This window comes from Squalius cephalus (assembly GCF_949319135.1).
Source record: "Squalius cephalus genome assembly, chromosome: 3".
NCBI classification, from domain to species: domain Eukaryota; kingdom Metazoa; phylum Chordata; class Actinopteri; order Cypriniformes; family Leuciscidae; genus Squalius; species Squalius cephalus.
The window spans coordinates 55,641,402-55,779,484 of NC_137124.1; the positions used below are offsets into that span (position 1 = coordinate 55,641,402).

Here is a 138,083-nt window from a genome sequence, read left to right on the forward strand (position 1 = left end):
AACATGTTTTAGCATTAGACATTTACATATACCTTAAAGACTGAGGTTAGCCCATTGAAGAGTCCAGTCTTTGACAGTGCTGTTATATATAATTGGTATGTTTGAAACACTGTATTTTTTGTCCTCCAGAGGCCTTTGTAGATGTGTTTGATCTGCTATTTTCTCCCTCCACTTCAGTGGGATCCTGCAGAGCCGCGCAGTCAGAGCAGCTCACCAGAGAGAGGAGGGTTAGTGCTTTCACTCACATCCCGGATTATGGCTTCCGGCCGCCCATGAGCCGCTCACTGCATCCCCGCTGAGGTCACTCTGGCCCAGGTCAGGAACAGAAAAACACCTCCTGACACTACAGTCTCTCTCTCGCTCTCTGGGTCTGTGCCATCTACGCCTGCTGTGGAAAAGCAGTGTACGGAAATATCCACTGGGCCTCAAGGTCAACTCCGGTGTTCCCAGACAAAGTCCCTGAATGCCGCGCTATAGCTGAGCCAGTCTGAACTAACAGCATGTTCCCGTGTGGAGCATGAAATGAGAGTAAAGTGTTCCGATTTTTGACAACCTATTTTAAGAAAGAATTCACTCAAAAGTAACATTTCTGTCATCTTTTATAGACTCACCATCAGGTCACTCTGAACCCATTCTTCTGTGCGACACAATAGGAGATATTAGGCAGAATGTTCATGCTGCTTTTTTCCATGCAATGAAAACGAAAGAGAATTTATAAATGCCGTTGAGTTCCGACGCTGCATATATTTATAGTCCATAAATATACCCGTGCACCATAATCCAAGTCTTTGTGTGAGGAAAAGACCCAAACTTCACGGGTTATCCGCTGAAATCCCTTCCAATGTAACTGTCCAATCTCAGATTCTAATTTTGGTCTGTTTCAGGGTCATTATAGTTAACTAAAAACATTTTTTTAAATGTTACTTGAAATAAAATAAATGTTAAATAAATAAAAAAATATCTTTAAAAATATTTTAAATTTAGTTTATCTTGACTTACTAACATAACAAAAGCTGAAATGAATTGAATGAATTAAAACTGTGGGCTTGTTTTTTATTATTTTTTTTTATTTATTTTTTTAAAGAGAGACTAAAACATTAAAATGATACTTTTAAAATTTTTTTTTTTTTTTTTTTTGTCATTCCTAAAGTTCTGCATACACATTTGCTTTCACTGTACAGAAAATACATATTTTATACCAAAAAAATAATAATAAAATCGAAAGTTTGAAATGACATAAAGGTGAGAAAATAATTTACATTTTCAGGTGAACGGATGATCTGGATGTGAAGGACAGCTGTAAAACACACACACATCATTCACAAATATTCATAAAAGTTCCCAGAGCTTGTATAATTCTATACTGTTGACCTTTTTTCTCTCCAGTCTCCAGGCATGTAATGCTGCACGACTCACACACCACTTATCCAAAGCAAAAGAGATCATCTGCCCAACATTATTGGGCTAAATGCTTTTCGACTGGATATCTATTTTCAGGAATTGCGTAAGCAAAGAGTGTTCTGTTTTAAATGCTTCTGTAACGTATGCCCCCGTATCGCATAATTGAATTGACTAGCACATGTTGGTGGAAGGACATGAAACCAATCCGCAGCGTACGCAATCTGGTGTACTGAGCCCAGGCAAGATTGCATAAGACATGATGGAGGCGTGGAAAGTAGGTAAAGAAAGAAAGCATGAATTAGATGAGTAGATAAACAAAGAAGCGGAAGAGGGGAAAAGGAAATAGTAAGAAAAGCTGAACCAAAACAATGTTTCAGTTTTGACCTTTTGACATGTCTATATTCATATGTTGACATCAATAGTGAGATGTTCGTGAACAACATTAACCTTTTCTTTGTGTGGATGACATAAAGAGATAACCTTCTGCTTTGGAACGTCTGCTTCTTCTCCGTCTTATCTGCTGAGTTCAGAAAGGGCTGTAGATAAAGATTCAGCTGGCCTACACTTTTATTTGCTTCACTTTTCCGAAGGGATCCTGGAACACACACTCTAATATTTGCTTGTAATATGGGTATGCTTTACACTTTGATGTTAGGCTTGTACAAACAAAGATTCTTATATGCAAAAATGTAACAGGTAATCTTGTGTATCTTGTGTGTTTGTGTATATATATATGTATTTTAAAAAGCTAATGCAGATATTCATGGCATAAAAAAGCTGAGCAGCAGCAAAAAACAAACAAGTAAAGACCAAAAATACAGTTTAAATGAAGCAAGCAACCACAACAGGTTAATCTTTGAAGTAGACTTGCTAAACAGCCGTACACATTAATATCAGTCAGATTGTGTGGTTTGTGGTGGTCAAAATCGCCCTCTGGTGGTCAGAACTGTAACAGTTAATAAAAAAGTCGATTTTATTTTCATTATCACTGTGTAACCCAGACCAGGGGGTTTCAAACTGGGGTCCGGGGACCACAGGGAGTACAATAGAAAATATCTAAATAATAAACAAACAAAAGCATTTGACATTCAAATAAATAACATTTGTCAAATAAACAGATTTTGACTGAATAAAAGCGTAGCCTACATATTACAGTAGTACTGCAGAAAATAGAGAAAAACACAATGTAAAATCAACTGTATTGACTCATCCACTGTATTAACTGGGTCTTGTATACTTGAAAATATATAATTGTCTTTTGAATTTTCGGATGAGGGTCCCTCGACCATATTTGGGGATCCGTGGCAATGGCATCTTAAAGATTGAAAACCCCTGACCCAGATTACTGTAATCACTGTTCTTCTGATCCACGGTTAACTAGCTAACCATATATAAGATTGACAGGACAATTAGCATTTGATTATTATTATAAATAAGTATTATTTAAGCCATGTAGATTTACAAATACAGAATGGAGGCTACCTGAACAATGGCAGCAAGAAAAAATGGCAGTCCAAGTTTTAAGGCAATGTGATATGTGTGTACTGAAAATCTTCGGCTGCTATTCTTTGCTGAAACAAGCAATAAACTATAATAAACTATGAGCAATTAACTATAAACTCTCCTCCTATAGGTCTAAACAGAAAGTATTTAGAGTAAATGTGTTTGAGGACACAGTGCAATCATATACATAACGGACACAGAGTGTTGCAGGTATAACATCACTTTGTAGGCCAAAACGTGGAAGCGAGTTAGCATATTAGCACTTCCGGTTCCATCGTCCCAAAGTTAATGGGTTTTTCGAATGGTTTTGGTTAAATGTCTGAAACAAGGTCTGTGGTGAACACAAGCTCAAGACACATTCACATTTTATTCTATGATATAAAATTTATCAATATTACCACACTGTTACGTGTCTTGAAAAATGCGGTTGCTAACAAGTGGCTAAATGTGACGCTGTCGAGGAGATTGAACAGGTAAACTCAGTCCACTTTTACAGCATCATTATGCTTATAATCGCGCTTATACGCTATTCTAACTCAAACTTTCAGGGAAAATGATTTTAGATAAAAACTGAAATAGTTGTCGGAAGCTTAGTGATGGTGACGCTTAAGTCATGTGACCGTGGTGTAGTTCGTTTATAGTCTACCTTACCTTTTTACTTCTGACGACTGCGTTTAGGCTTCAAAATTCATAAAAGTGTTGTTCATCTGTGAAAAAATGATCAAAACGTGTAAGAATCATAAACTTTTGTTGATCACAGAGCTTGTTTTTTTGCGATATGGAAAAATCCTATTGGGTTTTACAGTGAGATGCTAACTGCTGATTGGCATAAAAAGTGGCATCATACAATACAATGGCATACAAACATGCACACACAAATCGCACACAAACAAGACCAAGAAGAGAAGAAACACTGGGGATTAAACACACAAGGGCAGAACAGGTGTGAGTGATTGATTAGTTGCTAAGGTAACAAATGAGGGTAACTATAGAAACTAACAAAGCAGGCAAAGGAAACAGGAACTAAACACAGGAAGTCAAACAACAGGAACAATAGGAATAAGAATAGGAGTCCAAAACACAAGATAGGAATCATGAGAATATAAGAGGATGGGATGTTCAGGGGCTGGACTAAAGCAGTGATGTCTGAGATACCAAGTTCCAATTACCATCTATATCACACCAAATTTGTGGACAGGTAGAAGTGGAGTCTCTATCAGTTTATCACACGCCACTGCATGGATGCCAGTGTCACAGTCACCTCAACCGCACTTCATTTCCCAGCATCCCTCATGTTTCCCACCTGAACACCATCAGCCATCACCTAATTACATCAGCACCTGCACCTCTTCATCAGCCATCCCTATAAAGAGACGCTTCTCCTGCACTCCCTTGTCCGGTCTTGACCAATCACCTGAGTTTCCCAAATCCGAAACCTACTTACCTAGCCTGACGTCGTCATACTCAGTTTCTAGTCAGAATGTGAGTCTGATACTGGTCCATTGAGCTTTGATTATGGGGCGTGTTTCAACCGAACCAGGAAAGAAAATGCCTCTGCATTCAATTGGATAGACCTACAACCAATCAGAGCAACGGAGAAAGTTTTCATTCATGATTCCGATCGACAAATGCCTTGATCGCGGTTCTCTTTTCCTCTTTTAAAATTAATGCGCTGTCGATATCTTCTATATCAGACGCGATGGCGGAATCAACACATGATGTTTCATAAACAAAGTTCGGCAGGAGCACGTTCACATAATCAATCCAATCAACTTGTCATCAAACACAATGTCTACACTATCAGCATGAGAGGAAGCATATTATTCACTCTGTCAACTCACCTAAGATTCCTTGACAGTTTTCAGCATCCCTCCACTCACTCTCGGTTTGTCCTCCCACAGCCAGGAATACGGGGGGAGTACCTACTTTGGGTTCGGGCCGAATACCTAGCCCGAGCCCTCTCCTCAGACAGCACGCCAAATATGCATTTATTCTATCTGACTTATTTGTAAGCGTGAACTCGTGAAATCTCAATTTTCCAGCGGCAGTCATTTGAATTCAACCCAAGCGCTCGTTGATGACGTGGATGATTACGTTACCGTTGCTCATCTGTCCATCATCGTATAAAGCCCGCCCCTGACAATTTGATTGGTCCGAACAATTTTTGTTCGGGCATAATAGCTCCTCAACGGATCGAGTCCAGACCGAACTTCCCGACCTAAAAATTGTGTGGGCGGGGCTAAGTTCGGCTGGCATCCAGGCTACTACTTACCTGTAGTGGTGGGCAGATCGAGGCTTCGTGAAGCAATGAAACAGTTGAACCAAATGGGCCATATTGTTTCGAGGCTTCGAATCAATCCGACACCCGTCTCAACGGTGACACCTAGTGGTCACTTGCAGGTGTTGATCTGAAACAACCTTGACGAGCCATTAAAAAAAATTTGTTTTTTTATTATTGTATTTTTCTAATATGTGAAGCTTGTAACCTATAGGCTCCTCACTGTGCATAATGTTATTTTGGTCCTGCAAAATGAATATTAATAAAAGAAATCAAGCCACAATGTCTCACTTTTTTAGAGATTTTTATTCAAAAATATTAATTTCTCTGCTGTGGAAGGACTTAGCCTACTTCTTTTTTTACAGATAATTTATCCAGCCTTTGAAAAAATCCTCTCACAAGGGACACTTGTTGCTGGCATGCAAAGATATTTTTTTAGCTAGGACATACTGCTCTCTCTTTCCAGTTTAATTTAAATTCCAGTTAAATTTAAATGTAAGCCTAAATAGCCTATAACTAATCAAATCGCACTATGTCACTATATCACCAAAAATCCGCTATCTCAAAATCAAACTCTTCTCACAAAAACCCACGAGGTCAATATGCGTAGATTTCACTTTTATACAGATGTGCGATTGTGTGGTCTGTTCCCGACCGTGTCAATCAAACGCTGATTCGGCGGACCACACCTGATGAAACACTTAGTGAAACACTTTGAGGCTTCGTTTGGCCATAATCACGTGACATGGGTGTTTTGAATCACGCTTCGGATCAGTGTTTCGAAACATCTGCGCTTCGGGATCTCGCAAAGCTTCGGAACGACTGTTTCGCGTCAGCCATCCCTACTTACCTGAAGTCCCGTTCTTCCCGTCATCAACGATCTATGTTACCCTGGTTCTTCCCGTCTTCATCTACCTGCAACAAGAGACATCATTACTGTCAGCTAAGTCATCATCAGTTCATTGATCATTATACTTCCCTGCATTGCTCTTCCCTCTGCACAACTTAATGAACTTATATTATTCACTAACCTTGTCTGTGCTTTTCTGATTGTGACAGAAGACCAGACCTTAAAGATGAGAAGCTTGGAAATTGCTTCTATAAATGTTGGCCCTTTGAATAGCAGAAGGATGATGGAAGGTACAACAGTTTTTATTTTCCAAAATGGCAGAAGCCTGCAGGAATATGTCACGGGGTTCGTCACCTTCAGTCACCGAGCCACTTGCAGTGACCTCACCCTTATGGAGGGATTTTGGTGCGGGCTGGATGATGAGATCCGCTTAGTGATGCCGCGAGGAGACCCTGTATGGACGCTTGAAAGTTATATAAAATTTGCCCTCTGGATAGATGGGTCCTCGTTCATCGTTGGCAGAGTGGAGGAAGAAGTCATCGTCCAGTCTCACCTCACACCAGTAAGGAAACCAAGCTCCCCGACAGGGTTCAGCCAGGAGCCTCCTTTCAGGATGGCCACCGCCTCACCCTCGGGCAAAGATGGCCACCGCCTCACTGCCCGAGCCCTCGGCAAAGATGCCGAGCTCCGCCTTGCCGCCTGAGCTTCTTCACGTCATGACTACCGAGCCTGAGCTTCTTCACGCCATGCCTGTGTCTTCGGACGAGATGGCTGAGTCGGCTACGGAGGATGCAGCACTCATCATGGTTGCCACAGCTGTTTTGTGTGTGTGGGCAGCGCATACATCGGCTCCAGCCCGTGGGCCCTCGACCAAGAGGACCGTCGCCCTCCCTGAGCCTGTCCCTGAGCCAAAGCCTATAGCTCCGCCCAAGAAAATTTTGGGGGAGGCTATAGGTCCTCGGCCATAGTGGCCAGACCGGGCTCCGACGGGCTCCCACGCCTGAAGGGTCATCCCCGCCATGGCCGCCTGAAGGGTCATCTCCTCCATGGCCGCCTGAAGGGTCATCTCCGCCATGGCCGCCTGAAGGGTCATCTCCGCCATGGCCGTCTGAAGGGTCGTCTCCGCCATGGCCGCCTGAAGGGTCATCTCCGCCATGGCCGCCTGAAGGGTCGTCTCCGCCATGGCCGCCTGCACGGTCGTCTCCGCCCTGGCCGCCTGCAAAGCCTGCTCCGCTCTGGTCTCCTGAGCTGCTGGCACAGCTCTGGAGTCTACATACCCTGCTCACCCTCCGGATGAAGACTCCAGGACGCCCCCCCTCCCTAGTTACACCATCTACAGCGCGAGGACACGCCTACCGGGAAGGGGGAGTACTGTCACAGTCACCAGCTCTGTCACCTCAACCGCACTTTACTTCCCAGCATCCCTCATGTTTCCCACCTGCACACCATCAGCCATCACCTAATTACATCAGCACCTGCACCTTATCATCAGCCATCCCTATAAAGAGACGCTTCTCCTGCACTCCCTTGTCTGGTCTCGTCTATGACTTGCGCCACAGACCACTCACTTGAGTTTCCCAAATCCAAAACCTACTTACCTGAAGTCCCGTTCTTCCCGTCATCACCGATCTATGTTGCCCTGGTTCTTCCCGTCTTCATCTACCTGCAACAAGAGACATCATTACTGTCAGCTAAGTCATCATCAGTTCATCGATCATTATACTTCTCGTCTGCATACCTTCCCTGCATTGCTCTTCCCTCTGCACAACTTAAACTTATATTATTCAGTAACCTTGTCTGTCCTCTTCTGATTGTGACAGCCAGGGTCGACTACAGGGACTTTAAGCACAAAGCTCTTCCTATGGACACAGTCGGTTCAGCAATCAAGTTGGATGTATATACATCACATATTGATCACATCTACTCATTCCTATTAGATAGAGAAGGAAAAATAATATATAAAAAAACAAAACAAGAACAAAAAGAGAGCAAGCAACACAACAACATCCACACATCTCCCTTTTACAGGTCAGCATTACATTAGCACCAGAAGAAACATTCATTCTGCAACCTGTTAGAGAGTAGACTTTTTATGAAGCCATCCTGTAAAGAAAATGAGGTTGTTAGATACAAAACAACATTTCATGTCATTTTAGCTTATCATGAGGGTTATCTTAGCAGTGAGTATTTTTGGAGTTAGTAGAGCAAGCAGGAAAAAGTGTAGTCTGTGTGAGATGCATCCATCGAGTCAAGCCTGGCTCGATTTCAACAGGTACTGCGGTTGAGGCTGTCAACAGCACTGGATTGTGAAGACATTGGTTTCTACTTTCACTTGTGCTGAAGGTATACCTTCTATACCTTATGCTGCATTATGTGACAGATCTTTTGTGCTCTGAGGGCAGAGTAATGTGTTTGGCACCAAACTGTTTCTGCAGCATTTTATTTCTGCTACAATGGAAGCAATATCGCCATCTACAGGACATTGAAGGTACTATATTGTAATGAAGTTAGATGTTATGGGAAAAAGGAGGCGGGAACCAGTTCAAGGTTCAGAAGATTTTAATAAAATAAATAAACAAATACAAAACGAAAGTAAAAGACAGCAGCCCCTCACGGACGACTGCTGACAGAAATAATAAAACAAAACACAACATAAGTCCAGGCCTGGCCTCTCTCTTCCTTCACTGTCGTCGCTCCTCCTTTTATGCTTCCGCTCCTCCGTGAGAGATACAAGACCGGTGCGTCGCGCAGGTGTCACTCATTATCAATCACGCCACCGGCCTCGCACCGTTTTCTCACGGCCCTCTGCCTTGTCCTGCTCGCCACAGATATCTTGTGTATTTTTTTCTTACTCAACCAAACTTGTCAACAAGGCTACTTTACGTGCAAGTGAGTGCATTAGCAGCTTGAAGAATCGCAGGTGTTTCATAATCATATATGAGAGGAGGACATAAGGCCGAAACCAGCACATCCAGTGCAAGTAGACTTAATATTATTTCATTCATTTGTTATATTGAAGAGACCTTTTTCTAGGACATTGGTTTATTAATTCCCATTGTTGAGCACTTGTGCTTAACTGTTTGTAGATGTTTAAGAGGCTGTTGTGTTGACTTTGATTTATTGCAATATTGAGCTGCTAAGGTTTATTTTGAGTTTAGAAAATGAACATGTGATTGCTCTCTTGGCAAATTAACTGTTTCTTGTTTTTCACTGTCATGTATCTTACCCAGTGCACATCTGAGCCAACGTTCAGTACCAGAAAAATACTGAAGTACCTACTCTTAAAATCAGATACTCAAAAGGTGCGTTTACACGACAACGATATGCTTAAAACTTACTTTGAGTTTTCTGCGTACAGACGACACCATTGTCTAAAGATCCCCATTCACACGGATCTGCGAAAGTGACTAAAAATGCTATATTCTGCTGCCAGGCCATTAGATGGCGATGAACACTATAGACTGAACACGTAATATGCATGTGCATGACGTCATCGTTTTCAGAGATTCTCGTTTTTGTTGTTTACACGGAGACCGTTTTCAAAAACTTGCACTTTGAGTGAAAACTGGCACCCAAAATGCTGTTGTTGAGTAAATGAATGGCCAAAACGCATAAGTTTTTAGTTGAAAACGGTGTCGTGTTAGTCTTAGTCCTAAGACTTTTACTCAAGTCGTATTGGAATTGGTGACTTGTAATGGAGTCATTTTGTCTGTGTCTGTGTACTTAAGCATGTTTTTCAGGTACTCTTTACACCTCTGCATTTTACGATAGCACCGCTATATTGAAGGTGGTATGCAATGTGAAACTTTTGCTCCCAAAACCATCACTGTCCAGTGCTTCCAAAATTCCCCATTTCCCCATTTGAGAAAAATGTCTCTCTGTAAAATTTCTACAACCTTGCCATCAGTGGCAGTCCTGAAATGAGAAGGTTTTAGCCCACTCATATTGATGATTAGAAGGTAACAACATGAAGTCAAGATGAAGATGCGTAATTGGTTCCCTCAGGCAAAGACTATGGCCAGTTAGAATTTTGTCCTTCTCAAATTTTGGTTTCATTTGCAAACAGTGGAGACATCTGGACAATTTGTCTTTCACAATCTGTCGTCATTTCTCAAACTCTTTAGTGGATGATACTATGATATACATCAGTCAGTTTGGTTCTATAGCTCGTTGGTCATTGATTGTGTGGATAAATGCACAATGGGATGAGTTGAGACAGTGTGGAATTACAAGAACCAGATAAGCTTTGAAGATGCATTTTGTTGTACGTCAGTAGTAACGAAACAACAAAATCAACATTATGCTATCCTCGCCTCCAAGGTTAGCATGTAAAACGGAAAGAGTCTATGCAATCTATTTGGACAGAGACCAGGAGCCATCACTGCGACTGGAGGACTGTAGGACTTTAACCAGAGCTTTTCGCACTAGTTCAGTCACATTATGATCAACAGATGTCTGGGATGCAGGAGTGCTGCTTTGGGCTTGAGCACATAGAAGTGTATTTGTTTGAGGGTGAGAAGGTCGGCGATGCTTCTTCCGTTCAGGGCATTTGTTGGCCAAATGCCCCATCCTAACACAACTGTGGCAACTATACATTTTTTCTTTAGATTTCTGACTCTTTTGCATGTTAATAACATCTTGTGCTCGAGATCCCCCCTGCAATAAATGTAGCCACATTGGGAATTGGGGGGAGAGATGATCTGAACAACTGAGAGAATTTTGCATTCAAATTAGCTTGTACAATGGGTAAAATAATTGCCGAATTAAAATCTTGACCTCCACAGGCATTTTTTTTACCCCATTATGGCTCTATTATTTGAGATAATATGTAAAAGAAAATGCCAGACACAAACCAGAGCTCTAATAAATATCCTAATAGGATATATATTTTGGGATAATGTCTGACTGACTACATTATTCCACATATTACATGGCTATACTGAAATATAGATTTAAGCTAAGATTTATAACATTGTCCATCTAAGCATTTATAATAACCCAAAAAAATATGGAGTTAATATGGAGTAACTTACTTTTTAGACATCATAAGTTACATGAATCAATCATTACATCTCGAAGTTAAACAAGGTAGTTGGGATTTTATTTCCTGAATGTATCACTGCTGTATAAATCGAGGTGAAGGATTTAATTACTCATAAAGTGAGTCACTTGTCGCCACCTACTGGTCTAACGATGTAACATGCAGGAAGACTCAATAAAAACCCCACCGCTGAAGCATAGACATTTACAGCATTAGTTGAGGGATTTTTTTTCTTGAGAAAAATTGACATGTACTGTACCTGATATATCTCCACAAATGAATCAATATCGAACCGCAAACTTGTGAGTCCGAATCGAATCGTGACATTCGTGCATGAATACCCAACAGACCTCCACGGGCAGCCACAAACTCCGTCAGTGCTTTTGCGAAACGCTCAGTATAAAGCAACAAAAGAGTCATTTGCATGCTGTTTTATTGTCGTTTTTGCACACCAGACCCTACAATGCGCTAAACTGAATTAGTGTATTGCTTGGCATTTCATTCGCATTCGCCGGTGCGTTGGTTGGTTGAAATAGAAATTTACCATCTTTCCAGAATAGTATAGGTGGGCAGATCTGTTCACAGATAGGCTAGTGTAAAGCTCTTTAATGGTCAATCAATTTGCTTGTGCAGTTATCCTTAAACAATCCCAGACATTAGAATTTGGATCATTTGATTTCATTGTAGGGAGAGTTGTTATTATATTATGCATATTTCTCACAGGCATCGCTTTGGAAAATCGTTTGTCCTGTAGCCAAAGAAACAACAAGATCCAATATTCATTTAATCATCGTGTTTGGCTGTCATATATACCTTTTAATACTCGTTAATAATGAATATTTATTAATGGTATGTTTTATTATTTTAAGCTGACATGTAGGCTGCTCATGTATTTTCTTATCTTGTGCTCTGCTGTGTTCCTCCTGTTCCCGGTTGTGTAACAGATTGTCCTGCTCTTGTTAAACCACTCGAGGGCGTAAATTGACCATATTTTCTCTCTCCTGTTTTTGGCTGAAAGCTCTAGATAGGACACGAGGCTTCAGTGAATATTGTTTTTATTTATGAATAGCTTTTTATTAATGAATGTCTCATTCATGTGTTAATCAAATTGTTCAGCCATGGACATCCGGATAAATAAACAGAAGAATGTTTTAATTCAACTGAACTTGCCTCATGCAAGCATCCTTTTTTTTGTGTGCGTGTAGCCTATGTTGATATTACTGAAAACTGAATGTGCACTCTAGTGTTATTTGCAGTCATTACATGTAAAAACAGATTTTAACAACAAACACACAGTCACCAAAAATATGAAGCAGCCTATAGTTATGTTTTGTGTGATGGTAATGCTGAACCACAAGACTGTAACTATGGAGTCAGATAATGCACTGATGAAGAGCACACATTAAGGCTTATTAAAGTGTGTGTGAGACGCAGCATGTAGGCCTTGACCTCACCCCCAAAACCCTTATCTGTGTAACTTTCAGACAGACCACTCTGAACACTTATCAGCACTCACAGGGTCTTGAAAGCTTTTTTCTCACCCACTTGAATCTAGTTATGGAAAGAGTTTTAGAGTTCAATCTGGAGCAGTCAGGAATATGTACATTGTGTTACCATACTAAGAAGAGTTCTGTGAATATGTAAAACAATATGTGAATTTATTCTTGATCATTAAGCAGTAGAAAAAATAAATACTATGGAAGTCAATGGGTGCCGTCAACTGTCTGGTTTCCAAAGTTATTTAAAATATCTTCTTTTGTGTTCAACAGGAGAAAGAAACTCATACAGGTTTGGAGCAACATGAGGGTGAGTAAATGATGACACCATTTTAATTTTTGGGTGAACTAACAATTTAAGGCAAAATTACAGGCAAAACCATTGGTTTTTCATTCACTGAGCTATTTTTCCATTACATGCTACTTTTTATTACATTTTTTTAACGGATACAAAATATATGAAAATTCCCCTCTGAAATCAACTTTATCTCTGAATAAATCAAGAATTTTTAACCTTATCCAATGTTCAGATTTCTGTTCTGAGCATTTATTCAAATTATTGCATATTAATTATAACGCCTCATTTGAATATTTGAACCTAACATTTTAAAAAAACTTATAATACATTAAAATTGTCTTAATATACTGTGATTAATCAACTGATGGTGATATCTAAAAAAAAAAGATAATATATAAAAGAAAATGCCAGACACAAACCAGAGCTCTTATAAATATCCTACTATTTGTTTTAGACATCAGTTACATGAATCAATCATTACATCTCGAAGTAAAACAAGGTAGGTGGGATTTTATTTCCTGAATGTATCACTGCTGTATAAATCGAGGTGAAGGATTTAATTACTCATAAAGTGAGTCACATGTCGCCACCTACTGGTCTAACGATGTAACATGCAGGAAGACTCAATAAAAACCCCACCGCTGAAGCATAGACATTTACAGCATTAGTTGAGGATTTTTTTCCCTTGAGAAAAATTGACATGTACTGTACCTGATATATCTTGTGAGTCCGAATCAAATCGTGAAATGTGTGTGAAAACCCAGCCCTAACCACTAATGAGAATATGTTTAGGATACCATATGCATGTATGTAACAGATGCCTATGTAAAAATGACAAAACCTTTTATCTTTTTTTATTGCAAGAGTATGGCTTAAGATAAATAAGGCAACAACAAATGTCTCAAATGGAAAACATACAGCAAGAAACTCTTCAAACAGTTTTACAACATGTCCAATAAAAGGTGCAACTTTAACTAAAGGCCATTTAGGGAACTAATGGCCTGCTTTCATTGCGACAAGGGCGCCTGGCCTGCGTGTGGGTTTCTGAAATGTAAGCCACCTCTGAAACAAAGAAATGAAGAAAAGACAGAGACTGCATAAGCAAATAATTAGCAGGCCTTGAAGAAAGACAGAAAAGAGAAACATGTCAGACGTGACGTGCAGATGAAAGAAGCAGAGGCAGGCGTTAGTGTCATGCGTTTCCACAGCTGTGAAACACGTGGCTTTCCAGAGCCATTACAGAAGGTGAAAGACACTACAAGAAGTGACCTTGCAGACGATCACCTTTCAGTCAGCAGACGCAGAGGAGAGCTTGAACAAGACTACAAGTGAATGAAACAAAGGAGAAATTTAAATGAGAAGGGAATCATATCACAACGCAGCCTGTAAACAGTTTCTGAAACAAGCGGCTAATGCACAAAAATGGATTGAACTTAAATATCCATGCTTTATTTTCATGCATGATCAATCTGCAATCGCCATCCATACCAATAAACATCACACTCTAACAATCACCTTCCAGTGTCAACAAAAAAAAGTATTTTTTATATTATTAATACTTCTGACTGGGGAAAATTGTGCATTTTACTTGCACTTAGGAACTGTAAATGTGTTACTGTAAAATATATAAGTACAGTATTGCCCTGCACTCACACAGTACATTATAGGTAGCAAATGACATCAAAAGAAACCACAGGAATAGTCCAGTGAATCAGATGAAGGGGTGAAAGTAGTTTCTCTGTGTTTTGCATGATTCATAAGTATGACAAAAACTTTCATTTGAACAATGGTTTGAATATGGCTGGTTTTCCATAGTGTAAATTTGTCCACAAACTAACATCCTGGTAAACAGAGACACTGACACATGTGCGTTTGGAACTGATCAGTGGCTCTTCATGAGAACTATACAACTAAGCCTGAGAACAAAGTATAATGCATTCATATTTGCTCTTTGTTGCATACAGGGATGCACAATACATCAGTGGTCATGTTGATCAGTAAATCTGACTTTTTAATGTTATCTGTATCAGTCTAAGTAAAATAAACAGATATATTTAAATGATAAATTATAGCCAAATGATATGGAGGCGTGTTTCCACCACGGCATAAAATAATTTAAAAGATCATTTATGCTTTTTATCTCACAATTCAGACTTTTTTCTCAGATTTGTGAGATATAAAGTTGCAATTGCGTGTTATGCGAGATGAAAACTCGCAATTCTGAGAAATTCTGACTTTATAACTCGCAACTTTGAGAAAAATAGTCAGAATTGTGAGATTAAAAAGTAGCAATTATCTTTTTTATTTTTTTATTCTGTTGCAGAAACAAGCTTCCATAAAATGATCATAGGAATTAAAAATAAAAGAAACTATCTATCTATATATATAGAATATACATATATATTCTTATTTTTTTATATTAAAAATCTTTATTTATTATATATATATATATATATATATATATATATATGAATGTATAATTTATTTATTCCAATGGATCATAGTAGGTCAATTTGTTAAAAGATTGTGGAAAAACAATAATCACTGTTTTGAAAAAATAAAGTTTTCTGTTGTACCTGTTTTAAATCTGGATTTTTAAGGTGGCCGTTTTTTTTTTTTGTAATCAATCTCACAAAATGTAGTTTGATATGAAATATCAGCCAATATATCTATTGGCTTCAAAATGTCCATATCGATGCATCCCTAGTTACATATACACAACACATATGAGAGCAAAGACAGTCTTTAAAGCTTAAAGTTAAATTTAAAGTTAATCTCTATGGGCAACATCTGTGAAACACTGTTTAACAGAGATAATAATTGTAAACCCAAACAAATGTTAGATTTACAGTAAAGCACTTTCAATGGAACTATATAGAACAATACATTACATGGGGAAAAAAAAGATTCCAGAATTATTATATTGTTTTGAATGTACATCTGCAAGACAACCCATTATGTTAACTATATGTGTACTAAAACCGCCTAAAATTTTCACAAATTTTATAGCTTGTTTGAAGAATTACTATGAGCGATTTGATAAAAACATACTGTATAAGTACAGTATGTACAATATAAGTAATATCTTGTCCCTGAGACTTCCACTGTAATACAGATACTACTATCTGAAGGAAGAGACGCAATTATTTTCTGTGGTAATCAACATTTCACAGATGATGTCAATAGATTAGCTTGTGTTGAACCCGGCATTCCTTTACAGCTATGCGGTATGATTTTCATAAGAAGTGTAAACATACGAGAAGAATGTGACTCCAGCGTTCATGAATGGTTAACCGAGTAAACGAGACGTGTTTGCAGCTTGATCAGTCAGGTTTTGTAAACTTGCAGTCTAGACAAAGAAAGTCCATTAATAATTAAAAGCAGAACGTCTCTTTAATCGTGCGCATGAAGGCAGCTCACTCATTAAAGTGCTTAGTTCACTCCGTGTTTGACACTTTTTTCTCTTTTTACTCAAACCTTTGGTAATTTGCACACACTCCAAACCAAGCAGTTTCATTTCTACCCTCTGAATAAGTAGGACATGAATGTTGATGAGCCAACATCTCAAGTTCAGACCGTTCTGTTCATCAAAACATCTCAAGGTTGTTCTATGTGTTTTTCAGTTCTGAACGAATGTCCACTTAATGACCCTTTTGCCTGATGACGTTTCTCTCACACTAAGACCAGTGGCCCATGTGTTCTTCCAGCCAGTGCTGTAGAGGCTGTAGATTGAGCGGTTCGGTCTCTGCGTACATTTGGACGAGCTGTTCGTGGAGAACGGCGAGCAGAGGCAGACTCACGCTGAGCAGCTCGTACAGAAAAGCGTAATCCCCGGCGTTATCCATCAGGTGAACACCTGCGGCCCACACTTTACCATGCAGCCAGTTAAACACACCACGGGGCACAGAACACACAGACTGGCTCACGTGCAGCGGCCAGCGCAGGCTTCTCTTCAGAGAGGACATGATACCTGGAGACTCGGCCTGAAGATGAGTCTCGCGTTCCTCTGGACTCCAGCTAGAGCTGTCGGGGGATCCGTTATTACATGTCTGAAGGAGAAGTATTAAGAAGGATGGACTGTAAGACAACTATTGAGGAATTACGAAACATAAATGACTGGCAGAATTGTGTTTTTACCGTATGTAGATTTTGTGATCTTCCATTCGTCACTAAGGATTTCCGTTGAGCAAAGTGGAGTTTGCAGTACAACTTTCCTATAGGAGGAAAAGAAAGCGTTAGTGTAAAGGTGTGGTCACATTCACCACTGTTTGGTGAAATTTTGCGGGTAAAATCGAGTCATTTCAATAGGAATCTGCGTGTTCTGGAGTTTCGCGTTAGGGCGAAAAAGTTTCATTCAAATCCTAACTTAAATTTGTTCATCATGTAAAGCGATCGAGTCTCTTCAGAAAATCTGGACTAAACCGCTCAATTCATATGGATTCGTTTTACGATCTCTTTATGAACTTTTTGAAGTGTTAAAGTGGTAGTTGCGTAGCTGTCAATGGAGGGACAGAAATCTCTCAGATTTCATCAAAAAGATCTTCATTTGTGTTCCGAAGATGAACTTAAAGGATTAGTTCACCTTCAAAAACATTTTTGCTGATAATTTACTCACCCCAATGTCATCCAAGATATCCATGTCTTTCTTTCTTCAGTCGAAAAGAAATTAAAGTTTTTGAGGAAAACATTCCAGGATTTTTCTACACAGAATGGACTTGTGGACAATGGCACCAACTATTCCAATGTTCAAAGAAGGTTCAAATGTCCGTCTCAATGCAGCTTCGATCCAATGACACGATCCTAGTCGAGAAATAAGTCTTATCTCTATCTTGTACCATCTCTGAGATGCGCCACGTATTACGTCATCACATTGGAAAGGTCACAAAAAAAAAAAAAGTATTATAAAAATAAATTAAAACAAAGATATCGGACGATTTTGAAGTTGGAGGAGAAAATGAGATGGAGTTTTTCGCCCTTCCCTACCTTTTTGAACCGGAGTACACAGACAAATAACTTAGAAAGATGACGTGGCGCGTGACCTTTCCAACGTGATGACGCAATGTTTCGCACATCTCAGAGATAGTACATGACGAGCATTTGTGGTTAAAAAGTATATATATATATATATATATTTTTTAGAAAATGGCCGATCGTTTTGCTAGATAAGACTCTTATTTCTCGACTGAGATCGTGTCGAGACTTTGAAGCTGCATTGAGACGGACATTTGAACCTTCTTTGAACATTGGTATAGTTGGTTGCCATTGAAGTCCATTCTGTGTAGAATCACATGAGGGTTAGTAATTAATGACATAATTTTCCGTTTTGTATGAACTTTCCCTTTAATAAACTTGGATGCCAACTAGCGTTTCTGATCTGGATCTCGTCGCGATTCTCCTTGTGGCCACCTGGGTCATTATCACAAAGAGCTGACCTATTTTTGCAATGTAAGAGACAAATGCTTGAATTTAAAGGGATACAGTAGTTCACCCAAAAAATAAATGATTTTCACATCATCTGACGTCTGTTTGTTACATAAAGCTATCAAATGGTTTTAGAAGACTTGGAATATAGTGCAGCTTCATGATTTTTTTGTTAGAGATAGAGATCACAACTCTCCCATGATTATGAATAGACTAAACTAAACAAAATAACATGTCTTACTAGAGGTTCTGACAAAATGTTAATTGTTGCAGTCTATTTAAAATATTTTTTTTATATTTTGAATTCCTTATTTTTGAATTATTTGAATTCCTTTTTATTATTATTATTTTTAACAATCGGTTTGAATGAATGATTCAATGACTTATGAAGACTTCACTTGTTTCATTGCTGGATGAATCAGCATTTTTGAACAAATCTCTTGAACGAATGATTCAAGGACAAATACATTTTTAACAGTCACTTGTCGCCACCTACTGGTGTAACAATGTAATTGATAATCTTTAATTGAAGAGTCAAGTAACTTTCACTTGATCGGTGATTTACTCGATTTTGATCGCTACAGTAGACATCAGTGTTTATATCCGAACTATAAACTTTTATCTCAGTATAGGTTCGAGCGACATGAGAGTGAGTAAATGATGATTTCATGTTCATTTTAGGGTGAACTCCTCCTTTAAAGAGAAACAGTGAGTATGCAGTACAGGCTCTTCTCCGTACCTTCCACCGAATCGAAGGAATGTCCTCCCTGGCGCAGTGGAGCTCTGCATGTGTCGCAGCGGAAACATTCCCTGTGGAAGTGGAATCCCTCAGCGCTGAGCCTCTCCACTACAAACACACGCTTCTTACACGCGTGGCACACATCACCCAGACTCTGAGGAAATTCTCTTTTTAAGGAAGGCTAGGGGATAAAAAAAAAGAACAAATCTGGTCAAGATAGTGTGAAGTAAAGTATGCTGAAAATAACCCTGAGAATAAACATCCACACAGTGGAAGGGGTCATACTTAAAGTATAACCTAAAAAATAAAAAAAAAATACTGTGCAAAACACATAATGTGATGAAAGCATTGACAAGTGCAGATTCATTCACAAAACGTTGCCTTCTTTTATGACCAATCACGATATCGTATCACAGTATCGTTTTTTTTTTTTTTTTGGCAGCATACATTGTAGGTCGAAGGATGAACAACTGCAATCGGCAAAATTTAAATAACATTTATTTCTGAAATTATTATATACTGTAGATGCCACATAATGATTTAAACATGCAAAATGTATGTGACATTTGATATGGGGTTTCTAGAAAATACTACTTTAGTCTTTCTACTTCAAAATTGCATTGGTAACACTAGTTTAGGGTCCAATTCTCACTATTAACAAGTTGCTTATTAGCATGCATATTACTATGATTTTGGCTGTTTATTAGTACTTAGAAATTATTATATACTGTTGATGCCACATAATGATTTAAACATGCAAAATGTATGTGACATTTGATATGGGGTTTCTTCACCATTACCATTTTCATAAAGTAGTAGGCAGCATTCAGTATATACTATAGTATATACTATTGCATAGTATGCAAATCTGTATGAAATTTTTGGTTGCACTTTATTGTACATTTTGTGCACTTACAGCATCTTACCTAAGAAAGTACTGATAATATAAGGTAACTATATGGGTTAAGGTTAAGTTTAGGAGTAGATTCAGGGTTATTACCCAGTTATTGTAATAATATGTACATGGGGAACAGGACTGTAAAAATAAAATGCTACCAAATTTTTCATCTAATTGCTCAATTTAGATGAGTAACCATTGTATAAGTTTTGGAGCTTGATAGTACCAGTCCCCAGTCACTTTCATTGCATAGAAAAAAGCAGCTTGGACATGTTGCCTATCATCTCCTGTGTTCCAGGAAAGTAAGAATATCATACAGGTTTGTAACAAATGAGGGTGAGTAAATGATGACAGAATTATTAACGTGAACTGATGCACGAGATGACCACATGATTTCATAAAATCCCTTATTGTTCTGGTTTAAACAATTATCTGAACAGCTGATCTGTGGCTTACCGGAGTGCCTGAGCTGCTTGGCTGAGGCCTATGATCATTCTCATAGAGCGTAACCAGAGCGTCAGCTCGAGCGCCCACTAGAGACACTCTGCCTACTGTGCGCTACCAGCCAATAGGAGAGCAGGGACAGAAAGTGGAGAAAAGAGAATGAAACTGAAGAACAAAGCAATTATAAAGCAAAGCTTGAGAAGACATGTTGGGGAAAATCTGAGAGAAAAGAATTCAGAATAGCTACATTTGACACCTTTATGTCAAAAAGTGAGTTCGATCGATTAGATTCAGTCTAATTGCTCCTGATCTTTGAAACAAAAACTGCATTGCTCAGTTCCATAACCCAGTGAGCTGCCTAAGCATCACATGCATATGTTATAAAACAGGCAATCTACATAAAACACACCTCATTTTAGGCAAATTTTAACGTAGTATTTTTGCTAAATCTTATTGCATTGCTTGTACCATGGCAGTTTCAAAGTGATGTCCTATGACTGGCGTGTTAAATTTAGTTCAAAACAGTTAAAAACATGACTTTTGCAATATTTTATGTTGTTTAATACATGTATCGCGCATTAAACTGTTAAAATCGCGTTTGAAACTAACTCCCCCTTTTACTAAACTCTATCATAATCCTAAATGATAATGTGAGCAAAAACAAATCAGATGAAAATGCATTTGCTGAAGCAACCATGCCATTTTAGCTTCCTTCCGAGAGGCTTTGAGCTCTTTTGTGGTGTCTGGACCCAAGCGGCCCGAATCACATGTGCAATGCTGTACCAGGTGAGCTACCAAGCAAGTTTACTACGTCAGAAAAGCCATACATATGGAGCTGGTTACGTGATGCACATGTCAAAATGTATTAGTTTACAAAGCATGCACTATGGTAAGTGTTTTGAGGTCATAACATTGGTGTTTTATTGGCTTTACTGTTAATTTCTGCTGGAAACTGCAGTGAAATATATGTATAGGTACATTTTTGGAGTTCTGCAGCAATGTAGAGTCACATATTTTTCACTTACGCCTGGGTTGGGTTTATGTAGGTGACCTCGCCATGTTTTGGAACAGAACCAATGTCTTTTAGCTCAAAATGAGGGTTGTCAGTCAATCTTGAGAAACTAAAACTCCACAAACTCCTATGATCCAGTAACTTTGAACCGTTTAGTGGGTGGAGCTAGAGTTTCAGGTCAAGCATCTGGCAATGGAAGAGAGGAATGCGCTCTCTCCCTGTGGTCAGCTGGAATGTGAGGATGTTACAGCCAAGTGTGTGTGTTGTATTGGCACGTTCTCATTACAAAACCAACCATGTGAAGAGAGACAGTCCATCAAAGAGAGCTGGGGCACTAATCAGTGCTCTCCAGTCCTGCCTACAACATGCCAACAATCTCACGCAAGACTCTCGATCCAGCCAGACCAATATCATGCAAGTCCTGGGAGATTGTGGATAAGCCTCATTCCTCTGGTCATGTACCTGTTTGGGAGCATATGGGTCTCCATTTGATTGAAGAATGTCTGTTTGCTTTCTTAAAGTAAATGATGTTGTGCTACTGCTGGTGTCAGACTGAAAATGTAGATTTGAGAGTTTATTGAAGCAAATGTTGTGATCCTCTTTGGTTAAGTTAAAAGAATAGTTGACCCAAAAATGTAAATTATGTCATAATTGACTTTCTTTCTATGTATGGCTTTCTTTTTGCCAAGGATCACAAAAGGAACAAATTTGCAGAATGCCCAAGCTGCTCTTTTCCAAGACAGCATTCTTGTTTAATTTGGGCTTTCAAACTCCAAAAATGATAATACCAAAAAAAATTGTGAATTAAACAAAGATAATTTGAGTATGTTTTACTAGAAAATACTACTTTAGTCTTTCTACTTCAAAATTGCTTTGGTAACATTAGTTTAGGGTCCAATTCTCACTATTAACTAGTTGCTTATTAGCATGCATATTACTATGATTTTGGCTGTTTATTAGGACTTACAAAGCACAAATTAATGCCTTATTCTGCAAGAACTTGTTCTACATATCTAATCCCACCCAATACCTAAACTTAACAACTACCTTATTAACTAAAGCAGTAATTAGGAGTTTATTGAGGCAAAAGTCGTAGTTAATAGTGAGTTAATAGTGAGAATTGGACCCTAAACTAAAGTGTGACCATTACGTTTAATGCAATGGGTTACTTGACGTTTCTTTGTTATTATTTGTGTTACCGGCGATTTCTGGGTGAAAATTGTAAAGTACACCAGATTTACTTCAGTGTAACAGTCATTCTTCAATGAAAATCTCAAATATCATTTGAACATCCACATATTAAACTAGACATGTAGCATTAAAGTATTAAGACGTGAGATATTTCTTCTATGGAAGTTACAAAGGTTTGAATCAACAATAGGGTGAGTAAATAATGATAGCATTTTCATTTTTGGGTGAATGTTTCACTTTCACTTCATTAATGGAACAATTATCTTGACAAACACTCACCATTTGTGAGATATTCTTTGCTTCTCTTTGCATGTTTATGCCATAAAGAATTTCTGGTTTTGATTTACAGCTTTAAAAGGCACACGGGTAGAGTGAAATGAAATAGCATGTTAGCAACGACTCTGAAAGGCATCAGAACCATTGAGGACATACAGGAAGTATGTTGAAGGTGAAATCACTTCTTTACCTTGATGAGAAAGCAGAGGAGAAGGTAAAGGAAAGATGGAGAGGAGCAGAGCATTCTGGGATGGGGTGAAATATTATGGAGTTAGAATGGTGAGGATTGACAGCGGAAGAACTGGTCTGTTAAGAGCAGAGATAGAGAGAGATCAGACAAGAGCTGATGCCTTTGATGGTGTGTTATACAGAACAGCATTAAACTGCATTTTAAAGCTGGGGATTTTTCAAAGCACTTTAATATTATTAAAGGATCAATAAGTAATTTTTGCTCACTTGCCTTGGACTTTATATTGACACTTGGTGAATGCAGTCAGTGATGCCATTGCAAATTAATTTCCTATTCACAGGCACATTTGTTTATTAATTTATTTGGGATCTGACAAGTAAGGAATAACTGACGACAGACTTATTGGACATTAATGCTTACACAAAGTGGTAATGCCACTATACCTCAAGTGTGCATTAGTTTTCAATAATTTAATAGTCTGGAGTCAATTATTAAGACATCTCAAGACATTTTTGACAACATTTGTTCAAGACAAGTGTTTGGCATGGTAACGGATGACTATGTTGGTACGTTTGGTCTTGGTGAAATATATCTGCTACGCTGCTGCTGCAGATTAAATAAGACTTGTTGCTGCTGTACAATATAGCGTATATAGCTTGAAATAAGAGACTGTCTATATAACACTTTCTATATAACATGCAAACATATTGGTTTAGCTATCCAAATGCTATTCATTTGTACAGAACAGGAAGTTTTAGATGGTGCCATAATACCTTATCATGGACTTTAAAATTTCTGTTTTCCTTTGACTGGGGGATCTCTGTTTCTTTCCGATGGCTAAAATGAGACGTTCTGGGACTGCTTAACTGTAACCACAAATTAAAGCCCATTCAATATGTCATAAAGCTGCACTCCAAATATATAATAATGCTATCTAACCTACAATTAATCAGATTGACTAAGCTGGTTACCTCCAGCATGCCAGATGTCAAAACACTTGTAAATCTCTCTCTACTGTAATTATGTTTCCGAACTTAGCTGAGCGATGAGGAAACACTCACCAGATGGGACAGACTCCCTGTTTCTCCCTGTATCTCCTGTTTAAAACGCTGCATGTGTAACGGGTTGGGTCTAGACATCTTAACCAAATGGATGCCGATGGAAGAGGAGAAAAGGAGAGAATTAGACTCAGCAGACTGGGACAGTGCGAAAAAGTTTGCATGCACAATTACCTGCTGAGAGGGACAGGAGGAAGTGACAGGACGAGGACAGGAAGTAGCAGTGCATTGTGGGAGACACAATTCATGAAGAGAGAGAGAGAGAGAGAGAGAGAGAGAGAGAGAGAGAGAGAGAGAGAGAGAGAGAGAGAGAGCGAGCAATTTGGATTAGTAGCAGAATAGATGGGTTGAGGAAGATCACATAATTTCATCTGAACTTTCTAGATTTTGGTTTCCTTTCGTAGAGGTGTTTGGTTTTTCTTTACAACCAGAAAATCAGACCTGCATTATAGTCTGGTTATTTTTATTATTATTGTTGTATTATTATTATAATTGTTATCTCTGCATATTAGGGGTGTGACGAGATCTTGTGCCACGAGATCCCGCGAAACTAAAATGAGACGAGATTTCTCGAATGAAAAGCTGTCTCGCGATATCGTCATGACGGAGCGTGAGGGTGAAATTAGCATAGAATATGCCACCGCTACATTACGGTGCCCACCGCGTCACCGCCTCCACTGTCATTTCGCTGTTTTTATAAAAATAAAAGCCATTGTAAACTACTGTAAACATCTGCTCATCTCATCCAGCACAAGTTGTCATCACAGACAGTGCAGCAGGAATCCCAGTTCACTGTTCAAGTGACGATGGCAGTAGTATATACACGGAGTACGCGTGATCACGAATTTGAAAGTAAAAGTAAAACACGAGCTCTCTTATGCGTGCAAATTAGACTGCATACAATTCAATAGTATGTCTCCCAATATCATGTAGTTGTGGCTCTGGTTTCTGTTTGCACTTTGAATATACTGTAACATCTGAAGAACGACAGACAAGGGAGGCTCCGTTTCTGAACTTTTAATCAGAACGCAAACTACTGTCCACAAAACCACCAGCCTAACTCACTCGCTCGTTTCTCTCAACCCGGCCTTTTTCCGAACTCACCGCCTTAACCCTATAATTGCCGGTGCAAAATAAAACAGCAATTTCACAACAATAATAAAGAGTCTGTGCGCTATAGTTCTTTGATTATGGTTGCACTTGAACTTATTGTTTGCACTAAATAAGACTAAGAAAAAAAAACTGTTATTTATTTTTGTTATTTATACTGTTTTTATTTCTATGTTCAATTTGTGGATAAAAGTTCCATTAGGAGTTCACACACAGCCTCAATCAGAAGTTCTGGAAGCTCATAATTCATGTACAGTAAGGTCTGAAGAGACTCATGTGAAATCATACAGGAGAGAAGCCAGTCAGTTGAGTTTGTGGCAAAACATTTTACAGTGCTTGTATATTACTGTCTTTCAATGCATTTAATAATTCATACTCGAGTAGAACTGAAATGACATTCATTACAAGATGATTTGTTAAAACATTTCAAAATGCACCTGCAGACTATTTTTCCAGGCATGAATTTTGTCTTGTTCTCGTGAACCCAATCTCATGTCTCGTCTCGTGAGATAAGCGTCTCATCACACCCCTACTGCATATATGTATATTTTTGTAGATAGCAATAATGTCTATTGTATTCTGTCTCGTCTATAGTCCGAGAAGATATTTTGCAATAAACTTAAATTATATTGCTTCTATAAATAGAATAAAGAACTGTACATAAATAGTTTTATATTTCTTTATGATTGTGATTCATAATGCTTCATGGGATTGTAGTACTTTCAGTCACTAAAGCCATTAATCACACAATCTTGTACCATTGTCTTTTTTCTGCAATTTTCAAACACTTTTTTGCTTCAAAACAAAGTTTGTAATGATATGATTCACTCCGTAGCTGGTCGGCTTGGTTCATGGGTTATAAAGCTTTAACAAGGACAATTTTAAAAACCCATGTGGGAAAAAATGAATGGAAAAAAAAATCTTTCGGAAACTTCCAGAACAAACGCCGCTGAAAAAGTGTCTCAGGAACAAATGTTGCTCAGCACCTGTGAGCTTTTCGCTGATTCTCTCTTCTCTTCACAAAGCTGCATGTCTAGCTGCCCAGTCGGAGATCTATCCGTCTTATTAGGAATGGAAGAAAAGAGCAGGAGAAGGGCATGAGATGATAATGATTCATTAAAGACAAATGGGAAAGCAGTATTAGGAGTGTTAAACTGTATTAGAGATGGACAGAAGTGCATGTATAAGTAATGGCAAGCACTGTCAGAGGACAGGAGAATAGATTAGGAAAGGACATGGGAGGACGTATACTGTGGAGAGCAGCAATGTATTCTGGGATTGGGTGTGGTGGGGTTAATGTGGAGATGGACTGGAAGGTCAGACAGCAGAGGAGTCAGTCTGTCCAGAACAGAGATAACTTGAACATTCAATATGAACTGAGAAAAATAGATTACAGGGTATTGCACAGAGGTTGCTCTTTAATAGCTCAGGACAGGAGGCCTAATGGAGTTCTTAGTTATGTTTAACCGAAAGTAAAGAATTTTATCTCGGATATATCTCCTGAAATTCCAAAAACACAAAAAGACATAGTACAGAGCTATAATTAATATGGATAGCAGCTTAGATAATTATGTCTTGGAGAATTTATTCGGAGTTCGGAATATTTAATAAGACATATTGACATGTTTGAGTTCATATTGAGATCTTTGAATTTTAATAACAGACTTTGCTATCTTAATCTGAGCAAAGTTTGAGTGGTTGAGATCTCCTCTAAACTCTAGAGTTGTTACCAATTGCTCACCCTCATGTCGTTCCAAACCAAAAGACTTTTGTTCATCTTCATAACACAAATATTTTTAATAAAAAGGGTGAGATTCATGTCCCTCCAATGAAATCCATTCGACCAAAACTTTGTTGCTGTAGAAAGAAATATTTCAGGGTCCATTAAAATATATATTCATTTGTGTTTCCAAAATGAATGAAAGTATTATGTCTTTGGAACAACATGAAGGTGAGTAAATGATAACAGAATTTTCATTTTTGCGTGAACTATCATTTTAATTTTCCATTTGCTCTCAATTTAATCTCGTTTGCTTATGAAAAACAACTGATTTATAAAAGACACCTCATTTGTGTTTTCCATTTTCCATTTTTGTGCTTTCCTATGGGTACATGTATTATGGGTAAATATATTACTTTGTGCGCAATCAGGAAACCTGCAATATATATTTGATGTTGATTATATAACTTACTCTCTTACTCTGTGGAAAATATTAAAATTATTCATTCAGATTTAGTTGTTGTTAGAAGGCATGTGACAACTGTTGGACATAATTTACACATTCTTTTTTTAATGTTTTAAAAGTTAAATACACTCCTGGGCAAAAAATGGACCAAGGCAAAATATTTAGTGGTCTTTTAAAGGTCTCAACCAATTTAATCACAAAACGCTGATCAGAAAATTAGCAAGAATTGCACAAATACTGTAGATAAAGTAACTTGGCACGGAATAGCCTTCCCCAACCCACAGACAGCTTTTTACAGGAAAAAGAGTCAGTGTTGTTCCACTCAATGTCAATGGGTTCAAACAGTTTGTGAGTAGTTGAAAAATGTCTCCTAGTTAGTTTGAGTTTAATGTGAGACTAAATATTCACTATAGGGTTCAAATCGAGGCCAAAATATGAGCCTGATGGACTTTGGTTCTCAAACCACTTCTTGGTTGTCTTTGCAATTGAGGCAGGAGCATTGTCTTGTTGAATAATAATATCTTATCATTCCTCCAACTTTTCATTTGTGGGAAGCAAGCCATTCTGCAATATACTCCGAAGCATTAAATTACTTTTCACAGTGAAGTAGCTCACCAATACCAGCAGCTTAAAAGGCTCTCCACACTATGACACTCTCCCTTCATGCTTCACTGTGGTAGAAATGCATTAATTATTATATTTATGCCAGCAGCCATGTCACCCCTCTAGCCCAAGACTGGTTGCCCACTGAAGCTAAGCAGGGTTGAGCCCGGTCAGTACCTGGATGGGAGACCTCCTGAGAAAACAAGGTTGCTGCTGGAAGAGGTGTTAGTGAGGCCAGCAGGGGGCGCTCACCCTGTGGTCAGTGTGGGTCCTAACCATAGACTTTAAAAAAATATGGACGTAGTGTCCGTGACGTCACCCGTAGGTTTCTGAAGACCGTTTTTGAAGCCTAAAGTGGGCGTGGCCGACCGTCGCCATCTTGGCAGCGCGTCACTCCCGAATTTATATATTTTTACAGTCAGACAATGAGCTGAGGTAACGTGACGGCTAACAAACAGCAGACAAACGGCTAATGATGACTAAAGACCACAGCAGCGGGAATCCACCTGTCACTCAAAAGTGGACACCCTTAATAATGCAGAAATTTAAGGCTTAATATAATTTAAACGGATGAGTTATAAAAAAATTCACCCCCCTCACAGTTGTCATGAAGGGCAAAATTAGCTGTATAGACCAAAGCCACTTTTTGCTCCAGGCTGTAAACATGTTTTTTTCTGCTGTAAAGTTGGGCATTTTAACATGAGGGAGATGCAGATTTGACTCACTTTTGCAGCCAGCCTCAAGCGGCCAGTTGATGAATTGCCGTTTAATTCACTTCCGAACACCCCATTTGAGTGTTGGGGACACTATACTGTCAAAGAGCACCTTCCTTCGGATGAGACGTTAAACTGAGGTCCTGACTCTCTGTTGTCATTAAAAATCCCATGGCACTTCTCATAAAGAGTAGGGGTGTAACCTGGTGTCCTGGCCACATTCCCTCCAATGGCCCTTGCCAATTATGGCCTCCTAATAATCCCCATCCATTGAACTGGCTCTATCACTCTCTCTCCACCTATAGTTGGTGTGTTGTGAGTGCACTGGCGCCATTGTACTGTGGCTGGTGTCGCATCATCCAAGTGGATGCTGAACACTGGTGGTGGTTGAGGAGAGACCCCGACATGATTGTAAAGCGCTTTGGGTGTACAGTAGACGTGGTACATATGAAAAGCGCTATATAAATGCCTCATTCATTCATTCATATATTTCTCAGCAGATTTTTGAAGACACCGTTCTGGAGCATCACCATTCATTTCCATGCAATAAACCATGCATTGTGATTCATCACTCCACACACAACTTCTCATATTCTTGTTTGATGTTTGCTAATTTTCTGACCAATAATTTGTGGTTAAGTAAGACAGTTAAAAGCTTAGTGTTTAGCCATTTTGGGCATGGCCCAGGAGTGTATACTCATATGGTTTTTAGAAATTACAAGGGGGAGCATCTGGCCTACACTTTAATGGCAGATAACAAAACCCAGAACAAGCGTGATACACGTGAAGCCAGAGAGATGCACACATTCACACGCACACTGAGAGACGTGCTAGCATTATTTCTTGCAGATGCTGCTGATTATTTTCATATTTGATAGGTGGAATTAAAGGTATTACGTAAGTGTTGTTTTCTAATAAAATGGATTAAAATGATGTGTTTTATTTAAATATAATATTAATATAAAATATTGTTTATTTATATTAAAAAATATCTGTCAGTGGGGTCACTTTATTACCTTAAAGTGCCGCTATTATGCATTTTCAAATATTACCTTTCATGCAGTGTATAATACAGCTGTCTGTGAAGTCTGCAAAGTTGTAAAGTCAAAAGTGCACGATGAATAAAGTTACTGTCTCCCGAAAGAAAGGAAATATAATAAATGCACAGAGAATGTCTGAATCATCTGTGGACACCTGGACTGATTGTTTCTCCTGATGTGAGCAGTAAAAAAGCAAAAAATCTTCTCTTCCAGTCCGAGAGATCAATTTACATGCTTACAGGAGCCCTGAGCAGCCCAGACCCCTTTATAGAACCAAGAGAGTCATGCGAAAGTCAGCAACCCCTTCTTGGTTCTTCTCACATGCTTATAAAATCTCATAAAAGAATAGAGAGAAAACATTTATTCCAACAATTTCTTCAAATCCCACCTAATATGTTTTTACTGGCATAGATGCTTTGAGAATTATGATGTCCACTGGCATTCATTGACTTTATTAACTCTTTTCGTTTGAATGTACCGAGCACTAGAGTGTGTCCTCAGTTGACCCACATCTGTTCTGCTAGAGAGATTATTAAACAATTATGGCGGAGCGGGGGTGCAGGGAATTAATTACTCAGAATGCGATGATATCTGCACAGACTGCAGGTGCATGAAATGATGCTCAGTCACTCAGTGATCAGAGGCCAGAACCGCAGGGCATGCAACGCAGCTGAGTGAGGAAAGCCGACACACGCAGGAACATAGTCACCTGATGCGGAGAGGAGACCTCGCCAGAGAACAGAGCGCTCAAATGCACAGCCTTCTCCTTTATGCTTTTTTTATGAAACTCCCTGGCCTTTTGAGTCTGGGCTTTCCTCTGAGCGAGGCCGGGAGAAAGGAAACAGCAAAAAAGGGGGAAAGAGATTAAAGACTGAGTCTGCGGTGCACAGGAAAATCAGTTGTTAGATTGCTGTCTTACTTATAATTAGGGCTGTCAATAGAATTGCGATTAATATATTTTTTTAATGCCGTTAATCTGATTAATTTCAGTTTGTTGAAATTTCATTCAAACAAACATATTCTGAAACATTTGTATTATATGTGACATTTATATTTCTGTCATGACAACTCTTGGAGTGATTGGCATGGTAATGGATGTGATGTTGGTATGTTCGGTCTTGGTGCAATAGATCTGCTACGCTGCTGCTGTAGAACGGGAACGGGAGTACGGGACTTGCTACTGCCATTAATACACACACGACACACTGCTGTGAGCAAGTAAGACATGCTGCTGCTGTACAATATAGCGTACATGATGAATTACCCGTAGCAGATCTAAACAGGTGGAGCTGGGGAAGGTGGAGGGTTTCTGAAAGCGTGCTGCAACTGCAACAGCAAATGCTAACCAGGTATTTGAAGGTTGAGCAGCGAGCTCATTGGCTACTGATACAGCAGGAACCAATCAGCTGTGCCCTATAGAGAACGATGTGATTGCAAGCAGATTGAGTTAAGGACCCATTAAGCCCATGCCATCTAGAGTTTCATGACAGAATTTTGTATTTCATACTTGTGGACTTTTTATTTTTGTTAAAGGTCCCTCCAGGAATTCATTTATAAATACATTTTCTATTAAGTAGGCCTCATAGCACATTTAAGAAAGAGTCTTTAGAAAGAGGACAGAACAATTTTTAATGCCAAAATAGGTAAATGCATTAACTGGGACGTTCTATGAAATGGGCGCATTTTCTACTTCGAAAAGATGATATAAATCAATTTCTGTGAGATTTTTAAACATTCTATATAGACATTCTAAAGTGCTAATACATTGCATTGTGCCATTTTAGCCAAAATGTATAAAATTACCTTAATATAGGTTGGAAAATTACTATTCCTTTAGAAAAGAGCAGAGTTAATGGTAACAGGGTTGACTGTTTTACACTTTTTCATTTATAGCCTTGTGATCATATTCATGACATTGCAAGGTGCTAATTAAAATAGAATTTAATTTCTATAAATATCCCGTTTTCAATAATCAATTCTTGACTGTAAAAAAATCATGGTAATAGGGTGGATATTTTAAGATCTGACAAACACAATTTTGTGTTTAAAAGGAGATATTTACTACTGTATAAGACAATAATGTCATTATGAACAGTGTGTTATTTTAATAAGAGATGGTAAGGAGGGTTGACACGAAATCTGTGGAAACGACTTCAAGTATTTTAAATAATATATTGTTATTTAAAATAGACAGGGGAATAAAGACAAAATACTAGCTTTTATGTCCATGTTAATGAGGGACAAACGTGGCACCCATTTTGGAGAATGACCCAACTGCATTTCATAAATGTACTCATTAAATATAATATCTGAGCATGTTTCATTTATATAAAAAAGTTGGCACTTTTAACTTTAGGAGCCCTGCTTATAATACAAATATTAGAGCAGACAGAAGATGTTGGTGGGTCACCTGGCTAATCTCATCTTCCACCCTCTGGAGGCGCTGGAGCATTGCTGTCATGGCCAGCACTGCTGAGTGACCCGAGCCTGAGCCGGCTGTGTTCTCTGCCTCTGAGTGTGTGTGAGTGTGTGTGTGAGTCGGGTGAAGTGGTTTCCTCTGTGGATTCAGAGGACTGGAATGAAGCGAGGGGAAGAGAGGAGCCGAGGGTGGAAACTGTGAACACACAGCACATGTGGGCAGCGCTCGATATAGACTGTTGTACTGATAATACACAACTTATTGGGGAAACTTTGAAGTTTTAAAGAGGACCTATTCTGCTTTTTTACATGTTCAACTTTCTATAGTGTGTAATGTTTCTGTTTGAGCATGAAAAATATGTACTTACAAAAATATGTAACTTAAAAAAGTTACAAAGCGCAAAATCAGTCCAAAGGGAGTTATTCTCTATATTAGTGTCACTGTTTCTGAACTCCCTGAAACGCCTCCATTGTAGTCTTGACTTTTCCTCCGGGAACGAACACATCACAATATTCCTCATTTTAAATAATTCCCTCCCATGGCATACGCCAAAATTAAAGGGGCGTGGCCTATGAGTGTTGTTGCCATGTTATGGTAAGGGGCGTGACATTTCCCAAACATGCTTGAAGCGGTTGACCAATCACAACTGGTCCAGCTGACCAATCAGAGCACATTGCTCTTTCCAGAAGGAGGGGCTTCATAGAGACAGGAACTAAACAGAGCGTTACTGACAGACTGGGAAGGGAAGAGGAGCTGCAACAATGGAGAATATGGGAAAAAATATGTTTTTAAAACATTCAAGCATGAAAGCCTATTTCAGTAGACCCCAAAAAACCCAAAGACTTTGTAAAAGGGCATAATAGGTCCTCTTTAAAAGGTATAAAAAGACAAATATCACCAAAAACACAGCTTATCTAACAGCTAATGCCAGGTACTGAATGGTACTTTTTTGGGGGGGTGTAGATTAACTTTGGAGGTTCTACCTGTTTTTTAGGGGGTGGGGGTGGAGGAACTTTCTTCCTGATAATGTTAAAGAGGGGGCTATCAGTCATATCAAGCGATGGAGGTCTTGGAGGCCTCTCACCATTACAGTCAGACTGAGATCATTATACCAGGAGCAGTTTCAGAGAAAGGAAGCCAGGGTCAGAAGCACAGGAAGAAGAAAAGAGAAAGAAGACATTAACTAGACACAGAAATACTCAGATCAGCCCCAGTAAAGTGATTCTCCAGAGCCAAAGTTTGAGATCATTGTTTAAAAGAATAGTTAACCCCAACATCTTTTATGTCGTTTTAAAAAACTAGGGCTGCACAATATTGGAATTTTTTTTCCTGCAATTAATATGAAAAAAAAAAAAACCGGATGACTTGAATAACTATTAACTTGCGCTAAATATCATGACGCAACATTTCAATTTTTGTGAAAAAGTGCAAAGATTTTAGAGCAAAATTTCATTCTGTTACAAAAATAAATTGTATGGCTTCAAACAGCTTGGAACATATGGAAATCATTATGCTTATAATATCTTAATATCTTCCCGCCTTATAGTCGCATTTAGCAGATTAGAGCTGGATGATAATACAGTTTACATTTGGCAGCAATATAGGCAATCATGCATCAGAGATTTGCTCTATTGTATATACCGCTTTATGTGAGTATAATGTAATGTAATGCAATGCAAAGCGGTCTTTACCTGTCTGCGAATAGAACAGCTTGCTGTGCTGTCCTCAAATTTTGCTAGAAGTTGATTGGCCATAAACTTGACCTTGTTTTCCTTCAGTATACGTCCCTCGCTGGATACAGAAGAACTCTGATTGAAGGATTTGGCTGTCTGGAAGAGAAATTGACCAATCAGAAATCAGTTACAGTTTCCCATGCCCGTAATTCAGTTTAACATTACCATAAACTATCATGCTGTAATACTGACCTCTTCTAAGTAACTGATTTTCCTTCTTCTCTTGTATATTGCATCATCGTCTTCAGACTTTTTTTCATTCTGAGAAGCACAGGAACAGTATATTATACTTTCAAAGATGTTAGAATTGTGATTATTCACATTTCATATCACATTTATGCCTGACTAATTATACTTTCTCTAAAAAAATATATGCAAGTTTTGAAACAATAAGTTACATTTATATTTCATACTTGTGGACTTCAAAATATTATTTTTTTTTTAAATGAGAATTTTTTAATCTGCTTTAGCAATTTTAAACTTGATGGCATGAACAAAATAAAGTCCAACACAAACTGAAAAAGTGCTTGTAATAGATCAAACCCATTGTACACTACCTTTGGTATGCGTTTACGAGGCTGATGTAAACTCAGGGACCTGTAAACAGGTCTGGAAGAATCTGATGGACATTTTTCCTTATTTGCATCACCATCTCGCTTTGAATCTACAATAAACCACATGACAGAAATTTGCATGACATTTGACAATAAACAACTACAACAAGCATTGTAAACAAACACACATCTCTCTGTAAAATAAAAGCCTCATATTGCAGCTTGATAGAGCCATGCTCATGCTTCTGCTGTATCGCAGGTATGACATTTAACTTTATATAATGTGGCATATTTCTGGCCTCCTCCAGTGCGGTGATGTGTAGGGCGGAAACCTGGTCTCAGACAGACATGCATTCCTGGCATGACTGTGTGACTGAAGGAATTGTGTAACACAAATGTACTAGTGCGAAAGGCCAGATAAAATGCTCCTCTTTAGAGACGTTTCATGAAAGCACTGTATGTTTCCTTAATGGACACACCTTATGCAAACTCAAACTAGGTGGAAGACATGCTCAAAGTGGGTAAAAGGTTTTGGACCATGGTAAAGGTTGTGTCGATGTGACAATGACTTGACAATGTTTGAAGTGGAATACAAGCCTACATAGTATAGTATAGTATACACTGCATATACTAGTATGCAAGACTGTTGTCATATACGCTACATATTTAATTCAGCAAGTGCCATCCAATTAACTCCCACTATTAACTAGTTGCTTATTAGCATGCATATTGATATTGGCTGTTTATTAGTACTTATAAAGCACATATTAATGCCTTATTCTGTATGACCATATTCTACATCCCTAATCCTACCCAATACCTAAACGTAACAACTACCTTATTAACTATTAATAAGCAATAATTAGGAGTTTATTGAGGCAAAGTCAAAGTTAATAGTTAGTTAATAGTGAGAATTGGACCCTTAACTAAAGTGTGACCTATGCTTTTTCTTGTGAGCTTTTTTGTTTTTCTGTGCATTTTTTTTTTGTATAGTAAGATGTAGCTGTAGTTTGCCATTTTTCCAACTAATTTTTATCAGAGAATTACCTTAAACAAGCAATAATAAATAATGAGAAATCAGCATATTAGAATGATTTCTGAAGGATCATGGGAAGAGAAGACGGGTGCACAATCCTAAGATTGCGGTAAGACTGCTATCTAAGCTAAAAGTAGCCTAAAAGCAAAGCTTTTTTTAAGTAGCACAAGCTAAAAGTAGCCTTGTAAAATAACAAGTGTAAGTTGCTTTATAAAAGTGTATTTTTTGGTCTTGTAATTTACAGGAAGCAGTACGCCGTCTTCACAACTCGGAGACAAATTGTAGGCGCTACGAACTGGAGCAAGGGTAAGATTTAAAGAATATGCTTTCATTCTCCTGTATAAGGAAATAGATCCGTTAATAGATACCGATCTTAACTGTACATTTTGTTTTTCGCAGACTAACCTCGCCTCATAACGAGGCCATGACCTCATATTTGCTCGGAGCCATGTCTGCAAGTCCAGATTTACATGATGCTGATAATGACGACATTGTGTGTAAGTAACTTTTACTATTTTCTCCTTTATTGCTTAATTTTACTGTGACTTATGTTGTTTTTATTCATATCACTCTCATTTAATTGTTTTCCAGCTGCCTTTAAGATATATTACGAGACAGTTCGCAGGAGCCTCAGATAGACCTGCTACCATAGGCCTGATGTCTGATGAGGAAGACGGCATCGTTGGCAGGGTGTCTGGATGGATTGTGTTTTGTTTTTTTATTTTGTTCTTTTATTTTGAAGTGTATTCTCTGTTTCCTCTGTTCACTTCCTGTGGTTTGCTCCTGTTTGCCTTTCTTTCTATAGTTACCCTTGTTTGCATGACAATTGATTACCCACACCTGTGCCTTGTCAAGCCTCTTGTTCTCCAGTGTACAGTATATAGTATATACTGTACCCCTGTAGTCTGGCATTGTCATGTTTTTGGTAAAGCTGTTGCGTTTCCGTTCACCGATGGATTATTATGTTCTTGTTTCTAGTTTAGATTATTGTCTTCCCTGTTTGGATGATCATTGTTTGTATGTTTATTCAATAAAAAGACTTGTGATTCTGCATCAATGGTAGTATGCAAGTATGCTATTCCAAACAAAGTCAGTGATCCTTAACGAACTGTTAGTGAAAGATTTCTACCTGAAGGAGGTAGAGGCGTTCCCCGGAAAAGCTCATAGAATTTGGAGAGGTATGTGGTCATGCTGGTCTTGTCCGGCTCCTGTCCTGACGCCAGCTCTTTCCCCGTGATGAACGGCTTGATGCCAAACTCCTTCTCGGACACATCAAATGCCAGCTGAAGGTTTTTGGCACAGTCTTGCTCATTCAGAGAGTCGTAATCGCTACAGGAAACAATACGATAAAAACAGAGAGCATGGGACCTGAATTAAACAAGCTGACCTCTTGACATTTGTGCAATGAAAGCACAATCGCAAGTTATGAAAGTTCTCTGGTTTCCTTCAGCTACTTTTGACAATCTCAGATGACAGACTTGAAAAATGGCTCCTGATAAAGTGTGTGAAATGTTGCAAATGGTTCAAACTCTTTCTCAGCCAAGAACGCTCAAGTTTAAGTCACTGTTTTGATGAATAAGTAAGAAGCTGTAAGACGGGAAAGTGGTTCTAAAGAGGTCACAGTGCATTTCACATGTCCGGCTTATGTTTAGGATTACACAGTAACTAACTGTGCGAAGGAAAACACTAATAAACACAGAAGAGTTGACTGGATCTGTTGCCAACGCAGAACAGGATTTGTGGACATGTCAGGAAGCAGACCAAATATTTATGAAATGTGCTTACGACGTAATTCCATTGTTTATGTTTTACTCATCAAATGAACATTATCAAAGTGTTATGTACAGTAATCTACTGTTTTACTAGGAACTGCCATCTTCATTCATTATAATGGGCAATATTAACATGTATTATGAGTTTAATTTTTAGTTATGTATTTTTTCTGGGTATGGTAATACCATTGTTTCCCGTGCTCTTTTTGGGGGGGGATATAGTACCAAAATGTAATACCATTGTTGTTAAGAAATGGTACTGTATCATGGTAATATTATGATTTGTTTTTTTTGCACATGGTACCATTGTAATACCAATACCATGTTTTTTTTCGATATTGTACCATGGTAATACTATGGGTTTTCTTAGACTTGGTCCCATCTTCTTTTTTTAAAGACGTATCGTTTTTATTTGTACATGGCACCGTGGTAAGACTGTGTTTTATATGTGTATTTTTGGTAACACTTTATTTTACAGTGCCCTTGTTTAGCATGTTATATGTAGTTACTATAGTAATAACTATAAATTATGCATAATTCACCCTAAAACAAACCCTAACCCTATAGTAAGCACGTTAATTAATATTACTCAGTACTTAAATGTATAATTACACTGTAACAAGGACACCTTAAAATAAAGTGTAACTTTTTTTTTCTTCTGGATATAGTACTGATATAATACCACAGTTCTAAAGAAATGAAATGATGCTTTTTTCACATGTACCATAGTAATACCATGTTTTTTCACGGTAATACAAATACCATGTGTTTATTTGGACATGCACTGTGGTAATACCACATTTTTTCACCTACTTCTGGACATGCTATCAAGGTAATACCATGTTTTTAAGACCTTAATTAGTATGTGTTTTTTTGGTCAAGGAACAATGCAAAATCATTGATTATGTACCATGGTAATGCCACAGTTTTTTTTAAATAGCTTGGAGTGCCATGTAAATACCATGGTATATGAATAATGGTAATAATATATGGTAAAAACATTATACCATAGTACTGCCACAATACTATGGTAAGGTACATTCAGATGACTTTAGGTGATTTGGTAACACTTTATTTTACAGAGTCCGTGTTAAACGTTACATGTAGTTACTGCATTAATAACAATACATTATGCATAATTGCATGCAACTAACCCTAAACCAAACCCTAATCCTATAGTAAGTACATGTAGTTATTTAATATTACCCAGTACTTAAATGTATAATTACACTGTAACAAGGACACCTTAAAATAAAGTGTAACCGGAGATTCTACCGATCAGGATCTCAGATACAGATTTTTAATTGTAAACAATGTAAAAATGTAAAGAATCTCACATGAGCTGCGGTCTGAAGTGATGAATGAGAGCACAGAGAGCCAGGCCACTGCTCCAACAGGAAGTGAGGTCAGTCACACTCACACCCCTGTAGCCCTGCGTCTGCTTCTGACACCACGTCAGTAACCGACCCGGCCTGATCTCAGACTCTGTTAAACACACAAACACAAGCACAGGGAAATGTTATTTTGTAACTGATCAACCCGAACACATATACAAGTCGAGGTGACGTCTTCTCTCTGTCAGGTATCAGAACTTGACTCATTAATCTCTGAGCAGAATAATCATCCTCTTACGCAACACATTTATTATTTATTAGTGTTTCACAGTAGTGTGTCATCCTGACAGCTAACAAGCTGTTTTTAAGGAGCACTAAAGCCATGTGCCAACAAGCACAGTTGAACAGCAAGAGCTGGAAGGATTTATTGTGATTGATTTGAGGAAACAACAGCATGAACAGAGACTAAAGAAATGTGCTATTGCTGCTTTGGCCTCTTGCTCCATTTCCTCTTAAGAGGCAAATTTAGCCAAGGAAAGAGGAAGCTGAGCAGAAAACTCAGTACCACTTAAATATTTGGAATAATTCAGATTTTTTTCAATGTTTTTGAAAGAAGTCTCTTTTGCTCACCAATTAAGGCTGCATTTATTTGATCAAAAATAAAATAAAAACAGTAATTTTGTGAAATATTATTACGATTTAAAATAACAGTTTTATGTTTTAATATATTTTAAACTGTAATTTATTCCTGTGATGGCTAATCTGTATTTTCAGCATCATTACGCCAGTCTTCAGTGTCACATGATCCTTCAGAAATCATTATAATATGCTGATTTGCTGCTCAAGAACCATTTCTGGTTATTATCAATGTTGAAAACAGTTTTTGCTGTTTAAAGGAATAGTTCACCCAAAAATGAAAATTATCCTATAATTTACACACCCTCAAGCCATCCTAGGTGTATTTGACTTTCTTCTTCCAGCCAAACACAATCTGAGTTATATATATATATAAAAAAAAATCCTGGCTCTTCCAAGCTTCATAATGGGAGTGAGTAGAGCCTGAGATTTTGAAAACCAAAAAAGTGCATCCATCCATCATAAAAGTGATCCATACGGAAATAAAGTGGATTAATAAATGCCTTATGAAGTGAAGTGATGGGTTTTTGTAAGAAAAATATCCATATTAAAACTTTATAAACTATAATCACTGGCTTCCGGTAGAGTTGAAGGGTGAACTCTAACCCCGACGAATTATGTATGAAGTAGTAATAATGCATTAAATTGATAAAAGTGATGAATGAATGAAAGGAACAGCATGAACATTCTTCAAAATGTCTAGTTTCACAGAACTAATTCATACAAGTTTGAAACAACATGAGGGTGAGTAAATAATGAATTTCCATTTTTGTGGGTGAACTACTCCTTCGGCAGCATGATTTGTCTAGGGTAGTACTCTTCTCACTTTGGCTCTGCTGGTAATAACAAATCCCAGTCTGGATCGAATTCCCTCAGCAGAAATAAATTCTGCTTCCCCCTGAACCTGCCACATGTTGGGAGGAGTGCAGAACATTGAGAACGTTCCTAAAACAGGAGCTGGCTGTTACTGTATCTGCTGGATGCAGGAATGCTGTAAACACGTCGCCTTTTCTCAGTGTCTGTGATTATCACATGCAAGTCTCAGCCCTCTTATACAGTCCTAGCCTGGCGGCAACTCTTGAGGAACTGGACGCTCCACTCAAAAGTAAAAGAGCAGAGGATAATTATAGATACGTGTTAGACTGATTAGACGGTTCTTCTGACCTCGCCTGGCCAAGTTGACAGGACGGCGTATCGTGGCGGCCCGTTCCAGAGAGCACGACTTCATCTCTCCACAGATATAGTTGTTGCGGACCTACAAAGGAGAAAAATAAACAGTAATGAGAGATCATTTCAATGAGAGTAAATGATTAGATGAGCCATGTTAAACAAAAAAATGGCACATGGTAAAATCTTCAAGGAGGTTATTGCTTTCATAAAACAGTGACAGCATAAAAACTGGAAAAGAAACCTGTGTACAACAAATGGTTTAATTTATTAATAATAATAGTTGAAATGTTTGTAATATGTATACCATTCAGTAGTCTGTAGGCATTTGTGGTTGCAAAGCAACTTTGTATTTTACTGTACTATGAGCTTGGCAACTATATTATTTATCTGTTGTGTTTATATACGCTACTGATTAAAAGTTTGGAAGAATAATAATAAAATGTTTTTGAAAGATGTCTGCATAATTGAATCAAAAACATTCATAAATACTAATACAATGTAAAACAATTGTTTTCTATTTTGATATATTTACATAAATAATTTATTCCTGTGATCAAACCTGTATTTTCAGCATCATTAATCCAGTTTCAGTGTCACATGATCATTCAGAAATCATTCTAATATGATGATTTGCTGCTCAGTTATGATCAATTATTATTGGTGCTCAATTATTAATATTCACTCTTCTTATTATAAATGCTGCTTAATATATTTGTGGAAACCTTGAAATAGGTTTTTCAGGATTACTCAATGAACAGAAAATTCAAAAGAACAGCAATTTTTTGAAATAGAAATATTTTGTAACACAAATGTATTTAATGTCACTTTTGATTAAATTAATGCATCCTTGCTGAATAAAAGTATTTATTATCTTCTTCCTTTTTTACCCTGGTTTCCAAGAAAATATTATTTATATTTAATCATTATGCAGCAAAAACAGTTTTCAACATTGATAATAATCATAAATGTTTCTTGAGCAGCAAATCAGCACATCATAAAGATTTCTGAAGCATCATGTGACACTGAAGACTGGAGTAATGATGCTGAAACTTCAGCTTTACATCACAGGAATAAATTATTTTTTTAAATATATTAAAAGAGAAAAGCGTTCTTTTAAATTGTAATAATATTTCACAATACTACCGTTTTACTGTATTTTTAATCAATTCTTTTAACAGGTATAGTGCATTAGTTTATTTATGGTGATTGTCAAAGGTGTTTTATGAAAGCAATAAGTCACTTGAGCTTGTGAATTGCAGTGATTTCTTTTAGTGATAGTTTATTGTGCACAAATGGAAATGCCATCTCACCTGGTGTGGCCTCACACAGTTTGAATTAAGGTTTGGATAGCGAGTTCCTGGATCTATGGTGTACAAATCAAAGTTTTTGCCAATGTTTTCAGGTTTTGTCTGAGGTAGCAATCGGTACAGACTCTCCCTAGAAAAACAACAACGAAGCAACTACATAAACAAGCTATCAATGGTATTATAAGTTTCAGTGTTCATCTAGAGCTGTACGTGATTGTCTGTGCATTTATTGTTTGCGCATGTGAATTTTGACCTTCACTGACCTCTCTGCCAGCACCTCGAGTGGATTTCTACCCTGCGCCCAACTTTTTACCATCCAAGCTGTGTCAAAGGCTGCCAGGAACCCGCGGGCACAGCCTGTCCCCATAGGCCAGAAGGGCTACAGTAACACAGACAACCACAAACACATCAGAATCTAACGTAATAATCATACATATCAAGCAAAAGAATGATGATGATTATTTAGTCATAACTGCACAGTAGTGTAATCTCCTCACCTCTAGAAGGCTGTCTCCCACTAGTGCCACCAGCACACTATGACCAAACCTCTCCCTGACCAAAGCGGCGTTTTCTGAGGCGTACATGCTTGTGAAGTCGAACATGGCCACATCAGGCTGCCCGCAGTGGTTGATGGCGTAGTCCAGCGTGGGCAGCTGGTAGTGCGTGGCGTAGTCGGCTGCCTCTCGAGCATACGCCAGCAAAGCCTCTTGATTCACATTCTCGCTGTTCAGCAGCGCCTCAGTGTCGATATAATCCTGGCGAATGCAAAAAATGAGGTTACTACATCAAACACAATGTGTAAGCGAGCTGTGATAGCTCATTCTTTTACTGCTATAAAGTCAACATGAAACCACATTCATGGTGCATTTTACTTCTGACATGTGCAATAGTGAAATACAGTATTCTGAGAAAAAAAATATACATAATGAAATATGAAAAATTAAATCATGAAAAGTGATTATTTCATACAACAATATAAAACAATAGAGCCAGCCCTGAAAGAGTTTACAGTTTATACTCCTGAAGCACACATGTAACATGATAGTATTTTTTTCCATCTATCTATTTTTCAAAATAAATTAAAATATATGTATGATTTACACCTCAATATAAGGATTACATTCGTGTGGCATAATCTTCATGTCTTAAGTATTGAAGCAATTTTGTTATAATTTCATTAAAAAAAATGAGTCATGTAGTGTGACCAACATGCAGAAATATGTAGGAAATGAAAGCCCCCCCCCCCCAAAAAAAAGATATATATATTTACACAAACATTAACAAACATTGAACCCTAAGTATATAGTGCAGGGAGGGCTGTAGAAATGTGCAGATGATGCTGCCTCTTTTACACTTGGGTCTAGTCAGGTTTTAAAAAAGCAAAGCCAAAATGCCTAATTTTATCGGGTCTGTCTCGAATGGGGTTTTTCTATTTTAAAAATGAATTCATGCTGGGTTGGGGTAAGAAGGGATTGGGGGAAATTCGGGTCGAGTACAGATCTCAGGACCAGAGACACACTCAGTTCTAGCACTGTTGACTCACTGTATTAATAAATCAGATCAGCACGGACTGTGCCAACACTAATGTACGTCTATGATGAGGCATAAGTACTGAGACTGACACAGAGCATTTGTGACTGTGTGTTTCTTTCCCAGATAAATATGTACTTAAAGCTGTTTATAAGCCTTTGGATTCATTAGTTATGTTTCCATTCAAAGTTGCTAATTTAACTTATGCGCAAAATTGGAATATCGAATAAAACATTTGCAAATAAAAAACTGTTTCCATCCCAGGTGTTCAAGAGAACAAAATCATCACTTTGAGGGAAACTGGCGCAAAATATATGTAATTAAAATGGAAGTTGCTGCAATTGGGGAGTAAACTGTGGCTCTTTTTTTTCATACATCACAAACTACCTGCACCTCAGAGCGAGCAACCGATGAGACACAATAAGCGCTGTCATATTATCTTACGTTCAGAGGCACAATTCTGTGTGGTCATTATACCCAACAATTTTGATGACAGATATTGGCTCAGGCCTTTCAGAAAGACCAAACCAGCATTTGAGATGTTGTGCAATGCGATTGGTCCACTGGTTTATCCAATCACATCCTCTGTTGAGGCAAAGTTTTTTGTTGCACATTGAGGGTTTTATTCAGTAAATGTATTTCCAGCTTCTTATTGGATAAAAATGATCCGCCTCAATTGAGCGCATCTGTTTTTTATGCACATTTATGCGCATCTTCGTGTTTCCATCCAGCGTTTTTTATGCGACATCCCAAATATTGGCATAAAAATAGGTGGATTGAAACATAGCTATTGATGTGTTTTTGGAGAGTTCACTCAACACTTGCCAAAACTCACATGAACGATGACACCCTTGTCCAGCAGGCTCTGCTTCTTAGCTGTCATGACAAAGTAGTGTGTGTTGTCTTTGTAGTAAACGATGTTCTCTAGATCAATCCCTGCGAAAGAGACAAAATCATGGTCTGACATGAGGAGATTTCACCTGTAACATTTTCTTGCCTGTAATATGACAATCTTTTGAGGTCAGTGTGAGTTTAAGACAGGATTTTAAAGGAATTCAGTTTCAAAGGGGTGCGAGTCACGACAGGTACACAGAGCATATGTATGTTTTTGGAGGGAGGAAGCCCATAATCCCCTGGAGGATAAACATTTACGTGACAAATCAGAGCAAGAGGATGATAACCGATATATGGCCGCTCCTCACAGCAGATAACACTGACACGCTAACCGAAAACATTGCGGGAAATACCAGGATGAGGTGAAAGTTCATAGCTGAGATGGTTGGGAGATATTACTTTATTATCCATGGAGCTGGGTGCCAAGTTCAGAGTAATATGGTGTATTTTTAGTGGCTAATGTGTTGTATTTTGCTCACCGGTTTCCTGTTTGAGATCTAGAAAGAATTTCTGGTTGAAGATGAAGGCAACTCCACTTATCTCCTCAACCTTTGCCTCAGCGGTGGTGTTTCTGTTGATGAAGTTTGCCGTTATGGCGATGGCCAGTTTGCCACGAAATTCCTTCCTCCTGAACCCTGAGAAAGAGAGGAAGGGAAAAAAGTGATGTTCTGGTCCTTACATAATGTCCCTCCTACAATGTATCAAAATTTCTAAAGCAATAATGTTCCAGTTTGACAAATGGAAATGAAAATGTGCCACTCTGCCAGTATCACAATCCCATTATTTTAGGCTCAAAGACGCTCAATATAACCAACTACAATGAGACAGGTTTCCAGGGACAAACGGTTTGCCTGTCCACTTCAAATACTGCCCAGATATTTTAGGGTTTAAAGCACAAGGAGGTTTAAAATACAATTTATATTCTATAATATTATTGATTTTACTGCACTGACACTAACTGAACTGAATCGAATCAACACTGAAAACTGACTTGAGCTGAATAATAACACTATTGTCTTCTGTAGACCTGCTTTATTGCTGAAATCCAATTTGTTTTATAATTGATTTAACATTATCCCTGTTCTTTTCCTGTTTACTAATGTAAAGCTGCTTTGAAAGTTCTACTATATATAAATAAATCTGATTTGGCTTGACCAGGGTTATTATCATTTAGTTAAAAAAAAACATTACTTTCATTAACTTAAATAAACATTAACTGAAATAAAATACAAAAAAACTTAAACTTAAACTGATTTATTTCAGCTAGTTCGACATCTCTTATTTTTTAGTTTAAGTTGAAGTACTAAAATAACTAAAGCTAAATAAACTAAAACTAAAAACTATTAGTTAAAAAAAAAATCAACAATGAAATTACTCAAAATTTTAACTAAAATTAAAACTTTAAATTAAACATTAAAAATATGAAACTGAAATCTAATTCAACATATTAACCAAAAATATAACAGTATATCACTGACACTAAAATAACACTGGATTTGACTTGAAGATATTTGATGTTTAATGAACAGATAGGAACAGCAGAATTTTAGACCAATGAGATTTCACAGTGGCCGTAGCCCCACCCACACATTAGCAGCGTTTTAGGTTTTTGAAAACACCTTCTAAAGTGAGGACAGCATTTTCTCTAATGCACATGGACAGGTGGAATGGAGATTTGGTGACATGGTCATGAACAATTCTCATTTTTGGGTGAACTATCTTTTTAGTCATTAATCATTTACAGAGTCTGTAAAGTAAATCTCTCCATCTGCAAATGCCTATTATATTCATCTGTGGCTTTTAAAGCTCTTTGGCATTTTTGTATAAATGGTGATTTCTTAAGACACTTGGCGTGCAGAAACAAAATGGAAGGCAAAAACCCACGAGATCCACAAACTGTTTCGTTACTCGTCACTCGGAAGAGATAGCTTTCAATAAAAGTGCCTTGTTAGGAAGTGTTATGCCTGCTAAACTGTGCGATTTCGTCAATCCTATAAGATCATTACAAATCACACTGTACGACATGGATCGTATAAACTTGGGTACGACATGAATGTAGACTGTACGATGATGATGGTGACACCTATTGAATCGTAGGCTACGACGCAGGAATAAAACGTCATCAGCATGCGCTAGTGCTAAACAAATAGAGCAAGATGAATCGCACTTTGGCGATCATGGTTTTTATGTGTGCTGAAAAAGAGGAGGAAGCGTAAGAGGAGAATATGGATGTGGTCTTGGCTAGGGAAAAGAGGCCATCTTAACATGCCAATTTTGAAATTTGTCAAAGTTTTGGCGCCATGTCAAGTTGATCAATACACCATTTCATGTTGCATTTTTATTGGCTAGTAGGTCGTAGCAGCAAACACACTGTGAGATGATCACGCTAAATTTCTGACACTGAAAATTATTGCAGGCCATCTTTGGTCGCAAGAACATGACGAAGGCCGTATTTGAACCTCTCACTGTACGACGTAGGACCACCGTTTATAAATGTGACCACAGAAATCGCCACGATTGGTCATCATACAATGTGTACACGGCATTAGAGGCTCAGTTATGAAAGTGGAAGGAACTTAAAGAGGCTTTTAATTAGGACTAAACCCTAATGGCAAATAAGTCCATCCTTTCCTGGCAAACTTTACAAAAATGTCACAAGCTGTTCACTTTCATAGCTGTTGAGTGGGTTGACTTGGCTGTAGTTTCTCATCCAGCAAAATGATGTACAGTATGAGAGTCTAAAGAGCTCCTCTACGAACCGAAACACATTTGATTAAGAGCCAGAACTGTTCCATTACTGCCATGTTGTTAACTTGCTAAGACATCAACTCTCCTCTTCATCATCTGCGTTACTCTCTCCAAATGTAGCTGTTTTCGTCTGACCGCTGCTCTGCCTCAGATTGGGATAAATTTAACATTCCCTAGATGTCCTGAACTTGCTCACATAATGTCCAAAACAAGCTTGGGTTCTTTTTCCCTAAGGTTACTCATAATTGGGCAATGAGCTAACATCTCATAGTTTGGAGGGCCCCACAAATGCCCTTTTTTGGAAAAAGCATCTGATTAGGGATAAGCGCAAAGATGACGAACCTGGAAAACAGAGTCCAACGGACACACATCATCAACTGAAAAGCGTTCAAAAACCCTGAGAGCTCCTCAAGAGCACATGCTGATTCGCTGAACTCATTTGTAACCGGTGGGCGGCTGGTGACATCATGCAGTATCGCTTTTCACAGCACAACTCGATTTTATGGTTTAATAACCTTCTTGGATGAAACAATCCATTCTCGGGACTTCAGCCAAGAGCACAAGCCAAATTTTAAGAGCGGCTGAGATAGGAAAAGCGTGACAATGAGAGGTTTTGGGTTAAATCTGAAGAAGTTTTATTAATGCTGTGTAAGGATAAGGCTAGCACCAGTTTTGCTTGTATTTAGCATTAGAGATTTGAGAAAGAGTTAAACTTCGGTACGTAATCCACCCTGCACCGTTTGTGCTGCAGATGTGAAGGATACCTCAAATTGTGTGACTTGTTGAGTGTGCTATTAGACCACATGACATGCTATTTTAATGTACATGCTCTCATATTTTAGGTAGGTACAATTTTAGTTACTGCCAGAACAGTTTGTAATCATAGAGCAAAGATTATTATAGCCTCTTAGTTACTGTGCAAACAGAGAGGGCTGCATGTGTGTTTATTTTAGTGGACATAATATATGTAATTCAGTATTTCAAATCTGAACCGTTTTTGCAACTGAGCAGCAACTCCATCATCCTCAGTCATCTGAGTTCATACCTTCTAAAGAGTTTCGTCTCCCATCGGCTCCCACCACCACATCAAAGTCGAAGTCGGCCACGGGATGATCCGCAGGCCGGATCTCTGCCCTCCAGCCCGGCCCTGCAGAAACATACACTTTCATTCAGCGTGAGAAATGCAAATGACAAATCACAAATGAAGGTGTCCTTAAAGGAGCAGTTCACTTTAAAATTAAAATTAGCCCATGATTTACTCACCCTCAAGCCATCCTAGGTGTATATGACTTTCTTCTTTCAGACGAATACAAAAAAAAATCATATTTAAACCTTTAGAAAGTAAAGTAACTAGCTTCAATTCAAGCAAACATACGGATTCCACTAAGGTATAAGCGCAACATATGCGAGTAATGCGACGTACTGCTGATATTTACGCTACGCCATGACGCACTACGCTACTTCTGACGCCATAAGTTGCGCTTTAGGCGTAAGTAGATGTATGGCCGTTTGATAACGAGCTAGAATTTTATTTTGTAGTGTGTTAAATATGAATATTTTCCTTACACAAACTCATCGCTTCGCTTCAAGGGCTTTATTAAACCCCCAGAGCCATGTGGAGCACTTTTATGATGGATAGACGCACTTTTTTGAGCTTCAATCTGATGGTTGCCATTATAAAGCGTCAGGGAAGTGTCAGGGTGTTCATTAATATAACTCCGATTGTATTCGTCTGAAAGAAGAAAGTCATATACACCTAGGATGGCTTGAGGGTGAGTAAATCATGGGCTAATTTTCATTTTAAAGTGAACTACTCCTTTAACATCTCCTTAATAATTCCTAGAGTGCAATGAGGTCAAATGAAGAGCAATGTGTCACGCTTTTCAGATGTTTCCACTGAGAAAATGAACCTATATAATCTCCACGTGTTTCCTCTTGAGTTTCAGAAGAGATCTCAACAATGTCTCAAACTTTGATCGGGTTTGGAAAGATGTCAGTGTCTGCAAAAGTCTGAATCTTAAACATGAACTCAAACATTTCTCATTATCTGAGCCGCTATCCACATTCATTGTACAGCTCTATACTCTTACCACATACCAACAATTGATTTATTTGTTTCTATTTTTATTTCACCCAAAGAAGAAGCATCTGAGAGTTGATGCAAAACTGCGAACTGGGAAGTCTCCCAAGCTGTGAAAGAGAAACATCTGAGCAATATTTTTTTCCTCAGGGGAGGACAGGAGCTGGGTGGAGCAACAGCACAATAAATACAAATATGAAAATATTTCAAAACACTTCATCCAAGTTCACTTCTGAGGGACCGTTTCTCGATGTAAGTGAACCGTAGGTTGTTTTAAATAAAAATAATCTGCTAAATGGAAACAGATTTTTTTCTAACAGCTACATATTTCAACAAGACTAGGTAATGTTATTCATGTAAGCATTATGCAATTTTGCCTAGAACACTATGCATTCCAAAAACATAAAGTCACAGCAAGCCATTCAGCTATTATTAATAAAAGCCAACCATCAATGTCACATGTTCAGAGTACAACTTAAGGGCAAATAAACCAGGACTGTCTAACGAATACAAGCTCCAACTGAACTATATCCAGGATCATGAGTATCACTTCAAGGCCACAGTACAGGGTCACAGCAAGCACTCATTCTTAATTTAGAAAGCTCTTTTGTTTTTTATCAGCGTGCTGTCATTGCTTCTGAAGGGAGAGAGATGGATTGCTAATGGTCTGGAAGTCTAGAGGTCCAATCTCAAGCTTGTTGTTCTTCCAAAGACGACCGAAGCGCCCACATATGGAAACACTGCTACCTCACAAAGGACCTGGAACTATGAGATCTGTTTCTAATTACCATGATCAACTAATTGTTTCTTCATTTCTCTGATCTCTGTGTTGTTAAATGAGAGTGTGTTATGCAAGCTGTGGAGTCATAAAACGACTACTTGGATGCGGGAGGGGAGAGCGATGTGGATTTGAACACTTTTCCATGGGCATTAAAATTGCATTAACGGCTCTGCAGGTGTTGTTTGGTTGTCATGGAAGCAACTACATTCGTTCATCTTCATGGTAATGACAGGCTGGCCCTAAAACCTTAAATAGCTCTGAAGAAAATTCTGTAATGCAGAGGCAACAAAATCAAAAGAGCCAGAATACATTAACATTTAGCTCATTTGATGTCTGATTAAACTCTGGGATATGAAAGTGATCCAAACAAAGTAATGGTATATTCAGGGTAGAAACAGGCTTTTTTTGTTTATTCAACAAATAAGAAAGACTGAACAGTCAGTGCATTTATAACACCAGTGAAAAGTTTGAATATTCTTGTCTTTTTTAAATCAAATGCTTAAATGCCGGAATTTTAAAGCATTTTCAGACCTGTAGATCGTTTGCTTTGTTCCGAAACAGGGACTTAATTCGTTACAATGTTGCATTTTCTTCTTGGTTCCGTTCGCTTTCACAAGGCAACATTTCAAAGCGTACCAAAACGTGTTAATGCGAGTCACATGAGGAAAAACTGTCCTCTTATTGGTCAGAGTTTCGTCTGCGTCATCCATCAAGACAGACTGACAAGTTCGTTTCACGAGCTTATTGGCTTTATTTACACGTATACAAATGTAGCCATCATTCTCGCTCTAACTAATAAATTATATTATATATTATATTATATTTAAAATGATATCATTTATATTTGTATATATAATTTATAATGCAGTTAGGCTTGCTGCAGTAGTCGGTTACATTACAGTACATCAGATTTCACTTATCACGTGAAGATAGTAAGGAGAGATGACTAACAGGACAATTTCAGGATTTGGTGAGCAACAGATCTTGAGCGTGAACGACAAATATCTAATCTTGTAAAACTTGCACTGCCACTCCTTATACACGGAGTATGCATGATTGCAATTTGTAAACAGAAGTAAAAATCGAGCGTGCATTCAAAAGCGATTTCAATACCCTGCATATTGATAGTGGCTCCCTGATGGCCGCAGGTTAGGTACAATATAAATGACCAAACTATATTAAAGCATTGAAATATATTTTTTCCTTCCTCCATCTCATATTTTTTTCCATCACCATGTCCCTTTAGGGGCTCTGTAGAATTCTTCATTTCCTTTCCGAACATAGTATTCGGCTTCGGGGCATATATATATGTGTGTGTGTGTGTGTGTGTGTGTGTGTGTGTGTGTGACCCTGGATCACAAAACCTGGTCACATGTCGCACGGGTATATTTGTGGCAATAGCCAGCAATACATTGTATGGGTCAAAATTATCGATTTTTCTTTTATGCCAAAAATCATTAGGATATTAAGTAAAGATCATGTTCCATGAAGATATTTTGTAAATTTCCTACTGTAAATATATAAAACATTTATTTTGTGAGTGAATGCAGCATAATCGTGAACATAAATGGACAACTTTAAAGGTGATTTTCCCAATGTTTCAATTTTTTTTGCACCCTCAGATTTCAGATTTTCATATTCTAACAAACCATACATCAATTGAAAGCTTATTTATCCAGCTTTCATATGATGTATAAATCTCAATTTCATAAAATTAAGTGATTGGTTTTGTGGTCCACGGTCACATATATTAGGGCTGTCAAAATTAACATGTTAATTTTGAATTTTTTTCAGTTTAACACGTTAAAAATATCTATATATATGTGTGTATGAACTATATATATATATATATACAGTATATATATTTTTTTTAACTTATTCAATTTTACAAGAGGATCATCATATTTAGGTCCGTGACATAAAGTTTTAAAACATTTGATCCAGACCAAGGGCAGCTACCCTGAAGAAGCTAAAACATTAAATAGCTTTGTTAAAACATTTCTTGATGGCTGCATAATATTCCCATACTCCCATTTATGTTATTTTATAGTTTTGACGACTTTTCTAGAATGTGTGAAGCAACAGTCATAAACAATGAGAAGGGTGTGTCCAAACTTTCGATTGGCTCTGAACGCCTGACTGCTAGTCGTGAGAACGTTTGGTCTGGATCTGGGGGCCCTCAGACTCACCCTCATTCTCCTGGTCCTCGGGAGGCTCCACCAGCTTGACGAACTCCACATTAACGTGAAACTCCACACCGAGAAGCAGAGCAATCTTCAGGAGCATGAGCTGGAGCTGCCGAATGCCTGCCAAACCCAGCCAGAGCAAGAACCATTAGCCTCACAGTCACGCTAACACGGCATCCCTTACAAAAACACAGACCAGTAAAACTAACAGATGTGAGAACAGAAATATCATCATCTTAGAGATCCATCCAAAAATGGACATTCTATCATCGTCTCTGTTCCATACAGTGAAAATGGATTATGACTGGGGCTGTCAAAGTCTTAAAAGGACAAAAAGCAACATAAAAGTATTTCATATGACTTATGTGCTGTATTCCGAATCCCGAAAAGCCATTCGATAGCTTTGCGTGAGGAACAAACTGAAATGTAAGACTTGACAACCACTGGTCATCATCCACTTTCACTGTGTGGAAAGAGAAGCCTGGATGTTCTTCTCTTCTTTTGTATTTCAGAAAAGGAAAAAGAAAGCTATATATTTTGCATTTGAGTGACAGTGAGAATGAGTACAACTATTTTGTTCATTGATTAAATATGTTTAATATGCTGTTAAGTCTATTGAAGTTCAGCTATGAACCACGTTCATGCTTTTTCATTTTTATTATCATTATTTTAAATATTACTATTTAGGTTTAATGTATTTTTATTTACATTTTAGCTTTTTTTTCAGTTAACAAAACTGTATTAAATATTTTTAGTTAAAGGGTTAGTTCACCCAAAAATGAAAATTCTGTTTACTCATCCTCATGTCGTTCCAAACCCGTAAGACTTTCTTTCATCTTGAAACACAAATGAAGATCTTTTTGATGAAATCTGAGAGCATTCTGTCCCTCCATTGACAGCTAAGCAACTACCACTTTAACACTTTAAAAAGGTCATAAAGAGATCGTAAAACTAATTAAAAAAACTGAGAAATTTAGTCCAAATTTTCTGAAGAGACACGATCGCTTCAAATGATTAAACGATGAACGGATTGAATTTAAGCTTTTATTCACATAAACGTTCTTCAACGCACACATAGGTTGTCAATGAACCAATGAGATTCAAGAACCAATGAGGTTAATTCTCATTACGTTTGAGCTAATCAGTGTTTATATGTGAATAAAAGACTAAATTCAATCTGTTCATCATATTAAGTGATCGAGTCTCTTCAGAAAATTTGGCCTGATTCATATAGATTAGTGTTATGATCTCTTTATGAACTTTTTGAAGTGTTAGAGTAGTAGTTGCGTAGCTGTCAATGGAGGGACAGAAATCTCTCAGATTTCATTAAAAAGATCCTCATTTGTGTTAATGAAAATATGAACAAAAGTCTTGGAACGACATCAGAGTGAGAAATCAAGACAGAATTTTCATTTTGGGGAGAACTATCCCTTTAACTACAAAAACCTTGTTGAGTTGTTCTTCAAATCATCTATCTATTAGGATTAACAGTATAGATGTTATTTCTCTGTAAAAAAAAACTTTACACAATAGTCACATATTCTGCATGTGTAGATAAGGGAAGGGCTGTCAAAAAATGAAAAGGAGAACTAAATGACTTCTGCTTTAAACAAGGAAGTTTTGATAGGTTGCTCATAATTTGATTAAATGAGCACAGAGCATGAGAAGTTGGTTCAGGACTCACTGATGTGGTCTATCGCTCCAGCACAGAACTTTCCATAGAATTTCTTGGCTCCTAAACCCCTGAGGTCATGAATGGTGTAGGGCCAAAGATGCAGGACGTTGTTCCTGGAGAACGTATCCCTCTTCTCTATCACCACCACTTTGGCTCCGAGGAGAGCTAACTCGATGGCGGTCCGCACGCCGCACGGGCCGCCTCCAATTATCAAGCACTGAAAGTTACATTTAGAGATTGAGAGAATTAGCAGGGCAAGAATTTAACCAAGGGCACTATTTTCTTTCTTTTTTCTTTTTTTGAACATAAACATCAGTCAGGGAAAAAAAAAAACATTTGTAAAAACATATTTTGTTTTTTACCCCTTACCCCAACTTAATCAACCAAATTTTTTTTAATTAAATAAATGAAAGTAATAATAATAATTATATATATATAATAATTATTATTATTACTTTAATTTAAAAAATATGTTTTTATTATTATTCAAGAAAATGAATAATAATAAAAAATACATTAATTGCACAATGTAGAATAAAATGTATATATATAATTATATATATATATATATATATATAGTATATATATATATATAATATATAAGTACATGAATATATATATATATATATATATATATATATATATATATATATATATATATATAAGTACATGAATAATAATAAAAAAATAAATTAATTGCACAATGTAGAATAAAATTTATAAAGCAGCACAGATAAAAGGAAAAATTACATAAATACATAAAAAAAAAAAATTGTTTAGACTTTACAGAAATAGCAGGTAACAACAACACAGAGATATAGGACATATTTGAGTTTTTTCCTCTTTTATACTACACTCTCAGTCAGGGAGAGAAAGGGACCCCATGTTATTATAAACACATCATGACGCCCTGAGGCTCTAAATATTACACGTTCATATCTAGCAATATTTGACATGAGTTCCATCCATTCAAGGTCACTATTTTCATTTAAAAACAGAGGAAGTACGGGACAAAGGGGTGATGATTTTGTTTTCACTGCCTTTCCGATTCCACACAAGAGGGAAATAAAGATGTCTACGATATTTCTTCCTCTATTAGACCTTTGTGCACTTATTTAATACCGTGAGTATTATTCTTAAACTCAAGGAGCCTATTTTACTCGACAGTGAGCAAACAGCTCTTGCCCACTCTTTCAGGAATTACCCTTAAAAGAGCAAATCTTAGCAAACAAGCTCAAAGAAAATGAAGCCCTAATGCAAATGTTTATCCAAACAACAGTGGCAATAACTGGAGGCGCGTGTGTGATTTCATCAACATTAAATCATATTTACAGTTCTGTCATATCAAGGGCATGATTCATGCATCAGGCTTGTACAGATGCGAGAAGTCAAGACGTCAGGTTCCAGGACGTGTCTGGGAATGCCTGCTGTGGGTATGACTTCATTCCCTCTGGTTTGGTGATGAAAGATCACTTTTTATGTGGAGAGATGATCTTCACACAAATCTGTTCTTGAGTCACAGAAGAAAGCCACGTCTTAGACTTGCACTCATGCAAAGCTTTAGCTCATTTTTAGTCCAGATGGTCCAGTGTGACTTATTTCTTCTTGATCTTTTCATTTCCTACCCCTCCTTTGATTTCCCACGCACACAGTGAAACACGACTTCAGGATGGTTGATTGACCTCTAAATAAGGAAGCAATAGTGAGGGCAGCGAATGCTTCCTGTCACAGTGTGTGTACAGCAAAGACTCTCAGCCTGTGCTGTGATCAATATTGTGATACACTCGGGTTTCAGCCCCTCCTGATCCTGGAGCTTATCATGTTTTTATAGACCTCGATGTCTGTGTGTCCCTGGTGCTGTGTCAGTGGTGGCTATTTACAGATCCCAGCTTGCTAGAAGCACCGAAAATGTCATTAAAAGGCCTTCAGCTTCCATTAATCTTGTCTTCCATTAAGACAATGGAGAGACTCAAGAAGAAGTGACAACATGTAGAAGCAACAGGACATTTCTGAATGGTTAGTTGATGAATTTAGGTAGCTTATGTGTAGTTATCTTCTAGTCATTGATTAGCATATTCTGTCATGATAATCTATAAATTGTGTTCCGGGGACGGGGTTTATGTAAATGTTAGGGTTAGTGATGTCACTAACCCGGGAGGAAGCTTGTGTAGTCTCTACCAGCCGTTTGTTGTAGTCCTTAAAAAGCGATTTCTTTAAAATAAAAGATCTCCCTTTGCTTTGAACTTTGAGCATTGTAACTTTGCAGATGTTGTTTATGCTCAAACAGCAACATTACACACTAACTAAAGTTAGAAAAGTGAAATAATAATCAACCACCCCTTTAAAAATACACAATTTCTACTGATACTTTCAACTCTGTTACTCAATAACACACACACAGCCCTACTGTATATTGATGCTTTCATCTGTTATACTGGATGGACCAGTTACCACCAGCACAGACTGACAGGCCAGGTGCACCGTCTCTGTTTGACTTTACCTTAACTAAAAACCACAGACTGAACAAAGGCAGCCTATTCAGAACAGACACAGAGGCACGCAAGCACTGCGGGGAGAAGATTTACCATCCCCACAGGCACAGACTAATGAAATGCTCCATCAGTCAGAGCAGATATGAACACAACGATCACTCTTTTGTTTCTGCTCATTCCCACCCTGAAGCTGAGCAGAGCAGAAGTCCAGAGGTGAAGTTTCCTGGTGAGTCAGCGTGGCGTGTTTCCCGTCCATCAGTGGGCGCTCAAAATCAGAAACATAATAAAGTTTAAAAACAAAAAGTTTTATTGATTTAGTCAATTAAATCAAACTGACTGCAATAATCGTCATACAAATTTTAGTAAAACTATCTGGGTCCCACTTTATATTAAGTGGTTTTAACTACTACAGGTATGTACTAACATTGAAATGAATAATTTGATACAATGGACGTATTGTGTACATACATGTTTTTACATTGTACTTATATTTTGAAAATACCTGCATGTAATTACAGCTGTAATTAATTTATGTAATTACATTTGTAATTAGACTTTTGACCCTTCCCTTACACCTTAACCCACCCTTAAACCTTCCCATTCAACCAAACCTGTCCCTAACCTTACCCCTATCCACCTCAATGGCAGCAAAAGTGTTTTACAATACAATCTGAGACAAACGTAATACTAAAATGAATTATAACTGAGAACATTAAATCTCCAGAGTGAATCCTTTGATAAAAATCCAGCCAATCACTGTACAAGGCCAGGCCAACGCCAGCTGCAAAATCCCTTCACACCGCTGCCACTTCAGGATGGTTCAGCCTCTTTTAAATCATGGAAAAGTCTGCAGGATAGGAACTGGCGGGATGACCTGCTAGATGAAACTTCCTGGTGAAAGCCCAGAGGAACAGAGACCACCTCACGGCAGGACCAATAACTTGAACCCAGACACACTTCTAGCACACAATGTGATCACAGTTTGCTTGAGCAGTTCGCTCAATTAGACATCACACCACTTAGAGAAAGCTGCTCGCTCGACTGAAGCAGACCACCAGGAGGGAAGCCTGGACTCAAGCCTGTACGAGAATAAAATCATTTAAGGATGGCGAAATGGACTATAACTCTAGTCTAGCGGAACAGAAGTCCTGGTAATGCCACTGTATGATTTGTTTACATTGCCCAGGCAATCATGAGTCATAAAGTCACAGCTGTAAGCAGACTGCACACACGCTCAAACACACACAAAGAGAAGAACTTGACTTTCCCCGATGTGAAAAACAGTGCCTCTTTGCGTGGGCTCACAGAGTCTGGGTCAGGAACTCACACTGCTCAGACTGGGGAACGGCTCCAAGTATTTACCACAGAATCCGGTAGTGAAACCACTACACCACCCCTGAAAACAGCCCAAAAATGTATAAGGAAGTTTTTAAAACGAACTTTTTGTGTCAGCTTTGTGTAACTGCTGCCCAATGTGAGACTCCATTTACTGTATGAGTCATTCTGTGAAACAGAATGCAAATTTAAAGCAAATTTTGGAAAAAAAGGCAAAATAGATTCAAGTGTTAAAAAACTGCACTGTGCCATCTCAAACTAAAATTAATAAATACTAATAATATACATTTTGACACTATATCGGTCAAAACTTTGGGGCTAGTTAAGCTTTTATTCAGTAAGGATGCATTAAAATGATAAAATATAACAGTAAAGACTTTTACATTGATACAACATTTTTATATTTCAAAAGCTGTTCTTTTAAACTTTATTTTCGAAGAATCCTAAAAAAAAAAAAAAAAAATGTTGCATGCTTTCCACAAAAATATTAAGCTATATTAAACTGTTCTTAAAATTATGTGTGTGTGTGTGTGTATATATATATATATATATATATATATAAACAATATTATACTGTACTATATTTTTGATCAAATAATATAGCATAAGATACCATACAGCAATAATAAAAGAAAACTAGCACATCTAGAATTACTCATAATCAGAATCAACTACTCCAAAAAGTTTTGTAATAATCACTGATCCTAATTTACATATATGTTAATAAAAATTAGACTGGAAACAAAACTACCACGGCATGAAAATACAAAATAACTCACTGCCCGGAATATACAGTGTTAAAATGATTTTCGCATGTCTAGCCTGAATGTCTAAACTTTCAGATAAAGGCTCTGATTGAGTCTCTGCAATGGTAATAAAGCCCGTATAAAACAATAAAACAGGCAGCGGCGGGCTGTCCCGCTGGTTGATAAAGAGAGAATGAGCTCATATCCTGGACAGACTGTGAATCTGGCAGACAGTTGGAGGCTGGTGAGCAGTGATATCATGCCACTCTTCCTAAAACACACCTTTTTTTCCAACTCAAGTCAAGTCACAACAGGATGAAGGGGCAGATGGTCCATTATTCATCAGGATGTTAAAACACATTTGCGATGCCAGTTTAATGTGCAGAATTTACTAAGTAAGCCATTTGTATGTTGGCTTTCCAGAAGAGTAAAGACACTTTGTGTCACTTTCAAAACATTACATTGTCTGTTTCAGCAATTCAGCATGTCAACTTGCTCAGCCAATGGTGTGAGTTTGAGGCAGGACAAGCTGTTTGTCTGATCAATGGCAAATGATCAATGAAAGGGGCTCCAGAGGTGTGTAAACAGTAGTACACTCTAAACAAAATGCTGGGTTAAGCATGTTGGGTCATTTTATTGGGCTATTTTAAATATTTCCATGTAGTTTCTCTGTAATAGCTGCTGGGTCATTTTTACTGTCATTTCAAATGATGAAGTCCTAACAAAACTACCCAGTGCTGGGTCAATGTAACCCAATGTCTGTGCCAAACTGGTTAAAACTGGATACATTGTCAATGGTAATTTTGTGTGTTCTGAGAGAAAACTTCCTGAATGAAATTACAATGGATTCCTGTAAATTTTTTACTGTAGTCTCACATTTTAGCTTTTTTGTTTGCATACATCGCAGCTAACTTCTACTTGGAGCGCTTGTCTTCTACAGTTCACCGGATCTACACTCAAAGCGAACAATGCGCCGGCGCTACTATAAAAGTTTCACCTCCTGTCAAATGAATGTGCGACCAGGGCTGAAACACAACGCGACATCGCTGTCATGTGTAACAAAGTTGACGTGCGCTCCACTGACTACAATAGGAGCTGTATTGATCTAGTGCGCTAGCATCATAGCAGTGGTCGCGCTATGCATTTGACGGGTTGAAACTTAAATGTTAGAAAGGTAAAGCTATTTTTATGTAACTTTTCAAACATGAATATATAAGATTGTCATTTAATTAACTGGAAAAGCCTATTGATACTAGTTTTCTTCCCACAGATTCCCATTGGATGCTCCTATCACGTCCTTTTGTGTCTGGGAAAGACTTTAATAAAAAAAATATTGCATTTGAACTGTTCTTGTCCTATAACAGATATTTTATAGTGCATTTTTATCATTTAAAATGAAAAACCTTCAATATCAGGTTGACTGACCAAGAACTATGTCAAAAAGCAACCCAGCATGTGTTCTGTCCAATATTTACCCAGCGCTGGGTTGCCAAATAACCTAGTTATGGTTTGTAACCCAGCATTTTTTAGAATGTGAAGTCATGCGAGTCTCATTTCAATAAAAATGTATCTTGCATGCAAAGTTGTGTTTAAATACCTAAAAATGGTGTACCATTAAATATGGATGGATTTATAGATGGATGTATAGATGGATGTATAGATGGATGGATGGATGGATGGATGGATGGATGGGTGGATGTAAAGTCATTCGAGTCTCATTTCAATAAAATACCTTGCATGCAAAGTTGTATTAAAATACCTAAAAATGATGTACCATTAAGGATGGATGGATGGATGGATGGATGGATGGATGGATGGATGGATGGATGGATGGATGGATGGAAGGAAGGAAGGAAAGATGGATGGAAAAAATGAAGAAAGGATGGATGGATGGATGGATGGAAAAAATGAAGAAAGGATGGATGGATGGATGGATGGATGGATGGATGGATGGATGGATGGATTGATGGATGGATGATGGATGGATGGAAGGAAAGATGGATGGAAAAAATGAAGAAAGGATGGATGGATGGATGGATGGATGGATGGATGGATGGATGGATGGATTGATGGATGGATGGATGATGGATGGATGGAAGGAAAGATGGATGGAAAAAATGAAGAAAGGATGGATGGATGGATGGATGGATGGATGGATGGGGTCAAATGCTTATTTAAATACTCCTATGATCCGTTATGCAGTTACAGTATACCTGGCTTGTCTGAAACAGTGCCATTAGGCAACGCTGCGCTGGCTTCAATTAAAGTGTGCAGAACAGCCTTTAGTCAGGACTACTGTACATAATTACCACCTTTATTACAAAGAGGTAAGTTGCACTCTAAAAAGAGCTGCATAATTACACTGCTTCACATCAAAAACATTAGTGGGCCGTTTATTGCCCGTATGAAGTGAACTTGTTAAATTACGCTCTCTTTGAAATACTTCAAACACTCGCTATCAATAAGCTGGGCCAGACTCATGCAGCCTTTCAAAGTGTGTGTGTGTGTGTGTGTGATGGGGAAGTTATCATAATGAACCGGCCAGTTTGACCTTCTAAAATAATAATATCTGCTGAGTGATGCTGTCTCTGATGTGTAACTCACAAGCACACTGATCCCAAGTCAAACATCGAAGCCCTTAGAGACAGATAGTGGACACTAAAAGGTGCTGTGTGTCATTTTTTGACTGAACTAAAGCATAAAAATACCATTATATGTTTGGAGATATTTAGGAAACATGCTAAGTTCACATACTTGTTTCTCCGAAAAACACTTCTACAGGGTTCGTACAGATGCTGTAAAAAGAAATTCCAGGACTTTCAAGGACTTTTCAAGCACTACTTTTTTGGTTTTCAAGGACTACAATCAGAGATCTCACTTATCAAACAATATCTTTAGTATTTTTTAAGGATTATTAAAACTCAAATGACAGATTTAAGGTATCCAAAATACAACTTACAACGTATTTAATAATATAATTAAATACAACGTTTATAATGGCTATTGTTGTTCAATAAATACAATTTTATATTATAATGTTGGTGTACTTCGTATTATCAGACAGGCTGCAGTGTTAATTTTGCGTGAAAATATTGTTGTTTTTTCGAAAAAAATTATTGTATTTTAAATAGGTAAAGCACTTTTTAAGTACCTCTTCATAAATATGGCTGTTTTCAAGGGTTTTCCAGGACTTAAATGTCAAAAAGTCAAATTCAGGGTTGCCAGTTTGGCGGAAAACACAGCGTATTGCAGCAATGGAAGCCAGAAAACAAACTGGGTCAGAGATCGCAGATCCAACCCGACCTAAAAAGCCTCGTCATCCATCTAAAAATCTCTACGAACAGAGGCATATTAAAACACAGATAAATCAACTCATCAACTTTAATCACCTTCCATTGTCAATTGTGCTCACTCCTGTTGCGTGTCTTGAGTCTGAGGAGGAGGGACAGGAGAAACAACTCTCTCCAATACTTTGAATTTGGACCACAGTACCCATTTCAACCGCTAGCTGTCAATGTTACATACTGCACCTTTAATGAGATACTATTTTTTACGACTTTTATGATACATAAGCTAAGTGGCAGGTACAATTTGTGTGTGAAATGCAGGAAAAATTATTTGCAGCTACGCATAGGGATGTTATGAGTGATGTTAAAGAGTTTCACTCTTCACTCTCAGAAAATAAAGTACATAATTGTACCTTTAGGGGTACAATGTCTTGTCACTGGGGATGTACCCTCAAGGGTACAATATTGTACCTTAACCTTTAAAAGAAACGGTACATATATGTACCTTTTAATGCTTTTTGACACTCAATAAGCTACATATATGTACCTTGAGGTCCAATAAATAAGCCCTATGGGGTACGTTAGAGTAGATTGTACCTTGGGGAACAGAAATGGACTCCTACTGTACCCCTATTTCTGACAGTGTTGTATCATCATTTACTCATCCTCATGTCATTCAAAAGCCACAAGACTTCCGTTCATATTCGGAACACAAACGATGAATATTCTCTCATCATTTTTGTCCATCCATTCGAAGTCCACGCAATCACAATTTTCAAGATTCAAAAACTATATAAAGACATTATAACAGTAATCCATATGAATCCAGGTCTTCTGATGAGACACGATCACCTTATATGACGAACAACAGATTTAATTTAGGCATTGATTAACGCACATAGAGCACATCAAATATGGTAAACTGAAGTGTGTTCCTGACATGGAAGAGCCAATGATGTTTGTTCTCAAGTGTAAAACTTGCATATTTGAGCTTGAATGACATGAGGGTGAGTAAAGGATGACATATTTTTGAGTAAACTAGCGCTTTGACCCTACAATGCTTGTTGATAATGTGTATTGTGTGACCGTGTGTAGTATGAATCTAAACCAGACATATGACATCCGCCATGTTGGAATTGTCATGTGATGTACAATGTCAACCACATCAATGTTCAGCAGCATTTTTCAATAGGTCAAGGTATTAGGACATACTTCTCATTTGACATTCTGCTTTTCACATAGCATAGTAGAGGATTAAACACGTATTTGGCCGCTGGATCAGTCATTATGATTGCATCATCTGGCAGGTCGAAACAATTTGTCATATGAAAAGCCTCATTTAATGCCATTCAATTTGAGATAATCCATAGTATCATTCACATCCTTAGCAAAAAATGGCGCCTAGCGTGTCATTTAATGAGCAATAGCAGTGATGTTAGCCTTACTGCACACACACACACCACTAATAAGCTCATACAACAAAAGAGCTTGATAATAAAAGGTCGCATTTTATTATCATACAATAAAAGGTCGCCACTAAAACCAGAGAGCACTCGTCTAACGAACAACATGTGTCTATGATTATATAATGATGTCATAGCATTCAAAAATCAAAGCCCAAAATCAGGGAATCTATAAATGTTTGGTTTACAAAGGTTTGTCAGCTCAGTTAAACATCATAACATATTCCAGTATTGTTATTGTCTTGGCATTCTGCAAGCTTACCTTAATGCCCTCACAGGCTTTGCCTTTCTCGTACTCTTTGTGGCTGGCTCTCTTGTCCAGTTTACTCCACAGGGCTTTGGCTTTCCAGCACGTCATCACGCTCTTCAGACAGCTGTAGAAGGTGCCGTGCTCCAGAGGGTCCAGCTCCAGGTAACTGCACATTATATTGAAGGCCTGTAGGGTACTTTTACAGTCAGTGGCCTGAACAAAGTTCTCAAACAGACGTCCTGCCTGGTTCTTCTCATCTTCAGCTTCGCCCATCGTCTCCTTTGTGGGAGTGTGGAAGCTGTTGCTTGTGATATCTTGCTACTTGCTCCAGTGAACAGCTACACCCACACTACGACTCCTCACTCATGGCGAAATCTGGGGGAAAAAATAATGAAATGTGTATTAGTTCAAATACTTTCTGAATAAATGAATTGGGCCTGGCTATTCAGAACGCGTCGCCACTGCTAAAGTGGTTGGGTCAATGACATTGCACTGTTGTTTGGGGGTTTTTTTGTCCTTTTTTTAATATTTTCTATAATAAACGTGTTTAATCTCTACATTAAAATGTATTTGATCTTTGGGAGGGCCCAATAAAACACTTCTCAGGGGGTTGTGATTTTATATTGAAGTGTTATGATAAAATGAAGAAAAATATAATATAATATAATATAATATAATATAATATAATATAATATAATATAATATAATATAATATAATATAATATAATATAATATAATAAATATACAAATATATGTTTTTAGAAATAGTTGTAATTGTGATTAGTCACATCTAAAATAAAATTTTAAATACAGTATTTATATATATGTAATTTCTGTCTGTTCCTCGCACAAAGCTCTATGGTTTGGAATTTAGTTTGTATGGTGCTTTGTTGTCTTTTGAGAGCTTGAAAGTAGGGGTGTGTGATTTGTATTGTCTACAATAAAATCGGAATATATATCTATATCTATATATATACACAATATTATATATTTACAAACTTTTATGATAGGATACTGTGTGTGTGTGTGTGTGTGTATACTAATATATATATATATATATATATATATATATATATATATATATATATATATACACACACACATATATATTTTACAAACTTTTATGTTAGATGCGATTAATTGCGATTAATCGATTTGACAAAACTAATATATATTTAAATATAATCCTAATTTTTCTCCTAAATTAAAGTCATATGATGTGACAAAAAATGAAGGGGGGAAAACAAAACACAACTGTGTGCCAAGGTCAGCTTAAAATCAGATATTTTGACCTTTTTATGAAAAGGCAAGACTAATAATAATATTATATAAAATAATAAAATAATAATTATTAAACATGTAATATATAAACTATAAATAAAAGGTTACACAACAAGTTTATGATTTTTTATCATTAAATTTAAACTTTTTTGAAAATGATATACAAGTTTTTCAAAACAATATAAAACCAACATGAATACAAAGGCTACATTTTTATGAAATTGCACACGCATTTTTACCTAGATTTTTAAAAGGTTTTAAAATCTTTCTTTCTTTCTTTTTTAATCTGCTGCAATTTATGTTGCCATACTATTGCCTAGGGCAGGAGGCCAAACAGACTGAGAAACCCAGTCCTTCAAATGTCCGTAATCTGATACATTCAAAAGTACATCAACAACAACAGAAGATGAAATATCTTATTTTTGACAGGCCGAGCCAGTATCGGTTACATCACGACGTTTGACGTCAGATACTGTACATGGTTTCATCCATCTGCAGAATCTTGCTGTTGACTGGAGAGATAACAGCTGATGTAACCAGACTGCCAGTCATGCACTTTTTGCAGAGCGCATAGAAAGAAAAACAAAAACTGTTTGTCTTGCGGCGTTGCCCTGCTGAACCGTGAACAGGACAGAGGTGCGCTTTTGCAGGCAGTTGGGGACACGTCGCTACCCTGGCAAGAAACTCCGGTGGTGTGTATTTTTAGTGAACACCCCTATAAGATTTCAAAGCCCCTCCACTTCCTCAGGATAATAAGCACACTTTAAAGACACCACAAAACATAAGCACACTTTCAAGAATAAACCTAACACCACATAGAAAGTAATTATACACATGCAGTCTTGTAAATATTTCATTAGATACAAAATGTCTAAATGTTCATAATATGTAAAGTGCTGAAACCGGGATCATGTCCTTTCTGTTTGGAAATGAACACGAGAGATGCCTTGAAAGCACATGAAAGCAGACGTAGCAGGTTTGCTTTGGTAATACTAGACTCGTTTTTCTCCAGAACACTTTTTTCTTTGGGATAGGACATCCTCTTGATTTTATGGTGAGATAGAGTCAATGCCCAGAGGTATAAAGGAGATGACAGAGCATATTTATATATTGCTCTTTTCATAGCCCTCTCTTTTTAAAGGAATAGTTACTGTATGACTTTCCTTCTTCTGTGGAACACAAAAGGAGATATTTAGCAGAATGTCCAAGCTACTCAAAAAAAAAAAAAAAGGAATTTTGTCAATAACTAGACAATATTTTGCATAGTTATAGTTGGTGCCTCAGGGAATAGAGACTTACATTTCTGTCTGTTCCTCGCACAAAGCTCTATGGTTTGGAATTTAGTTTTTATGGTGCTGTGTTGTCTTTTGAGAGCTTGAAAGTAGGGGTGTGTGATTTGTATTGTCTACAATAAAATCGGAATTGTTGTTTTAACTTAGGGATGCACAAATGTTATCAGCCGATAAAATCTATTATTTTCACTATCGACCATCAGCCGATTTAAAAACAGCCAATGATCAGGGCCAAATATATCCTGTCAATCAAAAGAAACGTGTAGCTCATGCTGTGTGTGAAGAAAATGTCTCTTGTGTTGAAGTTAGGGATGTTGAAATTAAGGCGGCAATAACTCATTAACAGTAAAAATAGTGAAGTTAAAGCAGGCTCTGTTCACTCTTAGTTCTGTAAAGGTACAAACCAGTCAAGGTACTAGCACAAAAATACATGTTTTGAACAACATGAGGACGAGTAAATGAAAACCAAACTGTTATTCTCAGGTGAACTACTGCTTTAAAAATAGACATGGAGCTGAAATATGGGCAGGAGTGAATGTATCTCTGCAGTTACCTGAATATTTCAGTGTTTCCATAAAGTCCTTCCCTCTCTCTCTCTCTCGCTCCTTGTATATAAATATCATTGATACTGCTATAAACTTGCATTATGGGGAACGGTGACAGTTCTAGGCAGGCCAGATCTCAGTGCCGGTGTGTTTTTAGGACTCTGTTTTGCTAACGGTGGACTAAGAGAGGGGATGTGTCAGCTCTTGTCATGTGGGTGTTAGACGAACTCCCTCTGGAGACAGACGCGCTAATGCTCGCGTTCACTGCATTCCAGCAGCCAGACGCCGAACATAGCTGTGCATCAGACCACACCTCTACACTCTTATTTACATGATACGAGAACAGGCTCTGCAGAGACTCCACACTGGACGGCAGCCGGAAAATCTGAGGCAGCAAACAACTTAAAGGGGTGGTTGATTATGATTTAATTTTTTTAACTTTAGTTAGTGTGTAATGTTGCTGTTTGAGCATAAACAACATCTGCAAAGTTACAATGCTCAAAATTAATATATAAGATATTTGCTTTTACAGAAATCGCTTTTTAAGGACTACAACAAACGGCTGGTAGAGACTACACAACATTCCTCCCGGGTTAGTGACATCACCAACCCTAAAATTTACATAAACCCCGCCCCCGGGACACGATTTATAGATTATCAAGACAGAATATGCTAATCAATGACTAGAAGATAACTACACATAAGCTACATAAATTAATCAACTAACCATTCAGAAACGTCCTGTTGCTTCTACATGTTGTCACTTCTTCTTGAGTCTCTCCATCATTGTCTGAATCCGGTTTGAACATAAAAGGCTAAAAGTTTTTTTAATTTTAAGTGCATGTGTGTGTGAGGTAAAAGGACACAAGCTGTTGAAGCTCCGCCCACTGTGCCGGGAGCAGCAGCTCATTTGCATTTAAAGGGACACACAAAAAAACGGTGTGTTTTTGCTCACCCTCAAAAAGTGACAATTTTAACATGCTATATAAAAATATCTGTGGGGTATTTTGAGCAAAAACTTCACATACACACTCTGGGGACATCAAAGACTTATTTTACATCTTGTGAAAAGGGCATTATACCACCCCTTTAAACTTACTGGTTTGTCTTATGAAACTACTGGATTAAGATTTAATGCTCTCACTGCATTACAAAGTTATCAAATCATGTGATCTACATACCAAAAGACAGCCAAAAAGATTTTAAGTTCTATCACTTCCTTCTGAATATGAATTCTGAAGAATGATAAATCATTCAAACTGTGTTATGTTGCATGCTTAATTGAATAGGTTGCATCCAGTTCATCTTGGAAATAAAATAAAATACTTTTGATTTTTGTGTTAAAGGTCAATGACAATGAGCGTATACGATAATGAAAAATAAAGGTTTTAAAAATCTAATTTGTGCCAAGTTATTCTTTGTACTTGTTGCATTCATGTAGTTTTTATTCTATTTTGAAAAACTTCTAAAAAATTTTTTAAATCTAATGAGTCTAAAAATGTAATGTGGTGTAACCCTCAAGTAAAGCATAACATATTTATTTTTTGGACCATCCTTAATCTTTACTTTATGCCTCCCAAAATCAAAATATATTGTTGTATCTCTGTTGTAATGTATAGGGAAATGTACAGGTTTTCAATGCGAAATGTGCAAACAGTGCACAGTACACATACTGTATACTGTAGAAATAGTAAAAATACTAATGGTAGTATGCTAATCTGACATAGCCTGAGACGTTCAGCTGAATTATTTAATTACAGAAAAGCTTGTGTTAAAACATCATAAACATGCAACCGCTTCACCACAATAGCATCTACTGCATCCAAACCCAAGGCAACTAAATGTGGCCTTTTTAGTATGTCCGCTTGGAAAGCTAAATTAAAATGTGTCAATAACTATAACTGAGCGACTGGCATGTGAGACTTCATGGTCATGGATGGAGGAAAATGGCTATTAGATCCATCAGTTGAGGCATTCCTCTTGGGCAGTGAAAGGTACTGTCCCCTCCGTTTGCTCTTTCAGCTGAATCCTCATTGTGCCGACTTGCATACCATGACTTCACCATCTGACCGAATGGAAAGGGCCACTGCGGGCAGACGGCACGAACCCACAGAACTCCAGTAAAATATGCGCACATGCACGCACACATAGTCTGCACACGGGGAAAAAACATTACTGGGAATAATTGTGGCAGTGCACTTTTTAAAATACTGTTAAGTCTGCCCTTTAATGAGTTGATGGGAATACCAGTGATGTTAAATATATCCCACAATAATAACACCAAAAGCAAGAGCCTCAGACAGGCATCCATTTCCATGCACTAATACATTTCAAGTTGTGTATTATGAACCAACTACAATAAGCATTATATATCAGTAAAAATAAGATTTTAAAATGTTTTTGAAAGAAGTCTCTTAACCTCACTGTGAGGTTTTCATTTTGTACCATACAAGTGCATTAGTTGCGCTTAACTTGAAATATTGAGCAAGTTAAGTCAATTTGATTGCACTTGGCATGGTTTTGGGTGTGGGGCTCAGTTCCCATCATGCATTATCAAAAGGATAACGATAATGATTGAATTACAGCTTTATTATGTTATTGCAATGGTGGTGTCTATCAACAAATAGTCTAATTTGAATTATTTTATTTTTAACTGCTAAATACAATTAATTACTTAGCATTAGGGTTTACCATTGACTGTAAAAAAAGTGTGTCTCCACTTTCTTACACTGCAGAAAATTGAAGCCAAAATAGCCCAGAAACGGTCGATTGTGTCATTTGAGTCTGCACAGTAGTGATCGTGAGGTGGAGCCGAGGTTTCAAGGTCCTGCTCACACTCCCGAACACTCAATCACAAGTACAGGTGTCGACCATGACGTTACACACACACATTATGTATTACACCCAGTCTTATTGGCAAAACGAACATTTAAACAACTACCAAAACAACTACATAAAATTACAATATCTATATTTGGACAATATCCAAATCTTTGGATTTTTTTTTTTTTTTTTTTTTTTTTTTTTTGAAGTCCTAGTGTGATTGGATTTTTTTTAGTTTGGCTTGCATCCCATAGAGTGGTGCAGGTATGACATCACTTTGTAGGCTAAAACGTGGAAGCGAGTCGCATTTTAGCACTTCCGGTTCCATCGTCCCGAGGTTTTGGTTAAAGGGGGGGTGAAATGCTATTTCATGCATACTGAGTTTTTTACACTGGTAAAGAGTTGGATTCCCATGCTAAACATGGACAAAGTTTCAAAAACTAAGTTGTACGTTTGAAGGAGTATTTTTGTTCCAAAAATACTCCTTCCGGTTTGTCACAAGTTTCGGAAAGTTTTTTTCGAGTATGGCTCTGTCTTACGTAAGATAGGGCGGAATTTCCTTATATGGGTCCTAAGGGCACTTCTCCGGTAAGATCGTGGCCGCGCGCGCACTCGTAGACTAGAGCAAGAGAGTGAAAGCAGTTCGCCATCAAAGCGCCCTGCCCGGCTTTTGGGAAGTCAATGTCACCAAAGAAGTGTGTTTTTGGTTGCCAGGGCAAGACAACCCTGCACAGATTCCCAAAGAACCCAGCGTTAAGGAACCCGTGGATGGAGTTTGTTTTCCTGAGCATAAACGGAGTTGTGTAAGACTTTTGTTCCCTGCATTTCGACGATGATTGTTTTATAAACAAAGCCCAGATCTACGGATTTGCAGATCGTCTAATGCTTAAGGATCGAGCAGTCACAATGATAAAGGTTCGCGGTCGTGCGTTGGAACCGGACGGTGAGTAAAACTGTTTGTTGAACAAATGTCTCTGTGTGTTGTCACTAGCTTGGCGCGTTAGCACAGCTAAGCTTCGCCCACACGGCCCGCCCCCAGCCGCTCGTTTTTTTCCGGAAAGACTCGGTACAGCCTATCTTTATGTTAAAAATTTAATAAAACAAAATACTTTTTGGAGATATGAAGGATGCAATATTACTCTATAGGTACTCAAGATTAACAGGAGATTGAGTGAAAATGAGCATTTCACCCCCCCTTTAAGTGGCTGAAATAAGGTCTGTGGTGAACACAAGCCCAAAACTTTTACCTTTTATTCTACGACATAAAATACATCAATATTACCCCACTCGTGATTTTTTTAAGCTGTTACGTGTCTTGAAAATGGCGGTTGCTAACAAGTGGCTAAATGTGACTACAGACGCTGTCGAGGAGATTAAACGTCATCACGCTGAACAGGTAAACTTAGACCACTTTTACAGCATCACATCATTATGCTTATACTCGCGCTTATACGCTATTCTAACTCAAACTTTCAGGGAAAATGTTTTTAGATAAAAACTGAAAGAGTTGTCGGAAGCTTAGTGATGGTGACGTTGAAGTCATGCGACCGTGGTGTAGTTCGTTTATAGCCTACCTTTAGCTTTTTACTTCTGGCGACTGCATTTAGGCTTCAAAATTCATAAACGTTGTGTTCATCTGTTAGATTTATCTTGATGGACAAAACGTGCAAGTATCATAAACTTTTGTTGATCACAGAGCTTGTTTTTAGCGATAATCCAAAAGCTTATGGGAAAATCCTATTGGGTACCAGCATGATGCTAACTCCCGGTTGGCCTACAAAGTGGCGTCATACCTGAACCACTTTATTTTATACATAGAGAGGGTGGGGTTTATTACCAATACTGCAGCCAGCCACCAGGGGGCAATTAAAATGCTTTGGCGTCACTAAATCGCATTGCTATTATTCATCTATGAGACACTAATTTAGTTTTCACGTTTGGAGCCAATTTGATGAATTTAAGTTGTTTCCACACCCCTTTATTATCATGAAAGCCGTATATGTTTTTATAGGGGACAGAGTCCAATAAGACACAGTCCAGCAGCGAAAAGCAAATGGCTGCTAGAAAAACAGATCCCAGGCATGAAGCGTGCAGCCTGCTGTTGTTGGAGAGCTTCCCGCTATCAGACCAAACAAAAGGAAGCTGATGTCAGTGAGGAAACAGAGGGAAAGCTGGGAGCTAAATGTAATTGTTAATTGCCACCCTATACAAAGAAAACCAGGAAGGAACCCCCATCCGATAAGCAGACATTACGCCTGCGAACTGCATGGCAATCTCAGAAAACAATGTTTCCCAGCATCCCTCACGGGCTTAACCTTTCCCCAGTGCAGCAAACACACTCCCAGTGTCTCATACTCGCTCACAGTAAAGACATTGCTTCACGAACGACTGCCAAAACAAAAGGAAGCCGGTTTGGACAGAAGTACAAACAGCGTGTTATCTAAGTGGCCTCGGTGAACGTCTCATGAGAAAGTCATTCATTCACACAGAAGTGAGAGTGCGAGACGGAGCAGCTGCGGGCCGTCTTAGAGGTTGCCTGACCCTTTAAAAAAGGAAATTTATCTTAGGACACTCATGAAAGTTTGGCAAAGCACTCTGGAGAATAACCATTTGCACAGATGATTATACAAATAGCTTTATAAGCCTCATTCTTTCACGGTGTGGTTTCGAGTTAGTGAATATGATGAATGTACCACAACTGTGCTTAAAGGAGAACTCCGGTCAATTTTAACATTGAGCTCATTTTTTTGTAAATTTGGAGTGCTGTCAATACAGAGAACAACGGCAAAAATCGGTGTTGCCTACACCGTGTTATCCTCTTTTTAAAATTTGCACCCTGTTGACTTCAATGGGGCAATATTTAAACCTGCTTTTAGCCTCTTAACATCCTTGATGTGTCATTACAAGTGCACAGGTCATGTGAGTGATTCCTTCAGAGTGAACGCGGGTGAATCTGACTGCAGTAGATGTGAAAGAAATGGATAAAAATGATGTTATTTAAGCCAGCGCAAATACCTGTATTTACATCCTGTTTTCGGTTGAAGTCCAAAGTAGTCGATTGTCGAGTTCACGCGCGTGATCATAGGTAACTAAACCTATGCGCGTGAACTCGACAATCGACTACTTTGTACTTCAACCGAAGCACTCCGAATTGACAAAAAAATGAGCTCAATGTTAAAATTGACCGGAGTTCTCCTTTAATAATATTATTAAAAGTGAAAAAACTAATGGTATTTATTAAAATGCTTGCAATCACATCATTCTCTTTAGGGCACAGCTGATTGGTTCCTGCTGGATCAGTAGCCAATGAGCTCGCTGCTCAACATTCAAATACCTGGCTAGCATTTGCTGTAGCAGTTGCAGCACGCTTTCAGAAACCCTCCACCTTCCCCAGCTCCACCTGTATAGATCTGCTACAGGTAATTCATCGTGTACACTATATTGTACAGCAGCAGCATGTCTTGCTCAAAGCAGTGTGTCGTGTGTGTATTATTGGCAGTAGCAAGTCCTGTACTTGCTCTACAGCAACAGCACCAAATGCATTTTTATCTCAGACTTGATTTTGTTAACACGATCTGTTAACATAGGGTCGGGTTTAGTGTTATTTTCAAATGCGATAGAGCATTAACCTTTTAGCACCACTCACTGGATATTTCATTTCCAAACTGCCATTATACGTACAACATTCAACGTAATAAAATGTTGGCAGATTCACCTTCGTCTGTTTTGGATAAAACTGAACTCGCTTTTAGCGCCACTCACTGGACATTCACTTTGAATGAGTCACAAAACTTGCAAAATGCAACGTAATATTTTGCAGTATTTCCAACAAGGCAGCACTTGATTCTGACACATAATAAATGCTCTGATCAACCGCACGTCCCCAGTCAGGACAAGCATTGACTTACGAAATTACATTAGCATCCTGTGATGGGCTCTGTGATGGCCGATGACGTGGCCACACAACAGGACCGGCTGGCGTCAGTTGCCGCCATTTTGTTCTGTTGGGCTAATCCATGCTGCCAATTAGCTGGGGGGTGCATGATTAATTGTTTGTATGTATGTTTGTTTTTTTATTATAATTCTATGTATATTTTGTTGACTATAATTCTTTGGGTAAATTATTTTTTGTTTATGAACCATTTCTTTATTTCGGAAGTTACTTTATTTATTTTAATTGTGTTAAGTGATGTTTGTGGTGTTCCCTGTGTATGTGTAATGGACTAATGGACGTTTGGTTTTAGTTGGTTTGATTACTGTTAAGTTTGGTTCTGTTCAGTTGACCCTCTTTATGGGCCCAGACCTGACTTTATTTTGTTCAGTTTTCAGGTAATTTAATTTGTAACTTTTTTGTTTGGCATTTAATAAATAATTTTCTTTGTTTGGAAATCCTGCATTCTTTGCCCTTGACTGCTTGGTTCCTCACAGGCTCTGAGGATCAACTTGCATTACAGCAGGGCAGAAATAGTGAGGCAAAAGAATCGGGGCTCAGAATAGACAGCTCTCGTGTTCCAGGAGAAAAGAAAAACACATGGCCATGCAGATCAAGCGCTACCTGTTACAGGACACCTGGAGCCCACTGTGGCTCCTCACTGAGCTCCGGAGACCAGTAGATGTCAGGATACCTCTGATGCCGTCCCAATCATACAGAAGTGAGTGTTTTTGCACATTCTTGTAAATGAGGGATCCAATTTCACTGTCCGATACCTTGGGACAGGGGTTTTAAATATTCAACTTTTTTAAATATGTACTTGAAGCACCTCTGAGATTTTAAGTCCATATTTCAATATTTTAACAACACGTTCGTATATGTATTCACGGTTCTCTTACGTTGGTTAATGGTTAAGCTTAATAATTAGCTTGTCATCAACTAGCGAACCCCCCAACCCCCCCCCCCCCCCCCCCCCCGGGTAAACTACACTCAGGGCCCTATTTTAACGATCTGAAACGCAAGTATCAAACGCGAAACGCAAGTAACTTTGTGGGCGGATCGCAAATCTAAAATGGGTTGGTCTGAAGTAGCTTCATTACTCATAGGTGTGGTTTGGGCGTAACGTGAAATAAACCAATCAGAGCGTCATCTCACATTCCCTTTAAGAGCAGGCGTGCTTGTTCCATGGTGGATTGCTATTATAACGGCGGATTTGCCAGGAGCGGTTCACAGCCGAGGAGACCGACGCTCTCGTCAGGGCCGTAAAACACAGAGAAGTGACATTGTATGGGGATGGAGAAACCCACCCAAATTAGCTTCTGTTAAACGGGCGTATAATAATTTGGGTAATTGTGTAAGCTAGATTTATGCCTATTTTTTCACATCTTCATGGACACCACAATGATTTCTCCCGTGTGGAATATTTTTCCTTGTAATTACATATGCGCTGGGTGCAAGATAGGGCCCTATGTCTCAGTTCTCCTCTGGCCTATTTAAATGAGCACAATACATGATATTTAATAAAATATATTTCAAATTTGAATACTAAAATAGAATTCTGTAGAAAACTTTGAAGTGATTAAGACTAGGAACATGTAAGTAAATAGGCAATCAACATCCAGATAAAATTAGTGTTGATGGTTTTGTGTATCCTTCATGCTGTTGCAGAGAGTCAAAAGCTTTTGTTTTTTACCAAAGTAATTGTCAGTTCCTCTACATGTCATGCTCTCCGAACATACACTCACCTAAAGGATTATTAGGAACACCTGTTCAATTTCTCATTAATGCAATTATCTAATCAACCAATCACATGGCAGTTGCTTCAATGCATTTAGGGGTGTGGTCCTGGTCAAGACAATCTCCTGAACTCCAAACTGAATGTCAGAATGGGAAAGAAAGGTGACTTAAGCAATTTTGAGCGTGGCATGGTTGTTGGTGCCAGACGGGCCGGTCTGAGTATTTCACAATCTGCTCAGTTACTGGGATTTTCATGCACAACCATTTCTAGGGTTTACAAAGAATGGTGTGAAAATGGAAAAACATCCAGTATGCGGCAGTCCTGTGGGCGAAAATGCCTTGTTGATGCTAGAGGTCAGAGGAGGACTGATTCAAGCTGATAGAAGAGCAACTTTGACTGAAATAACCACTCGTTACAACCGAGGCATGCAGCAAAGCATTTGTGAAGCCACAACACGCACAACCTTGAGGAGGATGGGCTACAACAGCAGAAGACCCCACCGGGTACCACTCATCTCCACTACAAATAGGAAAAAGAGGCTACAATTTGCACGAGCTCACCAAAATTGGACAGTTGAAGACTGGAAAAATGTTGCCTGGTCTGATGAGTCTCGATTTCTGTTGAGACATTCAGATGGTAGAGTCAGAATTTGGCGTAAACAGAATGAGAACATGGATCCATCATGCCTTGTCACCACTGTGCAGGCTGGTGGTGGTGGTGTAATGGTGTGGGGGATGTTTTCTTGGCACACTTTAGGCCCCTTAGTGCCAATTGGGCATCGTTTAAATGCCACGGCCTACCTGAGCATTGTTTCTGACCATGTCCATCCCTTTATGACCACCATGTACCCATCCTCTGATGGCTACTTCCAGCAGGATAATGCACCATGTCGCAAAGCTCGAATCATTTCAAATTGGTTTCTTGAACATGACAATGAGTTCACTGTACTAAAATGGCCCCCACAGTCACCAGATCTCAACCCAATAGAGCATCTTTGGGATGTGGTGGAACGGGAGCTTCGTGCCCTGGATGTGCATCCCACAAATCTCCATCAACTGCAAGATGCTATCCTATCAATATGGGCCAACATTTCTAATGAATGCTTTCAGCACCTTGTTGAATCAATGCCACGTAGAATTAAGGCAGTTCTGAAGGCGAAAGGGGGTCAAACACAGTATTAGTATGGTGTTCCTAATAATCCTTTAGGTGAGTGTATGTATCTGCTTATTAATGAGACTTTTTGAATAGAGTCTTGCACATATTCACCCACCTGGAAGACCTTTCCAAAAACGCTGAACAGGAAACATGGACTCATGGAAAAGGTGGAAAAGGAAAGTTCACAGGTCTAATGTAAAACGCGGCTCCAGCCTGACGTCTGTGCTACATGTCATGTTTAAAGATCCAGTTGCCACGGAGACCCTAAATATTTTGTTGAGCGTGATGTATTAAAACAATTTATTGTGCTAGTTGATGATGAGCTCATAAAGCACTGTTTTTATTTTAGTATGATGGCTGCAGTTTAGAAACCGTTTACAAACTCCCTGAGCAGCAAACTTGTGTTTAAATCAAGCTTTGTTGAAAACCACTAATTACAAACTGAGACAGAGCTACCAGCAAATGCACTTTCAATCCAACACTGAGAGGACATGCAACAGAACACCTTCAATGGCTCATGAAACCCCAAAAAAACACAAACATGCCAACAGTTTTAACTTTTTTTCAGTTTTAATGTTGCTAGATGGATGCTAAATGGTTGTTAGGACTTTGTCAGGTGATTTCTTACTGACTCTTTTCTGGTCCCTAGATTTGCCTCAGATCCCTCCTTCAATGTGGGATTCTAATTGATTGCTTAGAAAAGTAATAGCACAACTCCCTCAACAAGCCGTATTATTCGAGCTTTATACCACAGGGCTGTTGAAGGCTTGATTCTGATTGGCTGACGAACATTCTAAAGTGTGCAATTGTTTTTTCAGGAAATGCACAGCTAAAGTAGTTCCAGGCAGGTTTTGACCGCATTACGGTTCCATATCACTTCGCCGCCAAATGATTTCAGGTAGTGTCTCAAGCCTCCCTTACTAGCTCTAAAACGATGTTTTGGAATTAGCGACGGATGAGATGCGTAAGAAATTAGTCTGACACAAGAACATTTTAAGGACAATCAGACAAATGTCTTGAAATAAAACATGAGCAATGTCTTGAGGTGTAGCAAATGCAGAGGTGGCCTATAGTCGGAGAACCGCTTCAAAAACAAGCCAAACATTGTATGCAATTCGACTGAAATTACTTTATCTCTGTTATATTTACAATGTTATCTCATATTCACTCTTAATAGTGTATTTATAAATGCGTTCTATCTATAACTAGTGATATATTTGAAAGCCGATAACCGATATATTGGCCGATAAACCTAAATCCAAATTTTTATATAATTTTTGAGAGCCTGATTACAAAGTTAAGATTACAAGTAGCCTTGTTTGAATCAGTAAGTTGTAAGTTTTAATTTTAATACATTTTACACTCCTATGGCCAACTTTCCTTACCAAAAAAATAAATAAAAAAATTCGAATCATATTTCAAGCAATTCAAAACCATCATGGCGAGCATTGAGCATCTGAATTGTCTCGGCTTAAGGAAATAATCCATTACTTATTGGCTTTAAAATACCCACCAAATCTTCTTATCAGACCAATGACGATAATATTAAATATGAACATGTATCGGCCAATGTCGATAAGGTGGCCGATATATCGTGCATTAAAGGAGAACTCCGGTCAATTTTAACATCCTTGATGTGTCATTACAAGTGCACAGGTCATGTGAGTGATTCCTTCGGAGTGAACACGGGTCAATCTGACTGCAGTAGATGTGAAAGATATGAATAAAAATGATGTTATTTCAGCCAGCGCACATACCTGTATTTACATCCTGTTTTCGGTCAAAGTCCATAGTAGTCGATTGTCGAGTACTAGGTACTCGAGTACTTGTCATAGGTACTAAACCAATGCGCGTGAACTCGACAATTGATTACTATGGACTTTGACTGAAAACAGGATGTAAATACAGGTATGAGCACTGGCTAAATAAATATCATTTTTATTAATATCTTTCACATCTACTGCAGTCAGATTGACCGCGTTCACTCCGAAGGAATCACTCACATGACCTGTGCACTTGTAATGACACATCAAGGATGTTAAGAGGCTAAAAGCAGGTTTAAAACTTGCCCCATTGAAGTCAACAGGGTGCAAATTTTAAAAAGAGGATAACACGGTGTAGGCAACACCGATTTTTGTCGCTGTTCTCTGTATTGACAGCACTCCAAATGTACAAAAAAATTAGCTCAATGTTAAAACTGACCGGAGTTCTCCTTTAAAAATAATATATTAAAAATATAATATGTATATTAACAACAGTGGAAAATGATAGAAAGTGCAAAACAAGGTTTTTTAACACACCAAATAAGGGGACATCATTGGCCAGTGTTTAAACAGAGTATAAAAATAAATTTATAAGTATAACAGATTCCCAATATAAAGATATACGTACAACATGATTGGTTTCATGTCTTGCCAAAAAAGCGTTCTTTCCACACTATTTTTGTGCTTATATCAACATGGCAAAGCCCCTCAGTAAAAATTCCTTATTTAACAGTAACACATGGACTAACTTCTGACAAATGAGGGTGTTGGAGGACATAGTGTCCAGGACACACAACTGGCAGAGTGAGCTTGTCAGTGTCTGATCTAGGAGATATCTTCAGTGGCCAAACGCACTGACCGTTATTGAGGAAATTCCACCCAACCGGATAGAAAGGTGGTTTAAATAAAATGTGATGAATGTTCGTCTGTCTCACTGTCTGTTGAATGCTCTGTGGACTGTAATAGGAATGCACTTCTGTTGAGGGGATTTCAATGCGTTTGTAACAGGGCTGTATGTAATCATATCATTCATACGATATGCTGGTTAATTTTGTGGGCGTGCAAAAACATGAATCTGGTACTTACAGATTGAATTCCTCTGACTGACGGAATAACTTTTTTATGGCATGATTAATTGCATTGTTTTTATATTTTTACTTTTAGATACCAAAAAAAAAAAAAAAAAAAATCTGCTTTTTTATTAAGAAGTGTGAATCATCTTGTGAGGTATGACATATTTACTGCTCATCCACAGAGGAAGCTGACACTGTTTGTTTTGGCAAGTGAATCACAAAACTCACAGGGCTTTACCAGAGTTAAACTGCATGAACACTTTACTTGAAGTCTATTTATAAAGCAACATAAAGATAATCTTATATAATAGACATTGTGATGATGCATTATGTTGATTCATAAATAACTGTAACTAGTGCCACAAGTTAAAATACATTATAATACTATTTATGGTTAAATCTTTAAACAGTATGTCAAATTATAAATGTCAAATCTTAAAACTAAAGGTTCTTCAATTGCTCTTTGTTATTGAGATGACTATGGATCAGAAGAACGTCAATATTTAGCTTGATTGTCCTCTCCAAAAAGCAAACTTCAGGTTAAGAGTAAACAGTTCTGTGTTTAAAGTCCAAAAGGCGAAAATGTAATCCAAAGGGTGAATGTACCGCTTTCCAATATTCACTGTCTGGACTATATTACTGAAAGTCTCATTGAGATCTGGACCAAGAAAACTGTGTGAAAATCAAGTGGTGTGAAATCTACTAAACTTCACACAAGTTCAAGTGCAGGTTACTGAACGAGCCACTGGTTCCTTGAAGAAACATTAAAAGGAGTATTATCTTTCTCACACTGAGAACAACCAATCATTCATCTCTCTACCACCTCCATCTCTCTCTCTCTCTCTCTCTCTCTCTCTCTCTCTCTCTCTCTCTCTCTCTCTCTGAGACAGAGCGAACCACAGTTGCATTTTAAATCAAAATATAAGATGAGACTTAAAAGGATTAGAAGGTCCAAAACAAAAGGTGAAATGAATATGCATATAAAATTACAAAAGCACCCTGCTTTTTAAAATCTCATACTCATAGATGTGATTATATTAAGTGATATAAGGTGCAAAACTAACTGTATTTCATACTTTTATACATACAGTGGCCCCAGAAAGTTTGGACACGTTTGGATCCTTAAGTCACATTTGTCTGGTTGTCTTTGCATTAGAGTTGTAATGGCATCTGCAAACAAATGATGCTTCATCTTTTAATTTTAATTAAATAGCACCAATTTTAGTGGATGGCTTAAGAAACTATTGACATGTTCGACTATCATTTGCCAAAAAGTATGTCGTAATTTATAAACAATATTGTTTAGACAATATTATTTTAGAATTTAAACAAATTTTGTTATAATGCAAAGATATTAAGACATTTTTAAGTGTGGCTTATACCTTTGGTGTCACTGTACTTCATCTCTCTGAGTTGCAGAGATTTCAAAGAATAGCCCATTTGTGTTCCCCAAAGATTAAAACAACCACTTTTTAAGTGTGAAGAACATAAATAACCTTTTTCCACTGTAAATAAAGTTTTGTGCTATAAAAAGGTTCAGGATGTTAAAGGTTCTTCATAGATGCGAATAGGCTATAGCTTTATCTTTAAGTAGCCTAGCTAGAACTGCACCCTTAATAACAATTCGTTTGATTTTTAAATAACAATGAAAAGAATGTCATATAAAAACAGGTCAGACAGACGTTTAAAAAGCAGCTTCCCCTCTAAATGGAGATGCCCTACTAAACTATTTTACTTAAGCCCACTGGAATTGAATAAACTAAAAATATGTAGAATGAAAGAATATCAAAGAATGAGACAGGCTATAGTTTGCTTCGTCAAGTTAACTAATCAATAATGAACCAGACGTATTGACTCCGACTTGTTGTGGCGGCACAGTTTCATAATGTTTATAGACTAAAAACGTTTTACAACAACGATGTAGCCTAATATCTAGGCTAAATCGCTTTCTGCCGGTGAAATTGAACCGAAACAACCTGTCATTAGAACTCAATGGATAGTGATACTATAAGTTATACAGAGGAAGAGCGATTCAACAAGACTGTTCACAACATACAGACTTACAAATACTAAAAATAAGTATTTAAAATAAGTAATAGGCACCTACTTTTCATTATTAGTCCGTGTGGGATTGAAGGCACAGGTACAGTACAGCGGTTCCGTGTGACTGACAGCCAGTCAGAAGTGAGATGCAGTGAAGCGCGCGCGCGTGTTGATCTGTTGAGTGACTCTAGCTGGAGGCGTGTGTGTGTGTGTGATCCGCAATCAGACCTTCTCTTTCACAAGACACAAAATACACTGGCTATCATCCACAGTTAGAGGCTCACTGACGTTTGAGGACATGCGAGGAAGGTTTTATTGGCTGTGTGTATTTTATAGTGGAGGCAGAACCTCAAATGAAGTGTTATCCGTGTTCGTTCAATTTGAAATCACTACAACTCTAAATCACTTGCTGACATAAACCAGCTATAACGAATGAGAGGACAGGTATTTCACTCGTCCGGAATAATGCAATGAGTTCATTCTTTTTCGTCATACATTCATTTAAGGACTCAGAAGTGAACCATGAACGAGAATCACTGATATAATCTATCGTTATCTGTAAACTGAACACTTCAGTGTATAAGTGTATATTGTATAGTGTTTATTAAAATAAATATTTCAAATGATGCAGTGATATTAACTGAAGTTTCATGGACGCTGGTCAGTATTGGGCTACGGGACTAAATCAAACTAGACAATGGCGCCACCACGTGGATCAAACATGCAATTAATGTGTCAATGAAATGCGAATGTAAATGCAATAGCTGATTGTTTGTGGATATTTAGGGATATTGTTATATCCAATTCATATGATAATGGTTATTTTGTGATGGGAATTATTTAAAAAACGTGTTTGAATCGGTTTTCTGTTCTTTTTTTAATTTGAGTTCATAAGAGCGATTCTTGAATGAATTGTTCTTTTGAGTCAGATCTGTGTCCAAGGGCGTAGATTTGGTTTGAACATTGGAAGTTTGGGTCTGCATATTTTTCATGTGATCATGGTATAAATATTGGGGGGGTTGTAATGTATAGATTTAAATATTGGGAGGTTATCCCCCCCCCCCCCCCCAACCCCCCCACAAATTACGCCCCTGTCTGTGTCTGAATGATTCATTCACTAATCTGACTGATTCAGTTATCCAGTTCAGTTCACTAGCCACATTAATTGCCACTAGTGTTTCATCTCCTTTAAACATTAATTAAAATAACAATTATTTTCATAAACACTTTTTGTTATTCTGGTTGAAACTCTCTTCACATCCTGATAGTAATCAATAGAAGTGGTCTAAATATTAAAAATGTAGGCTACATACATCTGTGGAAGTCTCCAAAAAAAAAAAAAAAAAAAGATGTTCGTCCAATCATTGCATTTGGTCCGAATGCAATGATAGGATGTCCTACCTGCATGTCAACATACGTAGCCTACTTCCATATTTCTATGCAGACATCATACATCATCATCAGCGTGTTTCCTAAGGCTATGCAGAGTTGTTTACAGATGTCAGTCACAAGTGCCCCAAACTAACAGCAGCCACCTTTAACAGTTCCTCCTGAACCAAAACAACAAGCTTAGACTGTGTTCATGCCATTGTAATTACAAGATTAATCTTGTATTAATATGCAGCCGCCAGGCGGTAAGTCCAGTCGAGCTCTGTAAGTTGTTTAGGTTCATTGTTATTGTAATGTTTTGAGACATGAGGTAATGTAACGCCATATCTCTGACGCTTTGCAGAATCTGCTCTGGCTGTGCGCGTTCATGTGTTTTGGAGGTGGCCTGGGCTCTGAGTCTGAAGGGAAGGCAATGCTTTCAAAGCTCGCTTGCTATTGCTAGCCTCTCCGAAATTGCCTACCCTACCGTTAACTATTTAGGAATTGAAAAAAGTGAAAAGGCTGAATTATTTTAGACCTTTTGTTTACGTCACCTAATAAAGACAAGATAAAGTAATGTCTTGCATGAATATGTAAATGCAAATAAAAATAGAATAAATAGAATAATAATAAAAAAAAAGTCAAATAATTAAAATATGTAATTGTGCATCACAGTTGATTTGCATATGAGGAATGCGCGCGCAGTCGCACTAAATGCCTGAATATGCAGATATAGCCTATGTGGGTATAGCCAGAGATGCAGAAGGAGGATTGTGTGTTTGTGTGGACGTGCATCGCATCGCACAGCTGGAGCTCCTCTGATCACACACACACACACATACATACTGTACAGCTCCTCTGATCCCACACACACATACTGTATAGCATCAGCCGCGCGGTCAACATGTTTCTGCTCGGATTCAGCCTGTGCCTGGGCATCGTCCATGGAATCGTCCCCGAAATATCCAAAACAGACATGGACATCATTGCAAACATGGAAACAAATGTAGTGCAAGGACAGTCGACACTGAGCGATGTGTTCAGAGATGTGGAGGAACAGATGGAGGACACGCAGCAGAAGCTGGAGGACGCGCTGCATCAGGTCTCTGCTTTAAATACAATACAGCCTATTCATAAGCGTAGATTTGGATAATCATTTGAGCTTCTGTCATAACTAATAATAGCTTGGTTTTGATAATAGCATCACTGGTTATGACACATGCCAAATCAGAACGGAAAGAATTATTCATCACATTTTAATTGATATTTGATAGTGTTGTGTTCTTCTTTACAGACATAATCACATATTTGAAAGTGTCATGAACTGACCAGTATTGCATTATGACCAATCAATTTTCATAATCTACAGATAGACATTTTCAAACTATTTTATGTGAACCACATTGTTCTGTGTTTTTCTTCAAAGATCCCCCAAATGTGCCATTTATCATCAACCTGATATTAAAGAACTGATGAGAGATTAAGTTGAAAAGTGGATATCAGTCATTCATATTGGTTAAATTGATTATCGGTCTATCTTATAGGCCTTTTACCTCTTTACTGGAAAATGTATAGCAGGTCTGTATGTGGTTCATGTGGTAAGATTTGAACTAACTGGTTTTATTCAAGTCAAAAAGCGTATTTATTATTACTGAATAAACAAAGTACCCACTATAAGGAAAAATCATCATTATAAAATCTGACATATAATGAGTTATACGATTTTAAAGCTTGAAAGGGTCTTTAAGTTTTCCTTCTTGCTACGCTCAGCTCTTTGCGAGTGCAATCTATATAAGATTATTTTTTAACATTTTTTTTAACCAGTAATATAAATGGCTAAAAAAGCCATGAAAATCAGTGAAAGTGATTTTTAAGAGCCAGTTCAAGTAGAAGTAATTGCACAGTTTCTCTCTCCCTCAGATGGACAATGAGACCGCAAAATCAAGCCTCCATCCACACAACGTCTCTTCAAACCTCCAAAATTACAGCAGTACTGAAATCATAGCTGGGAATCAATCTAATTATATCGCTGAGAGAATCAATATGGTAGGTGAAGAGCTTTAGTACGATTCAGTAATGCAGTCAGTCACTTTCCAGACCTGATTCAGACTGGTCAAATCATTTGGCATAATGACCACTTAAAAGTAGTTGAGTTGATTTGAGTTATTCTAGACGTGCTATTTCTCTTGTGCCACTCGCCAGTTTCTTCTCACATAGGCTAGATGTACCATCATTCAATGTGTGTATCATGTTTTAAATGCATGATAAACTCTTTTTACTCCCAGACAACAGACAATCCAGCTGAAGACACCAACACCTCAACAACCATGCGGCCAGGAGATAAAGAGAACAGCACTGATCATGATCACGTAAGCCGTCTCTCTGTCTAGTCGTGTCTATTGTGCACATTTTCTCTGAGACGTCAGGAAGAATAGTGTTCAGGAAGAGGAATACTCTTCCTCAGCATTTCATTTCCCGTCTGACTGAAATGAGTCTGGTTTTATTGACCTGGGCTTTTAGATGACAGGGTTCTGGATCCGAGACGACAGTTCAGCTGATAATCGACGGATCTCGTCTGAGGCTTTCCGGATCCATTTGACATTTCAGATCTACTCATTCCAGACGTCCAGGGAGGTCATACAAAGAAGGCGAATGCTGAATAATTGAGAGTGTATTTCCCTACAGGTCTGCTTTTAGGCAGTATAAGCAGTATAAATCCATTGAGCAATGGAAAGAAATACTGGAAATTTTCTGGCAGGACATGATCTGTTTGTTTCATTATCTGACTGGCACACCGCTAACGTGCAGAGACGGAAAGCTGTCTCTCAGAAGGTGATCGCAAATGTGGGACGTGCTCGATGTTAAAAAGTGTTATTAAAGGAACACTCCACCGTTTTTTCATATTAAACTATGTTATTCCCTTAACTAAGACGAGTTGATACATACCTCTCTCGTCTCAGTGCGTGCACTCAATCGCTCTGGCGCGCGGCGCCACTTTGATAGCACTTAGCTTAGCCCAGTTCATTCATTAGGGACCAAACAGAGATGAAGTTAGAAGTGCCCAAACACCTCCACGTTTTCCCTATTTAAATACAGTTACACGACCAAGTATGGTGACACAAAATAAAACGTGGGCTTTTCTAAGCGGGTAAAAAGGATAACTATAATGTATGGCGGAATAGCACGTGGGACTCGGGAGCACTTCGACACTGGCATCATTTCAGGAATGATGATATTACTGCGCCGAGTTTTATTTTGTGTCACCATACTTGGTCATGTAACTACTTGTGTAACTGTATTTAAATAGGGAAAACGTGGAGGTGTTTGGTCGCTTCTAACTTCATCTCTGTTTGGTCCCTAATGAATGAACTGGGCTAAGCTAAGTGCTATCAAAGTGGAGCCGCGCGCTAGAGCGATTGAGTGCGCGCAATGAGACGAGAGAGGTATGTATCAACTCGTCTTAGTTAAGGGAATAACATAGTTTAATATGAAAAAACGGTGGAGTGTTCCTTTTAAGCACAATAAGCAGTTGAAAATAACTCAATGCGGGGCTCACACGACTGACACACAGCGTAAGCGTGCGCACAGAAAGCCATGTCTCAGAATACGGTCGTGAATTCAGTTCTGCTATTGCTAATTTAACATTTAAATATGTAATTTTGGTGATCAAAGATGAGTTTCAAGGGATGAAATGATTGACTACAGGGGGACACATTTCAAGGGCTCCGCCAGTAGAGGGCACTCGTGCAGCGTAAACAATGACGTACAGCCGAGTGAATGAGACGAAGGGAAGTTAGCGAGGGAAGGGCATCAAAATGGACTTAAACGCAGTTATTCTTTACAAAATATTTGCCATTTGCTAGTCAGTTATGGGTGGTTAAGGCGGAGGGACATTTGTTCTAGACAGCATTTGATTGGACAAAAAATTGTGTAGTGCAGGATGAGTCATCGATATTTTTGGTCTGTTTTTCCAGATGAGACTGTACATTTCAAATGCATATATTTGCAAAATAAACATTCATTACAAAGAAATGGCAAGAAACACATTTAATTAATTAGATGTGGGCTAAAAGCAACAATTAAGGTCCTTAAGTATAATTTGTAATCATATAATTGCAGTGGTTGTATTTAATAAGTTTAATATATGTATTTCTTCTAAAGATAATGGAAGGTATGACTTTTTCCTCTGTTAAATATTTATTAATAATGTGGACTATGTGCTTGAAGTTCGAAGTGTTCCTTCTTGATGGTTTTGAATGCTTTTCTTGTGTCTCTCAGGAGTGTGTCATTGATGAAGACTGTGAGAAGGGCCGGTACTGTCTCTACGAGACACACAGCTCAAAGTGTCTGCCCTGCAAACAGCTTGATGCGGTAAGAGGTTTCAAATTTCACAGACCAGGCACACTGCAAGGTTCGCTTAACCTCCAGTATTATCCAGAATAAAAGATTCTCTAGTGCGCTTAGTGCATGCTAGGTGTTCAGCCTAGTCCCTAGTTATTTCCATTTGGTGCATTTGGTTTTCTACACAAAGATTGTACCCTATAATGTGGCTTTCCAACAAACATGATGCAACTGAGCCTGCATTGTGACTGCATTGCAGCACGAGTGCACCTGGAATCTGATATGCTGGAGCGTTTCTCCTTTGGGTTTCACATCAAAGTGCACAGATTGCTAAATATGAGCATCTCCGGCCCCACATAGGACACCGAGTTCACCTCGAGGCACGGGAAGTAGGGTAGCCAACTAAGCAGAATACAGATGTGCATTACTCCTACGGGATACTGTTGAAGCAGATTGTAACTAAACAAAACTGTATGCTTGTTAGAAATCCTTGTAGATCTGTTTTATTGAAATTGAAAATGATCTCATTAATTGGAAAGCACAGTGATTAGCATTAGCGTTTTTCAATAATGGATGAATGAAGGGAATCTGTACGGAATCAGAATCATGGTGATCGATCATTGGTGGCAATGATTGCACAGCCAGGTGCTAGTCTTAAAGTCCCCCTGTGGTCAATAATTGTATCTCTTAAAACTCATCTTTGATCACCAAAAGTACATTTTTTTTTTTTTTTAATTCTTGAATAGCTTGAATGTAACTCGACACCCTTGCCTCATTTAGTATACGTGGTTCTATGAATATGCAAATTAGCCCCGCCTCCACTCACTCAGCTCAGAGATCCACTGGTTGACGATCACACGTTGATCTGATTGGTTACAAGGTAGTTTGTGACGTCAGAAACACCAGCGATTTCAAAACGTGTTTTTGAGACTGTCTTTGGTTCACTGCAGTTTTAAGGAGAAAATACTCAGGAATGGTGTCGACTTATGAATTTACACATGGTTTGTCTTAAAGCATATTAAAAACACCACATAGACACATAAACAACATTAAAAGCTGGATTTTCACCACAGGGGGAGCTTTAAATGCACTGTTTAGATATTAGGAACTGTTCATATTAGTGTTAGTAGTGATACTGTATGTGGAGATGCATTGCTGCAGGACGACCTGTGCGTTGATGTGCTGAAAGAAAGAATCGTGTTTGATTTGATTAAAACATTTGCTGAAATGTAAGAGTAACATGAACCAAAGAAGTGACTCAAAGGGTGAATAGTTGTCTCAAGGCACTCTATATACGTTATCCCCCTCAGACGTGCACCAAAGATGAGGAATGCTGTGCGGGACAGCTGTGTGTGTGGGGTCAGTGTGCGAGGAACAGCTCAAAGGGAGATGCGGGAACCATCTGTCAGTACCAAAGAGACTGCAAGGAGGAGTTCTGCTGTGCCTTCCATAAAGGTAGGAGCATCTACAGTAGCATCACAGGAGCGGGTCATCTTATCTGTTCAATATTTTGGTTGGCATATGCTGTGACACTGCTTGATAGTGATGTGTTGTTCATGAATGAATCTGAGTTTCTGAACAAATCTTTTAAAGGGGTCATGAAGTGGCTTTTTAAAAAATTTTATATTGTTGTCTGAGGTCAACTTATGACGTTCGCTTGGTTTTTACATTCAAAAACATCAATATGAATAAGTAATAGGCTGTTTTCTACCCTGGTTTTGAGCCTAGCTCCTGAAACACTCGGTTTTTATGGGCGTGCCACATTGAAGACTTGGAAGTAAACGCCCACTGCTATGATTGGATAACAGTTTTGCATATTATGAGTTTCATTTAATGTGTGAATCGGGGGGCGGGGCTAAACAGGCAGTGTTGAAGTAGGCGTTGATCTTCTTCTGCGGAGGCGGGGTTTGAAACCCTTTGAAGTCATAGATCCCCACTTTGAAAAACCTGTCGTTCGCTGTGCCTGGTGTCAATAAAAGCTTTTATTGGATTAACAAGGAAGTTTTCAGTTCTGAAACTTACAGGATATTCTTCTAGTATGATGATGATGTCTTATATGTCAAAAGCTCAAGGAAAATTTTATTTCTCAGTTCATCACCCCTTTAAGTGAATGAATCACTCTCATTCACTTAGGCTGTGTCCCAAATCGCATACTCTCTGCACTTACTTTGAATAAGTACGTACTTTGTGACTGTTAAAAAAGTGTTCTATATAGTATAAATGTGTGTAGTATGAATGTAATGGACGCACTACATTCGCCATGTTGTCATTATCATGTGACCAACCACCGTCAGTTGTGTCGCTTCACCGCCATTCACAAATCCTCTCCCGTGGCATCATGGGATAGTAAAGTGTCCACTGTATGCACACTTCAGAATCTCGTCGGAAGTAGTAGGTCATCCTCCCGGTACTTTTTGCCTACTCTTTTATGAGTACTGTGAATTCAGACATACTACTTTTGTCGGATTACATCTACTAGATTACCTCGGATTACATCTATGGACATACTACTCTTGTCCGATTTACATTCATACTATGTAGAACATACTTCTTTAGCAGTCACAAAGTAAATACTGTTTCTCACCTATTATATAGTAGAGAAGTATGCGATTTTGGATGCAGCCTTACTCATATTTCTCCCTCCCATTTAAAGGTCCATTTTGAAGTGTGACCTTTGGTGGCTTCTCATGCCTGTAAAGCCCGACTTTAGCACAAACCAATAGCATTCAAGAGTGTGTTGTGTTGTGAAGGAGCATTTCATTGGGTTGGATCTGCTAAATGAATACACCTAGCTTTGCTGAATCACTCATCTCTTTCGCATTAGCAAAGTTTCTGATCGACTTTTGCAATAGAATAGATCTACATTTTTGTGAGGAAAACACTTGGTATAGATGATTTGTAGATGCACTCATTTTAATAAAGGATAATAAGGCTTGTTGCAATGACTATCATGACACATAAGACACTAATTTGTCACCACCTACTGTCGTAAATATGTAACACCACTGAACGAATCAGTACGACTCTTTTTGGTGAACGGAATTCACTAAGATGAATCATTTCCAGCATTGATTCATAACTACTAATGTATTCATTTTTCAGCCTTGCTATTCCCAGTGTGCAGCTCTAAGCCAATAGAACGCGAGCGCTGCATCATTTCAGCCAATCACCTGATGGAGCTGCTGTCATGGGATCTGGAGGGGGAGAATCCTCAAGAGCACTGCCCATGTGCCGGTGACCTGCAGTGCCAACATCTGGGGTAAGAAGCCCTAAAAGCCATCTCATTCTGAACAATATTTTATAGATTATTATTCATACACAACCAGTCAAAAGTTTGCGGAAAGTTTTTGAAAGAAGTCTCACCAAGGCTGCATTTATTTGATTAAAAATACAGTTAAAACACTAATATTGTGAAATATTATTACAATTGAAAAGAACTGTTTTCTATTTTAATATATGTGAAAATGTAATTTATTCCTGTGATGCAAAGCTGAATTTTCAGCACCAGTCTTCAGTGTCACATGATCCTTCAGAAATCATTCTAAGATGCTGGTGTGTTGCTAAAGAAACATTTCATATGTTTAATGAAAACAGTGTGATATTTATGTGGAAACCGTGATGCACTAACATTCACAAATTATGAAATTGGTCATAAACGTTTTTGCCGTCTTTATCAGACGAGGCGCCCTGTGCCTGAAGAGCCAGAACTCCAGCGAGGAGGACCTCACTGACACCCTCTACTCTGAGATCGACTACCTCGTCTAGTGAGCCTGACAGATGAAGACAAGCTGCCGAAACAGACATGAACGCTTCATCATCACTCCAAAGCTTTGTAGGAAACGCCTTCCCTTTAATCACCCAAACTTACAGGCTCTGAATCGCTGAAGGCCTGAATCTAAAAGAGCGTTCACACTGACATTGATTTGAACGCCCGGATGTCATTCAGTGCGAATGAGAGTTGGTGATTTAAGGTGACCCGAGTGTTGATGCAAAGTTGGGGGCGTCAAGTGACACTTTAATAATCGAGTGAGTCAAGATGATTCATGCACTTTATGTTCGATTGGAGTTTCAAAGCTATGACCAGTTAGGCAGACCGTAACATTTGGGCATTAACCAGGTCTAGTTCGTCAAATCAGTGTGTCAGTGTGAACAGCCCTCAAGTGTTGAAGCTCAACTGGGTTTTTAGCATGGGAAGGAAGCACACATTATTAATGTAAAGTACTAATGCTTCAGTAATATGTATGGCAGAGAAAATATGAGGACAGCTCTGATGTGATCAATCCATCTTAGTGTCGTGTAGTAGCTAAAGTGACGCACCCATACAACAAACCTCATGTAATCTCCCCAGGCAATAAATACAAAACATGCTCCAGAAAATAAAAAGTTGAAAAACATGTGTTGCTTCTATCTTTCAACATTCAATGTATAATCTGAACCAATGAGGGTTTGAACTAAAATGGTTCTCTTTATTTAATTGGTCCACTTGTATGTTTTAACTAATTTCTTCATAAAGGTGACACCATATTTACCTTTCTGCCAAATTTCGTAGGTGAGATCATCATTTTAATAGGAATCCACACAAATTTCACGTGAGAGCGAAAGATTTCCCCTATGCAGATTTCACTGGTTCACGTTGGTCATGCGAACTCGCCACGTTGACCAGAAAGTAACTTCTTTGTGAGCTTTGCTTCATACATCTCTACATTATTGACTGTAGACCTTTTTTTTGCCTGCAAAATGTGGCTAATGTGACCTCAGCTTATAGTGGAGCGGCTAAGTGCTTATGTTTGGCAGAATCGTTCAGTTTATGATACAAGCGTGAAAATTGGCATGAGCAGTCTCCATGGGTCACTTGACAAGAAAATTGTCCGAGCCACTTGAAATTTCAAGATGGCCACCACCTTAGTGGAGCAGTTAAGTGATATAGTGGTTTATTTGGTGATACAAGCATGAAAATTGCCATGAGCCTAATTGCTCCACTAAGGTGGTGGCCATCTTGAAAAATGGCCACCATCTTGAAATTTCAAGTAGCTGTGGGTGGCTTATTGTCTAGTGACCATCAGAGACTGCTCATGCCAATTTTCATGCTTGTATCACCAAATAAACCACTATATCACTTAACTGCTCCATTAAGGTGTCGGCCATCTTGAAAAATGGCTGCCATCTTGAAATTTCAAGTAGCTGTGGGTGGCTTATTGTCTAGTGACCATCAGAGACTGCTCATGCCAATTTCCATGCTTGTATCACCAAATAAACCACTATATCACTTAACTGCTCCACTAAGGTGTCGGCCATCTTGAAAAATGAAAAATCTTGAAATTTCAAGTGGCTCGGACAATTTTCTTGTCAAGTGACCCATGGAGACTGCTCATGCCAATTTTCACGCTTGTATCATAAACTGAACGATTATATCACTTAGCCGCTCCACTATTAAGGCCCCAAAATACAAACTAAATCAAGCAAAAATTTAATTCGTCTGGTGTTCGTTTTGGAAGTTCGAAACTGCTTCTGCTTGCCAAAATGAACTTTCTAAAAAATGTCAACCTTCGAACTAGCATTGGCTCATGGCGATGATGTAATAGGTGGGTGTAGCTCTGAGGCTCCGCCTTCTTTGACATGGAAAAGTTCTCCGGTTCATTTCTTCTGTTGAGTCCGTCGAGGTGATGAGCCATTTCTGCAGTTTACTTTAAATAATAGACAATCTTTTGAAAGTTATGACGGTATGTAAACTGTATTTTATATAATTACTACTAGTATAATTGCTAACACTTTATAATAAGTACACAGGAATAAAGTACTTAAATCATTTGCAAACTATTATAGTTAGTTCATAGATTGTAGTCTCTACATATGAATAGGCTATATACAAAGTGAACTCTTCATTTGTTGTCACTGCAATTAACAAAATTATCATTGTTTAATTAGCGCATATGTAAAGAGTTAGATCATGTTTTTTTATGCGTTAAATAGTTCTCACTTTAGATTAGGTCACAAAAAATTGGATATTAAGAAATGAAAAGCTACACACTCCATCAATTAGGGTCAGAAGAACTGTTGCCAAACATATAATATGCTAGAAACATAATAAATCACTGCAATAATGATCCAATCATAGACTCTTATGCATTTGCCTACTTAAATCCAAACAGCGACTCTTTTTTTGGGCCGGGTAGGGAATAATGCTGTCAATACTGTATGTTTTTGTGCCTATGCAAATGTTATCAATGTATGTGTGGTAGAAAAACAACATACAAATACACGTTGTTAATATACATCAGAATCATAGGCGCCGATTTATGTACGCCGTCCGTCCTGATTTCTTCAAGGGGAGGGGGTCTATGTATGGGTTTTTTCGGATATTTCGATCTAATGGACAAAATAAGCTCACGCAATTTACATGTGTATGCAACCGGAGGCGACGGAAAAACATAGGGAGAGAAGCAGCTTTAGTTTCAGCTCTGAAGCTGCAAGACCAGCCGAACGCTGTGAGTGTGTGTGTTAGAAATCAGGAATGGTGAGAGAACATTGTGCTTGGTACATTTTTCATCTTCAAACCAAACTTGAGTCTTCAGCCGACAAAGTTTAAATCCCGTCTGGCTAGAGCTCTTCCTATAATGTTCACGCATTAGATCAGTAGACGGAGAGAAGACTGTTTGAACACATTCGATCACATGAGCATTTACACTACGAAAGCAATCCGGTCGAATGCGTTTTCCACGACCTCTGGAAGTGGTTGAAAGTGGACGAGCTCAAACCGCTTTAGACCCCGTTTACACCTGTATTTAGCGTCGTCCACTTGTGATCCGATTGACCAAAATGCATCTTAATATCAGGTGTAGACGGCCTAAAATATGAGATCTTTATATACGTCAACCTGGAAGCAGGCAAACAGAGATTGATTGTTGCTTTTTATTTCAGTATTGGCATGTCTACTGTGAACAGCTTGTGGCAGCATTAGGAGCCCAGAAACCTGCGGCGTTCAGTCGAGCTCAAACACCGGCGTCCGAACTCTCGATTTCCAGCTACGCAAAAACAGCAGCGAGATGCATTTCCACACATGCACACACACACACACACACACACACCTGCCACATCTGAACCCACAGGCTCTGTTCACATTGTGCAGAAATAAAAACAAAAAAATGAAAAAGAAACACAGGACATGTCTAAATGGAAAAAGAAAAGCCGAGTACATAAAAATTAAAACACGTGCCATTAAAAGTCACTCACAAGACCTAACATCACCTTTATCAGTCTGAAGTGACATAATTTACATGAAAAATAAAAATAAAAATGAATCAGGTGAACAAAGCGCACTACTTGATTCATGTCGCCCTACTCTTAAAGGCTTGCAATTCATATGTACCAGTGTCATGAGCCCCAGCAGGAAGTAGTGAGAGGAGGAGCTTCAGCAGTCGGTGGGCGGGCAAACCGCTAACCACACCCACACACAAAAGGAAGCATAAACTGCAAGAATAGAACCTGTTCAGCCAGAAAAGAAGCATTTAATTTCACAACTATGTGTTAAATAAACAAAAGGAGAGATATCCCAATATTCAAGTGAGAGCATCATACCCAAAATTTCAAGTGAAAGTGTCATACAACGACTGGAGTCGATCGAAGAGCTCTCCGAAATGGAAGATGAGCAGTGCGGGCGCTTGGAGGTGACTGGATACATTACGCACTGTGCTCGAGTGACTCGGGACAATGAGAATTTGTCACGCTGGATCGCATCTCAAAATTATAGAGTGAGTGATGGACGAACAGCAAAATGCAGAACGACGGGACGAAAAAAAAATCAATGGAGATGGCGCACCGAGAGTGCAAAATCAAGAGGGCGATAAAATCTCTCCCAAACTGCCCCCTTTCTTCTAACAAACGCACCCATCTCTGTATTATTAAATCGATTTATCTGAATGATATTGAACTTGAAATAGCTTTTGCACTTCCCTTTAAACTTTACAGTACAATAAACTATGGTGCACAATAGTACTCTGAGTACTATGCGTTCTGGAGCTCAAAGAAGAGAGCGTCAGCCGGACAGCACTGGTGACGTTGATTCAACGTGTGGCCCGAATGCCAGGGTGGCTGGCGAGGCAGCGCTACACTGCAGCGGGCAGGTCAGATAGAGAATAGGGAAGGATAGTCCCCCCCCCGCCCCTCTCAGTCCTGTCCGGGGTCTTTGGTGGGCCCTCCGTCCAGGTAGATTTTGAGGGCCTTCTCTTTGCGGGGGGAGTAGCTGACCCGGTGGCCCGTCTTCAGCAGGCGACTGCTCTCCTTCTTCATCAGCTCGTTGCGCTCCTCTTCAGAGAGATCCATGAGCTCCTCAGTGCTGTCCCTGTGGAGGAGGGAGCGGGGAAACGCATGAGTGACAAGTTGACCAGCAAGCAACGGGTCAATCACTGATTAAAGTCATTCATTTAGTTCATTTTAGCTTTAATAAAGACATGTTAAAGGTAGGGTCGGCAGTTTTTTTCTAAAAAATTTTTTTTCCAAATTTGTTTAAACTTTCTTTATATACCAATACATAGTTAAAATGTAAGTACTCTGAAAAAGAAAGTATAAAAATCGAGTGTCTGTAGTCCTCTCAGGGCGCAATAAACACAGCTACTTATTTCCATTTGGAGCGAATGAAATGATTGGCTGGGCTACTGTCACTCTCCCTCGCTACCATGGCTACCACCCCTGCTGCTACAGGAGCTGCCCACATGCGCGCACCCGTTTGACTCGAGGAGGGAAAGAGGCACGGAAGCTAGGAAGAATCACAATAATGGCAGAGAAAGAGCAGTCAAAATTCCCAGTACCTGCATATACAGTCAGCGAAGGCAAAAAAAGGCAATATTAACCAACTGCAGAACCGCAGAACCATACGTCATAGCAGTGTGAGGATGACAGCGCCAGCCTAACAGTCTGATGCCGGAAGTGGGCGGGGTAAAAGCATCTAAGGGGTGGAGATGGGTAGGTTTAGGGGTGGGTTTAGGGATCAGGGGGTGGAGATGGGTAGGTTTAGGGGCGGGTTTAGGGATCAGGGGGTGGAGATGGGTAGGTTTAGGGGTGGGTTTAGGGTTTAGGGGTGGGTTTAGGGTTTAGGGGTCAGGGGGTGGAGATGGGTAGGTTTAGGGGTCAGGGGGTGGAAATGGGTAGGTTTAGGGGTCAGGGGGTGGAGATAGGTAGGTTTAGGGGTGGGTTTAGGGGTCAGGGGGTGGAGATGGGTAGGTTTAGGGGTGGGTTTAGGGGTCAGGGGGTGGGTTTAGGGGTCAGGGGGTGGAGATGGGTAGGTTTAGGGGTGGGTTTAGGGATCAGGGGGTGGAGATGGGTAGGTTTAGGGGTCAGGGGGTGGAGATGGGTAGGTTTAGGTATGGTATATGTAAGGTGGATATGTATGGTATGCGGTTCCGGCATCAGACTGTTAGGCTGGCGCTGTCATCCTCACACTGCTATGACGTATGATTCTGCGGTTCTGCAGTCAAACCCATCTCAAAAAAGGAACTAGAAAGGTAGGCTACTTGTCCTCATCAGAGCCAACAGTGCTTTCATCGTGGAAGCTCTTACATGCAAAACACTGTATGTTATGAATCTTACACGAAATTCACCTTCATCACAGTGTAACTGATGGTAATGGGAAAACGTGTATCAATGCAACCTGTTTTTAGCTTTGCCTTATGTTACTAGCTCGTTACCGAATCAAACTCAATATATTTTAAACTTTACCAGTATCGATATGCTAGCTTGATAGTGAGTACTAACAGCCATGTTAGTTGTTTATATTCATAATGATAAAGTTAGGTATTTTATTACATGTGATTCAACCTGACATGATGTCACTACATGCACTGCACTCCTCTCGGTGCTGGCAAACGCGTCCTCCAGCTGAAGATAGGCTGAGCGGTCGGCATCGCGCGTTCATGTGTTTTGGGGGCGTGGCTTTGGAAGGAGCCCAGAAGGGAGGGGGTGGGAGTGAATTAAATAAGTAGCTGTGTTTATTGCAGTCCTGAGAGGACTAGAGACACTCGATTTTTATACTCTCTTTTTCAGAGTACTTACATTTTAATTATGTATTGGTATATAAAGACAGTTTAAACAAATTTGGGGAAAAGTTTTTTAGACAAATCCTGCCTACCCTGCCTTTAATGTTAAATTAAAAGTAGTTTAGCAATTGTAACATAACATAGCATAACAAGCCTTTAACAATTAAATCCACATTAAAACAATAATTAAATATTAAATATAAATAATTCAAATCAAAACAATAACATAAACAGATGTAGAGTGGTAAGCTATAATAGCCTAACATTAACTAGCCTTTAATAAGACCAATTAAACTAGTCTGACAACTCGGTCGATTCTGAAAATGTGCATTTTTAAACTTCAAACTGTTTAAAAAGATGCACATAGTATGTCTTAAATTGCCCCTATTATGCTATTCTAAAGTTTCCTGATTTCAGTCTCCTACAACAGGCATCCGAGGTCAACACTTTAATTTTCTCACAATATCCATTGCAGCATCACCTCTTTTCTCACAGTGTCTGAAACAGTTTCAGTTTCTCTAAACTCCTCCTTTCTGAGAGCTTCCTCTGCTCTGATTGGTCAGATGGACCCAGTGTGTTGTGATTGGTCGACTGCTTACAGCACGTGTCAGAAACTAAACGGCAATTACCATATCTGAATTTCAGTTCTTCCTCAGCACTAGTAAACACAGTGATACGAACAGTTATGGCGGCGCCGGTTTTTCCGTATCAATTTCAATCTTTTGGAAGTGCATCAAAGTGGATTTGCTTTTTCAGTGCAGAAAATAGCGTTTTTACAACATGTCGACAACATGAACCACACTCTTCCATTCTCAGATACATCTACAGTGTTTGAGGGCGGGTCAAAGTAGACGTTGTTCATAGGCAGCCAATGAAGACCATAGGTTGGCATTATGCAAATCTACTACAAGCCTACGTAGGTTCGTGCAGGAAGTGAGACTGGAATTACTGACGACTTGTTTCAGGCAGTTCAGAATTTTTTAAAAAAAAATTTTTTGGGAGACACCAACTCCATTTATCCATTGCACTTTGATCTTTGAAACTTTGCAGACCATTCACAAAGCTTTATTACACACTGCATGAAAGGTAAGATGAAAAAGCATAATAGAGGCAGTTTAAAATAGAATTTTCTTCAAAACATAAAGAGACTAATTCCATTTCTGAAAGGTAAAGGCTTTACCTGTAGAAGATCACAGCGCCATCATCACAGATGTAGAGTGGCCAGACATTGAGGGTGGAGACTTTAGGATTCCAATCTAAATCCTGATGGATCTCCAGCACTGAAATGTCACAAGGAAAAGTTCCTCGTCCCTGTAGGAGAAACAAGACACTCATTATCTGAGGCACTGCAATAAGGACATCTGAAACTCAACTAAATCTGCTCCCAAAAGACTGTCGTACCTTGGCAAACTCCAGGTTTTCCAAAGGAATTCCACTCATTTCGCTGAGCTGAGGAAACAAACAAAAAATGAGATTAGCACTCAAATGACAATTGGGAATTCTAAGCATTCGTCAGAAACATTGCTGATTCCACACACCTTCTCCTTGAGCTCCTCTACGCTGCTGCTCTCCAGCACCACCTCCCGAAAGGCCTCAAGCTTCATCTGGGCAGGACACCAGCGACGGGTCAGAACCGCCAACTGAGACATGGACTTCATCCGCTCCGGTTCTACAAGCAAGGAAATCAATGATGGACAAAATACAGTAGTCAACATTTGAAGTGGATCAAAAAAAGTTCATCAAAGAACGGGTATTGTTCAAAAATTCATGTATAACTTTGATGAAAGGTTTTGATCCACTTCAAATGTTAACTACGTGCTGGTTTAGGCTTAGAAAATGTATGATAAACATGTCTTCACCATCAAGGACTTCCAGGAACACCTCCCAGTTACTGGAGATGTTGATGTCCTCCTCATAGACGTGATAATCCAGAAACACTGTGCCTGGGTTCTTCCAGGTCTTCTTCCTGAGTCTAAACCTATGACACACAGAGGCACACACATCTTGTTTGTATTCTGAGGCGTTAATCGTCCTCTGCTGTGAGTCAGTGTGTTTGAAGGTCAGTTGCTGCAGTGAGGCATTGAGATGTGACACAGTAGCACGCAGAACGGGGATGTGTGTCCAAAACTGTTGCAGGATGAGTCAGGCCTGAGACAACAACAGTCATCTCAAGCACAAGAAAACTGGGATTTCAGATGATTCACCGTGGAAAAAATGTCAGTATTTATTACAAATGATTTATCTGTGCATATAAATTCAAGTGCCTTCGTAATCAAAATAACTTCCACAACGTCTTAGAACGACATCTCTTCTCTTCTCTGATGGAGTGTTTACTGGAGTAAGGGCGACCAAAAGTCCCACATGCTTTTGAAGTGTTGATCATTGTAGCCAATCACAGACATATGTTGAGCGCATGAACACAATGGCCAATCAGAGGTGTTTAAGTTCAACAGCGCTCAAAATGCTGAGTAATGTCACATTTTTTACATTTCAGTGCCGACTTGGTACCAAAGTCAGTACTTTTGACAACACTAGTCTGGGATGTCTTTATGTAGGCTTGAAAATGTACTTTATCTAAAAAAATAGGGGCCAGCAGAAAAGGTTTGGGAATCACTGGATTAGCCAATCATAAAGGATGTTTACATAGAAGTCTTAAAGGTCCAGGAGAATAAATCATGAATGATTCTGGCGTAAAACATCTTGACTAGAATAAGTAAACCTTTCCAAAATGTTTGACATGAGCTCACCTGTCTATACTGAGGTCCAGTTTGCACTGGTCTTTGAGTTGAGGCAGCAACTCCTCCTTAGACTGCCGAACAGTCATTCCCTTAGCGAACACAGTATCCAAAAGGAACTTACAGGGCTGTCGAAACAAAACAATACCTGTTATATGTGCACAAACATTGTTGGCGATTTCAGAATAATCGTTCCACTGTAGAATATGAAAAGGACATCCATTTCCAATTGCACAAAAAGCTTTGTGGCTCACCTCTGGGTCATTAACTAGCAGCTGGTACACCTTCACCCTGTACTCTCCTTTCTTCAGTGCACGTCCCAATCGAATCGTGATCTGTTCAACAGCAGAGCAGCCGTGCATATAATACATTTATGTATTAAATCTAGTGGTGCCAAACGAAATTGCAAGAACAGCCCAGTATTGTTGTCTTTGCAAGTTCAAGGAACACGCCGACTTTTTGGGACTTTAGCTTATTCACCGTATCCCCCAGAGTTAGATAAGTCCATACATACCCTTCTCATCTCCGTGCGTGCCGTAACTCTGTCTGACACACCCACCACTAGCCTAGCTTAGCACAAAGACTGGAGATAAATGGCTCTAACTAGCATACTGCTCCCAATAAGTGACAAAATAACACCAACATTTTCCTATTTACATGTTGTAATTTGTATCGTCACAGTGTGTACAAATAACAAGGTCACATGACACACAGCCATCTTCTAACCGCATACATACTGGGAATTATATTCTCAGAAGGCGAAGCACTGCTACTTCTGTGCTCGCTACTAGCTAGCTAGTCACATTGCTTTTGTTGACGGAAGTAACAACGGTGCTTTTCAGGTGTTGCGCTAATCATTCTGCCCAAGAAGCAGTGCTTCACCTTCTGAGAATATAGTTCCCAGTATGTATACGGTTAGAAGATGGCTGTGTCTCATGTGACCTTGTTATTTGCACACGCTGTGACGATACAAATCACAACATGTAAATAGGAAAATGTTGGTGTAATTTTGTCACTTATTGGGAGCAGTATGCTAGCTGGAGCCGTTTACCTCCAGTCTTTGTGCTAAGCTAGGCTAGCGGTGGGTGCGTCAGACAGAGTTACGGCACGCACGGAGATGAGAAGGGTATGTATGGACTTATCTAACTCTGGGGGATACGGTGAATAAGCTAAAGTCCCAAAAACTCTGCGTGTTCCTTTAAACTGGGATTGGAGAAAGTGCAGTTACAAACTCACCTTGTTGTCATCAGAAAAAGAGGACAGCGTCTCATTGAGCCGCACGCTCTCAAACTCCTGGTTGTTGGCATAAACCCGGAAGACCTTAAACTGAGTGGAGGGAACGCCAACAAACGGCTCGAGATTCTGTTTGAATGCAGCCAGTGTGATCCTCTTGTCAACATGGACAAGTAAACCTGAAACATACCATATTACCAACGTTAACTTTCAAGAACATAAACTACCGTTTCTATTTATCAAAGAATCCTGAAAAAATGTATCATGGTTTCCACTAAAATATTAAGCAGCACAACATTGATAATAATAATCAGAGAAGTTTCTTGTGCAGCAAATCTGAAGGATCATGTGACACTGAAGACTGGAGTAATGATGCTGAAAATTTAGCTTTGATCACAGGGATAAATTACATTTTAAAATATATTTAAATAGAACATTTTAATAAAATTATTGAAATATTCCAAATTTGCTTAAACCAGCCTAAGATGGTTTACTTGTTTAGCTGGTCTTCCAACCTGACCAACTGAACAGGCTGGGTTAATCTTATTTTTTCAGCAGACAAATTTTCCGCTGAGGTAAACACTGTCAGGCGCTTTTCTTTAGTTTAACTGTTTGACCTCTCTGGTTTTGCTAACATCTAGAGGGAAAAAAAACAGGGTAAAATCATCATTACATTTCAATACAAAGAATGAAGTTGTAGTTTTTAAAAAGGTTACTAGTCTACGACTGCATGATATTGGAGAAAAACTGACATTGAGAAATTAGATTTGTCTGCAATCTATATTATCTATATATTTTCACCAGATTACCTGAATGGTTATATTTGAAAAGTATTAAATCAATCTAGAATGATCAGGGTGATTTTGTTGGGGAGAGCATCTGCATAGGAAATAAAAAATATTTTAAAAAGCTGCAAAATGTATTTTTTTACTCTGAAGACTTTTTTTTCCCCCTCTTAGGCAGGAAGACATTTTTTATTGGGGGGGGGGGTTAGTAATGTAAATTTATAGATTTATAGTATGAAACCTTTGGAAAAAATGATCTGATTAATACTATTAAATAAGAAAAAGGAATTTAATTAAACAATAAAAATGTTATTTATTTTAGTACACTATAAAATTACAATAATATCTTAATTTTTTTTGTTAAAACGTAAGTTTATTTTATTTGGCAGTTTGCGCCGCACTAAAGGCGTACATTGTTATTGTGATATGGTTTAATGTGATAAACATATTGAGAACTCTTCGATTGAATTAAATAAATATGAATACGGCCTGCCATTTAAGTTTGTTTTCATTGCCATACAAGCATCTATGGCTATTTTCATGGAAGACTGATGTATTTAAAAAAAATAAATAAAAAAATAAATAGTGGTGCCTGCAGTTTAAGAGTGAAGCGTGGCACTGTGTTCATTTACAAGCTGCAGCTCATGATTGCTTTTTAAGTGTCTCAGAGTGGTTTTGATTCACAGTGAATGACCCAAACCGCTCTGAGACACTGACAAACACCATATCATGAGCTTAAACAGAAAAAAAACAACCAGAGAAACTTTACTTTTCTGTCCTTCTCCGGCTCCATCCTCCTGAGAGTACGGCTCAGTTTTGAAGTACAAGTACTGGGCGTCAGCTTTGCTCTTGCCGTTCTCGTCGTACTCGCTGTCTGTGCCCGAGTCTTCTTCCGCCGTGTCCCACGTCTCCTTCTTCCCCTCGTGTGCTTTGGAGCGGCGGCTGCTGGTGATGCTGTGCGAGTCGAGGCCGTTAGCTAGCGGAAGCGGGCCGCTGTCTGCGTTACACAGCGTGTCGCTGCTGTGGCTGGAGCTCAGGATGTCACTGTCCACAGAGCTGGTGCTGCGGTCGTTGTTGACGTCCGAGTCCGAGCGCTCCTCAGAGGGGAACTGGTTGTCCGTGTCCGAGGCGACCCGCGTGGAGTTCTCCGTCTGGGAAGGCTGTGAGACGGCGTCCGGTTCCTGTGCCGGAGACTCGATGTGCTCGAAGTCGCTGTGTTCGGAGCTCTTCTGGCTGTCACTGGTGCTGGAGGTTTGCTGATGCTGCTGCTGTTGTTGTTGTTGTAAAGAAAGGTTCTTCAGTTTCTCAGTGCTCTCTTCAAGAATGGCCTCCACTGACTTTCTGCTGCCCTTCGCCCCATCAAAAGAGTCCTCAGAGTCAGCGCTAGCTTTGGGGCAACTAGTTCTGTTGGCTAAAGAGCCTGGCGATTGCTCGGGCAGGGAGACAAACAGTCTGATCGTGTTCCCGTGCCGATCCAGAAGCTTCCACAAAACAGAGTCAGTGAAGGCCACCTGATGATCTGTTGAGTCTGAGCTCTCCACGAAAACCTGAGAATAAACAAGAGCGTTTTATAGAAAAATTCAGAAATGTACCATTTTAATTTTCTGTTATTACTACAGTAAGTTAATGTAACCAATATATGTAACTGCTTATGAAGAGCATTTAAAAATCAGTCATGTTCTACTTTGTTTAGGATGCGGCAAGTTTCAGAACAGAGCCAATAAAAAGTGAGTGTAATGCTAGTTAACCTTGTTACTCCTGAAGAAACCCTCTGCTTTCAGAGTCTTGTTGGGCACGTAAAGGAGCCGGAGGTCATTATAGCAGCGCTCTAAGACGACACGCATCGTCTCCGCACAAAGACCCGTGGCCTGAGAACACAACGAGGAGACAACCGGTTAGATGGAAGCAGAAGTCCATTTCAACTGTCTTTGGCACTTCCCACAAATAGAGAACAAAACAGTGCTTGAAACTCCTCAATTATATCTGGCATATATTTTTTTCTTTTTCTACAAAGTATCAGAGAAAGCAGATGCTTTACCTTCAGAGAATATTCAGATACTGGTGTGAAGAATTCAGATATTAGACAAATATTGCATTTTTGCAAATCTAATATGGGTCAAAATACAGTTTAAAAGCCCTCCTTTGTGTGATTATTTTCAAGCAAATAAAACAAAATTACGATAAATAAATATGAAAATTCAAAATAAACATGAAAATCAAAATAAAATATTATGTAAAAAAACAGACGAAAGTAAAAATAAAAAGGTAAAAGGACTGCAGATTTGTTTTGCCTAAATTAGTCGCTTTGGTAATTCAAAACAAAATTAAAATAAATTCTACAATGACTTGTAATATCAATCTAACAGATTGTGTCAGAATCATCATATTGCTGTATTTGGGGGGGGGGGGGGGGTACTTTTACATTAGTATTATTTAGTGTTAGATAACAGTTTATCTAGCATTTCTAATCGTTCTTTTTCTCAAGAACATTGGACTTGGGCCTTCATTAATTAAAAGACAGTAATGGGCCACAAATTTGTCCCCTATTAATGGAAAGTGCCCTTTATATGTGTTCAGAAATGAGATTGGGTACCTGTGCAATGAGTTGCTTAAACTCTGTAATGGTCTGGTTGAGATAAGCCCTGACACTGACTGGAGCAGCAATAGACTCACTCTTTAGATCCACCACATGGACCTTCACCATCACCTCTGCAATCAACACACAAACATTGTCAGCAGTTTACAGTGAGGAGGTTTCCGGTCAACCGTGATGAGAATTCTAGAAATCAAAGTCATTATGCATGTGTGTCATTCTTTCATTGAGACCTTGATTGCGGATTTGTAGTTAAGAGTATATTGTAAATGTTCAAAAAAGTCAGCTCAGTAAATACCTCCAGGTTTGTATGGCTGGAACGCTTGGTCAGGTCTGCGGATCTCCAGAAGCAGGTCAAACATGTATGAAGACTTGACCCCGCCGAGCAGCAAACCCATGGGCATGTCTTCCTCACCTTCATACGAACGTTCCAGGTATTCATGAAACTCGTCGTATTTGACCAATCGACAGCAGTCCAGTGACACCACTCCCTCCAGGTCCATCAGCTGATCACAATCACACAGAACACAAGCAGTGATAAATTCAGAGAGACGAAGCTTGCTGATCTGTTTTTAAGGTTAATCTATCAGGCTAAAGACCAACTTAGCCTTAGAGGTGAAATTTAGACGACAGTATGTAACACTACTTGCCTTGTAAGCCATTTCGGTTGCTTCTCTGAGAGTTTTGTCCTTGTGAACCTCCAGCTTATTCTCCATCATCATCAACTTCACTGGATGCATGCAGAATAGCTTGATCTAATGGAAGAAGACAGAATAATAAGGTTTGGTTCTAAACAGTAAACACTGACTCTCTGGCAACTCAAGCAGCATCGAAAACACCGAGGAACCTCACTAAAGTGGCCAGAAATCATGGGAAAGTTGATTCTAATTAGGCGTTTCCCATTTTGCATTCTTATGCACCATTTTGTAGTACGTATGTAGCACCTGCAGTTGTGTAACACTGTTTTTGTATCGTTTATGTAAGAGTCCAACATTAGACTTGAAATGTCTATATAGTGCTGCAGGGATGATGCATTTTTATAGGCTCTTCCGGTTCTATCATCCTGAAGTCAATGGGTTTTTTGGAACGGGCTTTTGGTTGAATGCCTAAAACGAGGTATGTGGTGAACACAAGCTCAATATATCATCACGTTTTATTCTACAACAATACAAACATCAGTACTACCTGATTTTTCCTTAAGTACTTTTACATGTCTTAAAAATGGCGGTTGTTAAAAAGTGTCTGAATGGAACTACAGAGTTTTGTTTGTTTTGTATCTTTAGGTTCGGTGTTAAAGGGATGGTTCATCACGGAAGTGACCTCGACGTCCGGGTTAGCGGTAGCATTAGCCATCAGGCAAGTGTTATTTAAATAAACTCCTGATGTAATTACAAACTTTCCAATGCCTCGTTTTATGAGTACAGAACCTATTTGTACTACTGTAGAAGTTTGGTACCATTATTAGTGGGGTAAATTATGAGATACAACCTTTGATCCATTAGCGCCTGCACTAAGCCATTCGGCTGATATCTCTAAATAAGCTCTAATTTTAATAATGTTCGACCAAGGGAAAAAAAGCTTCAGGGGGGTGTTTGGCTCGAGGTCATGGTGCAAAGGACCCTAGGTTGTAATTACTCCGAACCATCCCTTTAAAAATGATATTATGAAAGCTAAGCAAACCAGGGCTAAATGTATAATTTTCTTTCTTGCTCTGGACCAAACGAACCAAACTACAAGTGTGAACACACCTTTAAATAAACTCTTTAGATAATTGTGCCAACTTTTGTTGCGCAGTGCTTGGAAAAGCCTTTGCATAGAGAGTGCACCAATGATGCCTAAAATGCTGTCTAGGTAGGCAGCTCATTAGGGTTTTGGACACAGCCCAAGTCTCCATGGCACGCAGTTACAGAACCGAGCACTGGTTGTGCTGTGCAGAAACTTTACCTTGCATGTGTTGCGCTCTATCTCTCTTTGCCTCTTCTCCTGCTCCTCGGACTCTTTCTCTCGTTGCACCAGTCTCTTTATGTGCTCTGGGAAGTCCTCCACTTCCAGGAATTCTGCAAACACACAGAGAGTACATTAAATTCCAGCATCTCGGAGAAGGAGCAAGATCATTGATAATACTTTTGTTTTTAGGTCGAGGGTGGAAAAAATATCCATGTCCGTTCCCTTACTTGCATTTCTGGAGGGGTCTTTCAGTCTGTACATGAGCATGTATGCATTTGTAGAGCTGTTGGGGCATAAAACCAGAAGATTTGGTAAAAATACTTTATAATGTGCTTTACAAGGGTCTTCTTTGGCATCACAAATGTAGGACTAGGAGGCTTCACACACCTGGCAAAGGCACTGGAGTAATAGCCCCTGCTCCCTGAGGATCCGCCATATGTCTTCCGGATGTCATCCTGTGTGATCTGGAACACACACATATGAATAACACAATTTACAACCCTGTATTATTTTCTTTCTTTCTGTGAAAAACAAAAATAGATGTTATGATGAGAAATCTAGGAACATGGGTCTCATTCACAAACTGTGTGCACGTCTGCGTACGAACATTTTCATGAACAATTCATGATTCATCAATAGCTTATACACACACATATTCACACAGTGAACTTAGAGTTCGACTAATATTGAAATGAACTCAAACATCCAAGTTCTCAGTTAAGAGAATTTCACATTTCAAGTTGACTAAACTTAAAATTGAAAGTTGATGAATTACAGCGATATGAACATCATATGTTTTGCTGAGAGTGGTAAAGGGCTGTTAAGAAAAGGTTGTGCAGAAAGTCCTGATATGGAGATGGTTTGGGCATGTTTTATGCAAATTACCAACCTAGATCACTCGTATAATTATAATACTCCAAATTTAAAAATAGTGCATATAAATACCAATAATCCGCACACTTATAAGTGAATGAGACCCAAAGATTTAATTTTTGGCTGAACTATTCCCTTTTAGATTGATGCTAGCCTGCTGACCTTGCTGACGTGCTGGTCATTGAAGCTGTACCATTGGCTGTCACTGAAGGACTTGATGCAGGCGTAGTAGTGCCCACCTGCAGCACTCCCAGAATGCACCATGACCGAGAAGAGTTCAAAGGTCAAAGAGCTCTATAAAGGAGACAGAAGAGGCATGCTTATCTTTCATCTTCCGAGTTCAGTACAGCACTTGAGCATTTTGGGTTCAGATAGATAGATAGATTGTTTTATTTAATGCCATGTCAGCATCTAAGGCTATTTTCATGGCAAAATTTAAATTACAAAAATAAAAATATCATATAAATACAATAAAACCAAGCAAACAAAAACAACAAGTCATATTATACAAAAAAAAAAAAAAATTTACATATGATAAATTATAAACCTTTTCAAGCATAATCTTACTAAATAAGTCCTTAAGTGAAATAACTTCATAATAGAGCATTCTACTTGTATTAAACCCAGGACAGTCCAATAAAATATGTTTTTTGGGTTCAGAGAGGACGTGAGGTAACCTTTGGTTTGAGCACCCGCTCTGCAGTGCTGGTGTTATCCAGACAGATGCCCTCATCCACGCCATCATCCGTGGAGAAATCGTTGCTCATCTGGTCACTGTGGCAGCTTCCTTCATTCTCCGCCCCACTGTCAGTGCAGCTCTCGGTCTGAGGTGACTTCTGCAGACAAAACATTTCATTAATGCATCAAAATTATGGTTTTAAATTAGTGTTTTTTGTTGGGCAAGGTACTGGGGAAGTTCAGAACTACATACTTCCAAAATCAATTAGTCTAAGGAAGCCCTGAATAATTAGGCTATTAGATGTGCATTACGGGGAATTTACTCAACGGGTGGAGTGCAAAATAATGGAACATTATGCAAAAACATTTTTTAGTTTGATCTTTAGATCTTTTATCTAAAGTTTGAAAAACTATTTGATCTTGACATGCAGTCTTAAAAATACAATGCTCACAGTAAAAGATGCACAAAAAATATTTTGAACTTGAAATAAATATTTTCCTTAACAAGAGGAGAGAGATCATAAAGCTGTGTCTCACCTCGTCCTCGACGTCAATGAAGGGGCTCATGTCCAGCTCCTCAGGGAAGGTCATGCGGTCATTGAGTTTAATGCGGTGCATAGTGGTGTAATCAAAGTCGAAGCGTTTCAGCTGCAGAGTCAGCAGGTATGGGAAATGGAGGAATCTCAGGCCCTGGAGAGAAAAATACTGCATAAGAAACTGAAATGTGACTAGACAGTCATCGTATCTGATCTGATTCACCTTGCGGGCGTCACATTTCTTTTTGCAGCGCTCACAGAAGTATTGGTTGGGCCCGTCGAGAGTCTCAGGCTGGATGAAGGCCTGCAGGGCTTCTTCCTGTTCAGCAGAAAAGTAGTGGACAATAAGGACAAACATGCTCCTCTTTCATTTGGATATTGCATTTGACATTCAGCACCTGTGTTATCATTAACATATGCAGGTGAAACTCTAAAAATTAGAATACCGTGCAAAAGTTCATTGACTTCAGTAATTCAACTTAAAGGGTGAAACTAAAATATTATATAGACTCATTACATGCAAAGTGAGATATATTTCAAGCCTTTATTTGTTATAATTTTGATGATTATGGCTTATAGTTTATGAAAACCACAAATTCAAAATCTCAGAAATTTTGAAAATTTTCAAATAGAGCAAATAAAGGCTTGAAATATATCTCACTTTGCATGTAATGAGTCTATATAATATTTTAGTTTCACCTTTTAAGTTGAATTACTGAAATAAATGAACTTTTGCACGATATTGTAATTTTTAGAGTTTCACCTGTAAATAACTTAAAAAGTACATAAATAAGAGTAAAGAGGACTTCTTAAAATAAATTTAAAGAGGACCTATTATGCCTTTTTTCAAAGTCTTGATTTGGTTTTTGGAGTCTACTATAGTTCCTGTCTCTATGAAGCCCCTCCTTCCGAAAAGCACAATGTGCTCTGATTGGCCCGCTGGATCGGTGTGTTGTGAATGCTCAACCGCCTCAAGCATGTTTGGGAAATGTCACGCCCCTTACCATAACCGCTAGTTTCAACAGTCACACTACTTACTAACTCAAACAGGCCCTGCCCCTTTTTTTTATGTTATTATGCCTTGGACGGGAATTATTTAAATGAGGAATATTGTGACGTGTTTGTTCCCGGAATAAAACTCCAGACTACAATGGAGGCGTTTCAGGGAGTTCACAAACGGTGCGCACTGATATAGAGAATAACTCCCGCTTGGAGGGACCTTGTGACTTTGCAGACCTTTTTCATGCTCAAACAGCAACATTTCACACTAAAGAAAGTTGAGGATGCAAAAAAAGCATAATAGGACCCCTTTAAAATTTCTTTGGAGCACTTTAGCACTTTGACTTATAAATATATTTTCTGATTGGCTGCGACTGTGTTTTGCTGTAGTGTTTACTTCACTATGGACTCCTGATTTCATTTTCATTTTACATTGAATCAAATAGCATATAACTCTCTAGCTTATAGCAATGGTCATATTTCCATATCAAACAATATTAAAATCACCAATTAGCATGTGTAAATACTGACAGGATGTCTTGTTGGCAAATAAAACAAATACAAAAGCACCGCAGCTACAAATAAATGGTCATAATGATGGCCGTACGCACCACGCTGCCAAAAGCCTGGCTGGCCCCGAAGGGCCTGATGACCAGAGGGATGTCCAAGTACGTGTCAATCCTCCAGCTCTCATAGCCACACTCCAAACACCGCACATAGTCCTTCAGTTTGCCCTGGTAAAGCTGGTTGATCAAGTCAGCCTGGGAAAAACAAAAGACAGTCCATTAAAACAAGTTCAATAAGCACACCAATACATTCAGAATGAAAATGTATTGTATGGATTTTTTCTATTATATAGATGAGCATAATACAAAAAAAATGAAACTGAATTACAGAATATCTTTGGCATGTCCCTTTTTGTGTTAACTTAAGCTGCATGAACTCAAAAAGTTTGTGTAAAACCTGACGATCACGTTCTCCAGCCCAATTGGAGAATGAACTAAAGAGAATCTTGTGCTTCAATAGAAACAGGAGCATCTGACTGTCTGTAAAAAGTTCACATGATCAATGTTAATCAGAATGGTTAGATCAGTTGGTTTCTTCATTTGAAATTGAGATAAATAAAAACCTTTATCATTTTAAGCTTCAATTTAGTATCCTTTTGAATCTCAAATTTTCATTGGGGTCTAAAGGCTGAGACACACCAAGTCGACGGTCGGCCCGTCGGTGAGCATCTGTCCACACAGTTTTTGTGGTGTGTTCGGCAACCATTGGCGTCTTTTCGGCCGATTAAGCACGTCAAATCAGCGATTGGCTTTAGAAAAATTATGAAAGCAAGTAAACAACAAAGTCATGAGGGTACACACAGATGGCTCTTCTAATTTTAAACATTATCTGAGCATTCCAACAAGTGAATATTTTCAAAATGACATGACTGTCTGGAGTGATGAACAAAATAAAGACCAACAGGATTCCTATATTCAAAATGTTAAGCAAATGCAGCTTTGTTTTCAGTTTGGATAGTTTAATTTCCCTTTATGAAGGACGAATGGACTACTGCCACCTGCTGGCATGGAGTGGCCATTGACTGCAGTCTTTGTGGCGTGTTCAAACACAGCTTTTTGTTCCGAGACACAGGCAATGCGAGACAACAACACAGTCTCCGCTAGCTTTATGATGTCGGGTCGGTGTGTCACTTTTGGACCCCATTATAAATTCAGAGAAATCCCAAACAAGTGGTTGAGACGTGTTTTTTTCTGAACAATTAGTTTTGCCAACTCACTGGCACAAATACAGATTTCGAAGTCTTACAGACTTCACAAAGTCTTACAGCACAGCTTAAAAGAGAACAATCAGCTGAGTGTAGAAACATGCAAACCTTTGTTTAGTGCATGCCATGACCCAACCCACCTCAAACGTTGAGGACATTCGGACATTCGAACGAACATTGGGTCTTTTGTCCTGACCCTGATGTAGGGATCTCATTGGTTGTGGATTAGCATCAAGAGATGAGGGGGCGGGGCTTGCATCGCATACCTGCTCGGTCTGTTTCCACTTCTGCTCTAGTGCATCAAACATGACTCTGCAAAGCTCCTGGACGTCGTGCTGCTGCCAGGCTGCAAAACACACACGGTAAAGAGTTACGAGTAATCAAGACTCCTCCTGCTATCTGATAACAGCAGTGCTAATGTGGGTAAAGTTTCTCAAAGAGACGTTAAGTGACTCCTCGTACCCTCACTGCTGTCCCAGCCAAAGCTGCGGGTCACGTCTGTGGTCTCGATGGCGCGCTTCTTACTCGTCTGCAGGAGAACGAACAGCCTCTGGAGCTGGTACGGGATACTGGTGACTGGATCCTCCTCGGACTCCTCAAACTCCCAACTGGTGCAGAAACATTCAAAATAGTGTTAGAGGTAATAGTTGTAAAATGCAAAATATGGAGGCAGAATCGAATGTTTATAAAAATACGAATAAAAAGCTACAAGCTATTAATAGTGCCAAAAATGGCATTAGAGACAGTATGTTGAATTCATACTGCCTAAAAAAAAATCATAAAAGCCTAAATTGAATCTTTATATTCAAAGTGATCGAGTCTCTTCAAAACATTTGGAGTAAACCGCTCAATTCATATGGATTAGTTTTACGATCTCTTTATGAAATTTTTGAAGCTTCAAAGTGGTATTTGCGTAGCTGTCAATGGAAGGACAGAAAACTCTCAGATTTCATCTAAAATATCTTAATTTGTGTTTAGAAGATGAACAAAAGTCTTATGGGTTTGGAATGACATGAGTAATTAATGACAGAATTTTCATTTTTGGGTGAACTATCCCTTTAAATCTAGTTCATATGAACTAGTTATCCCACTAAACACAGACTACTTACTTGTAGAGTGCATTCCTGAACTCAGGGGTCATGAACAGGGTCTGCAGGAGGCTGTTCAGGTAGCAGGTCATAGCTTGGTTGACCAAACCAACATAACCTTTAAAGGAGACACAAGACAAATGAATCTGTGTGGCAAAGTTGTGACCATCATGCCCTTCACCACAATGCATGTTAAAGCAGTGCTACCTGTCTCTGACTTGTTGAGTATGGAGGAGTACGAGTAACTGGGGCTGCTGTAGTCACTGCTGCAGCCCACAGTACCGTCCCGCGGTAAAGGTCCAATGAAGCGGTCCTGAGAACTGTCATCAAGACCACTGCTGTCCGCTGTGCCAGATTCATCCTGTTAAGACAGTCACACAAGAATAATGCTAAATATGCAGTGCTCACTATACATGATTAAGATCTCATGCCACAAGGTTAACAAATTAACACTCGTTCTTTTCAAATTTATTTTTCTTATGATATTGCATCCGTATTATGTTGTATTCTTTATTCTTTATTATCTCCGCTTGATGCAATCTTTGCACTTTTGTTAAATATAAAAAGATAAAGATTATAGAAAAAAGATAGAACAGATTGCTCGATAGAATGAACGATGGTTAGAATGAATGATAGTTAGAACAAACGATAGATAAAATGAACGATAGATAAAACAACCGATAGATAAAGCAAACGATGGATAAAACAAACGGATGGATGGACGGATAAAACAAACGATAGGCAAAAAAAAAAAAAACGAAAGATAGACAACAAACAATAGATAAAAACTTTTTTTAAACTAGATAGAATGAAGGAACAGAACGATAGATCAAATTAACGATAGCTAAAACAAACGAACGGTAAAACTAATGAAAAAACGAAAGATAGAATGAACAATCAGTAAATAGAGCGAGTGTGCAAATGAATGAACGAACAATAGATAGATAGACAACAAACAATAAATAAAACAAATGATATACAACAAATAATAGATAAAAATTGTTTAAAAAAAATAGCTAGAATAAAGGAATGAATGATAAATGACCGATAGCTAAAGAATGAAAGAATGATAGATTATATTAACAATAGGAAAATAGACAGAGCGAACGAACGAACGATAGATAGAATGTTTGAATGAACGATAAAACGATAAAATGACCAAATGATAAAGCGATAGTTGAAACGTACAATAGATAAACGTTAGTCAGAGCAGACAACAGACAGTCATTGCGTTGACAGATAGTGGTACGACTGATCAATGGATGACAGATGACGTATTTAAACAGCTCATATCGTGACTCACTGAAGCGATCTGAGGCTGCTCTCCGTCCTTGTCTGTGAGCTGCAGGAAATTCTTCTTCCCAGCCTCAAAACCGGACAACACCAGGGACATCTCACCGGCCTGGTCCAGAGGAGCCTTGGGGAAAAAAAGAGATAAGAGTGGACAAGAGTGAGAGAGGTAGTGGAAAAACAAGAGCAGGACATCGAATGCGGGGCAGATGCTGTCTGGAACAGTCTTAGAAAGACTTAAGACTGCAGAAATACTGCAAAATGCTGTAAAAGAGAAAATAATCAAGCTGACATACTGCAGATAGCCCACATCTCGTCCGAGGATTCGGTTAGTATGGAAGAAAAAGCTGTGCTGCCTGAGGGACATGATGACGTACTAGCAATTTACCCACAGGTCTGGACGTACTAATGTTGGACTGGAGTGGGTGACGGTACAAACAAGAGTGTTTGCACTGTATTTTATTTCCTTTTTATTCTAAACTGTTCTTATTGCTTTTGATTATTTGAATTACTTCTATGTAAAGCACTTTGAATTACTAGTGTATGAAATGTGCTATATAAATAAACTTGTCTTGCCTAATCCAGTGACCTACTCAGAGAGTTACCTGCAACTACAAGCTCTGTGCTGGGTCAGCACTGGGATTAACACACAGTTAGATGGAGAATAGAGCAGAGTACATGTCATAACACAGCTCCATCTAATCAGATCACATTCACTTCAGCAGTGTGGGAAAACATGGCACTGACACTGATAACCGATATATTGGCAGATCAATCTAAATCTCACTTATGTGAAGTGCATGTCTAAGCACTTCAACATAAATCAAATATGCATAGCGGAGTAGCCTAGTTTGAACCAGTGTAAATACAACTGACAATCGCACAAAAGGCTGCGAATGCACAAGCGAACTTGACTGTGCTAGTCATGAAGGCTCTTCCCGTAACAACGTGCTACAACACGGGTGAAGTGATGTGTGGCCTGGGAAATCTTCAGCCTTTATTCAAATAATATTCAAAATTACTTGTGATACCGCAATGAATCCTGTCATATTGTGCAGAGATATTTTTTGGTAAGAAGAATTTCCAAAGAAATTATGAAAAATTACAGATCCAACTAAATATTATTAACTGATTATGTTGCAGGCAATGTATGATTTTTCCTGTGAGCCTTTTTTATGCATGTAGCTTTAGTTTGTTTGCCTTATAATAATTTATAAATACATTAACCAAGTTTAGTGTTTTGTTCTCTCCTGATATTTAAAATAAATCTAAAAATATTTTCCTCATATTGTGATCGAAGTTGTAGCATCATTAAAAACAATTATCCCCTCTGGATAAGTGTATCACTCTGGACATCATTCTAATATGATGATTTTGACACACACATTCTAATATGATGATTTTGACACACACATACACACATTAAGTAAAAAAAAAATTCTCCAACCCTAGTTCAAGTTTTTTCAAGTTTTTGTGTGTGTGTGTGTGTGTGCGCGTGCGTGCGTGCGTGCGCATGTGTGTCAAAATCATCATATTAGAATGATATCCAGAGTGATATCTAATACCCAGATATCCAGAATGATACACTTTTGGCCAGTGTGTGTGTGTGTGTGCGTGTGTGTGCGTGTGTGTCAAAATTATCATATTAGAATGATTTCTGAAGGATAATGTGACACTGAAGACTTGAGTAATGAGACTTAAGCATAAGACACTTCTTTCAAAAACAAAAATATCTTACTGACCCCAAACTTTTGACCAGTAGTGTATATAAATACTAAGCATGTGTAAATATGTACTACACTGCATTATTTACTGTATTAATTATAAAAGCATTACATAATGCTAAAAAAAACAGCCATTTCCTTAATGCAGTATGCAGAACTTTTTTCTTCTATTTTAGGGAGAAACAGTCCATGTTTTGGTAAGACTTTTGTGTGTTTTGTTGGGGAAGACTCTCACCCCGTCCCCAGCGTTGGACCACGCCAGGCAGAAAGTGCCGTTCACATATCCAGCCTTGTGAGCCACATCCTCGTAGAATTTGTTGACGGTGGTGGAGGCGGGCAGGTTGAGCGTCAGCCTCTCATTGACGGTCTTGGCATTGGTGGTGTCCTGCACAATACACAGCACTCTCGGCTCCTCCGCTGCACTTTCAATCTGTGAATGCACACATAGGGTGAGTGTTAAGTTTACTTCAACCAAGCACACACACACACATCAATTTGAGCTCCACTCCAGTGCTGAGAACGTCCATCAGACATGCCGGGGAAATGCACTAGATGAGCAAAAGTGCAAAAGTTTTCTTGCACCAGGCAATATCATCAGAGAACTGACCAATCATAGTTACGTAATGCACGTTTTCATGTGGTAAGCCAGGGAGTGCGTAAGCAAGCAGAAGTATGCTGTATATTTCAACACTGAACTCATAATACAAACCTACTTAGGTTAGAAATTAATACAGCAATCCACCATGAAACATACATGGTTAAACAGGACTAACAGCCTGATCATGCCAGTGAGTAAACTAGCAAACCTCAGTAATTACTCAATAAATATTTAGATTAGACATTCATATTATTAATCTTATTGACACAAGTGGGTTAAATGTTAGTGTAGAAACAGCTCAGAACAGTGAAGTTATGGCTTAAGTGTACTGTGTTTGGGGTCACAGCGTGACGTCAAGGCCATAATGTTGACTCTGACTGGTGCTGGTTGGTTAATTGCAGGTGTTGTTTACAAAGCAGAGCCATGGCCTTTTCATAGCGTCTGCTAAAGAACTGATCATGTTACCAAAAGCGCTGACTGAGGATTCCAAGCACGACGCAAGCAAAACATTTCTTCGTACATTATTGATATGATGAGCACAGACAATAACTTCAGAAGATTATTTTAAAGTTGCTTTAGTTTAAATTAAAGGGCTAGTTTACACCCAAAAATTATCCCATAACGCATTCACCCTCAAGCCATCCTAGGTGTATATGACTTTCTTCTTTCAGCCAAACACAATCTGAGTTATATTAAAAAATATCCTGGCTCTTCCAAGCTTTATAACGGGAGTGAATAGAGCCCGAGTTTTTGAAACGCCAAAAAGTGCATCCATCCATCATAAAAGTGATCCATACTGCTCCAGGAGGTTAATAAAGGCCTTCTGAAGCGAAGTGCTACGTTTTTGTGAGAAAAATATCCATATTTATAACTTTATTAATCATAATCAATGGCTTCCCAAAGCAAACATTGAATATACATGTTTTTATCAAATAAATAGTATAGCCTATAATAACTTGTTACATATTTTGTATTTCTATTTATTCGCTTTCAATATTTTATAGGCTTTTATACCTAGAAAAATGCTGAATTTGTAGAGGCTGCATAAAGGGAAAAGTCCTTTCAGTCAGAAAAGGAAATTAGGAATTCTGGCTGGATATTGTCATAAAAACTGATGACTGATTTTTTCAAACACATGAAATACTGAAGAATATGTTAAGTAAAAATATTATGAATATGTAATATAGTGCATGTATTTATCAAAAAGCTCATCTCTAGGGTACATTTTTCTAACTGATGGACAATGAATGGCTTTTCTGAGGTAAATGTAACATGACATTGTTTACAATCTATTTTACTGACATCTTTCCACGGCTGAGACACTGATTTAGCGATTACATGTGGCAAAACGAATTTCGATAAATTGTACTGTATCTTTCAACATACCTTCTGATGTTCATTCATGTTTATTTCATGCTAGTAAAGAGGAAGAGATGATTGGTTCTCTCGCGCTCCACTCTGCCGCTTTGCCTGAACTGAAGCAGCAACAGCAAACTGTCACGCCACATTAAAAGAGCGCCAAAATGCCATTTATTGTTTCAATTTTGTAATAAAATTGTCAAAATTTGAAAACTAATACTTAGCTTATTCATCTTTATTGGATAGGAAGCTCGCTACAAATAGTTTAGTGAAGTTTTGTTCACACAACTGAAAAAAGCATAGACTAAAAGATAGATTCTTAGGATTTAAGATTTGATTAAAATCGAGAAATCATAATTTTCAACCCAGCCCTAATTGGAATGTTGTTTCATGTTGACTTTAAACACTTAAAAGACAATGACATTTTTCACACTACATACTCAAATTCCCAGCTGCTTGCAAAAAAAAAAAAAACACACCTTGATCATATTATTATTATCTGGGTGAATCTCATGGAGGCTATCAACAAAATCTCCTGGGAATATTTCACTTCAAAATCAAAAGAAAATAATATCTCAATTTTGCATTAAACAAAAAGCACCAGCTTCATTTTTATTGGTATTTCTTTCATTTTGTTATTCACAATACAAGCTCAATTTCCCATCTGCCTGGAACAGTGTATTGCCCTCAGCTTCCCCTCAAACCAGCTGATTTTTTCCCTGACGTCTTCATTTGAGGGTTAGTGTCAAATGAATCACCATGCTGTAAACACACACACACATGCAACACACACACAACTACCTGTGAGAACCTCTTCTGCATCTCCTCAAAAATACTCTGCCTGCAACTCCAAAAAATACCCTGATGACAGAACAACAACAACACAGTGTTCAAGAGAAGCCAAGCCAGCCTCGGGCGCAAGGCCGAGCGTCACGACACGAGCGGCACTGATGTCTGATATCGGTTAAAGGTCAAAACACAGGGGAACAATGGAGATCTAGAGGAGAAAATGTGAAGATGCCACTGTAAAAGACACACAGATGTCAACACAAGCAGGGGCATTATCAGATTAGAGGGTATTTTTATCGGGGATAATATCGTTAGGTGCTGACATGAAACAGGTTGGCCTGTTCATTATGACAAGGTGCTCAGGCCTACAAGATCTTCATCCCAGTGAAGAAAAGGCCTTTCACTGAAGTACAGATAGATGATGCAAATTAAATATTTATGATATATTCAATATTTTCTTGTTGATATACGATTTTTAACCAATACTGATAATATCAAAAAAATATTTTCTGTGCAAATGTGTTCTGAAAAAAACTTGCGTTGTCAAGTTTTGTTTTGAATTTTTTTTAATTCAATCCTATGGAAGTGAGATTGCCAGAGAACTGGAAAAAGCTCCTAGAGCGGCCGAGATAATCAAAACGTTACGCAGTTCTTGCCTTTATGTAAATATCAAGAGAAAAACATGGGCGCCAGCTAGGGTTGTGCCGAAAGACGACAGTATATCGTGTAATGACGATAGTCAGAGATATCGCCGATGGCTGATGCCTTTGAGGTTATCAAGATGTTAATTTGCTCGTTTATCCATGAATGTATTCAATTATTATTATCAGGCTAGTATTATTATTAAATTATTAGGATCTATAATTAATTTGCCTTTCCCAATTTCATGACGACATCACCGACATGCGCGTAGGATTGAGGAATGAAATAAAAATGTTTTTCAAACAGATGTTATTCACAAATTGTCAAGAGTGCATCATATAGAGTTGTTGTTTAAGCCTAGGCAAAAACAGCATTGTTGTTCATCAGCATTTTGTTTTGTTTCCATAGCACATTAACAAACCAATTTAATGTAATTTAATAACAATACACATACAAATTATAATTATTAATAATAATATTACTAAAATTATATAGGCCTAATAGCAGTCTTTAGGTCCGAACACAGCACAATAATCAGTCAAGGAAAATCAAAAGCAGCTTTAAACAGACTTAAAAAAAAAATTTTTTTTTAAATGTTTAACAAGAAATATTGATTATTCCAATTTTTTTCACTGTCATTAACATGGTCCACAAGAGAAATATTAAAGGGGTGGTATAATGCCCTTTTCACAAGATGTAAAATAAATCTCTGATGTCCCCAGAGTGTGTATGTGAAGTTTTAGCTCAAAATACCCCACAGATATTTTTATATAGCATGTTAAAATTGTCACTTTTTGAGGGTGAGCAAAAACACACCGTTTTGTGTCTGTCCCTTTAAATGCAAATGAGCTGCTGTTCCCGGCACAGAGGGCGGAGCTTCAACAGCTTGCACTCACACACACATGCACTGGAAATTTCAAAAACTTTTAGCCTTTTATGTTCATTCATCAAACCGGATTCAGACAATGATGGAGAGACTCGAGAAGAAGTGACAACATGTAGAAGCAACAGGACATTTCTGAATGGTTAGTTGATGAATTTATGTAGCTTATGTGTAGTAATCTTCTAGTCATTGATTAGCATATTCTGTCATGATAATCTATAAATCGTGTTCCCGGGGGCGGAGTTTATGTAAATTTTAGGGTTACTGAAGTCACTAACCCAGGATGAATGTCGTGTAGTCCCTAAAAGCCGTTTGTTGTAGTCCTTAAAAAGCAATTTCTTTAAAAGCAAATATCTCCCTTTGCTTTGAACTTTGAGCATTGTAACTTTGCAGATGTTGTTTATGCTCAAACAGCAGCATTACACACTAACTAAAGTTAGAAAAGTGAAATCATAATCAAACACCCCTTTAAGCCAATGAATTAGGATAGTTGATATACCATTATCATCGAGGTAATTGTTCTCGTAGTGTCTGAGAGAATGAATGTGCCATGCAGAGTCAGATGCCAGAAAGCTTGGTCAGTTTTTACTTTCACTTTCGGTGAATAATTGACTGTAGTTTGAGACGAGAATCCTACACCAGCATAATTCTCGTGCAAAGTTTGCAAATTGCATGCGAGATATCCACGGGCTCGCCTTTTGGGTGAAATATTTCTATGCAACGTGATATTTTTCTTCATCGCAAAACTCCATCTTTGCTCGCAAAATGATAAAAGATTCAAATTTGCCGTGACAAAACGAAGGAAATAATTGAATACATAAATAAACAAGTATATCTATGGAAAATTAATGATCAAATAAACTATTGCAACTCCCCACACGCAACAATATTGTGAATCTGTAATCTCACAGGCTGACGATAGGACATGACACTAGTGCAAGCCAATCGCTGTGAGGTTCAGGTAGTGACATTTGTCTTGAGCGTATAAAAATATGCAGGTTGTGCCGGAGTGTATGCTGGATTGTTTCAACTAGAGATGCACCGATTACAGTTTTCTAGGCCGATTCCGATTTCCGATTTTTCATTGAGTTTGACCTGCCGATACCGATTTTAGCCGATTCCGATTTAATTTTTTTCTAATCACTTTACAGCACACACAAATATTTATTTTCGATCTTTACTTTAACCCTTTCAAGTTTAAAATATTCTAACTGACACCCCCACCCCCAGAGTGAGTTTTTTCAAGGCGAACGTTCCCTTTAATGTTTCCATGGCGACGCGTCACGCGATACACCGCAGCCACAATAATACTGTATGACAGATGTGTCGCTTTTATTTCGCTTTTCCTTTTTTTATTCAAAATATTCGCAAACTTACTTACCATGTCATCAACTAGCCTATCTGATATTCCGATTCTCAAATAACATTACGTGTAAGTGAGTGTGTTTGGTCGTTAAAAACCGGCGCCGCAATGTTGTCCTGTGACTGTCAGTCGGATTTACAGCACGTGAATTCATCAGTTTCTCCCGAAATAAATGCAAGAAAGTGGCCGGTGAACTGAGAAGAATAGAGTAAACTTTATAGTTACTTCCACTATGTTTGTCTGATATGAATAACACATGTCGGAAAATTATATTTGAATAGATTGTTATTGCTGCTTCCACAGACATTAGTGTGTATTTTACAAACTCCTAATGTATTGTTTTAATCGTGTTTATGTGTATTTAAATATCTGAAACCTAAAATAAACATTATGAGGCTGAAAACACTGCTTGTGATATATGACAGCGCTGAACGCGTCCGACTCTGGCTCAGCGCCAGCCAACGCGCGAAAGCACAGTTTGAATCTGGCAGTTATGCGACGTCACTGAACATTCTAAATGTGGCACTGTACTCTCAGGGGCACAGAAATAAAATCCCATATATGAGACCATACAGCTCAAAAGGTTAATCATGCGGCGCCCGAGTGCATTTGACCGGCATACAATCGACATATGTCAGACTGACCGGCCGGTCGCCGGTCATGGCCGATCACGTGAAAATCGGCCAATTCCGGTCACCAGCCGATCAATCGGTGCATCTCTAGTTTCAACTCATATTGTTTACACATCTGATGCAAAATGATGTCAAAATGCCCATCTCAGCGAGTTTCCTAGTAAACACAGTCGCTTATCAGTGTAGTGAACATAACTGAAAAAGAAAACTGATGCATATCATTATATCGGATCTGTGCATTAGCTCTTAAAGTGACAGTAGCCTAATATTCCTGCTGCCGTCTGTCATCAACGTTAATCAAGCAACAAAAGACAAAGAGAAAATCACTTTTGTAGCTTTATCAAAGATTAAATATTTATACAGTGAAATCTATGCAGTGTTTGTACCTAAATACTGTTAGACTTACCTGAAAAACAAAGCACTATTTATTTAATTTGTATCTCTTTTCTTTTGTATTTATCTATGCTTGTAATTTGTTTATTGCATATTTCAAATCGCAACATATATCGTAGAAAACCAAAACATCACAGTTTTTTTCCAATATCATGTAGCCCTAACATGCCTACTGCAAGCCACTGGAATTAAGCGGCCAGGCTGATCAACATTTCCAGGCGTAGGTTCCCAGGTTGGATGCAATCCTACTTTTATTCAGCAAGCGTAAGTGTGCTCATGTTCTAGTCCCGTGGGGGTGTGATAAAAACGATAAGCTTGTGGTGTGATGTGGGTGACATTAATACCTGGACTGAACAAAGATTCACACCTGCCACACAGACGCCAGCTGATGGAAAGAGTGTGTGTGTGTGTGTGTGTGTGTGTGTGTGTGTGTGTGTGTGTGTGGTGGTGGGGCGGGGGGGGGGGGGGGGGTCTGGGGTCTCAGATTCTGCTTCGCATTCCCAGACCCTTGGAACACTATAGCCCCTTTCACACAAAGATTCCGGAAAATACACGGATAAAGTGACCCGGGTTCGTTTGATTTTGGTTCATTCACACTGCCAGTGATTTTCCGGAATCAGAGAGTGCGTTCATACACAACCCGTAAAAATCCCGTAAAGACACGTGACATCGATGTGACTTTAATGTCTCAGCAGCGTCTTAAAGGGGGGGTGAAACACTCAGTTTCAGTCAATCTCATGTTAATCTTGAGTACCTATAGAGTAGTATTGCATCCTTCATATCTCCAAAAAGTCTTTAGTTTTATTATATTTATAAAAGAAAGATAGGCTGTTCCGAGTCTTTCCGGAAAAAAACCAGCGGCTGGAGGTGTGCCTTGTGGGCGGAGCGAAAGAATCACGAATGTTGTTTACTTGCTGTGCTTAGGCGATAGCTAACAAAACACAGACATTTGAAGCAGTTTTACTCACCGCCTGCACGGCCGTGAACCTTTATCGTTGGGACTGCTCCATCCTTAAGCATTAGAAGATCTGCAAATCCGGCGTCGAACTGGGCAGCGCAGCCGATGACTTCCCTAAAGCCGAGCACAGCGCTTTGCTGGGCGTACTGCTTTCGCTCTCTCGCTCTGGTCTACGGGTGCATGCGCGCCCTTCCGGGAGAAGTGCCCTTAGGACCCGTATAAGGAAATTCCGCCCCATCTGACGTCACACATGCCCATACTCGAAAAAAACTTTCCGAAACTTGTGACAAACCGGAAGGAGTATTTTTGGCACAGAAATACTCCAAACGTACAACTTAATTTTTGAAACTTTGTCCATGTTTAGCATGGGAATCCAACTCTTTAACAGTGTAAAAAACTCAGTATGCATGAAATAGCATTTCACCCCCCCTTTAAGTTTGCTTATGAGCTGCGATTTCTCTCTCGAGAATTTTTTTCTCTGATTCGATCATAAACTTGCACATTAAGTACCGTTTCACAGCTGGCGAACGATCCCGGCTTCAGCGTCATCACTACGACGCGGCATTATTACGGCTTTTGTTCACACAGCGCGCGTTCCGGGATGAACACGGCAATGTTACTAGGTCCCCCAACCCGGCATCGATGCCGGCATCAATCCCGGGTCGTGTTTGCGTTCACACAGAAGGCGTTCTGGCAATTTGCCGGCAATTTCCCAGGTTCAAAGCGCTGTGTGAAAGGGGCTTATCAGAGCGCCTGAATCAAAGACCCAAATCAAACGCCTGATTGTTATTCAGGGAACTTCTATGTATTGTTTGTATGGTTTACTTTTAAGACAAAGAGAAAGTCACCCAGCCTGCTTTTAGTCTACATCAGGGTGTCAACCTCGGTTCCTGGAGGGCCACAGCCCTGCAGAGTTCCGCTTCAACCCTAATTAAACAAGTCCTTCAGGCTTATTTGAAACCACAGGTATGTGTGTTGGAGCAGGGTCGGAACTGAACTCTGTAGGGCTGTGTTTGAATATATACCCTCGTTCACTATTCCCTACATTACTCCACTAATATACTATGGAAACGAGTGAGTGAATTCGGACACCGGAAGGGCTGCCGCTTTTGCATAGTTTGTGCTTGTCGTTTAATAATCCTTTGAAATTTAGCAAACTGGCAGCTCTAGTAGTAAGATGAAAATATAAATGTAAGTAAAAAAGAATTTATACCATATTACGCTGTAGCCATAAGGGACCAGTGGTTTGGAAAATGGATGGATGGATGATTCAGCAGCAGGCGCCATCCTGCGAGACGCAGGAATTCATTCGGCACGACCGTCACAGTGCATTATGGGTATTATTCTCTAACCGTTGAGTGTACGTCGGCTGTACTCTCGTTATTGCGGTGCATTGTGGGATTAAATTAGTGCACTTGGTAACGACCACTATGGTTTCGGACACCACTACTACAAATGACTGTCCCTAAAAAAATAGTGCAATATTTAAGGGTAGAGGGGGCGGTTTGGGACACAGCCTTGGACTGTGGCCACCCAGGAACTGAGTTTGACACCCTTGTTCTACATGGTAATGCTGTACAAAACAGTGACAATGAATTAGCAAAACTTGTTGTTTTTCTTTTGCAATGCTTTCTTTTTCTTTGGCAATTCTTTCTTTTTCTTTTTCAATACTTTATTGTTTTGCAAATATATGTGGCATGGATTTGACTCCATAGTTGTGTGCTTCAACACCTTAACATGGTAAAAAAAAAAAAAAATCACTTATGCTCAGTTGCCTTATTAATTATGAATGAAATCACTCAGATTCAAATACATTACTAAACTTACCAACCTTTCCAATAAAACAGACCTATGGGATATGTACTTATAAAAAAAGCTATAGTGAGGTCTTGTATGAAAATGTTCCTCACTCTACTGGGCATGAGTCGCACTAAAGCCTTCTGTCAAACGGCTTAATCACTTTTAGCAGGTGGTCCTTTAAAACCCCCAAACACGCTTCATAATAGGGGCTCCGCATTGGCTGATTTTGACCAAAAAGAAACTACACTTCAAAAGCTATTGTAAAACTATGTTTTCACTTCCTTTTCACTAGAATGCCAAGCATTCCTCCTTTATCTAAAGCTGGTAGATGCTTTTGGGCCAACAGAGGCAGAGTTGCTGGAGATTGTGGGATGGTATGTGCAGAGAGTCTGAAGAAAGAACGTTAATCTGAAATAATGGCTACAGCGCATCATTAGGGGAACACCCGCTGACACTGGACGGTCTTGATGACTGAGAGCCCATCCAGAGCAGATTAAAACCAGTCAATTTGATAATGAAGTCAAGAGAGCTCAGCATCACTGGCCTGCACTTCTGGGCCTCAGCAACTGCAGCCACAAACTATTGTGCGCTTCAGGCTCAAGAATAACATCGGGGAATTGGCATCGGTGCCACCAGCACCTGATATGATAATAATATGTTTTGTCCCTTGGAAAGCACATTTGACAGCAGCTGGAGTTGATCGTGAGCTTGAGTTGGGATGCAAATTTATTTTCCATTAACAAAAACAGTAACATCTGTGAAAATTGTGAAACCATCATGTTACTGACTGAGTTAGGACTCTATTCTTATTCAGATTTACCATTGGTCTTACAGAGTACATTTGTAGATCATGATATCCACGGCATGGCACTTCATTACCGTGGTAAAAAGTAACTAGGCCTATATAGTTTCTATGGTTTTGGTTATGAAAAACAGAAGCCTAAACACATTTAGTATAAATACAAATGCACAATATTCTGCTGTAGTGTAATAACAAAAAATACTGTATTTATATTCCATTATTCATTTAATACGTCTATATTAATAATAGCCTATAACAACATTTGATTTGAATATCCCACAATAACACCATAGTTACAGTTAGTGTAATCCATTGTAAATGTTGGTGATTTGTGGATTGAAAAGCCTTCTAACTGGATCAATTTCTCCTGTTTCCCACATCAGTATTGTTGAGAATGTTGTTTCATCTGGCTTTAAACTATTTAAAACTAATCACCTATATAGAGACCTTGAGGTTTGTATCAGAGAACAAGCTGTTCTGGTTCATAGAGTAGCACTGTTTCAGTTTCTCATACGCAACAGAATCGCATATCTGGCAAATTAGTAGTGGTACTTTAGTAGTGACACTAAAGATTAAAATATAACTATAACTTTTAATGCTGACAAATCAATGATTTTCAGCAGGTGTTGTCATCAGAGCAACCATAACCCAGAGAAAGAGTGTGGGAGTGTCGCATCCCGCTATAAAAGAGACAGATTCATGTGGTAATTGGCGCTGAGCCAGTGAAGGTCATGTTAATCCTGCAGACAAATTTATACGATCAAATAGGATCAAACTGACTCATTCATTTCAGGCTTAAGTCCAATGACTATTTTGCTGTTACATGTTCCTGCTCTAAATTTAGTCTGAATCCCCGATGCACTGGATTTCTAAACAGTGGATTTAATCACCAACAATGACAACCATGTAAACAGCCAAAACAAAGACACTGATAAAGGATCGTATTCTGTCAAAGTGTGTATATTATCAGACAGTGTTGTTGTTTTTTTGTATAAATTATTTAGTGAAGCAACCTGGGGAACTAAAAATACATACCAAAAAGAACTGCTTTTATTATGGGTTGGCCAATATAGCAACCGATAATTGGCAAATTTGGCCAATTATCGGTATTGGCTGATACGTTTTTCTGTTCAGCCAAACCAGGACTTTATTTTTTATTTTTTACAGATTACAGAATCAGAAGGTTGCTATCTAATTATAATTTTATAATTTTTTGACGTTTTTGTAAAAAAAAATCTAGTTTCCAGTTATTTCTAATTGTGTTAAATGTGTTATTTACTATCTTTAAATTAAAAACTGTGATATCATACATGTCAGCGTACGATGTCCTAAATATAGAAACGATTTTTCTTCGTACAGAGAAAACGGTTTGTCACCGTTTTCACAAATTCACGTTTTTGTAGTTTACACGGAGACGATAACAGTACCATTTTTTAAAACCGTACACTTTGAAACCCGTTTTGAAAAGTTTGCGTTTTAAGTGTAAATTAACGACCAAAACGCATATAAAGTTACATTTTTGGTTGAAAATGGTGTTACGTAAACGGCCCCCAAGATATCGGCCATCAAATCACTCAACGACTAGCTTTTACTATCTTGATTTTTGGACATATTCTGATATTCTTTGAAGTAACATGGAGTATAAGTATAATATATAAGAACCATGGTACTGCCATGAATTATGTTCATATATAACTTTTTGAGCCTTCCATAAATACAATTTGATTGATTGAATGAATATTCTGGACAGGTTGAATGATTTTCCCTTCAATAATATAACTTAATTAACTGCATGGATGTTTAAACCAAAAAGAGAAGACTTGTTGATCAATAAGCATAAAGAACGAAAAATAAACATCCCATAGTTCATAGCAAATGCTAATAAATTCTGTATTTTGCTCTTTAGACATTGATAATATGAAAAAAAACTCGATTCCCATCTGATCTGACTCATGTCCGCAAATAAAGCAATGCAGATTCGATTTGAAACCGTATTTGATCTGAATCGGTTTTATTGGACAGGTAAATTCATATTATACAGTCTTTAAGCGATGGACATCACCTAAATCAGTCTGAATCATGTGCATGAATAAAGTGATGTGGATTAAATCACCCAGTCTAATCTGAGCGGCTAACAACATAAACTATGGCGCACACTTTAGCACCTCTGAAACTCACTTCAGCGGGACACTTGTGAAGAGTAAACAGTCGGACAGCACACATGACAACAGGTTATCTGGCCTATCAATCACACGAATCACCGGACTCAAGTAGTTAGAACGTATTTAATGTGTTGAAGGACTTGTTGACTGATAGTTAGCTGAGCTGCTGCTAACACTCTCCTGCTAGCAGCTGAACTGATCCTGACACGCACTTTCCTGTCTCTCCCTGCCTTCATTTAAACGCGAATCTCTGGCCCACAGTGCGGTTTATACAGACTTCTCTGTTGTATTTTGATGGATCATCTCTCACCTCTTTGGGCACAAGCTGCTTTTCTTCGCTGGGCACCATTTCCATCTGATCCTCCAGCCGCGGTCCGCTGTCAACAGGAGCTCTGCGAGTCGCTTCGGGACTCCATTCTGAGCGTGCTAGGCAAAACAAGTCGATATCGAAGAAACAACTTTTAGGCTAAATAGCTCGTAATCCAGCTTAATCGGTGTTACTTTCTTACTGCTTGGACTGTAAGCAAAAACAGCAATCAATGGAGGAAAAATGGCCGCCACGCACTTTCGCGAGACTTCACATCAATCTGCGTCACTTCCGACAACACACACTCTCTGTTTGCCTGTGTTCTACATTATTAAACAGCTGAAAGTGTGAAGTGGCAGTTAGGAAAATTAAATTATTGTGATGAAATGTGAGACCATGCCTTATATTTATGAAATACAAAGCTTGTCAACACTTTAACCTTTCGATTAAAGTCTGCTTTCATTATATAACTGACCTTTGCCTTCAATTATATGCAATGTGGTGGTTTATTGTGTTCACTTCTTTCCCAACATTGGAATTTTTGTTTGGACTGGAATACAGAATTCACACACAAAAAAATAAGTATTGGAACATTTTATTACAAATAATATTAATCTTATGTCTTTAAGTGCTAATAAATCGTATTTTGCAATCTCTAGTCATTATTTAGGCCTGTTAAAAGTTTCTCATTTTCTATTATCTATTTATACTTTCAAAAAGTGTAAACACGTCTTTCACAACTTTCTTCTGACAACTGTCTCTGTCTCTTGTGTTCTTTCGGATGAATTTCTGCATTTCTGAAAAAGCTTTTCTCTCTTGAAGATCAAAGAGATCAAATTCTAATTTCTTGAGTTTTCTGGAGATTTTTTTTTTTTTTTTTTACATATCTATAGTTTCTAGTTCTTCAAGTTTAATTTAAGAAAATGAGAAATGTTGAAAATAAATGCTGAAATAAAATAAATTTTTTTTTATATATATTCTTTTATTTAATTTAACATTTATTTTTCTGTAATGAAAAGTGATGTTTTCAGTTAATATTAAACCTATATATATATATATATATATACAGTATATATAGCATTTTTTTTTCCTTTTACATTTCACAGCTGAACTTCAATAGAATATACAAATACCAGATATTTTCAATATAATACATATAGAAACTATCTAGTATCTGTATATTCATATGTAGGCCTATATATATATTGAATATACTGTTAAAGACTTAAAATTTTGGGACAAGATTTTCCTAGACCAGTTAAATCCTCTAATGTTAATCTGTTTTTATTATTTTCATTTTTACTGAATTTTATTTCCCTATAACATTAATCTGAATTCATTATGTTTTGCATTGTTGGAATGTCCCCTCTCTTGTAGGCCTGCTGTAAATTATTTTCAACGTAAATCATGTTAAAATGTTTGACATGGAAAAACTGTTTTGCTGCCTTGAAAAGCAATCACTGTCAACCACATTAAGTGTTTAGTTCTCCACATTTACAGCGAATAAAGAGGGCACATCATATTACCACTGACTGTTTCATTTTTAATGAGCATCTTCAATAACAGGCTGTCTGTATCTTTAACAACCATCGTCAAGGCGTGTGAGACGCACATCATGGAATCAGGTATTCACAGATGTATTTCTTCTGGCTGCGACAGACCTCGTCGTGCCACTTTCCCTGAGCGGCCAGCGAGAGAGTAACACAGCTCTCTCTCTTCCCCCCGCTGGGCTCTCTCTTGGACCGGTCCCAGTGGAAGAAGGAGACGGGCAGGCTGTTCACGTCCACATACTGGCCTTCCTTCACTATGTCTGTGATGCCGATCCAGAAATCTTTGGATCCGGGCGAGCTGCGCTTGGCGTAGTCTCTGAGTTGGTCGTTTTCGCTCATGTCTCGAGGAATGGCCAGGGTTCCTCCCTGAGCGATGCAGTCCTCGTTGGCCTCGTGATAGTGCTTGACCTGCTCAGAAACCAGGTAACACTTTCTGTGGGCCTTGACGCCACGCAGGCAAACTGAAAAGTATACAGAATGTAAACTACTGCAGATTTCAGTTTGTTTTTCACATGCATCATGAAGCACTTTTACTGTTATTATATTATTAGAAAATTGGCAACACTTTACAATAAGGTTCATAAGTTAACAACCAACATGAACTAAGAATGAACAATTCTTCTTCAGCATTTATTAATCTTAGTTAATTAATATTAATTTCAATATTTACTCATTAAAATCGAAGGTTGTATTTGTTAACACTGTGAACTTACATGAACTAACAATGAACAGCTGTGTTTTTATTAACAAAGATTAATACTGTAACAAATGTCTTGCTCATTGTTAGTTCATGTAATGTTAACTAATGGACCTTATTGTAAAGTGTTACCAGAAAATCACCTTTATTCCCATCATGATTGCTAAAGGTACTAAAAAACTTGGCAAAGACAAAGCGAACACTAGCATGCCAGCTAACAAGCCCTTGCATTGTTCATTCTTTTGACAGTTATTACATACACATCTGTCAAACACCATTTTAGTCCCTCATAACGTTCATTGGGAAACACATTAGGCCTCAATCTCATAAATAAATCTATTATAAATATGTACACTATCGTCCGAAAGTTTGGGGTTGGTAAGATTTTTTTTTTTAAATGTAAAGAAGTCTCTTGAAGGCTTCCTTTATTCAATCAAAATACAGTAAAAACAGTAATATTATAAAATATTATTTTTGAATATATTTTGAAATGTAATTTCTAATTTCTGTTTTTCAGCATCATTAGTGTCACATGATCCTTCAGAAACCATTCTAACATGTTGAGTTTGTTGCTAAAGGAACACTTCTGATTATTATTATCAATCTTGAAAACAGCTTAATATTTCTGTGGAGACCTTGATACATTTTTTTCAGGATTCTTTTGTTCAAAAGAACAGCATTTATTTGAAATATAATATTTTTAAACACTTTTGATTTAATGCGTCCTTGCTGGATGAAAAAAAAAAAAAATTTTTACTCTAATCTTTTGAATGGCATATAATATGTAAATTAATTGTCTACACCAAGTTATGAAATGTTCAGTCAGCTTCATTTAAAGATCAACCTGAGGTTCCACCAAAATAGGCATTATTACCAGTATTATTACAACTATAAATCTGTAGTATCTTCACAGTCATCACCGCTGTCTTTAATATACAAAAGAAAGACATGTAAAGATGATCTGAAAGCACACTGTTCGAAAGATATACAATATGAATACATTCCAAATTTACAGTAATAACTGTAGTGACTATAGTGAGAACTAGGGTTACCGACCACGGTAAATTTTTTTAAGGGTCTGTCATATTCTTGGATGAATCCCAATCCCAGATTTCTCCCTGAGAGACATGTTGCTGTCCTCATCAGGTAAACTGCAGGGAGTTTACATCACTGGATAGTTTCCCTCCATCATTTACAGTCATAAACCTTAAGTACACTTTAGCATACTTTTAAAAAGAGTAATAATGCTCTACTTTAAGGAATAGTTCACTTAAAAATAAAAATTCTGTCATCATTTGCTCACCCTCAAGTTGTTTCAAACCTGTATACATTTATTCATTCTGCTGAACACAAAGAAAGATATTTTGAATAATGTCGGTAACCAAACAGTTGATGGACCCCATTTTATTTTTTTCCTACTATGGAAGTCAATGGGGTCCAACTTTCTGGTTATGACGACGAAACGAATTGTTTCAATTATCAATTATTCCTTACTTGGTAAAGTGGACTAAAGTAAAGTGTAACCAACTTCTGATGTCATATCTCTCATTTATTAACATGGGCGGTGTAATAACATGCACTGCTGATGCTTGTGGTGTGAAACAATAAGCATGGAGGGCTTTTTAAATGAACTTAAGCGTGTTTTACTGTTTACCTGTTTGCAGTGCCTGCATCTCTTTCAGAGAGTTGATTTCCAGCCATAGCTTGTCAATCTGTGTCCTCATGTCATCATCTTCTGAAGCTGTATCTCAACAGAAGAACGGCAGGTTAGATGAAGTTGCTGACTGCAGTTACTGTTATCTACAATGAGGATACACATATATATGTCCTAGTGACACAGAAGTTACCTCTCTGTTGAGCTGGAACTGCTTTCTTACTGCGAGAGGGATGTCCATGCCCGTAGTGGAGAACGCTGAAGCAGATCGCCAGAAGCAGAAGCCCAGATCGAGCCATGGTCATGGACGAGCCGTTTAAATCACTGGGAGAAATATGGACAAGTCTTACAGTTTTCTCCCTTTCACACTCTCACGCTATTGGCTGGACGTTGAGTGTTTGTGTGTGTACCTAAAAGGGAATTCAAATACCTTCAGTGCAGTCACAACAACCCTTCCCCTGTTTCCAGCCATTCAAAAATATTTGCTCGGAAAGCACACAGAATTTTTTTTGGGGGGGTCGTTTCCCCATTCATAACCCAACAAGAAAACTCATTCACTACCATGCATGTTATGTCATGGATTAAAGTTATGCTATTTTAAAGGCTCCTATAGGTTTAAGGTCAAAAAGCACTTTAATTTTCTTTTAATATACATTGCAGCATCACTTCATTTCCCACAGTCTGAAAACGGTTTGTTCGAAGATTCTCTCTAAACCCCGCCTTTCCGAGAGCTTCCTCTGCTCTGATTGGTCAGGGGGCCCAGTCTGTTGTGATTGGTCGACTGCTTACAACGCATGTCGGAGATGAAACGCTTATTGCCATATCTGAAGTTTAGCTCCGGATCTTCAGCACTTCCTAAACACAGTGATACGAACGGTAAAGATGGCGTCAGTTTTTCCATATCAATTCGAGTCCTCCTCCTTTTGAAGTGTAATCAAGATAGCAACATGTCAACAACACAAACCAAATACTTCAACCTGACCCTTGTTTGAGGGTAAAAGAAGACTTTGTTCGCAGGCAGCCAATTAAAACTACAGGCTGGCATTATGCAAATTTGTTACAGGTAGTGAGACTTCGTGAAGGAAGTGCACTTCGATTTTTAAAACTTGGCAGACATTTTACATTTGCAAAGAGCTTTATTACACACTGCATTAAAGGTGATAATTGAAAAGCATAGAAATCATATTTTAGTTGCAGTCCTTTGTAAATAAATTCCTTGCTTAGTTGATTATCTGTTGACCTGTTTGTTCTAAAGCAATGTGCAAAGTGATTTGTGAAGTCGATTATAATACACAGAATTTTTTTTATTATATTATTTAAATTTTATTATTGTTTACAAATAGCATTCATCGTCATTTGTTGTTTTGCAATGTTGTACATTTTCAATTTTCATATTCCATCTGAAAATTTTCAAATAAAATGTATGTATTTGTTTTTATTCATAAATGTTGATTAGATCAAACACAATTAGTTTATTTTAGCTAAAAAAAAAAGTTTCATTTGTTTTAACCAATGCTGATTAATCAATCAAAATTTAATTAAAAAAAAATGTATTTATTAAATAATTATAAAACAATTTAATATATAATTTACATGTTTTAATCACAAAGATATATTACACAATTATTAATTGATTGCATAACTTTCTTGTCTTCTCAAATCTCACGTCTTGAGGATATGAACAAGTTCACATTGCTGTTATTGGAGTTGCAGACAGAGGGTCTGTTGATCAGGGAAGTCCAGTTCAGAGCTCTGTGTTCTCGGCTAATTTTAGAGCGTGATGCTGTGAGATGAAGGGAGTGGAGAGACGAGTGCAAAAAAAGAGAGCAAACAGCCCAAAGGGAATATCTTTCACTGTGTGTCTTTGAAACCCATGACATCTGCCCTGAAGAGCGTTTAAAGGCTCCTTCTCTTTTTAAAAAGAATAATATTTTGACAGCCAAATTCGTGTTTTTATGTAAATAGAACGTAAATATAATTTCACCAGAATTGAGCTTTTTTCGAAGCCTTGATTGGTGTCATTCCTGAGCTCTGATCTGATGCTTGTAAAGTATTTTCAGTCAGTCAGGATTCCCACATCTTTAAACTCATGAATTTGGTTGAATCCGTGACTTATGATTGCATTCATTTCCAAAGCTTTTCCAAAATTCTGTGATGATTCCAAGTTTTCCCAGACTGGAACTCTTAAAGGGATAGTTCACACAAAAAGGAAATTTTTCTCATTAATTACTCACCGTCACGCCGTCACAAACCCGTAACGTCTTCATTCATCTTCGGAACACAAATGAAGATAATTTTGATGAAATCCGAGAGCTTTCTGATTCCTCAACGTTATGACCACTTTCAAGGCCCAGAAAGGCAGTAAAGACATTGTTAAAATAGTCCATGTGACGACAGTGGTTCAACCTTAATGTTGCGAAGCGACAAGAATACTTTTTGTGCGCAAAAAAACACCAAAACAACTTTATTAAACACTTTCTTCTCTTCCGTGTCAATCTCTGAAGCTGTTTTTACTGTAAAGTGATATAAAATTTCAATCTATTCCTCACACAAAAAAAAACAAATAAAAAAACAAACAAACATATAACTTCAGTTTTCAGACTTAAAATAGTGCACATACTTTTACGTACGCCACTTTTGTAATACTTGGTGTTTTTGTTTCCTTTTTGAAAGCTTTTAAATGTTCATTCTTTGTTGGGAGATAATCCAGAAGATATTTGCGACTATTTTTAAGATAAACCAATGGGAAACATTTTTATTATTCAGGCAAATATTTCCATTACCACAGTGGCAGTTAGAAAATCCACAGGAAAGGTCAAACACATTCTTATCATAGTCATATTTCAGTTTTCTGAATAGCAAAACCTTGCAAAGGCCACCAACTGTAATATTTTGAATTGAAAAGAGCAAAGTGAGTCTTTGTTAATTTCCTCGGTGCCATTTGTGAGAGTAACCCCTGGGGTTACTGAGAGAAAACAGTGAAACATTTGTGTCTGTCACGCTTCAGTCAGCGCTGACATTTCTCATTGCTGCAAAAAATCAGATGTGCCGTGTCAAATGTTATTTAGTTGATGCACGGAACAGCATTTTAATGGCATAAGCACCTGTGACAGCTTATGAGCCCTATTTTAACGATCTGAAACGCAAGTATCAAGCGCGAAACGTAAGTAACTTTGTGGGCGGATCTCTGGCGCTGTTGCTATTATACCGGAGGGATAAATGACTCTTGCGCCCGACGCAAATCTAAAATGGGTTGGTCTGAAGTAGCTTCATTATTCATAGGTGTGGTTTGGGCGTAACATGAAATAAACCAATCAGAGCATCATCTCACATTCCCTTTAAGAGCAGGCGCGCTTGTTCCATGGTGGATTGCTATTATAACGGCGGATTTGCCAGGAGCAGTTCACAACTGAGGAGACCGACATTCTCATCAGGGCCGTAAAACACAGAGAAGTGACATTGGGGATGGAGAAACCCACCCAAATTAGCTTAGGTTAAACAGGCGTATAATAATTTGGGTAAATGTGTAAGCTAGATTTATGCCTATTTTTTCACATCTTCATGGACACCACAATGATTTCCCTCATGTGGTAATATTTTTCCTTGTAATAATGTATGGTTTGCAAAAATGGCAACCGCTGCGTCTGTGTGTAGAGTAGAGAAGCAAAGTATACGTGCGTTGTGCACACACTACATTATGGCCAAGCATGCGCCCTTAAAATAGCATCTGAATAACGCGCCACTGACTTTAGACTAGGTTTTTCCTGGTCTGTGGCAGAATTGTTTTCTGAAGCTGCAAAATAGCACCAGGGAACGTTTGCGCCGGAACACGTCTCCTCTTTTCGCTGAACCGCCCCCGGGAGCGCAAGTTCAGTGTTTCTGCTGCAGGAGAAGGTGTGGCCTGCACTCAAGCCAGCAGAGATCCTGATTGGTCTGATCCTGATTAGTCTGGTCCTGATTGGTCTAATTTTGGTTCCACTGAAAAGGATCACCCAAAACACTCTCTGGAGGCCGAATGTGTGCCATTTGTTTGCTCTGTCTTGATTTCCTCTGTGATTGTATGCCTTTTGTGAAACTTGCTTTTGTTCGTTCGATTTTTAACTCTTAGGTTGTTTTGAAATACTTCGGCCTTCAGTTATATTGTGTAAATATTATTTGTAAATACCCAATTTATGGGAAGTAAGGAGTGTGACGCCATTTCTTTTGCATATGTTTATTCTATGTTTTGGGTTAAGGAGTTAGGGAAGTTGCGTTGTATTTTTCTTTTGATGCGTTTTTGTTTTTAGGGAATTTAGAGGGTACTACACTAGTTATTTTTGTTTATTATTTTGGCCTTGTCCACTCCTGAATTTAACCCTTTTGTTTGATTAAGAAATGTATCACTGTGTTTGAACATTATCTTTGTGAGTGAGCGCACATTCATTTATGTTGCGGCTGGCCAGAGACGGTCGTGACACACCAAATCGCACTCCACGGAATATGCTCTGCACAACATTTTATTCAGATTTCATGTGTTTGCAACCTATCACAATCTAACACAAAAGCACGTCTACTGACTAAAACTACACAGCAACAATATACTCTCGTGTGTCTTGAGCTAACACGTCAGAAATGTAGTGCTTTATCTTTAAGGCAGGTTTTTAAACATATCTCAAATAACTGTAACCCAAAATAATAACAGGAAAGATGCTGTCACATACAGTACGTCTGATTTCCATATAATGCACTCAGTCATGTACATTAAAGAAACAAGCAAAACACAACTTCATTTGTTTAGAAAGAGGGTAAATGGGTCATTATTATCAGTCATTTTTTTGCTCATGTGTAAGTCATTCCATCTCGCTTATTGTAAAGTAAAACACTATCAGACTGGCTGTTTATGTATATATTCTATATAAAGCCAACTAGTTTAATTATTAGAGAAGAGTTGAATAAAAACACTAATTTGTTGGGGGGAAATAGCGTAAACATAACAAAAATATAATACCACATGAGAACACAATCAAAGTTTTCATTTATGAGGTATATGTAGGCCAGAAAAGATTTAAATCATTTACTATGTTTGACATTAAAATGTCTATTCTCCATGAAATACAAAAAAAAGAAAAAAAGAAAAAGCCTTCTGGTCCTCAGATAAGGCACTAAGAATGAATTTTTCATGTTTGTTGTTGTTGGTTACTAGTTTGAAGATGATTTTGACCTTACCGACTTTGCCCTTAATGTTAGAACATTTACTCAAGAAGGGACAGTTCACCCAAAAACACATTTCTGTCATAATTTACTCACCCGCTGTACGGAAAAGAGCAGGGTGGACAATCTTCATAGGAGAAAGCAAGTCATATGGGTCTGGTGAGTAAATGATGACAGAATTTCAGTTTTGAGGTGAACTGTTTCTTTAAGGGAAATGTACAATACTGATCATGACAACTCGTTTAAATGTCTTTTTAAAGGCTTAAATATGTTCAGATGTGATCTGAGATGAACAAAAGGTAGAACTCTACACACACACACTCTCTCTCTCTCTCTCTCTCTCTCTCTCTCTCACACACACACACACACACACACACGCTCGCTTACACACACACACACACTCTCTCTCTCTCGCTCACACATGCACACACACACACACACACACTCACTCGCTCACACGTACACACACACACGCACACACACACACACACACACACACACTCTCTCTCTCGCTCACACACACACACACTCGCTCGCTCACACATACACACACACACACACACACACACACTCTCTCTCTCGCTCACACACACACACACACACACACACACACACACACACACACACACACACACACACACACACACACACACACACACACACATCAGAAGCACTGCAACCAGTGTCCAAAATTAACTTGCCACACCTAACAATGGCATGTGAATTGAGATAATTTATGGCATTATTTTAATAGAAGAAACATATTTTTGTAAAAATAAAGTTTGTCCATATGACAATGGTTTTATGTATGTGTCTTTCCTTGTGTTCACCGTGTTACTCATATGTGAATCATATTTGAGCCATATTCTGAAAGATTGCACCTGTCAGAAAAATATACGATATACAATTTTTTCCCCCATTATTATTATTTTTTGTTTTTTAATTTAGGTGATATAAAGAAGCATTCCAGGTTTAGTGCAAGTTTGCAAGTCTTGATTTTGCAGAGTTAGACACGTTCCTGGTTCAACATATTTTGTTGATCGTGGAACAACATTACTGTCTGAAAATGTAGTCCTAACCCTATCCCACCCCTAAACCCAACTCATAAGTTATCCCTAAAATCAGAGGGAACTGGTGAATAACACTGATGTAGAAGCTCCTAACCCTCATTTTAAGCCTAAACTTGACAAAAACTGTAAACTTGTCCCTCAAATCTGACTGGTTGACTGGAATATTGATCCAGGAACATGTGAAATCAGGTTCTGTGTTCAGGTTTACAGCATTTGTGGCATAATGTTGATTACCACAAAAATTCATTTCTACTCGTCCTTCCTTTTCTTTACAAAAAACACCAATCTGGGTTACAGTGAGACTCATAATGGATGTGAAAGTGGCCAATCTGTAAACGTTCAAATATTCACTCACGTAAACGTAAAACCTATAACCCTACGATAACTATAAAAATGTAAATAGCTTCATAACTCAAATATCAGAA

At 38.4% G+C, this 138,083-nt stretch overlaps 4 protein-coding genes across 36 annotated transcripts; 1 reads left to right on the plus strand and 3 right to left on the minus strand.

Annotated features, from left to right (window-relative positions):
• Positions 1-12,865: 12,865 nt before the first annotated feature.
• mical2a (microtubule associated monooxygenase, calponin and LIM domain containing 2a) lies at positions 12,866-81,122 on the minus strand. 27 transcript variants are annotated; one of them, XM_079865561.1, is made up of 31 exons: positions 80,885-81,122; positions 63,189-63,551; positions 53,613-53,820; positions 51,932-52,048; positions 47,927-48,028; positions 44,613-44,768; positions 44,075-44,175; positions 42,207-42,464; positions 41,973-42,088; positions 41,713-41,839; positions 40,397-40,487; positions 38,600-38,747; positions 36,620-36,819; positions 34,458-34,564; positions 34,093-34,161; positions 33,859-33,996; positions 33,151-33,264; positions 32,159-32,362; positions 30,458-30,565; positions 26,193-26,267; positions 24,100-24,177; positions 23,812-23,904; positions 23,039-23,154; positions 22,852-22,921; positions 21,844-21,933; positions 20,382-20,483; positions 19,028-19,208; positions 17,005-17,081; positions 16,838-16,916; positions 14,152-14,189; positions 12,866-13,929 (listed from the first exon to the last, which is right to left on the minus strand). In XM_079865561.1, the coding sequence occupies exons 2-30, from the start codon at positions 63,447-63,449 to the stop codon at positions 14,155-14,157; spliced, it is 3,621 nt and encodes a 1,206-aa protein (XP_079721687.1). In that variant the 5' UTR covers positions 63,450-63,551; positions 80,885-81,122; the 3' UTR covers positions 12,866-13,929; positions 14,152-14,154. The 27 variants fall into 27 exon arrangements, 25 of the variants coding, with proteins under 25 accessions (XP_079721687.1, XP_079721691.1, XP_079721668.1 ...); XM_079865560.1 differs by lacking the exon at positions 14,152-14,189 and having other exon boundaries at positions 12,886-13,929; XM_079865541.1 differs by lacking the exons at positions 12,866-13,929; positions 14,152-14,189 and having other exon boundaries at positions 15,487-16,916.
• Positions 81,123-82,944: 1,822 nt separating this feature from the next.
• Positions 82,945-90,921, plus strand: dkk3a (dickkopf WNT signaling pathway inhibitor 3a). Its single transcript, XM_079865588.1, has 7 exons — positions 82,945-83,290; positions 84,109-84,234; positions 84,474-84,557; positions 86,467-86,559; positions 87,840-87,984; positions 89,632-89,788; positions 90,207-90,921. The coding sequence occupies exons 1-7, from the start codon at positions 83,093-83,095 to the stop codon at positions 90,292-90,294; spliced, it is 891 nt and encodes a 296-aa protein (XP_079721714.1). The 5' UTR covers positions 82,945-83,092; the 3' UTR covers positions 90,295-90,921.
• A 2,701-nt stretch (positions 90,922-93,622) lies between these two features.
• On the minus strand, positions 93,623-127,781 carry usp47 (ubiquitin specific peptidase 47). 7 transcript variants are annotated; one of them, XM_079865535.1, is made up of 29 exons: positions 127,501-127,695; positions 117,568-117,627; positions 115,045-115,239; positions 113,099-113,212; positions 112,003-112,156; positions 111,817-111,913; positions 111,170-111,315; positions 110,974-111,053; positions 109,548-109,697; positions 108,161-108,256; positions 107,939-108,091; positions 107,401-107,556; positions 106,886-107,017; positions 106,238-106,314; positions 106,078-106,133; positions 105,848-105,960; positions 104,554-104,658; positions 104,202-104,409; positions 103,904-104,019; positions 103,059-103,178; positions 102,080-102,857; positions 100,529-100,704; positions 99,547-99,627; positions 99,305-99,420; positions 98,417-98,535; positions 98,096-98,226; positions 97,959-98,006; positions 97,738-97,868; positions 93,623-94,867 (listed from the first exon to the last, which is right to left on the minus strand). In XM_079865535.1, exons 1-29 carry the CDS (start codon positions 127,543-127,545, stop codon positions 94,693-94,695), a joined length of 4,128 nt encoding a protein of 1,375 aa, XP_079721661.1. In that variant the 5' UTR covers positions 127,546-127,695; the 3' UTR covers positions 93,623-94,692. The 7 variants fall into 7 exon arrangements, with proteins under 7 accessions (XP_079721661.1, XP_079721660.1, XP_079721658.1 ...); XM_079865534.1 differs by having other exon boundaries at positions 107,401-107,559; XM_079865532.1 differs by having other exon boundaries at positions 110,848-111,053.
• Positions 127,782-129,022: 1,241 nt separating this feature from the next.
• On the minus strand, positions 129,023-131,768 carry clec3a (C-type lectin domain family 3, member A). Its single transcript, XM_079867630.1, has 3 exons — positions 131,592-131,768; positions 131,399-131,485; positions 129,023-129,508 (listed from the first exon to the last, which is right to left on the minus strand). The coding sequence occupies exons 1-3, from the start codon at positions 131,701-131,703 to the stop codon at positions 129,111-129,113; spliced, it is 597 nt and encodes a 198-aa protein (XP_079723756.1). The 5' UTR covers positions 131,704-131,768; the 3' UTR covers positions 129,023-129,110.
• Positions 131,769-138,083: the final 6,315 nt, after the last annotated feature.

What these genes read in the sequence shown, in the direction of transcription:
- mical2a (XM_079865541.1), bottom strand. Translation starts at nt 63,449, where the DNA reads ATGGGCGAAGCTGAAGATGAGAAGAACCAGGCAGGACGTCTGTTTGAG. An exon ending in TGGAGCGATAGACCACATCA is followed by an intron (nt 52,049 to 53,612) that starts GTGAGTCCTGAA and finishes TGGGTTTGGCAG; the next exon opens with GCATTCGGCAGCTCCAGCTC. An exon ending in GCTGTTCTATTCGCAGACAG is followed by an intron (nt 33,265 to 33,858) that starts GTAAAGACCGCT and finishes TAATGATCTCAG; the next exon opens with TCTGACTGTAATGGTGAGAG.
- dkk3a (XM_079865588.1), top strand. Translation starts at nt 83,093, where the DNA reads ATGTTTCTGCTCGGATTCAGCCTGTGCCTGGGCATCGTCCATGGAATC. An exon ending in TGGAGGACGCGCTGCATCAG is followed by an intron (nt 83,291 to 84,108) that starts GTCTCTGCTTTA and finishes TCTCTCCCTCAG; the next exon opens with ATGGACAATGAGACCGCAAA. An exon ending in CCTGCAAACAGCTTGATGCG is followed by an intron (nt 86,560 to 87,839) that starts GTAAGAGGTTTC and finishes TATCCCCCTCAG; the next exon opens with ACGTGCACCAAAGATGAGGA.
- usp47 (XM_079865531.1), bottom strand. Translation starts at nt 127,545, where the DNA reads ATGGAAATGGTGCCCAGCGAAGAAAAGCAGCTTGTGCCCAAAGAG. An exon ending in TGGCTGGGACAGCAGTGAGG is followed by an intron (nt 111,054 to 111,169) that starts GTACGAGGAGTC and finishes TGTGTTTTGCAG; the next exon opens with CCTGGCAGCAGCACGACGTC. An exon ending in CTTTTTCTGATGACAACAAG is followed by an intron (nt 99,628 to 100,528) that starts GTGAGTTTGTAA and finishes GCTGTTGAACAG; the next exon opens with ATCACGATTCGATTGGGACG.
- clec3a (XM_079867630.1), bottom strand. Translation starts at nt 131,703, where the DNA reads ATGACCATGGCTCGATCTGGGCTTCTGCTTCTGGCGATCTGCTTCAGC. An exon ending in AGTTCCAGCTCAACAGAGAG is followed by an intron (nt 131,486 to 131,591) that starts GTAACTTCTGTG and finishes GTTGAGATACAG; the next exon opens with CTTCAGAAGATGATGACATG. An exon ending in GATGCAGGCACTGCAAACAG is followed by an intron (nt 129,509 to 131,398) that starts GTAAACAGTAAA and finishes TATACTTTTCAG; the next exon opens with TTTGCCTGCGTGGCGTCAAG.